Here is a 123515-nt window from a genome sequence, read left to right as displayed (position 1 = left end):
GTTCAGTTGACTGAATACGCTGTTAATCATAACGTGTTTCATAACTTACACATTAAGGGAATTTTAAAGTTTGTTGCAAAGTCACTGAAGTTTACTGAATTTAATAAAACTTAAATAATAACTTAGTAAACTGGCTTGGTACGTTGACGTCGCTATCTCAGGGACGTATCCTCAAGGGAAGCATTGCTTCCCCTGTCAAAATTGAAAAAAATGAAGATGGCATTTTTCAGTAAAACGATTTCGTAATTTCTTTACTGATTTCAACTCGGGTTTTAATTAAAAAAAAGTTGGAAGCAAAGATTCGTATCGCATCCCTTGCTCTCGTTATTGCTACACGAAGAAAAAAGCAGCGCGATTTACTTTTCTTTTAACTAATCTGTGAAAGCAAATTTTAAATTGCTGACCTTGTCGTAGGGTTGCGCTTTTTTTAAATTAACTCTTCAATATGCATATGGTGTTACGGCCAATCTCTGTACAAATCAAACGTCATATAAAACCGTTCAAGTCTACTGAATATTACGTCATGGAAGTTGCTAGAAAATGTGCCAAAATTGCACCAGCGTTCATAAGAATTGTGTCAAACCTGTCAGACCTGTTTGGGCCTGTTTAAACAGGAAATATTACATCAGCTTTAAACACCTGTTGGAATGACTTCATAATTGTCTTTCATTATTGCGTCACAGTACTGCATACGTGAATTTGAGATATTGCTATCTATTCTGGTCATTCGTAAAATGATTGTTTGAAAGTTGGCCGCACATTTAACTGTTGGCTTAGTGCTTGCTAGCTGGACAAAGGTTCCGTCTTTTATCCAAGTAATCTGTTGTGTAGTGACAGTTTAAGTGGTGTAGGCGTTGCACCCCCTCGTTTTCGGTAGCCTCGGGCTAATTTTACAGGAATACACTGTTTGAAAAGAAGTTCAAGTGTGTGTTTCTTCGGTCATTATATACAGACGAACGGATTAGGGAACTTTATGTTAAAATTTTCCCAAGAAGAGATTATGGTTTACCGCTGTGACCATATGGTAATAATCAATATTTCTCAAATATCGTCACCTTACCAGATGAAACCATATTCACCATTGTTCAATCATGTTCTACGCTTGTGTAATTCGTAATGTGACGGATTAAAGCTCATCTGCTACAGTCTATTTATACTGTACTTGCTATTTTTTGGGCTGCTTTCAGAATTATTTTGGCTACAATTTATTAAAATCCTCTACAAGTAGTACATTTTATTATTTTTAATAGAAACAGGTAAATATATCCATTTGACTTTTTGTCTAATATTTTCCTTGTTTTGGCTTTTTTTGTATTATTTTGGCTTTAAGACCTTTTCATAGTCTGGCAACTCTGCTCTGTTGGATATTGTGCTAGGCCAGGGGTCACCAAACTTTTTTCTCTGAGGGCCGAATTGTTGCGAGATTAACAGCTGCGGGCCGGATGCAAATTGCGAAAAGATATACAACTACAGTATTTAGAATCTCCATTGACTTGAATTGAGCACAATAAATAACAAACTCAGCGGTGGAATAGCAAAGTTGTGATGAAAATCGAAAGGTTGCTGGAAAAGCTATCCCCTGCTGTGATCAGTGCCGGTCTTTGGGGTGTGCAAACCGTGCGATCGCACAGGGCCCGCAATTTACTCAGAAAATGTAGTAATTTTTGTCATTTCCAATGGAAAAATTTCGATTCAAAAGCAAGTACCGGTATCCTTTAAGTCAAAGAAAACCAGGGCCCTGAAGAAAACATGATCTTATCGTTTTGCTATGCCACCGAACAGGGATACACCATTTTACAGTAATATTCATACTCAAATTTTTGTTGAACATGCTCTCAGAATGCAACAAATTCAATGTAATCTTTCAAAATTTTTGCCCGCCGGCCGTCAACTCCCCCCCCCTTTCCCTTTCAAAATACCTAGCTACGCTACTGAATTGGATCATTGTCATTGGGGCCCGCAAAGGATATTCCGCACAGGGCCCGAAATACCCTAAGACCGGCACTGCTATGATACACTGCAAGGCATCGTGCTCTTGAAAAAACATTACACTGATGAATCCTTGGTGTTTTGAACAACAAAGGTTGAGATGTCATAAGAAACTAGCCTATATCGAAAAATCATTAGCAGGTTGCGTGTAGCTAAACAGCAACGTCAGTCCTTTACAAAAAGTTTGGTAACTTTTTTCCTTATCAGTTGTAGTGCAGCTGTTATTTCCGCAGCACGTGGCGGGCCGGATAAAATTAGTTCGCGGGCCGTAGTTTGGTGACCCCTGTGGTAGGCTATGTAATGAGAAATCTAAGGCGTTGTTATGGTTATAATATCGGCTTAGTAAGCAAAAGTTTGAGCCAAATGTTGGCTTTGCACTGTTATCTGGATAGACTTAGGCATAAGACAGGATATGATCCGATATGTGAGGTCTATGCTTGACTTGACTGAAATAAATTTAAATTCTGGCTTAAGCTACTGTACTACAGCAGTAGGTAGCTGAGTTTTTGGTGTTCTCTAATTTTAGCCGCATTTTTTGTCCGTTTGTGTGCAAGAGCTACTTTTAATAAATATTACCGTACGGTACCCTAAAAGTGTTTCCAGAAAGCACCATAATCCATTATTTGAGTGTAATTTTGCAAAAACTTAATCCCTCACGAGTTGTATTGCTTCCTTTGCTCAACCAACCAAGATACGCCACTGCTATAAATAGCATCATGGTCTGGAAGCCAAACGCTGCCGTGCAAGATTTTACACAACAATCAGTGGCGGCTCGTCTATAGAAACTGCAGCACCCCTGCACATTTCAGAATTTTATTTCTTTTATTAATTTCACGTTTTTTTTCATTTCGGTTTTCTCTATAGATCCTACTGACTAGAAGTTTCATAATTTCTGGATTTTAAAAAATATTATGATTTTTTAAGTTTTGTATTTGGCAGCTCTGAACTGCAAGCCCTGCAGTTGCGATCTTATAAAAGAAGAACAAAGAGAAATTGTGACGTCATATTTTGGCTGAGGTTGCTTCAAATCCCACAATTTCGAACTGCAAATTTTGCAGTTGCTGGTCACGTGGTCAGGCCAGCTACTGTTGCAAATACTGTTGTTTTCAAGCACGATATTAGGTGGCTGCGACTGATGCTGTTACATGGTTAGACTAATGTGCTTTACTTTCTGCACGAAAAGATAAAGCTTAGACTAGGTTTTCATTATTGTTGTTAAATTAAATTTTACCTAGGTTCATTGTTAACTTACCGGTACGACAATAAGTTAAGGCCAAAAGTCACATGCTAAAACAGCCTATTTAAACGTGTTGAACATCAGGAAATTGAGTGCTAAAATAGCCTCAGAATTCATGAAATACCATTAAAATAAGGTCAAATTTTATGGGGTCTTGTCCCTAGACCCCTTGGCATCGCGCCTTTGGCGCTCGCTCTTTCACGTATAGGCTACCTCCGGTTGCAGCACCCCCTGCTATAAATACCACGAGCCGCCACTGAGTCAACAATAGTCTTTATGAGGTGTACAACCATAACCAAAGTGCACCACCTTCCATTGCACCTGTTTCTTACAGGAAACTTTTATTTTGTGTTAACAAAATAACGGTAGCTTACGTTACTATATTTACTAACGCCAAAAAAGTACAATGCCATCAAGGAGCTGGAAAATGGTTTTATTACCGCCTCTGCATATAAAATTATGTTTATTGAAGCAGTTTGTTAAAGCTTTTAATTTCAAAGAAGTTTTTTAAGAAATCATGATTTTCAGAATTAGCGGAAGCCAAACTAAAGGAAAGAATATTTGTTGGCCCCCGGCCCCAAGTCATGTTGACGTCACGATTCCTGGAGGAATAAATGTCTAAAATAGAAATGAAGGTATGGGGAGTTTTGTCGAGATGTTGATATTGTTTAGGAAACAATAAAGATCCAAATTACAAAGTGTTCCAGACGGTTGTTCGCCTGGTCAAACGTCATGTAGAAACCGTTCGGGTCTACTGAATATTACGTCATGGAAATTCCTAAAACATGAGCCAAAATTGCACCATCGTCCGTAAGACTCGTGTCAGACCGGTTTAAACCTGTTTCAGTTTGAGACCTGTTTGGACATGAAATATTGCGTCACGAACTGCTCTCGTGCCTTTGAGTTAGCCTATCACAAATTTTTCTGATTCATTCTCGAAGTTGTTTGTTGGAAGTCGGTCGCACATTTAACTGGTTTATTTGGTGCTTGCTAGCTGGACAAACTCTCCGTCTTTTATCCAAGTAATCTGTATCGTAGTGACAGTTTTAGAGGTGTATCGCGTTGCACCCCATTTCGATAGCCGCGGGCTAATTTTACAGAAATACACTGTTTGAAAAGAAGTTCAAGTGTGTGTTTCTTCGGTCATTATATACAGACGAACGGATTCGGGAACTTTATGTTACAATTTTCCCACGAAGAGATTATGGTTTACCGCTGTGACCATAAAAAATAAAAGACGAGTTCTTGTCAGTTGGTAGGTCAAGAAGAAATTAAAGCAAGAAAAATAAAAAACGATTTTGTTAGCTGGTAGGCCAAGAAGCACTTGAAGGCATAAAAATAAACGACGTGTTTGTTGTCAGCTAGTGCAGAAGAACTACTTAGAAGTACAAGAAATAATAAAAGAAGATTTGTTGGTTGGTAGTCTACACTCTTACAGAAGCAAAGAAAAGTAAAGACAATTCTTCTCAGTTTGGTACAGAAGAAAAATAACTTTGACATTCATTGGCAAGAAAGAAGATTAAAAGACAATCCATCTGTGCTTGTAGATTCAAGTGGAAGAATCCAAGCAAGTTTTGTGGACTTTAGGACTTCATACCCGTACAGCTACGGTATCGTGCATTTAAATTCTTTTTTGTATTTTTACGGTCTTTGCAGTTAAGTTTTTTATAACTACTGTAGCCTAATAAATTTGTGTGTTTGTGTAACTTAATTTTTTTAATTGTTAATTTAGCCCCAACATTTAATATGTCTACACTCGGTGGCGACAAGAACTCGACCGCCGTAGACTCGACTGAGTTTAAGCCTGATGATGTTCTTTGCGGTCGGGCAGGCCATTCTGGGGAGGGGCCCAATAACGATGAGGCTAAGTCAGTTCAAGAGGCCCGGCATCTTAGAAGGGATATTTTGACTGAAATTGGGGAACTTTCTGTAGCCCTAGGTTCTTTGAGTGATAAGCAGGAACTGTTAATTCTTAGATCTAAGTTATCTACTTTAGAAGAGGAATTACGGCATTTCCATGCTCTTTTGACTAAAATCTTTAATTCTGCAATCTTGGCAGAACTTCGTGATAGGGTAGATCCCGAATTTAACTCGTTAAAAAATAACTTTGAACAAAAAGAAAGTGAGTTCTCAGATATGTTGGATGCTGACATACATCCTGAGGATAGCGCTTCAAATGTAAGCACTAGGATGTCTAGGACTTCGTCTCGGATAGTGGCACAAATTAACCTGCAGCTAAGACGAGAGGAGCTCCAGATACAAGCTGAGGCCGAAGCGAGAGCTGCTGAGGCTGCCGCGAGAGCTGAGGCCGAAGCGAGAGCTGCTGAGGCCGCCGCGAGAGCTGAGGCCATTCGAGCTGAGGCTGCCGCGAGAGCTGAGGCCGAAGCGAGAGCTGCTGAGGCTGCCGCGCGAGCTGAGGCCATACGAACTGAGGCTGCCGCGAGAGCTGAGGCCATTCGAGCTGAGGCTGCCGCGAGAGCTGAGGCCGAAGCGAGAGCAGCTGAGGCCGCCGCGAGAGCTGCTGAGTTCGCACTCAAAGACGCTCAGTTGAGGGCTGAACAACGTAAAGAGGTAGTTTTAGCTGAATATCGATCAGAGGTGGGCTCTCGGCGTAGCTCTAAGAAGGGCTCTTCTAGCCATTCCAGAAATGAACATCAATCGCAGTTTAATTTACATAACCTTTTCCAAACGCCCGTTCAACCTGTGAGTGGACCAGGGCAATCCACACGTTTTCCAGCTGTTTCAGGAGGTCTCGGGGCCGCGGCTAAGGGTCTTCCGAATGCTGTAGAGCCAAGGTCTGCGAATTACAACCGAACTCCTCCCCCAGAGCGTACAGGTCACGGGGCCGCCATTAGTAGTAATGCTTTGCCCCCTTCACAGTTTTCTGCGCCGCTAGGTTTTGATCGCCCAGCTACACGTAATTTGGGTGGTTGTGAGAGGCGTATCGCGTCTCCTGATTTTAACGTGTGTGAGGATCGTGATCGGGCTGTGCACGTGACTGAGCCCACTCAGCCCCTTAAGGGATATAGCTTGTCTTCTCCCGCTAAATCGAGTTCTCAACAGCAGGATTGCTTTTTTGAATACCAAAATAGTAGGACGTTTTTCGATAAGGCGGCCTTGATTGGTTACGATGGTAATAATATGCCATTTATCTTCTTTAAAAATCGTGCTACGGCCTTAATGGCAGCTTCGCCCTTTAAGGGGACTTGTTTGACTTTGTTACAAGCAGCTTGTGTTAGAACAGCTGCGCAAACGATTGCTAATTTGGTTTCTGACACCCCTGGCTTGTCAGAGGAAGACAGGATAGAAATGTCGTTAGCTCGCTTGTCCCAGCGTTTTGGGGTTCGTGGAGGTCTTTTTGCAGAACCGGAAATTAGAAAGTATCGCTATGGTAGCAAATTGACTTCGACCTCTTCCAGTGATCTGAAAGAGTTTAAAGATGAATTATCGCAGTCTTTGCTTTACGCGCAAGCTTATGGTCAGCGTGACAAATTGGAAGGACGTTTTGTTTTGGATTTGGCTAAGCGACTCCCGTTTGACGCTAAACAGCGTTATCTTGACTTTTTAGGTGATCAGTATGGTGGCACTGATGAGCCTACTTTTCAGAGTTTGTTTGGATTTGTAGTACGGGAGGAAACGCGTAAGTCGACTGATTTTAGCATTATGCTAATGGGCGATTCTGGTGAGTCGCAGCATTTTAAAAAGTTTGGCAAAGGAAAATTGCCTTCATGTCCGGTTAGGCAGACGTCCGTAAAACCCCATGATGATGTGATGTCAGGGAGTTTGCAGTACTCGACTGTTGTTGGCGCACCGCGCGGTGGTGAAGCCAGACGTAAAAACCTACCGGCATGCATTTGTTGTTCGTCACGTGGTCAAGTTGAATATCATTTTTTGTCTAATTGTAAAGAATTTTTGCGCTTGACACCTAAAGATCGGAGAGATGTCATTGTGAAAGCTGGCAAATGCTTGAATTGTTTGCGCCAGCATATGGTTAGGGATTGCGTTCATGCAAATAACTGTCGTAAGTGTGGACCTAACAACGATAGGAAACACTATTTTCTTCTGCATGATTTTTATGTGACGTCACGTGATTCTCTGGATTCGGTTGGGAAAGATGGTAGCCACTTTAACAAGTCGAAATTCTGCCACTGAAATTGATTAGGATGAAACCGCTAACCAATCACAAGCTACGGTTTAAGTGACGTAAAAAATGGCGAAAAGAAGATGATAGAAAGCAAATTAAGTGATGGATTTTTTGTCAGCTGGTTGGCTTAGGGGTTAGGGTTAGGGGTAGAAAATAGTCATTTCATTGACGCGGGTTCGATTCCCACTACTTCTATTGCTCTTTTTCTTCTGTAATTACCAAATAAAGTTCAAAACAAGCATTAACTCTCTGGATGAGTGCGAGAAGGATCACAATTGGACGGTAGCCTCTTATAACATGTTGTGATTGGTTGGCGGTTGCATTCTAATCAATTTCAGTGGCAGAATTTCGACTTGTTAAAGTGGCTACCGGGAAAGATGATGCTCGTGCCAGGGTTCCTGTGCGTAATGTTAAGATTGGAAATGTTAAAGCAGCCTTTAACCGCGTTACTGCTGCTCGTGTTTTGAATCCAATGACTGGCAAATCGAAGTTGGTGTATTGTCAGCATGATCCTGGTTCGCAGTTGACGTTTGTTTCGAGTGATTTGGTGTGTGAACTTGATCTTAAACCGTACGATAAAGCGTCGTTTAAAATGGATACCCTGGCTGGTCAGAAAGCTACTTGTGCTGACCTTGTCAAACTCAACATCCAGTCGTTAGAGACAGATGAACTGTTTTGTGATATAACTTCGGTGGTTAACCCAGCTTGGGCTGATGATGTTAAAACTTTACCGCATAAACAAGATTTAAATGGTTTCCGTCATTTTCATGACGTGAATATGTTTCATTTGAATGATTGTAGTACTGTAGATGTACTGATTGGCAACGACAACGCTTATTTGATGTGTGCAAAAAAAGAGCGTGTTGGTGAAAATCGTAGTGAACCACATGCTTTGCTCACTCCTCTCGGTTGGTTGGCTTGTGGTGGTAAGTCACCCTTAGATGAAAGCGTTGCTAAAGTGTGCAGAGTGCAGACGTCTTCAGAGTCGGATGTCATCTCTGGCTTTCAGCGTAAAATTGAGTCTCGTGATATGGAAATAGCAGACCTGAATAAAGTCATTCAGGATTTGACGTTGCAAAATGAAACCTGTGAATTGTCTCGCAATGGTAAGTTGGCTAGAGAACTTGTTGAACCGAATATTGAGTTGAAAGATGGTCGATTTGAGATACCTGTTCCGTTGAAGGAAGATATTGATCTACCTAACAATTTTGTGTTGGCGTCAGATAGAGTTGCTGCTTTAAGGAAGAAGGCTTTAAAACAACCTGAACTGCGTGATTTCCTTACTGACACCATGAAAGATCTTAAATCAAATGGCTATATTGAGCGTACTGGTGAAGCAGGAAATGTCAAGGGATTTGAATGGTATTTACCATACTTTGTTACGTCACAATTAAAAAAGCGCATTGTTTACGATGGCAAGTCTGAATTTCGAGGAACTTGTGTTAATGATGTAATGTTTTCGGGTCCTGACTTGTTAAACCCTCTGGTAGATGTCTTGGCTAGATTTCGGCTTGGTAGATTTGGTCTCATGGCTGATGTGACTAAATGCTTCTTTCAAATAAAGTTACCTGAGTCGCAAAGGGATTTGTTTCGTATATTGTGGTTTGAAGATGATGACCTTGAAAATGGTAGGATGGTACCATTTCGTTTTTGTGTACACCCTTGGGGAATAAAGAGTAGCCCGTATATCGCTTGCTTGGCTATAAAGAAAATGATCGAGCAGAATCCCAGCAGTGCTGGTGAATTGACTCTCTGCAATATTGCAAATAATATGTACATGGATGATTTTATATTTTCGGCTGATAGCTTAGAGGAAGCTCAGCAAATCACTCATGAATCAATTGCTTTGTTTGATAGCCGTGGGTTTAAACTTGGTAAGTGGAGTGCTAACAAGGAGGCTATGATTGTCTTGTCAAATTTGGATAATGAGATGCTTTCACCTTTGATTCGTGACATTGACTTTCAGACTGAAAATATGACTTTGCCATCAGCGAAGACATTGGGTTGTGTGTGGCAAACCGAGTCTGACGAGATGCGTATCGCATGTTCCTTAAAGCCCTTAGCTAAACACACGCGCCGAAGTATGCTCAGTCAGCTTGGACAAAATTTTGATCCGCTAGGCTTTGGAGCGCCATTTTTTCTAAAAGCACGCCTTATACTTCAGCAATTGGCGATAGACAAGTTTGATTGGGACACCGAGGTCCCTGATAGCTTTGTTAAAGAGTGGGAGTCGTGGCTTCGCTCTTTGGACCTGCTTAAGGATTTTTCGTTACCGAGATGGTATTTTGCAAACTCTGGTGTGTGCAGTCCGGTTGATATTGTTTCATATCAATTGCATGGGTTTAGTGATGCTTCGAATCAAGCTTTCTCTTCTGTTGTTTACTTACGTAGACTGGTTAACGGAGTTCCGAGTGTGTCTTTCGTTCTGGGTAAATCTACCATTGTTGTAAAAAATCAGTTTTCTTGGCCGATAGCTAGGAAAGAGCTTGTTGCCGCTTTGAATACAGCAAGACTCGTGAAGCAGGCCTACGAGGCATTGAAGATGCCCGACTGCCTTAAGTATTTTTGGTATGATTCTCGTACTGTGTTGCAGTGGGTTAAAAACCCTGATTTACGTTTGAATAAGTTTATTACGCGTCGAGTTGAGCATATTTTATTGTTGTCTGGAGCCCAGGATTGGCGTTTTTGCCCTACCGATATGAACCCAGCTGATGTTGGCACAAGGCCAAATCTTATTACAAAGAAAGAATTTCGAGAGTTGTGGTTAAATGGTTCTAGTCTTCTCTACCAGTGTGAGGAAATTCCATCTGTAGAAAATGCCACTCCAGTACCTGTCCATAGCCTATATCTTCGTGACGAAGAGGAGTCGCTTGACGTTGGACAGGGTGGTCTTCACAGATTGATCGAGGCCGCACCTTCTTTGTATGTTATGAAAAAGAGAATCGCTTATTTGGTTGCTTTTGTTGAATTTTTGTGCTGTAAAACGAGAAAGCGTAGCTTTGTGAAGCCAAAACTGGATGCATCTTATCTTAACAGTGCTTCAGAGTTGGCTGTGAAGTTTGTTCAGAAGAGCGTGTATGGCGATGTGGTACATTTAATGACCAAACGATCGCCGGATGCCCTTGAGGAAGTGATAAAGCGAGGTAGTGTTGGCGCTTCGCAACGTGAGAAGGAACGCTTGAAAGAATTACGTTCACTTAAAAAGTACAGACCTTGTGTAGATGACGCTGGTGTAATCCGCATTGAAGGGCGCTTAAGTAATTCTCCCGAGATCTCTCTTGAAGCAAAGCATCCGATTGTTTTGCCTTCAAAGCACCCTTTCACTAGGCTTGTTGTACTGTCGCATCATAATGGAAATGCGCACTGTGGAGTACAGCACACTTTGTTGTCTACGCGACAGAAGTTTTGGATCGCTAATGGTAATGCCTCCGTGAAGAGGTATCTTAATGACTGTGGTGTATGCGCGATTGAGAAAGCTCGACCTATAAGGCAGCTCATGTCTGATTTACCTTTGTCTCACACAACTGCGCATAGGAAACCCTTTTTTGATTGCGGCTTAGACTATCTTGGACCTTTAACTTTCGTTGAAGGTAGAAGTCACAAAAAAGCTTGGGGACTCTTGTTCACATGTATGGCATCTCGCGCTATTCATGTTGAGCTGGTTACGTCATTGTCGCTGAGTGATTTTTTACTTGTCTTTACAAGGTTTACAGATTTACGTGGGCAGGTTAATGCTATCTATTCCGACAATGGAAGTACCTTTCAGGCAGCATCTAAGAAGTTACCCGAGTTGATAGGATCAGCTGAATTTCACAACGCCCTGAGACAGAGAGAGATAAACTGGGAATTTATACCTCCGTATGCTCCGGCGCAAGGTGGCGCCTGGGAGGCAATGGTTAAACAATTTAAAATTGCATTTTTTCACATTTTGGACTCTTCAATTCGTAAGCCCAATTTTATTGAACTGCTTACGTACACAGGCAGTGCCGTTCGGATCGTGAACGAACGCCCTTTGGTACCTTTGAGTGACGACCCTAGGGATTTTACTGTCATCACCCCTGCCTCACTTTTGACCCCATACTTAGACCCATACTGTGCTGTTGGGCAACCACATGATCGTGACCAACTAAGAAGGGATTATCGGTTCAATTTGTCACTTTCTCAGCAGTTTTGGAGTAAATGGATCGATTTTTACTTGCCAGGTCTTCAGGGCCGGAAAAAATGGCTAAAAATGGCCGAGAATTTGGAGCCTGGTCAACTTGTAGTGGTAGGTTCTCTCCAGGACATTGGTAAACGTGGGAAGTATCAACTTGGGAGGGTGCATGAGGTAGTTCCACAAATTAGGAAAGGGAAGCCTGTGGTTCGTAGAGCTAAAGTTGCCGTCTGCAACTATGATAAGAGTACGGGGAAAGTGAAAGTAGACTATGTGTTGAGGGATATTTCGTGCCTCGCCCCGTAAAGAACACCTAAGTGTTAGGGTTTGAGCCTGGTTTTGTCTGCGGTGGCCGACCCTTGTCTGAGCCCAGAACAGTCGGTTATTATCGCAACCATTGTATATAGCGTCATTTTAGCGTGTATCTATGGTACCAATTTCATGTATCGTCGTGTTTATTCTTAATGCTGTTCATTCTTTGCATGCCCTTTGTATTTGCGTATTAACTTAAACGTGAGTGATTCAAACAATTTGTGTATCATGTGTTTTTATTCATTGGCTCACAATTGTCGTCAATTCTTTTTTAGTTATGCCATGTCAGACTGTCATAACTAGGGGCCGCTATGTTCCAGACGGTTGTTCGCCTGGTCAAACGTCATGTAGAAACCGTTCGAGTCTACTGAATATTACGTCATGGAAATTCCTAAAACATGAGCCAAAATTGCACCATCGTCCGTAAGACTCGTGTCAGACCGGTTTAAACCTGTTTCAGTTTGAGACCTGTTTGGACATGAAATATTGCGTCACGAACTGCTCTCGTGCCTTTGAGTTATCACAAATTTTTCTGATTCATTCTCGAAGTTGTTTGTTGGAAGTCGGTCGCACATTTAACTGGTTTATTTGGTGCTTGCTAGCTGGACAAACTCTCCGTCTTTTATCCAAGTAATCTGTATCGTAGTGACAGTTTTAGAGGTGTATCGCGTTGCACCCCATTTCGATAGCCACGGGCTAATTTTACAGAAATACACTGTTTGAAAAGAAGTTCAAGTGTGTGTTTCTTCGGTCATTATATACAGACGAACGGATTCGGGAACTTTATGTTACAATTTTCCCACGAAGAGATTATAGTTTACCGCTGTGACCACAAAGAGATAGTAAAGGCACTGATCACAAGCTACCAAATGATAAAATATGTCGCATGTCCTTTTAGTCCTATAGAATTTCTGGTCAACCTAGAAAAAATTCTTATAAAGACGTATGACATGCCAGGGGCGCGAGAAGTAGGGGTGCTCAAGGGACTGCAGCCCCCCTAGAACAAATTTAGCCCCCCCTGGAATTTTCAATAATTGCTTCAGCTCCCCCTAGAAAATTCTGACAATTTAAGGTAGGCCTTCATAACATATTTTCAGAATTTTTTTCGAACAATAATTGCTACGATGAATGGAGTTCATGTTACGTGTGGTCGCGCTCATCATTTGCAATAAAGAGTCGTCAATCACTGGGAGCTATACCTCGCAGTAGCGGTACTAGCCACCCTCCCTACTAAAATGGCGGTCCATCGTTTATTGGACATCATTTTGCAATATTTACATTTCATGCGTACTTCTGAACATTACAATAATACAAGATAGCCTATTGCTTTGTCATGTCTGACCGACATGACAGAAAATAGTGCAATGAGAGGAGACGCACATGCAAACATATTCGGCTTGGTAAAACAAGCACGCACGATGCGGCTTTATTTTGCGATTATCTGCAGCGGTGAAGTTTTTTAGCCTGCAGAAGCGTGGCAAGACAGCTCCAAAACAAGATCTTTGCTTCTTCAGCTTTGGAATCAATCACCATTCTCCGCAAACGGATCAAAAATCTCAGAAAAGATGAATTCGTTTCCAAGCTTATGGAAGCAGCGAACGTCTTTGCGTCTGTCAATAACCTAAAAACGCTAAAGGATCCCCGAGTGAGCAAAACTCCAGCAAGATTTCGAAATATAGAGGAATCGGATACTTTGTCGTCTGCGGGAGGAGCTTGGAAACGGCAATACATCAAAGCCCTTGATTTGGTTCAAGCTGAGCTTGATCGAAGATTCGACCAGGCGGATCTGCTTACAGTAGCCAACAGAGAGAAGGCCTTTTTGAGATGTGCAAACGGTGAGGAAAGATAAAGATCTGATACTGAGATCAGCTTACCCGATGCCATCGCCTAAAAGCGGAACTTCTTTGCTTAGCGATGTTGTAAGTGGAAAAACCACAAACTCTGTTCAAAGGGTTGCTGAGACATTATCGCAACCAAATCCCTCAAACACTAGATCTTTTCAAAGAAACGCAAACTTCGTGGAGCTCTGCCTTTGCCTCTCGGTTTCTGCTGCATCATCACAACGTTTTTTTCTGCTCTAAAACGCTTGAAAACGTAGTTGAAAAGCTCAATGACACAAAAAAGACTTATGGTACTTATCTTGCGCTGATGCATGCCCACCAAAACATTTTGGACACTGTCGATGTCAAAGAACTCATGACACAGTTCTTACAGAAAACACCTGAGCGAAAATCAATCTTAGGAAGCGTGTGAGAGCACATTTTCACAAGCTGTCGTTTTCATATCACTTTCTAATTTGTTCCTTTTCGTTCTTCATTTGTTACAATTTACAATGTGTGTGTTTTGGCGCCGTTTTTTTATGCAGGGGGTGACCGAATGCCCACTAAGCTTACCAGTTTAAAATGTTCTCCCACATAAGAGGGTCTGGGGGGCTTAGCCCCCCAGAAGCTGACAACATTACGGAAGCTTCACCCCCCCACCTAGAAAAAAATAGTTCCAGCGCCACTGTGACATGCCGTTGGAAAGATAATTGTATCAGCTTTTCAATGATGGGGATGGGTTTTGTTATTTTTTTAACCTTAGGAAAAAAAGTTACGACCAAAAACGTGCCAGAGGGTAAAACACTAATTTTCCCAACATTATAATACAATAATTATAAGCTAAAATACCATACCTTTGTAACAGATAGGCCTACAACACCATAAATTGGAATATTATTATCAGCAAAGCAAACTAACAATCGAAAAGCAAAAAAAATGAAACAACTTAATTAACAGGTATTTATCACACGCTTAAGGGGGGAAAAGTTGACCGAGACGGAGATAATAGGAGAGATTTTACCAAAATAAAAGGTTTTTCTTTTAGCCTATAAGCAAAGACATGTAAGCAACACATAAAAGCTATCTAAGACGTAGTGAAGAAGTTTTTTAGTTATAATGCTATTTCATAGGGTATTTTGTTACAAAAACAGTCTGTCCCCATCCAGTCCTGGAGTGCTAAAAAGCCCGGTCTTGCTAGGGTTAAACCAGCTGTAAAAATGTAAAATACGACATTTAGGCTACAGTTTTAAGTTTTAATAAAATATAAACACATTTCAATCAAAGTGATGCAAACGCATCCATACAATGTCTCTCTTCTCTCAATTCGTCATCAGATACGACTGTAGTAGCCTATTTGTCAGGGGCTCTATCCACTTGGGGGGGGTGAGTTTCGGATAGTGGGCTAAAATCGTCTTAGTCTTTCCAACCACTCGAATTAGTGGGGGGGTGATCACCCCCTTCACCCCCCCTTGGATAGAGCCCATGCTATTTGTGCATGTCATTTCGCGACATTCCTTGCATGACGCTGTGCATGTTAAACCCGCTTTCGACAAGAGCAGCGTCTGTCATATGACCCCTTGCAGCTACATCGAATGATTTTCAAGACATCCGCAGGTGCAGCAGCTACATTCGTAATCACTGGAGAAAGCACGTCATCTTTCTTCTGCCAACCCCATGACAATGGTTTCAAATCTGAGTTGCTTAAAGTTCTCCAAACTTTCAGTTGGTGATCTACTCTGAAGCCGTTGTGGTATGCAGCTGGTGATGATGGTGGAAGGAGAGCCGGATTAACGTGAGAACGATTGGACATGATCATTTCCTGGTACTTCTGTTTCCTGATTTGCGGTAAAAAAGTATACGTAGACGAGTTTAAAAGTTCGAATAACCGTATTGAATCCCTGCCAACTTGGCCTGGAGACACGTCGTCTTCGTAGAAAACATCGGCAACATTTCGCAAACTGCTTGATTTTAAATTCTCAAATATAGATATCTTGCCGAATTTATGAACTGCTGAAGTTGCATGGCAGCCAGTAAATGTAACATGAGCGAATCACAAGTACTCCAAAACAATAACACCTAGCCTACCTTCGCAATAATATCTCTAACTCTGTAGCACTGTCTCTGCTGGTAGTTTTTCCCTCTTAGGCTATAATGTTTGTCAAGAAGATATCAGGATAGTCGCGGTGCATAACATGATGCACTAGCAAACCAAGGGCATCGGTATCGTCGGAGTACAGAGTTACAGGTGTCCCACCTACAGAATCAAAAGCAACTTGAACGATTGTTGTATCTGTATCACTAGGGCACAAATATAGGCTACTTTGAAACTCTTGTTATGGTTTAAAAAAGTTACCTCTCTATCTAAATTGTACTTCTATTGAAGGTTTAGAAACCCTCTAATTCTAAGATATAAGCTTAGTTAACTATTTCAGATATTTCACAACACTACTGTAAGCTAGGCCTACCAGGCCAGGATTTAGGGGGGCAGAGGGTGCAGGTGCCCAGGGCTCCCTGACTTTTGAAGGCCCCCCTACGTGGAAAAAATGTGTTACGTGTTTTTTTTTCTTTCAGCCTTTGTAGTCTGAGCGTAAAATGCGAAAATATAGGGCCGCCTGGAATAAATTGCGACCTTAACAAATTTGGTATCGTTGGAAAGCTTAATTCCTCTAGTTTAGGATTATCACTCTCCTCCAACCAGGGACCCTTGGCAAAAAAAGTTGTGGCCGTTTTTTAAGCAACACCTTGCGCCGCTAGTGGCGCAGCTAATCTAGCTATGTTTTCAGCAGAAACAGCAAGCCGTGTAAAATTCTGGCAGTCGAAGTTGCTCCGGTGACCACTGACCAGCTTATTAGCCATGTAGTGGTATCCATCTTGAACTCTGAGCGTTGCACAAAAAGAAAAAAAAAATAGCCATGAGGTTTGTAAGTAACTAGGCAGTACTGAGTAGGTTTGGGACAGCAAAGATTCTTGATCTACCACTCTGCACTGGCTGCAGTACTAGCCTAAATATCACAGAACTGAGTACCGTACCAGGCAAGCCTACCGTAGTTTAATTTGTTTTGGGAACTGTTTGCAAGAACATCATTATCGGTACCGTAAGTTATGTCAGGTTATTCATTTAATTTGGTTTGCAACAGAAGTCAAAACGTTAGATAGGGTTCCGGGCAGCAGGCGATACACATTACACAGGTGCACTAGGCCTATAACAGTGTACAGTACGGTATGCTGGGCTATGATGAAAGTTAAAGGAAACAGGTCTAAATGTTTTTTACATGCAGCATGTCTTATCATCTCTAGCTTATGTTAAATTTTTGAATTTACTGTTGTTCTTTTAGTTGAGTTCTCTTTCATTTAACATCTTGGATTTTAAATGGCATTGCATGCAGATGTGAAGTATTTGTACCAATGAATGCAGTATGGTAGTAGTAGTAGGCCACTGTTACCAGTGCACTGGTACACAAACTGACAAAGGAAGGGTGTTTATTGAGACCTGGTAGCTTCTAGTGATATCCATGCAACAATACGTTTTCTGGTAATTGCACACACTATCAGTTAAATAAGGAGGCCAGCCTACCAGTAGGAGCTATGGTTCTTGTTACTTCTGAGACCACCTGTAAAGGCTATAACATATTCAGATATAGATTAAGTTTGAAAGAGCAAATGTTCTGTGTGGCCATTTTTTTCCCAGGTCTGATGTTAGTTTTCTCTCTTTACAGCTTTAAAGATTTTTATGAAATACCGGTAATGATTTCTAAGTTGTATAGCTTAGTTTATTAAACAGTTAAAATTGATAGACTAGTTTTCAGATGTTATGGAAATAATTGAATAATGGAAAATCAGAATCAAGCTTTTTGTAATGAAAGTTTATGCATCAAATGCCAATCTCATAATGTATCAAAACTACAAGAAGTGAAACGAGGTGGACTGAAGACATTAATCAGCTATGCACAAAACATTGGTGACAGTCATCTTTATCAATATCTAAAAGAAAAAGAAGAGAGCAAAAGTAGTTGTAAGGTGCATGAGGTGTGTCAAAAATTACTTGCTGTTTGCTCATACTTGGAGTGGATGTGATACAACTTCTGCAATATATCAACAAGGTACCAATATAATTAATCAGCTTTGGTAGCAGTACATTTTAATCTTGCTTTCAGTGTTTTATCTATAGTGTTTGTTACAGTGTTTTATATATTTCTGAACTGCTTAAACCATGCTTGTCTGAAAGTATATACATTTTTACCATTTTCTGATCAGCTTTTAAAAGATATGCAAGAATTCAGATGGCAGTCATTACCAAATCCACTCAATATTATTCTAATATTGTAATACTTTTATTTGGAATGCCAATGCATGGAGTGTATGCACACATTATTTGGTGACAATGATTAATTATGTCATCTGTCTTGTTGCTTAGGAAAGCTAAAGATGTTCAATTACCTGAAGAAGGAAGAATTTCAACAATCTGCTGATGTATTTGGGAGATTAGATTCTACACGTGAGCAAATAGCTGATGCTGGAAGAGATTTGTTATTGAAAAGGTTAGTTACTGGGACTGTATTGGTGCACAGTTAATTAAATAAGAAGAAATGAAAATGTTGCTGAGTAGCCTACCAGTCTGAATGAGATTCACCGATAGTAATGCTATATTTTGTTGATCCATCAAGCTTTAGTGCAAAACCTGCCGATTCATTTGGCCAACTACGGTACGTCAAGTACATGCAGATGGTTGCAACAGCTTCCACTGTTCATCCTGAAAGATTGCCACCCACCGAAGCTGCAATTCGTTTTCATTCCTTCAGAGTACATTTGCAGGTGAAATAATAGTGCGTAGCCTAATGGTATTGTAACACAATACCCGTAATCATTTAGTATAAAAGCGTCTTTGCTCTATAGATTATACCACTTGAAGATATTTTTCAAAAATTGTTTATTGTCGGTAACTTCAAAATATTACAGCAAATTGCGCTATTAAACTGCGGTAAGGAAAAGATGCAAGTTATAGCAAAACAAGTTGCGTTATAATATGACTAGCATAAACATGTGGTGTAGGCTACTACAAATCAAAAATTTTATGACAGCAAGACTTGATTTATCTAAGTTGATATAAAACTGTTGCTTCAGGTATGTCAGTGGAAGCATCTTGACACTGAAATCTTGGATCTCGCACAATGGGGATGGAAAACTGACGCAGCAGGTGCAGTTATGCCAATAAAGGCCAATTTAGATCCGGCACCAGAATGGCTATTGAACGTTGTACGATGCAAATGCAAAAAAGGAACAAAAAATCAATGTGGTACAATGTCTTGCAGCTGCAGAAAACATGGCTTAAAGTGCGTACAGCATGTGGAGAGTGTCGTGGGGAAACTTGTTGCAATCTCAGTTGTGTACAAGAAGACTGCCCTGAGGATTGCGACGGTTTGATCATGTTTCAATAAATTATCTGTTCTGCCAACAAATTAAAATCAAAATTTTACAAGTGCTCCAGTGATATTAAAAACGTTCTATTCCGTTCATATTGTACTCCAATGTATGCATGTCATCTGTGGGAAAATTATCATCAACGTAACATTAATCGCCTGCGTGTTGCCTTCAATAATGCATTTAGAATTATACACAATTTGCCTAAACATTATAGCGTACGTGAACATCAAGTCTTGTGCAACATTATAACATTTCATGCATTACTTCGGAAATATGTTTTTTCTTTTGTTGGAAGATACGAAGTATCCGAGTGGTTAGCGCGTTGGGCTCGCATTCGAGAGCCTGCATGTTCGACTCCAGCCACCCGCACTTGCCATTGTTTCTCTGGGCAAGAAACTTTACGATCATTGCCTCTACCCAGTGATCGATTTCGAGTAATGGGTAGTACCAAATTTAAGTCATAAGTAGAGTAGACAACCGGAAACAAACATTGCCGTCGGCTGCAGCGTGGGTCAGGTGTATGTCGGAAGGCGTACACCGATGCATAGCGCTCAAGTCCGCTTTCCCGCAATGCAGGATAAAGATAAACAAACAAACAAACTCTATTGTTGCCTCCCTGATGAGGTCCGATTGCCATCGTATATCAAATTATCGTCTTCATTATAATAATTCTATGTATGCTGATATCTAGTTTTGATGGCTGCCATGTCATCTGATTGTTTTTATCGTTCTGAATACTTTCAGTTCTTCTAACTTGCAACACTACCGTACCATTGTCTGTAAACTTGTAACATTAGATAGCTTATTTAGTGAGATTTTGTGCATTTGCAGTTTGTGTATTATTTCGTTGTTGTTGTTCGTTATTTGTGCATTTGCAGTTTGTGTATTATTTCTTTGTTTTGTATATTGACAGCTTTGTCTGATGCAAATAAATATTATTATTTGTGTAGCCTATTGCCCAAATTTGAGCTACCGGAAAGATTCCACTGGATAGTTGAGCTGTACTCCTCAGACATGGCATATCCACTAGCAGTGTGAGTCGAATTTTCACCGTCGACAAGAACAATAGTTACACGCCTTGGGCACTGGCAGCAGTGGCCGAGTGGTTAGCGCGTTGGGCTCGCAGTCGAGAGCCTGCATGTTCGACTCCAGCCACCCGCACTTGCTGTTGTTTCTCTGGGCAAGAAACTTTACGATAATTGCCTCTACCCAGTGATCGATTTCGAGTAATGGGTAGTACCAAATTTAAGTCATAAGTAGAGTAGACAACCGGAAACAGACCTTGCCGTCGGCTGCAGCGTGGGTCAGGTGTACGTCGGAAGGCGTACACCGATGCATAGCGCTCAAGTCCGCTTTCCCGCAATGCAGGATAAAGATAATAAAACAAAAACACTCCACGGCATAATCATTGAAGCAAAGTTTTAAAAATTTTCGCATTTTTTGTATAATGCCCATAATATACTCTAGCCACTTGTAGCGTTTAGTTTTGTCATTAAACCGGACCTGGGGTCAAAATGCCCCCTTGAATCATTATATGAAGCTCCGTTATGTCTAAAAACGATTTTTTAGAACAAATGTATTGGATCTGCAATTATCAATGGGCTGAGAGTAATAGGTAAGCAATTTTAATTTGATGACGTCAGAGTGACGTCATTTAAATATAAATAATATTTTATCATATGTGAGTTGTCTCTTTCTTATACACATAGGGAAAAAAGTTAAAAATGAGCCTAAAAACTTGTGCAAAAGGAATTATACAGTTTCGCCACTAGCGGCGCAAGGTGTTGCTTCAAAAACGGCCATAACTTTTTTTGCCAAGGGTCTCTGATTGGAGGAGAGTGAAAATCTTAATCTAGAGGAGTTAAGCTTTCCAACGATACCTAGTTTGTTAAGGTCGCAATTTATTCCAGGTCAAAACGTTTTACGCTTAGACTATTGAAGCTTCTGCAAAATGCTGTGCAGTGCTGGATTAATGCTACAGACTGTAGACGTAGAGGTGGTTTTTCGCGCCGTAGGCGATAGTTATTCAAAGTCGATAGTTATTCAAAGTAGATATGTTAAGCAGTTATTTTTTTGTTACTTGATAAAGGCTAGCGTGTGTATGGCCGAAAACGTTTGTAGCTTATAGTTTATGTTCAATTTTAATGGATTATGTTAAATGCCGTGTGGTTGCTTGGTTGTATATGTCTGTGGTTTTCAAAGTCAGCAGCCAATTTTCGCCTTCCAGGCAGTGGCGTAGGAGCATATGCTGCCGCCCCTGGCTTTCGTTGAAAATGCCCCCCTATAAGTAGACTGCAGCAAATTTTGAAATAGTTTCATGTTCAAGCAATCTTTTAAAAAAAATTATTACAAATAATGTGCCGCGTCTCAGAAGTTCTATATTGCTTGAGAAAGAAGCCTCACTGTCTCAGCGTCAAGGTCAAAAACAAAAGACAAAAAACGGACAACAAATGTAGGCTATTAAGCAAATAAAAGATCAATAGCCGCCTCAAAATTGAACTTTTCGAGCTTTCGCTGAAGCAAAATCAGCGGTAATATCTTCAAAATCAAGTTTTTGAACGTAGGCCTAGTCTCTTTCTATAAAAAAAATCGATAGAGCTGATAGGCGATCATCATTCATGGTAGACTAGAACGTAAACACGACTTTATCATTTTGAGCTTTGAGAAACTCCTCTCACAGCTCGCAATTGAAACACCAATGGTAAGATAAAGTTTCAGACACAAGCATAAATATTAAATATGGTGTCGAATCAAGTACGGTAGGTGTGATTTAGCTAACCACTGTAAAACATCAAACGCTGTTGAATTACGATCAAACATGGTTTCACTGCTTCGCACCAGCCTCTTAAATTTGTCAATTTCCACAGCTATCTCCAAAAGTCCACCTCGTCGTCTTTATTTTTGCATCACTTCATTTATCGTGCTGAGTGCACTGTGCAGCCTCATTTTGCCGCTCCCTTGCAGCCTGCCGCAGAGCCAGAACCGCCAAGTGGCTGCTAAGCCACTGCTTCCAGGTCCAAATCTAAACATTGAACTTGAAAAACTCTCGGGGTATGCGCTTGAGCAATGCATGTTAAGGACTGCTCTCCATTCAGCGGCACCTAGTGAATGGAATAATTCCCGGGCAACAGCACTTCAACAATCGGAAAACTTTACTCAGTCAATCTCGGTAATCGGCCTTGCGTCAAGAGCCTCTACAAGTAGGCTATGCGAAACTACCAGGAATAACCAATCAAGGCTTTGTCAGTCCGAGTATAAAGGTTCAAAACCAACCAACCATTTTGACTTTAACCCGTCAAGTGCGGAATTTATTTATTTATTTTCACTCTGATCCGCGGTTAGCCTTTGTTTTCTCGCCCAGGAAAAACAGCGTGAAAGAGATTTTGACTCGTTGCTGTTCTTTCCATAAAAACGTTTGAAACGCATCATTATTGCCAGGTTTCATAATTTTATTTTGCGTTTCACGGCGCACTAAGTCAAATTGCAGTGATGGTTTATCGGATTGTGTGACCCAGCGCGATTCTAAAATTGCACGATTATTTGGGAACCATTATAAAATTAGAAACTTTTGTTGGATAAAAATTTGACAAGTTCTGGATAAAAATTCAAAATGAATATCCTTGTATTGGAAAGTGCATTGCAATTTTCCACGTCATACCTATGTGAAAGTGGATTTACCGTATGTTGTGAAATCTCTTTTGTTGTTACGTAAGACGTTTTAGTTTGGTGCCCGTATTCACCTCAGGCAGCGACGCACTGCAAATGCCGGTTTGTGATCTTAGAGTTCTTTCATTTCACAATGCAACCAGCTCAGTGGCCGAGTGGTTTCGCCTTCGGCTCTGGTGCTGGTAGATCTGAGATCGATTCCAGGTCGGGTCAAGCCGAAGACTTTAAAAACGGTACCGATTGTGTTCTATCCTGCATCGCGCAGTGAGAATGAGTCGGGTAATAATGTGATAACATCGTAAACCTGATACAAATTAATAATGAGCCCTGTCGCTAAAAGACCTTAGCTGTTGTAGAGCGACAATAAATAAAACCATAACATTATTATTATTATTTCACAATGCATAGTTGGTGTAAGGTAGCCGATGTTTGAGGCAGTGGCTTTTGTGTTTAAAACAGTACTTCTAGAGTTGTATTAACTATTGATTTGTTTCTTACAGTTTTGTTCAGATTCTTAGTTTGTTAAACCTTACAATAAGGTTTTGTTATGTAGTTTATAACATTTTAACAAACTAAAATCAAAAGTAATGGACAAGTGTCTTAGACCTGAAAAGTTCGACACTGATCCTGATCTAGTAGAGTCTCGAAAGAAGTGGCACCACTGGCACCGGACATTCACTAGCTACTGTTACGGACAATTTTCAAATCAAACGTCATGGTCAATTTTCAAAAACCGTTATGGTCTACTTAACCTAGCTGGCATCTTACGTCATGGAAATTGCTAGAAAATGTCCAAATATTGCACCATCGTTCGTAACACCTGATGAAAAATTGCATCATCGACTTTCAACACCTGCTTGAATTGCGTGACAATGTCTTTCATTATTGCGTCACAGTTACTGTCTACGTGCATTTGAGATATCGCAAATTATTCTAGTCATTCGTAAAATGGTTGCTTGAAAGTTGGAGGCATATTTAACTGTTTGCTTAGTGCTTGTCAGCTGGACGAAAATTCCGTCTTTTATCTAAGTAATCTGTTCTGTAGTGACAAGTTTTAGTGGTGTAGGGGAAATGCGGGACCGATGGGACACGGGGACCGAAGGGACAGCGCGATATCTTGCCCCCTAGTAAATAATTTTTAGCAATATTGATTTTGGACACGAGATATGTATCTCAGGTTGCGCACGTGAAAGGAAAAGATTCTAGCTCAACTGTGAAAATAATGGCGGCAAAATATTTATTTTAAGACCCCAAAGTAAATTTTAGCTATAGGATTAAAAAAAATCTGTAGAAAATACCAGAAATAACAATGATTGACAATAAAGTTGTTTTGAATCAGTGATGTAAGAAGCAAGGTTTGTGATACTAATGGAGTTTCAGATTAGTGCCCCTGACAGGTTGGATCCAAGTATAGTAACTTTTTAAAGCATTTCCTTGCGCAGAATCATATTTAGCGAGCTTTTTAACCTTAACCTCGTAGCTCGACTGGTTAGGGCGTAATTTACATCAAACGACGGCTCCGCAGCGCCACCACAGGCGAAACTCCATATTTCACTGCTCTGGGACGACTTTGGTGGTATTATGTCATCCTAAGTCGGCGTTCTTAGCGACGGATGAAACATACGTTTCCTAGATGTAATTGCTGGATCACAGTTTAGTCGGAGTTGGTACAAGCGGTTGCTTTTTTCAAAGATCTGTTGTTTTTTACAGTTTAATAAAACTGTACTGGATACGTTCCTACAAAACCTAAAATATACTTGAAGTGAAAAATGAAGAAATTGTACGAATCATCATTCATATTTAACTCATCATCACTATTCAAAAATAAATAAAAGTTCTCTCTCTCATGATGTGCCCTCAGTACGTAGGCTACATAGCAGAGTCTATACATGTAAAAGCCTAGTTTACCTGTACAAGGGTACAACGTTTTTGTAAAAGTTGTTGTTTAGAAGTGCTGAAATCATCATCAGCAACAGGTTGCATTTTTGCTTTTATAGATGGTAGCCTATGGCAGATTTCTTCAAAATGTAAAGTTTGCTCAAGCCCATTTTTACTTGAGTGGTATTAACAAAATCATCTTTAGTGAAGTGAAGAGAACATATATGACTAGTTTTGTATGGCCCATCCTACTTTCGAACACTTGAAGAAAACTTCGACCATTTTCTTCTCAGCACCTTGTTTTGTGGGAAAGCGTGAAAAGAAAGCACACGGTCTTTGTCACTGACACTGTCACATATTTATTTATTATTTATTTGCGTCAGACAAAGCTGTCCACATCGAAAACAAAACAACGAAATACTGTAATACACAAGCTGAAAATGCACAAAGATCACAGAGAGCCACCTTGGATGCCGTCGGTTTAAAAGCTCATTAAATAGGCTATCTACTGTTACAAATTTACATACAATGAGCGTTGGAAGAATTGAAAGCATTCAGAACGATAAAAACAATCAGATGACATCATGTCTGATATAAAGCGATTTGAGGAGTGTATGCAATCGGTTAATAAACGAAAACATGTTTTTTCCTCAATAAAGCATGAAACGTTGTTAGCCTACATTATTCATTACTTGATATTCACGGGCACTGACCTAACGAGGCAAATTGTGCAATATTCTGAAAGAGTCATTGTAAGCAACACGTAATTGTTTTATACTAGAAGATCTAAACTTGTTCCACAACTTGGATAAGTAAAACGACATACAATAAGAACGAAATAAACTGTTTTTTACAGTGGGTGAGCATTTAGAAAAATTGAGATTTTGCATTATTTGCAGCACAATACTGAGAGCGTACTTGCCTTAAAACATAATTTTCATCTGAGAACTGGTTAGAACTGGTTTAACATAATTTTCATCTGAGAACTATCAATAAATACACCCAGGTATTTTACAGAGTTTGTGAACACAATTTCAGATTTACCTAGATGTAGCAGAGGAGCACGTAAAAGATAAAAGTTTTTTGGGGAGAATAACATACCAAATCACTTTTTAGAATTGAAAGTAATTTCATGTTCAACGGCATACTTGTGGCAAACATCTAACAAATTTTTAAAGCCACACAAACTAGGCGAGATGCAGCAAATGTCATCAGGAAACATAATATGATTTAGACAAGAGTTGCCAACATAGCAACCAACTTTTGTTTTATTGAGATAAGAAAGCTGATTAATATATACGGCAAAAAGATAGGGGGCTGAACACCCCACCTTGTCAGACTCCGTTAGACACAGTAGCCTAAATGATTGGCACAGGTGACCTTCCCACCTCACTTGCATGGTTTTTTTTACTATAAAGGCACAAAGGTCACCAGTATTCCAATAAGCGAACAAACTAGATAGGCAGTAGGCACGTTACGTGTGATAAGCGTTTTAAACAATAAATGATGATTGACTTTGTCGAAGGCTTTTGAAGCATCCAAAAAGACAGAATATACAGGAGTGTCATGATGACTGATATAAGAGGACACTGGTTGTTTTAATAAAAAAACACTCATGTCAGTACTATGACCAGACTTAAACCCAAATTGATTGTCACTGGTATTCAAGAAAGGCAATAGATGATTCAAATAAAACATTCAAACAGTTTTGAGATTACTGTGGCTAGAGCAATAAGTCTATAGTTACCTGAATCTTGAATGTCGCCATTCAAATTCTTTACAATCGGGACTAAGACAGTTTTCAAGCAAGAATTTGGTACAGTGCCATGACTAAGACACATATTAAAAAGCAAGGTACACTAATATAAAAACGAATAATCAGCATAAACAATATGTTCAGCTGAAATTTTGTCAGCACCAGCAGCGCGGTTTAATGTCAGTTTGACAAGCAAGGAACCAATTGTGTCCATGTTGCAACAAAAGTTGTAATATTTATCCCTAGAAGAAATACATGAGTTAACAAATTCTTTTTCAGTGTTGGTTTTGCTAGAATTTAGCAAGGAGCTGTAATGATGTTTTCACATCTCAGTAATTGCTTCAGGACTTTTTGCTCCGCCAACATTTACAGGAAGAGAACTCTTTTTGCAAGTAGACTTTTTTACTTTCTGCCAAAATGACTTATGTGAGCTGTCCAAGTTGAGTGCTGAGGCAAGCACATTTGCTCTATGTTGTTCAGAGGCATGATTACAAACAACGGTGAAAGGCTTTTTTAAACTCCTTTTGTTTGCTCTGCATCAACTCATATAGGTAACCATTTCACTGTTTCCCATTTTTTACCTACATGATGTAACTTTCTCTGGCAGTAGCATGAGCTTGCTTAACACGATTATTCCAACCAGGAACAGAAAATATGTTACATTTCTTCTTTACATCAACAAAGATTTTATCAGAAGCTGCTTTGAGACCATCAGTTATAATATATATTATAGAAAGAGTCTATTGAGGCAACATGAGAAGCATCTGAACAATGAGAATTATTGCATTTAATACTTTCAGTTGGCAAGGAAATTCTGGATAGATATTTTTAAATACGGCAATACACATGAACAACAATTTTTAGGCATTGCCTCAACCATAAATTAAAGGTAGCCTACTGTTTGTGAGATACTGTTGTTACACTGCAAATGGCTATAGCCAGATTAGAACAAATAAAAAAGTATCAAAATTGTAGCCCTATGAAACTGCAATTTCAATTGAATTGAGATGCTGTTTGATAAAAAATAAACTCAACCTTTTTGATCAAAACCTGGTAGTAATAGTAAGTTCACTTTTCTATTTCGGTAATTCTTAATTTGCACATGCTTTAGATAGACCAACAGAGCCCAACACATTCACGTTTTGCAGTAGCCGTACTATACCTAACCAAGTCACCAGTCACCACAGATTGTATCCTTCCAGCTTACGGTGACGTCACAGCGATGTTGCCGTTTTTATTTTCGCAAAAGAATGAGTGTCAGAATCGCCGATGTCAACGAAAGTTTGCAAGCGTGTAACTTAGTAGCCTGTTGATATTTTTTACAATTTTCTGGTCAGGGAAGTTTGTTAGTGTCACCTTTTTGGTATCTTAGGTAAATTTCGCGAATTTATTTACCTGTCAGAGGCACTTTAACAGTATGGACAGTAGAAGAATATTTCTCAAAATGCCTGATTGCGGGACCGACGGGACAAGTTGTCCCATCGGTCTCTTATAGCCATTTTAATTTATCTTTCCAAACAGTAAGGATGTTGCCTCAATTTCTCAAAAAGATACAGTAAAAAAATTATCCTTGCCACAACCAGTTTCTACAACAACACGCCTAAGCGGCATTCTTTGTTTCTCAGAAAATGTTTCTTCTGTATAGACAATCTACACATGGATACTGCAATTGCTTACAAACATTGACAAAATAACTTGACCTTTCATGTTGATTTTTCACTTTTAATGTAAATAAATCAATTTCAGTTCTTACAATCATTTTTTGTACTTCTTTTGTGCAATTTTAGATATGTCCCATAACACTGTCCCATCGGTCCCATAGGTGTGGGACCCATGGGACAACCAACAACATTGATAAAATTGTGAATAACTCAATAACTAATTATGACATTTCAATAATTTTTGCATAATACCTCGTAAGTCTCTTGATCTACAAACTATGAAAAAATGGAAGACGTAGCATTTGTGTTGGAGTCGTTATTAACAAATAAAAAAATCTGTCCCATGGGTCCCGCACCTACCCTACCGTGTTGCATTCCATTTTCGACAGCCAGGTGGCTAATTTTACAGAAATACGAATTTGAATAGACGTTTCAAAGGAGTGTTTCTTTTTCGGTCATTACATACAGACGAACGGATTCGGGAATCTTATGTTACAATTTTCCCACGAAGAGATTATGGTTTACCGCTGTGACCAGCTACATAAGCAGCCTTCGCGAAATATCTGAAGAAGATAAACTAAGCGTACTAATCAACCATGTTGATGCTTCCGTGTTTGAAATTATCAGTGAAGCCGAAAGTTATACTGACGCTATCGCACTGCTACGGAATACCTATGTTAAGCCGTCGAACGAAGTGTTTGCTCGGTATTCGCTTGCAACCTGCAAACAACAGATAGGAGAATCGTTGGAAGAGTTCATGCAACATTTAAGACGTCTGAGCAATGACTGCAACTTTCAAGCAGTCACAGCAATTCAGTAGCCTATAGACAGGCAACGATACGAGATGCTTTCATCGCGGGAATATACTCGACTTCGATTCGTCAAAGACTACTCGAGGGCGAAAACCTGGAGCTGCAACATTTGTTTGACAAGGCGCGAGCCTTAGAAGGTGCTCGTAAGAACGCCGAGCAAATCGACAGTGGTCTTCAATCAGCAGCATCAATTCTAAGCAACCCTCATGCTCGTTCTACAGCAATTGGAAAGTCTACAACTAAGGAGAGTGAGATGAGTTCTAGTAGCGACATTGCAACAGCAGTAGCCGTCATGAAGTGCTTTTTCTGTGGAAATAAGAAGCATGCACGCCGAAACTGCCCAGCCAAAGATGTTACGTGCTTTAAGTGCTCAAAAAAAGGGCACTTTGCAAAAATGTGTGGCTCTAAGATCTCTGATACCGAAAGTACTTCAGCGGCATTGCTAGGTTCTAAAGTCATGGGAATTTCTACCGGTCTCAAACTTGACAACAAAACTATACTTCGTATCAAGCTAAACGGTACACCTGTCAATGCGCTCTTAGATACTGGATCCACCAACAGTCATGTAGCCTAAGTGAAAACATTGCAAACCAGTTAAAACTAAAGATTTTTGAACAATCGAATTGTGTTGGTCTTGCTGTAAAAGGTTTCACTTCTAATAGCCTACTGCCTAGGAACATGTAATTCCTCAATCGAGTTAGTAGGAAGAACATACGAAGGCGTATTAATGTCCGTACTACCAGGACTGTTGACAGATGTTGTGTTAGGTCAGGATTTCATGCAACAGCATGCAAGCGTCAACATTCATTTTGGAGGCATTGAACCAGCCCTAGATCTTGGAGCCTTGCAACCACTGAAAACCTTGTCGCAGCCGATGCTATTTGAACATTTGTCGTCTGATTGCCATCCAGTAACCACAAAGTCAAGAAGATATTCCACCTCCGACCGTGCTTTCATTAAACAAGAAATTACACGCCTCCGAGAAGAAGAAATTATAGAGCCAAGTTAGTCTCCATGGCAGTGGCGGCTGGTGGCCTCCTGAATTGGGGGGGCTGCAAGGCAGCATATCCAGTAATTGTTGGAGGGCGATATCAGGCGAACCTAGCGTGCGTGTCGCCGAAGGCGACACCCACGGAGGGGGGTCTGGGGGGCCTCCCCCAGAAAATTTTTTACAATTACATTTAATTTGGTGCATTTTGAGAGCATTTTCAAAAGAAATTTGGGAGTGGAATAAAAGTCAAAAATGCTGCTGTAGAGCTTGAAAAATACTAATATTTCAAATTTTTATATTCAAAATCAGTGCTAAATACAAATGAAACTATGTTCTATGCACTTCGTCGTTTTCTCAATAGTTCACTCAGTTTGTTGTCTGCAAATATTTATTGTCGATCGCCGGCATCGGACACGAATGTCCATACACAATCCACACAAAAAAAATACACAGAAACAAAAGACAAACAGAAGTACATTCACAGCAATGACGCTGAAGTAAGCAATAAATTAATTAATCAATCGTCCATTTCAGATCATGCGATCCATATCACACAAATTAAACATGCGAAACAAAAATCAATATTCAAACTGAAATATCATACTTAATCTGTTCAAACACCCAACTATAAAAAGAAATTTAAACTTTATCAATCGATGAATGTTGATATCACTGCTGTGCCATAGCAGCCATCAAGGCTAGGTAACGGCATAGCCTACATAGTGGTATTATAATGAAGGAGGTAGTTTGAGTTACGATAGCAGTCATACCTTATCAGGGAATCAACAATAGAGTTTGACGATGATTCACATTACCCAACAAAAGAAAAGGCCCTTTTCCGTTGTAATGCATCAAATGTTATATAACATACAATGTTACACAAGACTTGATGTTCACGTAGCCTACGCTATAATGTTTGGGCAAATTGTGAATAATTCTAAATGCATTATTGAATGCAACACGCAAGCGATTAATTCACGTTGGTGATAATTTTCCCATGGTGACATGCATACATTGGGGTACAATATGAACGGAAGAGAACATTTTTAACTTCACTGGAGCTCTTGTAAAATTTTAATTTATTGGTAAAACAGTATAATGATCGTACTTGTCGGTTTATATCCTTGTCATCACACATTGCCGTGTCAAGAAATACACCCAAGTATCTGACGCTATCTACAAATTTGATTTGACTTCCGTTGAGCCGTGAAATTGGATTTAAATTTAACTTTAAGTGATTAGTTAGAAAATACATAGCAAACGACTTTTTGCAGTTAAAAACGATCTCATTACAAAGTACATAATCTTCGCACACACACAGTATATTGCAGTATACATGTAGTATAACCGTAGCTACATCTTTTTTGGAGCACTCTGCATGTATGCACCCACTGCTCCAGAACTAAAAATGCTTGGAAGTTAAAATTTTTTATTCTTTCCTACAAAATTATCTTTTGCCAGCTGAAGCCAGCTAGCAACCCTGCATGTATCACAAAACAGAAGGACAAAGACAAAATCTCCATTCTTTCACAAGTATAAATGCCCACTGGATGGCAAGTATAATTCAGTTCAATTCAAATTATTTTTCTTTGTCAGAATGCAAAAGAAATGATATTGTGAAAAAGAAATACAGTAACAAAACCAACAAAAGGAAAAGGTGGCAAAACCTTAATGGTTTAAAACGTGCATGAAAAGATCTAATATTGCGGTATATGCATCGATAAATATAGTTAAGCACGGCCACCAAACCTGATACTATAAAACAAGTAGATGAATTAGTTAAGAATCAGTCGCCTCCTCATTCCTGAAACAATTGGAGCGCCAATTCTTAAAGCAATGAGAACACGACTGAACCTAACATTACAAAAACAAACAAATACACACACACACATTGTAATTATAACCATTGATCTCGCTCAAGCCATAGGTGCCACATTTAATCTTTGCTACACATTACTGAGCATCACATATAAAGGACAGCGGACCTTTATTTATAGATGAATTCCATTCGGCGAGTTTTTGCAATGGCAAAATGGTCAATTACCCTCTCATTGAAATCTTTGGTTTCAGTTATTAAGCGATTTTCTATTGACACCATGGCTAATGCAGAAAGTCTTTCAGTACACATGGTGCTGCGGGAAAAGGTTTTAATCCTTTTCAGTGACGAAAAGCAACGTTCTGGTTCTGCTGTTGACATTGGAGTGGTAAGTAGAATTTTAGCTAGCTTTATTACTTCAGAAAAAGTTGATTGCATTCCTTCCAGGTTTAGCAACGAAAGCAGCTGCACAAGTCCACTCACTGAATGCATGTCATTTCTAGAATAGAGAACAGACAGCTCTGGTTTGAGCTTGTCTTTGATTAACATAGGGTATGCTTCACAACATTTTTCTAAAGCTTTTTCTGGAAACTGTCTTGCATATTGTGAAGCATTTTTCAAATTAAATAAATTGCTTGCTTCAAGATGATTGGTGAACTTGAACCTTTCTTGACACTGCATTAAGACAACATCACATACTTCTTTAGCATCAATGATTTGGGATTCAGGCATTCTCCGTGTGGGTGAAGGTGACTCATTGTCTGCAGCAATGCCTTCCCTTATTCTTTGTATTGCTGACAGAAAATTATCCAGAGAGCACTGCACTTTGAATGACTCAAGCTCCACAGACTGCAGCTGAGCAAACAGTATGTCAACATGAGGCATGATTTTCGAAAAGAAATCTAACCAAAACACAAATTTTGGATCTATGAGCATTCGTTTTATACCAGCAGCAGCAAAGCCAGTCACCGAAGAGTTGCTTTGTTCCAAAGTTGAGCAGCATTCTATAAGTGCGTCTTTTACCTCCGATACAGCATTCACCGTCCTGCTTTTAAAATTCCATCGTGTTGCTGATGGGCGAGGAATACGCCTTTGAGCAACTTGGTCCAAAGCAGCCATTCTTTGAGGAGATTTGGAGAAAAAACTTGGGATTCCCGAAAGACTGTTAAAAAAGACTCTGACACTGGTATTCTGCGAAGTGGCTTTTTGTATAACCAAGTTTAGCTGGTGTGCATAACAATGGACAAAGTGTGCATTGCTATATACTTGCTTGATTCTTGATTGCACACCATTTCTTGCACCACTCATAGCAGCAGCACCATCATAAGTTTGTGCTACAAGTTTGGATGTATTGCTCCCAAGCAAAACTTTAAGTTCCTGAAATAGGATTGAAGACAGAGCTTCTGCTGTCTGGTTAGCAGGATTAAAAAAAACCCAAAATCTTTCAACAGGCTTTCCATGACTTTCGTACCGTAGTACAATCACCATCTGTGTCTTCTCTGAGATGTCAGTAGTTTCATCACACATGATTGCTACAAATTCAGACTGTGATATTTCTTCTTTGATTTTGCTTTTGCAAAGCTCAAGAATCGTTTCTAAAAGCTCATTTTGAATAGTTTTGGATGTACATTTGAATACCTTTGCAGAATTAAAATGATTTTGGAAGCGTGAGTCAAGATTGGAAGCAAAATCAATTAACCCCATGAACACACCAGGATTTTTTGAGCCTTGACTTTCATCATGTCCCCTTAATGGCAATTCAAATCTGCCACAAAATTTTATACAATCTATAATCTTTGACAATACTGTTCTGTTCTTCGTTACTTCTTCATTATGTTTAGTAATGGAGAGTTGATATCCAGAATCTATAAGTGTAGCAATATTAACTCTGCCAAGCACTGAAAGACTCAAAGTATTGTTCATGTGGAAAGTTGATCTACTATGCTTCTCTGTCTTTCTACTGAGATGTTTCAGGTCTTTCACACCTACTTTGGTCCAGGAATGTTCTTGATCTCCACCAAACAGTAAACAGGGAAAGCAAAAGAAAGCATTTTCACTGTTGCAGCCACACAGCCAGTCATGATCATCATACACATTTCTGTTAAACTTCCTTGCATAAGGGTTACCTCTACTGGTGGATGATTGGGAAATGTCAAGGTTTGGAGTGGGTCTTCCTTGTGCTTTGATGCTAAGTTTTTCTTGCAGAGACAACTGGGAAAACCTAATTTTTTTCAATGACATTACAGAATTATCCATTGTATATAAATTGCAAAATGTTCCAATTAAAGTGTAAATTATTATAGCATAATTCTGTTAAAACAAATGAAATCATTGTCAATTTTTTTAAATGAAGGTAGATTCAGAGTCAAAATAAGAGTATCCATATATATATGATATTTATTTTATTTTCTTGCATCAGACTCAAGATGAAAGTAGAAACAAAGCAGATACTCAACTCCGAAGAGCTGAGTCGTAATGTACCAAATACAAAGATTGAGAGTAACAGTCTGTTCGCATTAGTTCATATATAATATCCATTGGTTGGAAGACAAGTTACAGCGGGTTACAAACTGATATAATTTTTTGGCTGTGGCTATACTTACACTATATAGTGTAATAATAGCCTGAATAGTGTTGCCAGATAAGGAATTCTGCCCTAATTTGAGAAAAGTTTAAAGCTGATGAAAACAAAAACATGTATTTTGGAAATTTTTTTTAGTCCTGGGAAGATCAAAACCCTAATCTTATTCCTAACTCTAACCCTTACCTTAACCCTTCCTAACTTTAATCCTAACTCTGGCAACACTTGATTGTGGAAAAATAGCCACTTCCTAATTTTTTACGAATGAAAGCTTGAAAAATGGTGATATTGTTATCAACGAATGCAGAGGTGATGCTGCATCGTCTCTGCAGATTAAATAACATTCTGTAACAATTATTGTATCCAACACGTAAGCGATTACTACTGGATAGAAGATAGTTATGATACACCATAGTTGATAGGCATATAAAGGCATACAACAGGAACGAAACAACACATTTTTAACAGCAATCAAACGTTTGGAAAACCTTGCTTTTACCATGTTTTCAGAACAATACAATGACCGTAATTGTCGTTTCATGTCTTTATCATCAGGTAGAAGCGTTAATTATTACTCCAATATATTTCAAGGGTCTCAAAGCAGATACGATTTTTATTTAAATACCGTATTATATATGATCGGATTATAGCCAAATTTCAACATCTAGGCTTTATATAAAATACCAACAGTTTTGTTGCAATTAAATATAATGTCGTGAGAAATTACATACATTTGACAAACATTGATGAGTTTCTGGAGTGCCTTGACACTTGATGCAAAACAACACAAGCCATCAGCATACATTAAATGATTGAAGACAGGAGTTGCCAATGCAGCAGCCAACAGAAAGACCGTTTAATTCAGAAGATAAATCATTCATGTAGATGCACTTCTGCAGCATACTAGACCTAGAGGCCAGACACTAGAGAAGCACCTAACTTAACTATCTATCACTCCTGACGGATCACTGAGTGGAAACAATTATCGTTCCTTGCCCTAGAAAATACTGTACCAACTATCAATATCATACTGTAGGCCTACCAAAGTTGTCCCTCAGCAGCATGGAGTCACATGCAAAGATCAAAACCCTAACCTCATTCCTAACTCTAACCCTTACCTTAATTAACCCTACCTAACTTTAATCCTAACTCTGGCAACACCTGATTGTAAATCTGGCAACAAGTGTGTAAAAATAGCCACTTTGTAATAACAATAATAGGATGGATAAAGAAAACCGGACTTAAAAGAAACCCATCCTCAGGCAAAAGCAGGTTTCGATGTGGCCCAGGAGAGCAGGTGTTGAGCTCTTTTTATGGTCAGACTGCACATCACAGTCACACAGTAGCCTAAGGCGATTGAGGTTCGAGATCCAGTGTAAATTATTGTTTCTTGTCCTAGCACTATTGTTTCTTGTCCTAGCACTGTTGTTTTCTTGCCCTAGTACCGGTACATCCTATAACCTGTTGAATACCCTAATCCTACAGCTATCACTTTTACAGTCATGGCTCATCGCTACTCTTCGAAACAAAACTTAACTTTAAAAAGTCTGTAGAATTATTCGGTTAGGGGGGGGGGGGGGGCTGTTTTCCATGCAGCCCCAACAGATTCAAAAATTGCTGTTATGTGTTCTGTAAAATACCAAAAGAGGTGGAGCTTCAAGGATATTTTTTAGCCAATCAGAGCGCTTGAAATCCAAAATCTGGGGCTGCAAAGAATGTTGTCCCAAAGCCATGTTTCCAAACAAATTTTTAAATATTTTAATTTTCGATCCGCAATCCATAAGTGAAAAAAGTAATCGGGTCGGACAAACACAGAGGAAAACATATCTTCCCTCTTTTCTCTTTCTTTCAGGGGGGGCTGCAGCCCCATGGCACGAGCCGCCACTGCTCCATGGAGAGCCCAAATCGTGGTAGCAACCAATCCAAACCAAAAGAAACGATTATGTGTTGACTACAGCCAAACGATTAACAAATTTACTCAGTTAGACGGATACCCTTTACCTCGGATGCAGGATATCATAAATCAAGTTTCACAGTATGACATTTATTCAACGTTAGACTTGAAAAGCGCATATCACTAAATAGATTTGCCAGCAGCCGATAGGGATTATACCGCTTTTGAAGCAGACGGTCAACTCTTTCAATTTACAAGAATGCCTTTCGGTTTAAAAAATGCAGTCCCTTGCTTTCAGCGAATCATCAACGACATTATTACAAAGAACGATTGCAAAGGAACGTTTGCTTACCTCGACAATGTTACGGTGGGAGGAAAAACGCAAGAAGAGCATGACAGAAACCTACAAAAGTTCCTCGATGTAGCAAAAGAACACAATATTACCTTTAATGAAAATAAATGCTCGTATTCCACAGATACTATTGACCTTTTAAGATACCGCATTTCAAGAGGAACTTTGCAACCTGATCCGGACAGAGTGAAACCACTCCTGGAACTTCCAGCTCCTCACAACGCCAAGTCTTTGAAAAGAGCAATGGGTATGTTCGCATATTATGCACAGTGGGTACCTTAATTTTCTGATACTATAAAACCCCTTGTAGACACTAAAGTATTCCCGTTGTCTTCAACTGCTGTGCAAGCATTTATGCTTCTTAAAGAAAAGTTGGCAAGTGTCACGTTGGCGGTTATTGATGAAACTGCACCTTTTACTATCGAGACAGATGCGTCGGATATAGCGATTTCAGCAACGTTAACTCAAAACAAACGACCTGTTGTATTTGATTCACGAACCTTAAATCGTAGTGAAATTCGGCATTCCAGTGTGGAAAAAGAAGCAAACGCTATTATAGACGCCATCAAACACTGGAGTCATTTTCTGCAGTGAGTACGATTATGAAATAATTTATCGTGCGGGAAAGTATAATGCTGCTGCGGACACTTTTTCTAGAGCTTATTGCGCAGGCTTAACTGGTGGAGCACTGAGTGAAATACATGCGTCTCTTTGTCACCCAGGAGTGACTCGGCTCAATCACTTTGTGAAAACTAAAAAACTTGCCATTTTCTTTAACGGAAATACGACAAACAATCGCTAACTGCCGCGTCTGTGCCGAGCTTAAACCTAAGTTTTATAAACCTACGCAAGCACACATGATAAAAGCAACACAGCCTTTTGAACGGCTAAATATCGACTTTAAAGGACCCCTGCCGTCGTGCTCTAAAAATAGTTATATGCTGACAGTCGTTGACGAATTTTCTCGGTTTCCCTTTGCCTTTGCATGTCCTAACATGGAAGCTAGAACTGTGATTCAGTGTTTAAATCAATTGTTTACTATCTTTGGTTTACCATCCTATATCCACTCGGACCAAGGCAAAACATTTCTATCTGCAGATTTAGTAAAATATCTGAACGATCGAGGAGTTTCAACTAGCAATACGTCAATATACAATCCTCGTGGCAACGGTCAGTGCGAGAGATACAACGGTATCATATGGAATGCAGTAAAACTCGCATTGAAATCTCGAGAACTCCCCATAAAACATTGGCATAAAATTCTCCCAGACGCTCTTCATTCGGTACGTTCATTATTATGTACATCCACAAATTGTACACCACACGAGCGCATGTTCAACTTTCAACGCCGTTCGTCCACTGGTACGGCTTTTCCAACGTGGCTCAGTCAACCCGGCCCAGTTTTGTTGCGACGTCATGTGAGGTCCAGCAAAAATGACCCCATAGTTGAAGAAGTCGATTTGATCCATGCAACGCCTAATTACGCTCAAGTTCGATTTCAAACAGGTAGAGAAGCCACAGTTTCTCTAAGAGACGTTGCTCCTGTTTCTGCTGGAAATGAACAGAAACTGTATGAAAACTGTGTTGTTCCAGAAGACGTATCGGAAGAAGTCGTTGGTGACGGCGAACATTTCAACAACTCACCTATACAATCATCCTCACCAGATAAGAACAGTAACTTAGAACTTCAATCTCCTGCAAAGTGTTCAACTCCAGACAGTATGGTGGAACTGCGCCGCTCCAGCAGAGAACGACGCAAACCCGATTGGTTTCAAAGTTCATAGCAAAACATTGTCTCACTACGAACCATTTTATGAATCGAGACTATGCTGATTCATAACAAGGGGGGAAGAATGTTGTGAAATCTCTTTTGTTGTTACGTAAGACGTTTTAGTTTGGTGCCCGTATTCACCTCAGGCAGCGACGCACTGCAAATGCTGGTTTGTGTTCTTAGAGTTCTTTCATTTCACAATGCATAGTTGGTGTAAGGTAGCCGATGTTTGAGGTAGTGGCTTTTGTGTTTAAAACAGTACTTTTAGAGTTGTATTAACTATTGATTTGTTTCTTACAGTTTTGTTCAGATTCTTAGTTTGTTAAACCTTACAATAAGGTTTTGTTATGTAGTTTATAACACCGTATTAACGAACATAAAAACCAAGCAACCACACGGCATTTAACATAATCCATTAAAATTAAACATAAACTATAAGCTACAAACGTTTTCGGCCATACACACGTTAGCCCTTATCAAGTAACAAAAATAACTGCTTATCATATCTACAATGAAAATGAATAACTGATCTAAACACTGAATGGAAAAACAAAATGCACAATGAAACGGCAGAGCATAGGAGAAAGGCACATCACATGGCGTTTAAATTACGTGAGGCAAAGACGCATCATATGACGTATCAAGAAAAGACGTTGAGTAAATAAGAAGCACCTGAGGCAAACAACTGTGTATTGAGGCAAGGATTGTATGATTTTATTAGCTAATTTTATTAGCTAAAATGGAACCGTCAGCATCATCAGAGAATTTTGCCTCGCGTAATTAACTGCCATGCGATGTGCCTTTCTCCTCTGCTTTGCAGTTTCATTGTGCATTTTGTTTTTCAATATTCATTGTGTAGATCAGTTATTTTCAATGTAGATGTTATTGTAAATCATCAGAGCAGTTGTGAACTTCAACTTTGGATTGTCTCAGAAGGGTAGAAACAAACTTGATGAATTCAGCCTTGGTTTCGATGCAGCTGAGGTAGCGATCTTGAGTAAAAGAAAGTGAATTGCTCGGATCAATTTTGACAAACGTGCTCTGTGGAACGGAATTTCGGCGCAAGTGCTCGTGACTTTTAGTACTTTCGTCATGATAGACATCCAACACAACAACAGCATGGGTATAATGGTTTTGGATATATTTCACATACGAATTTCAAACTTCCGAAAACTTCATTCCTTTTTTCCAGCGAACTTTCTGTAGTAGGCCTAATGCACCACCGTCGATAATAGAATTTGCTTGTTGATTTCCTCTAAGGCATGCGACGAAGAACCAAGAATTTTTCGAAGAGAGGGTTTGTCAGGCTTTCTCATCATGCCTTCCTTGAACATCGACATTAGCTCAGAAGTCAACTCGAATTCGAAAAATTGCTTAAGGCTTTCCTCGCTTTCAGTAAACATCCTATTGAACATGACTTTCGCACCAATCCTACCACTTTTTGTTTTGTTTACTTCCATTAAGGATTCTAATGGTTTGATCAATCTTTGCGTTTGATTGATGCGTTAGTAATTGCTACCCCATGTAAACCTTTTTGGATATTTTGACCAATTTGCTCCGCTTGTTCACAATTGACGTCATCTTTTCCAGCGATGGACACTAGACCGTTTAAAAGAGAAGATGGGTTTAGGGAACGTTCAAATATTACGTAACGCTTTTTTTCCGAATTTTTGAGTCCCCCCTCCCCCATGTAACGCTTTTTTCAATCCCCCCTCCCCCATGTAACGCTTTTTCACTACGAATTCAGCACAAAAAACTATCATTCCGTACTCGAAAGCGTTACGTAACGTTTTGCTTGAAGCCCTCCCCCCCGATGTGACGCTAACGCAACGCTTTGCATAAACCCCCCTCGAAGGCGTTACGTAATATTTGAACGTTTCCTTAGGCTACATATGGTTCCAAGAATTGGTTTTTCGTTGTTAACCAGGCCAAAAACTTTTACAATCTTCGTAATCCCTCTTTTTTCTTGAAGCACCCAACTCTTCATGCTAGTTAGCTTACTTCATAGAAACTGAACCTGTTGCGTCATGAATACTTGCCGAGTGACTAACACTAAAAACCCAAAGATGTCGAACACTTTCTGTCATACTTTTCCTTCCTTCAATCCTCTACGCGACTTAATTGAGCGCATAAGAGCTTGCTCGATCGCAAGATATTTCCAAATTCCGGTGAAGCTTTTTGCTGTCCTCTTTACTGTATGCTGCTCGGTTAGGAATTGATAGTAGGCCTACGAACATAGATGAAAAGAGAATTCTGCAATTATCAGCAATATCTGGAGTCATGGTGTTGAATGTAATAGTATAGCAGCCTAAGTATGCCTGAAATACAAAGATAGTTTCACATCTTTTTCGTATTTAAGTATAATTAGTATGAACGACATACTCCAGAGACTAGACGAAAAACTTAAGAATGAAGGCTTTTTTTCACTTTTGCATAACATCGATGTTGGTACCGAAGAGGAGTGCTCGTACAATGAAGATGAAATGGGACAAGACGAGGAGGAAAGCAACATCGTTGACGTTTTTGATGATGATGACAGCTTCAATTTTTGTTTCGCTTACTTTGTTTAATTCTTGTTAACGAATATAGAAGAATACGTCCAACAGTGACGAATAATTTCAAATTTGCCTGGTAATCATAGATTTATCCTTTTGCTTAATCGGTAATAACTCTTTTTCTGTACATTTTCAGGGTTCTTGTTAGGGACAGTGGAATATCGGGACGACTTGCTTTACTAATTTTTCTTGCAATATGGACAACTGGAGGGTCACTACGAAATTTAAAAATTGGAAAAACTGCCAAAGGTTTTCTTTGATTTTACATAAATTCATTTTTATCAAATGAAATGCGATATTTTGCGTGAGATTTTGGGTGCTAAAACATCGGCAGAACCTTACTACAGTAGTGTGAGCATGGGCTCTATCCAAGGGGGGGGGGGGGTGAAGGGGGTGATCACCCCCCCACTAATTCGAGTGGTTGGAAAGACTAAGACGATTTTAGCCCACTATCCGAAACTCACCCCCCCGAATTCTAAAAGTGGATAGAGCCCCTGAGTGTGAGGCTAACTATTGTGACCACTGTAGCGTGAAATGTATCGCTGCATTATTATGACTAGAATAATATTCAATAAACATGATATCACGTATTTTCATGCCTACATTTTGGCAATATACACGCAGCCAGGTCACATACGCTGCACCTTGGTATGCGACATATGGCGGTAGACCTCAAGCTGTATTTGAACCATTTTTTTTCTTAAAACTATAACCCTCCAGTTGTCCACCTTCTTTTTGAGTGAGCAATCCCCTACTTCTACCCTCCCTAGTTCTTGTTAATAGAAAAAGTTATTCCCCTTGAAAAAGGCTAAAAAATGATGTATAATATGTCCTATTTTGAAAACCTTGAAATTTTCATAAAGGGATTGTGACGTCATTTGGAAAAAGGGAGTTTCCCATCATCCGATTGATGGGGATTTTGTTCTGAGCCATTTGCATAGTATGGGGAAGGTCTGAGAAAAGTATCAGCTTGATAAAAAAATTTTCCCACAAAAAACCTCCCACGACTGCACTATAATGGGGCAGAAGGTCTGCGTGTCATGGACCAAAGACTGGCTGCTCTCTAGTAGCCTTCCAGTGTAGTCCGGGAACATCGTGAATCTGGGGTAGGAAATAGATAGACCCTCGGCCCCAGAGGCTCACACGACGACTATGCTGTAGAGTTACGTGCTCCAACAAGAAATGAAAGAAAGAACTTGGGAGCATGAAGACTTTTTGGCAACTGCTGTTGAAGTAAATGCGGCATCGTCAGTTATTCAAACTTCATTTGACGCCTTCTTTCAGCCACGGCCGTAGCGCAAACTTAAGCAAACCGCAATCAAACCGAAGCATTGTGTTTTGTGGATTTAGCCTTCAGTTAGCGTTGTTAGCTTTTCCATAAATGATTTTCTGACCAGCTAAAAGCGTTTAATTCCTACCGCTTTGTGGTGTACTTTTATTAAGTGAAAATACCGCTTTAGCCCTTGCTGCATGGCTTAGTACTGTACAGTAATTGAAAAATTACTGTACTATTTTAACTCTATACGTGTGTGTGACACAGTAATATGTTTGTTGAATCGCTTGGTAACGAAATACTGTACAATACAACTAACCTAAAGGTATAATTATTGTGCGTTTTAGGCGATCAGTGCCAATTACTGCAGTATGGCGCAGCTGCAATTCATTTATTACGCAACAGTACAGTATTTTAATGCGTTGTCTGCCTTTATGCAATATGCATGGCCATGAAAAGAATAATTGATTTTCCGCTTAATTTGGACAAAGCCGTTTCTCCGCTTAATTCGGCCAAAAGTGAGCGGAACCAAAGTGTGCGAATTAAGTGGAGTCGACTGTATTTCCACACAATTATTAGGCCTACTCGAATTATAATTTTAAGTTATCAGAGAGTGTTCGTATAATATTGTAGGCTTATAACAAAAATGAATTTAAACATTACAGAATAACGAAACAAAAAGAGGTTACGAATATCACATTTTAGCAGTCATCCAAATTGTATACGTTCTAATTTTTATTCTCTCTCGTGTCTGTTCGTCTCTCCGCGTCAAAGGGCGAATGTGAACAATTTTATTTTCTCTTTCTTTTGGCATAAGTCCCTGGGGTCAGTGGAAATACCCGTTATCGGTTGTTAGTCAGGATAGATTCCACCTCCAACGTTAACGTACACAAATTGAAGTCATTCAAGGTTGCCTCAATGCCTCACCTACAACAACGCGCATAATCTTTTGGATACTTCGTATCTCCCTTTCCCAAACGCCACCGGCATGAGAGCACGCTGGGACATAGAACGACCATTTGACTTCATCTTGGAGCATTGCATCGTGAAACTGCCGTTCCAGGTCTTGATACCGTCACTACGCTCTCTTTTAGCTCCCTTGAAAATTGTACTATTGTCGCTGAAAAGGAATTTTGGCTTTTGCCTACTGCTGCGGAATCGATGGAAGGCTTGTATAAAGGCAGACGCCTCTAGTGACTGAGCAATTTCCAAGTGAACAGCCCTAGACGTAATGCAAGCAAAATCACAACGTACTGCTTGACTTCACTTCTGCTTGGCTTCACAGTTAAGGGACTTATCAGAAGCGGCTTGCCGGCTGTGACTGGTTTCAGGGATATTTGCGATGCGTTGGCTTTCAGTTCCGTTGTTTCAAAGCCGACACTTGAAACAGCTATGCAGTCTTCTCTGAACAGACGCGCGTCCGTGCAAGATCCAAAACTACTTTCGAGCCAGAACTGCTTCCAGCCCCGGACTACAATGCTTGATATTGAAAACCGACAACACTGCTGCATAAATCACGTATGGCTTTCTGATTTCAAAATTATGCAATTTCAATAAATGGGAAAAGCGATGATTGCTTCGGTAATTAGTGAGAGTGCAAGTGGAATGTGATATCGGTACAACAAACCAAACTTTCTATTAAAGTGAATTCAATTGATATCAGATGAACGCAACACGTATCACAGTCTACTGGATTAAGTAGCCTACACGTATCACAGTCTACTGGATTAAGTAGCCTACAGTGAACTTCGACGTGCGACTATCAGGTTTTGATACTTAAAGTGCAAATCTACACCATAAAATTTATACGCATTCTCACAACAATTGCAAACAACATAAAGTCACACTGTTCCCTCGAAATACTACAATTTCAATAGTAACATACAAGCAAATTGCAAATACGTATTGTAATGATACACTGTCAATTCAATAAGCGATTGCTGAAAATCAAAGCCCTCGGGGCAATTATGGCTGCATCATGGAGGTTATACGGCCAAGGTTTGTCAGTAACCTTCCGTGATTCAGTGGAAAATGAATCGAACATTTTTTTAACTTTAAAGCTACGGCATTCAGGTTTTAATACACAAATACAACACAATGTTTTTTCTCAATGGTTGCAACCAACTTAATAAAGACATTTAAGCTTCAGTAGCTTTTTATAGAATTTTTTAAGAAACGTTACATAACCAGGAAATGTGACACATTATAAAAGTTGCAGAAAAAAATATTGAACAAGCACGCCTACAACACGCCTACGAAGTGCAACGAGCTATATGACCGTTTATGGGAATTAGCTTTCCATTAGGTTGTAAAACTGAAATCACAAGTAAGCAAATGGCTTGTTTGGAATGCGGATGGATTGAATTTCATGTTCCTATATTTAGTTGTAAACACAAACAAGTTGTTTGAAAAAAAAAAAAGGAATCTTGGAACTTATTTTCTAAATAAAGCAGTTCTCAACTAGGGGCCCCGGAGCGTTTTCAGGGGGTTTTTGAAATTTTCCGAGTTTGACGCATGATTGATAAATTACGACATTTAAAAATTGGTTGTGCTTTGATTCTCAAACGTGAAAAATTTCTAAAGACGTCGTACCGAGGTTCGGTTTTCTAACTAAAAAATTTCATGCAAGTTAAATCTTTTATAAGGTTATGTTCAACTTAATTCGTTTGAGACAAGAGATTGTTGATCAATGTAACGTTAGTCGCAGCAGTCTATCAGCACTCACAGTTTTGTCATGACTGGGGCGATTTTTTGTCATTCAAGTTACTTTTTTTTTGGTTGTACCAATTTACAAAAGAAATGTAGAACCAAAATTTCATGGTTGCGACGGGGGAAGGTCGGTACACGTTGCCTTACATGCGAAAGTGGGAGCTCCCGATGTTGGGGTGCTTAGCGAAGGCAAGTCGACCCTTGTGTTCTATCAAAAACAACTTAGGTTTGTGGTACGTAAATACAGTAGAGCAAAATCCCGAAAGCGGATCAAGCTGTTTCGTGCCACACGGGTCAATATTTAAGAAGTTATACAGTCACTGCTTGTAAAAGCCAAGTACCCAGCAGTAGACAATCTAACTGCTGGTGTAAAAGCAGCAACAATTAAAAACAACACTTGAGAGGCTATGTTTGCAGCTATCGGAAAGCCACCGTAGCCTGTTACAACAAGGTGGGCGAGTTGATTGCAAGCCGCTTTTTACAGTGCCGAAAATCTTCATGCTGTAAGAGATATTGTGTGTGGATACTTAGGTTCTGGTCTTTTAGTTGAAAGAGCTATGAACACTGAACAGTGTCAATGCGGACGGTCTATCTCGGGACTTGATGAAAATCAAAATGGAGTATAATTGTTTAGCTGGCTTATTGCTAAAAATGGAAGATACAAAATAAACCATCAGAGTACCTCACAATGATTTGAAAAATCTTGATTTTGGTAACGACAGCTGTGGCATTGTACCTTACATCACAAAAAGGTTGAAAAAAAAAGGACATTATGGATATGAATCGCTCGGAAATTGCTCCAGCTGTGTATGGCTTGCTCCAAGAATGCCAACCAACAACGGCTTCGGTGGAACGCAGCTTTTCCATGCTCAACAAGCTACTAGCCAAAGACAGAAACTTCCTGCCAGGAAATGCAAGACATTACATGTGTGTGCATTATAATTTGAGCAAATATAGAAACTAATTTAGATGCTCTTTATGTTGAATTGCTACTATTTCTTCCGCTTTCTTGTTTTCGTTTAATAAAGTTATTTTTTCGCAAAATTAAACGTTTTTGTGTGTTATAGGTTACAAAAAAATCGCCCTAGTCATGACTGTGATTGTGACGAAATACTGATTCTAAATGAAAAAAGAGAGAAATTCTTTGTAAAGGTCACAAAAATTCTACTAATTTTCGATAAAATTTATAGAAAAATGTTAAATCAGCATATAAATTTCTTCAAAACTTATGAAGCATTTGTTTTTATTAGGAGACGCGATATACCAAAAGTTCAGATAAATTTGTTTTAGGAATCCGTGACGGCTTCGAAGGCACCAAAAACGGTCCACCAAAAGTCCAAGACAAAAAGCCTAAAGGTTAAAAACCACTAAAAGTAACGCAAATAAATGAAAATTAATCAGTGTCGGTTGATTTCTACGTGCTGAACCAAAGAGTAGAAATGATTGAAACCAGCACAATCAAAAACATATATAAGTTGCTCATATGTAGTCGTAGGTGCTCAAAAACATATGTAGCGTTCCTGTCCAACTTGCCAACACCAGTCTGGTGTATGTAAGCGACTTAGTCACTTCATGCTGCAATTGCATACAAAGTAGGTCAACACACAAAACTGAGAAAACCAGTTATATGATGCAACGTCGGTGGTCAAAAACCCTGCAAGCCTATAAGTTGCATGTCACTAGATAAACTTTGCTGAAAAGATTACAAAATAGACGACCGATTTGTGCCAACTTTTCGGGACATCTCGTCGAAACGCGTGGCTGTATGCCAGCAAAATGGGGCCACAACAACAATAATGTCACCGCAGTGGCAGCAACTTCAATCAACGGCTGACAAGCGACCGCTCACGCCACGCCGGATGACACGGATGCCTTGTTCAAAACTGCCACACAATAACGTGTCTACGCTTAGTGGGGCTATACATGTCAACTGGCCGACAGCCAGCTGTTCACAACTTGTGCATTTTTGTCGGTGTTCTTGCCACAAGCGCACAGAGCCATCGTGAGAGCAAGAAACAAAAAATCGAGTGCTTGTTGACGACTCAATAAAGGCGCAGTCAGTGACCGTTTCCGTGTGACCCCTGAAGAAAATTAAATTGTTTAGAGGTTGGTTAACAGAGACAGACAAGAAATATTTATTCTCTGACAAAAAGTCTTTTTAAAAATGTTCTCTCATGCAAATCGACGAACGCTTGGTTTAATAAACAAACAAGTGACAAGATGAAACGACCATGGTTCGAAACTGTAGTTGAGTAGTTGAACAACCCACGTGACGTGCATTAAGAATAAATGCCTTCTTAAAGAGATAAGATGTGGGGATAATTATACACTTACTTTTATCACAACTTGTAGTTGAAACAGTGCAACAAAGTGTCATCTTTGATTACCGGAACTGTGTTAGTCCAATCTCACAACTGGTTTGAACCACTATGTTAAACAACTAGGAGCAAATTTCAGAAGTTTTCTCTGACAGAATATTACTATTTTCATGTAAACAATTGAGAAGCTGGATTTTTGACATGGCGTTGCAGCTTCGCACTTCAGTACCAATTTCATTAAAGTTACCGGTATTCTTGTAACTTTGCTCTTTGTCTCAAATCCCAAAGGTTTATTTGGCAACCCTGTCCACCAAAACCATTGTTGCCAGTAATGCAGTAATATCCATTGACTCCACAGCAAGTCTGTATTTGACTTTGTGGTGCAAACGAATGGACGATCTAACGGGAAAAAAGTATCTGTGTTATCAAAATAAATAGTTAATGATAACGTTTGGAACGAAAGGAAACTTTATTTCGACATGAAATACTTTACGCATTTATTTCGTTTTGAAGAATTTTTTCCCAGAGAAGAAATCATAAATTTTGGTAGAGAAGTTTTTTTTAACCATGTAGACATTTTTTAACCATTGTCTGTGGTGAGAAGAAATCATATCGTCGAGACATCACAAAATTTCGTTTTGACAACATTTGTTTTGAACAGATTCACAGTCACAACCAATCTCACCTCCAGAGTTCTCGAATCCCAGAGCTTGATAACTTTGTCTTCCGCAGTTTGTACGATTATATTTTCTCCATTGAGCCACTTCAGATCAGTAATAAGGTTTCTGGAATTTTTAATTTTAAAGCTTTGGTGATTTCTTAAGTTATTGACTTTGACGAAAAATAATTTCAAAGAATAAAATAACATAATGCACAAAACTGTGTAACAACTCTGACCTTTGAACTTTTACAATTACCTCACAATGTAAATTTTAACGACATGTTTTAGCTTGATGCTGCGAGTTCGCTGTGGTAATGGCGAATTGCACTAGCTTTCGGAACACAGTTCCCTAGTCATGTGCTATGACGAATGTTGTTGAAGTCAGTTAATCGTTCTTTATTGCGGCTCTTTTCTTTGGACTTTGTCTACTTATGAAAATGGCTTCTTTGAAGCGCAATTGTACCGCGCCGTCTTCTCTGGCAATGATTGTAAACTCAAACTCGGCGAGGCACTATTGCTGATGATCATAGACCGAACTTTTATCTGAGTTAAGGTGTACTTTCAGGAGGGAGTGGAGTGGAGTGGGAAGATTGTGCTACCTAATACCTATGTAGCTTTCCCTGCATTTCTTGCAAATGATGTGGTAAACACAGTTCTTGGTAGTACACATATCGTCGTTCCGTAGTGGGGAGTCTTCGTAGTCGGCAAGGTTCGGATTTTTGTCATTTTTGAAGGGCATTTCGGAGGGTTCGTGAACGTCAATAGAGGCAGACTGGCAAATCCAGGTCTTTGAAGACTTTCTTTACTTTACAGCCCGTGTCGTGGCTGATAAAAAGGAAAAATACCATTGCACCAATGGGGAATAGCCTCTTCCCCCTCCTGTGAATGTGGTGCCGAGGAACAGACCACATCATCAATGACTGTACCATCGTCAAGCCACCTACCGGAGTGGAAGGTCTGCGCGTCATGGATGATGAAACTAAACACTGGCTGCTCTCTAGTAGCCTTCCAGTGTAGTCCGGGAACATCGTGAATCTGGGGTGGTAAAAGGATAGACCCTCGGCCCCAGAGACTTACACGAAGACGGCGAAGACGAAATTCAAAATGTATTGGGTTATATGGTGTTTCTCGGCAGTCGAGTGTAGCAGAAACTCAGCGATAGACACGTGTTTCGTCTATGAGGCTGGGCTTATCAGTACCGCACCACTAGTTCTTGCCACATAGTTTTCAACCGCTGGTTTTGTCAGTCAATTGAATTCTTACAACAACTAAACCAACTGTCACCAAGGATATGCACTGTTGAGAAGGAGCGATCTTCCTGGCGTCAGCACTACCTGACTACTCACTATAGAACAGCGAGCATTGTGTTTCGCTAACCATACCGGTGTAGCCTCTACGAGGTGTAGCCTCTAATGAGGCTACACCTGTAAGTCCTGTATGGTTAGCGAAACACAATGCTCGCTGATTTATAGTGAGTAGTCACTAGTCAGGTAGTGTTCACGCCAGGAAGATCGCTTCTTCTCAACAGGGTTATATGGTGTTTGTTTTTTTTGTCTATTTTGCTGGTGTCGTCGTCGTCTGGGTGGTTCCTTGGGAGTATCCACTATCCCTGATCGCCTTCTCGAATTCCGTCAGGTTTGGTGTTGCTCTGTTGGGTGAGAAACATCTATCCTTCGTTTAGAAGTTTCGTCTTCTTGTTTCTTCTTTATATTAAAACTTTGAGAATAGCTGACAGATATCATCAAACAATAAACATCATATTTTTCACCTTCAGTCAACTAGAGATTATTATTTCATTGAAATTTGTGCATTTCGGTTCTAAATTAGATTAAAAAAACTAGTGAAAAGTAAAAAGCGAATTGAAACTTGAACGCCTGTATTCGTGGGCGACATAACCCACGTACGTAGTTACGGTCTGACAAACGAAATGTCGTTCAAATTGACAATTTCGGTGGTTGACTGAACGTCATTCTGTACTTCCAAGATGCTAATGGATTTGCGGCGATTTTTCGCAATTTGTCACTTCACAGCAACTGTAATATATTGGAAATGTGCCTTTAAACTTTTAATCTTTGGAGAACTTGCCTTTTAAGTTTGTACCTCGTGTTTCACATTTTGCCTTGCGCGTTTTCCATGACCTCTTGATTGGCCGCTGTTAAATGTGCTTTCCTGACAGCGTCGCGATTGAATTCAAAACTCGAGTTCCAATATTAAGTTCAATCGTTTTAGTGCCGCAGCTATGTGGGCGTTCACGTTACCAGTTTATGTTGAAGTTTATGTTTGAGATCTAAATAAAGTTATCTGTTTGTCTTTGAGAGTTCGCCCGAAATAGTCAGACGTAAAGGCAAGCGCGAAACATTACATGGTGTCAGAAGTGGAACATTACAGCAACGTCAGGAAAAGATACAATGCTAAACTGTTTGACTTTGCATGAAAAATATGGAATTTTATTTAGAATCGTTTCATTTGATTTGAACAGGCTTCAGATGAAAACTACATTTGCTTATGAAAACGTTAAAGCAGATCTTTTGGGAGAATCGCAAGTGAAACAAGTAACATTAGCCAACATACGTCTTTTGCTAATTATTATAATACTGTTGGCTTAATTTTTTTAGGTCAATAATATCGTAGACGTAGGCTGTAGTACTTGATTTGTCTGGTCAACACCGCTGCATCCACAGTTCAACACTCAATAGTGCGATAATCGTTTGGTTCACTCTTTGCCCAATCGAGCAAAGAGAATAGTTGCAAAAGTTATGAAGAAAGAAGCTGAGCAGGAATTGACCAAATTAAAAAACAGTCCCAACAAAGTATATAAGTTTATGAAGGTTCTAAAGCGGGAAGGGAAAGATGTCGATGGTGGACGATGTATTAAAGGAAAGGATGAAAAACTTGGTTTCAGTGAGAAAGATCGTGGAAGAATTTGGAAAGAACATAATAAATATAGGTGATAATGAACGAGGAAAACGATTGGGATCAAAATGTGGAAGCCGATGTGGTAGCAGGTTCATTAAAGAGAGTAACTCGAGAGGAGGTGACGCAAGCAATGAAGAAAATAAAATCGGGGAAGGCTCCTGGACTATCTGACGTCACTGTGGAAATGATACGCGCAAGTGGAGCTACAAGATTGAAAGTAATGCAGGAAATCAGCCAATGTGCGTTAGATGAAAAAGGAATGCCAAATGAATGGAAGATGAGCGTGGTGATACCCATCTTCAAGGAAAAGGGTGATGCAATCGATTGTGGGTCATATAGGGAAATAAAACTGTTGGAGCATGCAAGGAAGGTAGTGGAAAGGGTATTGGAGAATAGTACTATAAGATCTGTGGTGAAGCTGGAAAAGAGATGCAGTGCGGATTTATGCCTGGGAAGGGAACGACAGATGCTATTTTTATTTTGAGGAGGTTGCATGAGGAATATCGGGACAAGGGAAAGAACTTGTACATGTGCTTCATGGACATGGAAAAGGCATTTAATTGAATAGAGTTCCAAGAAGAGTGATGGAATGGGCAATGAGAAAAAAAGAAATACCAGTGACACTCGTGCGAGCAACAATGAGTCTTTTTGATGGTGCAAGGACAAGAGTTTGAGTTGGATCTGCCATCTCAGACGAGTTTTCGGTGAAGGTGGGTGTACAGTACACCAGGGTTCTGTCCTCTCTCCTCTAACTTCTGCCTTTGTGATTCATGTGATTACCGAATGTGTAAGAGAAGATTCATTGATGGATATACTATACGCGGATGATTTGGTTTTATTGAGTGACACAATGGAAGATCTGAAAGAGAAATTTGAGAAGTGGAAGGAGTCGCTTCAATGTAAAAGTATGCGTGTCAATATCAAAAAGACAAAGGGGGTAATAAGTGGAACGGAATTGGAAATCACAATGAGCAAAATTGACCCATGTGGTGTATGCAAATTCTGTTAAGTGTACGAAATGCAGGAAGTGGGTGCATGGAAGATGTGCAAAGGTTAAAAGAGTGGCATGCAGATCCGTAGATGATTTTGAATGTGAAAAATGCAAAAAGATTGAAGAAGGAAAGGTTGGTCCTGTTGAAAACCTGAATGACGAAGTTGAATCAGTGAATGCCTTTTACTATCTAGGAGATAGATTGAATGCCAGTGGTGGTTGTGAAACGGCAGTGACTGCAACTGCAGGAGTAAGGTTTAGTGAGGTGAAATTCAGAGAGTGTCGAGAGTTGTTATGTGGTAGATTTCCGTTGAAAATGAGAGAAAGAATTTATACTAGTTGTGTGAGATCTGCAATGCTGTACAGAAGTGAGACATGGTGCTTACGGGAAAACGAATTGGCGATTTTAAGAAGACCTGAGAGAGCGATGGTGAGAGCTGGACAAAAGAAATACCGAAAAACTTATGAACTTGCTTGGGTTGAATTAGAATGTTGATAAATTGGCGAAAGCGAATGGAGTAAGGTGGTATGGGCATGTTTTGAGAAGGGATGAAGATGATGTTTTGAGAAGAGTGCTGGAGTTGCAAGTGGAGGGTTGTAGAAAACAAGGAAGACCCAAGAAAATGTGGAAAAGGCAAGTCGAAGAGGAAAGCAGCAAGGTGGGCTTGACAAGAGAGGACGCGTTAGACAGATCGATGTGGAGGCAGGGTGTGGCAATTGCAGCACTTGGAGGTGAATCCGACCACCTTCGGTAACGGGGACATCACCGGATTAAAACTGGACTACTACTACTACTACTCACTAACGCCAAAATTAATCAGCTTTTTTCTTGCGTGATGCTCTTGTAAAAACCGGTTTTTCAATTGTTTCAACGTTTGCAGACGATAATTCAATTTTAAACCCGCTGTCTGTTGCTTTGTTTCACGTTTGAATAACTTAATTATATCAACGGGAGCAAAACAAAATCTTATCAGTGGATAGGAAAAGGTTTGGAAAGCCATAAACACTGCCCAGCAATGACTAATTTTACGTTTTAATGGGATGGTTTGTGCTCTCAACAAAACCTGGAGTTTGTTTTGTGTTTGCTTGATTTTTTTGGCGAAAATATATCGAATTGGATTCGATATAATTATTCTAGAATAGATTCGAATCATTATCTTTTCGAAAATGCCCATCCATATTTCTCTTGTGCTGCTTCGTTTGCGTTGATGTAAGGAAATGCTGGCATGCAAAAAACTTCAAAAACAAATCCAGAAATGCTAAGTAATTACGAAATGTTGCTTTGATGTATTGTATTTGTAATGTTAATACATAATGTTTTCGAAGAATAAATTGAAATCTAGTCACTTAAAATGAAAGCAATGAGTCCACAAATTCTCACTAAACCAATCAGCAAAAGGTTTTGTTGCTCCTCAACCTTATTTTTTCTGATCTGCGGAGCTGACGTAAACCTTAAAAATCATATGGACTTATTCTTGATATAGGATTTGACTACGTCTACCACATACTGATTACACTGTGCTGCATTAATTTTTAGGTTACTAAAGTATTGACGGTTCTTAGTGTACTTTTTGATGCTAAATCCAAAACTGTTATCCGTTTTCTTCCATCAGGTCTAGTTTTTTGGCAAATTGCATTTGAAATTTTCGACAACTTCAGCTTTCAGCATCTTGCGATTGAGATTTGTGATGTCATAAAAATGATATAGTAATTGAATTAAGTTTTGATGAAACTTCAGTGACATCACAATGAGAAGAACATAACGAATGCACTTGATGCTTGAAAAGTTAAACATCTAAACTGGAAGGCATTTACCATTCCCTAGTATACTGTCAAGATGTTTCAGGATTAATATCAGCTTTGGGCATAGTCTACAGTTCGGCAGAATGGCGACTGTTTTTGGACTCATCTGTGAAGAGTTTGAAGGCAGTATTACTACACAATGGCAATGAAATTGGTTCTGTTGCTGTTGGACATTCAGTGCTATGAAGACATGAAATTTTTTTTGAAATCTTTTTAGTATAGCCAACACAAATGGAAAATATGTGGTGACTTAAAAATGATTTCGATACTTTTTGGTTACAGGCCGGTTACACTAAACATCCATGTTTTTTTGTGTCTGTGGGACTCGAGGGTTGATGATCGCCACTACACACAAATTAGCTGGCCACCCAGAACAAGTTTTACACCTGGTTTTAAAAATGTCAAATCTGCTTACTTAGTTGATCCACAAAATATTCTTTTGCCACCTCTCCACATTAAACTTGGTCTCCTAAAGTTAAACTAAAAAGTCTCCTAAAAATTATACCAAGGCACTTGATAAAGATGGCCCAACCTTCAAGTTCTTACAAATGAAATTTCCTCGTATCTCTGAAGCGAAGCTACGAGCAGGAGTCTTTGATGGGCCAAAGATCCGTGAGCTGATCAAAGACGGAGGTTTTACTGCACACATGAACGCAGTAAAAGAGCATGGACAGCTTTTCGAGTAGTAATTGCAAACTTCCTTGGAAAGCATAGAAGCCTAATTACGAAGCACAGGTTTAAGAGCTGCTTGAAAGCTTTCAATCCCTTGGAGCCGGATGTCTGTAAAAATGCACTTTCTGAGTTCGCATTTGGATTACTTTCCTGACAACTGTGGTGACTGCATCGAAGAACAGGGAGCGAGATTCCACGAAGACCTTCGCCAGATGGAAGAAAGATACCAAGGATACTGGGACATAAACAATTAAACATGCTTGCAGATTACTGTTGGTGCTTAAAAAGAGATGTTCTCAATTCCACACATAAAAGAAAATCTTTGAAGCGACACTTTTAGTCAGCATAAATCATTTGTATTTATATTGTTATTGTATTTATTGTCGGAATATCATCATGTGCCGCACAACGCTTTCTGTGATTAAGCTATCTTGAACACTTCGTTTTTATTTCACACATTGTGGCAAGTATTTCGCATTTAAAACACATTTGTGATGTTAAGTGTTTACGTGTCTATAGTGTAACATACTAACTTCTACTGTTAGTTTGAGTGCCGTTGAACAAAATTATGTGTTAGGAAGCTTTTTTGGTTAGTTGTAAGTGCCTTTATTTCAACTACGGTGTCATTATATTTTTGTAGTATTTAAAATGGCTGTCATTGCAAAAACCTTGCATTCAAATAAAAATACCATCTTGCCAAAATTGATAACATGCATGACCAATTAAGCTACCCCAGAAATTAGTTTCTTTGTGCACAATAATGACCAAAGCTAGCACAATTAAATGTGTGATAAAAAAAAAATACTTGACCTGATTGAAAAAAACTGGTTGCAGTTTTGAATTCAGCGCAATAAATTGATTCAGAAACAGTTAAAACATCTTTGAACTTTGCGAAATAATTTTCAAACGCAGCACAGTGTTATTAATAGATACTTTATTCCACTGAACTTCAAAGTCAAAGAGTATTTATTTTTCACATACCAAACCACCTGTGATGATCGAATTTGTTGATTCATTATTTGATAAAATGTTGATAACGTTACGTCATTACGCCGCTTTGAGATGTAATTTCATGACGTCGTATGGATGAAAACTTAACAAGTTTTATAGCTTTGGTAGAGATATACTTTTTGAATAGCCTACCATAGACAGATAACACAGGCCAACAATTTTTTTTTTAAAGGCATGACATGTGAGAGTCATTTTAAGGTATTTCGAGGCTACTGATTCCGAAAATGCACTTGTATTTTCGAATTGGTTCTGGTTTTTGAGATACAGAAAAATATTTTTTTTTGCAATTTGAGCCCCTATAGATTTAACGCATGATTTAACGTCGTGTTGTTTATTACAGAGACAAAACTGGAAGTAATCCCAGGCACATTTCTGAGTTGTATAATCGCTGTTTGGAACCAATCACGTTGGTTGCAACCCAAACAAACAGCTATTTAACGTTTACAGGCCTAGTTTCAATCAAAATACGATGTGAAGCAAGCTTGAGGAATGAGGATACAAGATGACATAGAATATATAACTTGCGTCTTGCGTTATTATATTTGTTGACTTCAACAGTATCAGACTTACTAAGTAAACTACTAAGTACAAACAAAATGCATACATTGTTTTGCTTAACAAACAAGACAAATAAGCAAAACAAAGCTATCGATGAACAAACGCAACTCTATGGCAGCCTACTGACTGAGCAACACACCATCAAGGTACAAAGACCATTTATATTATTACAGAATACAAAGTTATGTTCTTCAGTAAAGTAGCTGCTTAGAATTTTATCCTTGTTACGGAATAACTTAATCTTGGCCTCGGAGTCAAGAATGCCACGTTGATCGAAATGAGGAGCCAAGATTTCAGCTGCCACTTTTGATAACTAAATCTTCAACTACACTAGGTGATAGAAATGGTTTTTGAGAAAAAAGCTTGACCTTGCTCCAAAACATTACTGAAGGTATTAAGGTTACTCTCGGTCATGCCTGCTTCACTATTGTTTCAAGCAAATCACCACTTGCAACAAGAGAGGGCAAAGAAAAAACAGAAATAGCAACGTCCATGCAATAGCCGCCTTAGACACACCATGTAAGCATGATGTTCCAACTTCGTTTGTGATGACTTCATTCAAACATGTTCACCGTACAGAAGTATCAATTGTCATGGTGATTCCATGGCTCTCTTTACACCATGGCACTCTGAATTTCTTCTTAGCCTTCAGAAACGGGTTTGAGTGCAATGTTTGCATACTTTAGGAGGAACCCACGCCTACCAATTCAGAGGCGGACGCACTAACCACTAAGCCACCGAGCCGGTAATAAGCTCGGTAACCTATTTTAATGCTATGCTTTAGACTGAAGCGTTTTTCCTTTGTCATATATTTGTCACAGTTGCAGTAAAATATATCTGGATTGTTAGGACAGCATCCTGCTTGTCAAAGGTATATATTTTATTACCTATAGACCGTGTTGTACGCGTCAACTGTCACGGAAATAAATTGACGGCGTCAGCGCTAATTTCTAGCACTATTTTAGCCAGGGTCTCACAAAGCGGAAATATTTCAACCAAGTTTAGGCTAACAATAGCGATAAATAAAGAGCAGGTTTTATGTTTTGAGACTGTATTGTAGAGCTCGACCGATATCACTTTTTCAGGCCGATACCGATATTTATGAAATTTTTAGGCCGATACCGATATATATCGGCCGATATATATCAACTATGAAAAATTTGTTACCAACAAGGTTATTAAGCAACAAACCAGTCCAAGAAAGTTTATGCATTGGTTGCTGTCATAGGCGCCGAGTTTTCAAAATAGCTGGGCGGACGAACACATACTGTCACGTCACGATCACCAATAATAATGTAGAACTCCACTGTTGTTTTCCTACCACCAAGGCTCCTTTAAAGAACAATGCTACAGTTTTTACACCGATTTAACATCTGGCGATGTTAAAACGATGTAACAGGAGTGGAAATTGCGGTCAGACTTTTGCTGCGAATGAAGTTCGTCACAGGTTTGCGCAATTTACTTGATTTATAGCACTGGGCTTACGAGTGACAGAGTGGAGACAAACGGCGCGGCTGGACACTTTTGCTCGTTTAACGGCGAATCAACGTTGTTTAACGTTGCATGAATGTAACATGGCAATAATTGACGAAAACTAATCGCTTAATTAGTAGGTCTAGTAGGGCCTATCATATGGCGACAAAACCTTGCAAATAAGGTAAGTAGGCTAGTATTAGAAGGTGGCAGATGGTTACAGAAGTTTTTGGACTTTAAATAGAATTAAATTTGTTTTTTTAATTCCTGAAATGTCCGGCGGGCGCGGCCCACCCGCCCGGGACTCGGCGCAGGTGGTTGCTTGCTTAATTACGCCGCATAACTTCCACCGAAAGAGGTCGTGTGGCTTCTTGCGTCACAATGCTCTGGGCACGAATCGGAAAACTTCTACAATGACGCTACTATTTTCTTCTGTGCAAAGTTTCACTAGGCTTTTTTCTGTGGGTTTATTTTTGCAACTTCTACAATGACGCTACTATTTTCTTCTGTGCAAAGTTTCACCAGGATTTTTTCTTTATTTTTGCAACTTTTACAATGACGCTACTATTTTCTTCTGTGCAGAGTTTCACTAGGATTTTTTCTTTGGGTTTATTTTTGCATGTCATGTGAACGAAAGTTAATTTTCCCTGGACCTTTTCTTTCTTACTGTAATACCAAAACTTGACAAATTTTGCTGCATCTTGCTGCGATAGCTTACTCGTATGATCTAATTTTGTAACGAATCTTGCCTTGTCAATATCACTTGGAGATCAAAGCCAGGCATTGTGACGTAAGACTTGAAATAAGCTGTGCGTGGTTAGTGTAGAAGTACACCCGCACTCCCATCGATTCTTAGCGAAAAATTCACCTTTGTTACACTGATTCAATGTCATCAATCGTTGAAGCAACGTAAAACTCGAAATTTCTCCTGCTTGAATGGAAGCTAAGGGATACAGTATTAACATTTTCTAGATGCGCGCACTAGAATGGGCGGGAAATTATATTCTCACAGCAATTGTTTGTGCTATGCAAGCACGTTTGAGCAACTTGTGTTTCTTCTAAAGGCATGTATGGCTGGTTTTGAGTGTGCTTTTGCTGGCCGATGTTTATCGGCGAAAAATAGCCGATACGATATATCGGCTACACCTGATATCGGCCGATACATATCGGCCGATACATATCGGCTGACCGATATATCGGTCGAGCTCTACTGTATTGTAATTAGCTGCTTTAGCTTATTAGTTATTTCCTTGTAGAAACACAAGCATTGGGATGCATAATGTCCTTTCCAAGTGAAAGCATGCGATCCACAGAAGCGCTGAATGGTATTGGTATGTGGTATTTAAAAAACAACTCTTGAAAACGTTTACTCGGAAAGGTAGCCTATCATTGTTTCAAGCGTGCTGTGATGGCTTAACATAAATAAATCTTTAAACGAGTTCCACTGCACCAACATCACTCTTTTCAGGGGCATAGAGCTAAAAGGGTAGATCCTCGGGTCCGCTACTATTCGGTGAGTCCGATTTGGTGAGTTCCAAACTCCTGACCCTAACCTCTAACCCTAAAACGGCAATGATAATTAGGCTACGGCACCAAATAATTAAAAAAAAAATTAAAAAAATCACCGAATAGAGAATCGGACTCACCGAATTAGACTCACCGAATCGGACTTGCCGAAACCGGAATGGCCCGTTTTGGCTAGTCCGATTGGGCTAGTCTGATTCGGCTAGTCCGATTCGGCTATTACCCTTTTCGGCTACAGCCCGATTCGGCTAGTCCGATTTGGCTAGTCCGATTGGGCTAGTTCCCTATTTGGCTGCAGTCTATATCGGTTAGTTCGTATTCAGCAATTTTTTGAAAATCAAACGACAATCCTTCTGTAATCCAACAAAATCCTTCTGTAAATCCAATGACGTCTTCTGTTTATTTAGAGAATTTTGTATTTACAAGAAAAACAAATTGTAATGAAATTTAGCAAAAAAGAGTTGAACTATTAAATTGAACTGTTTGCTCAATTTATTTTTGAACTGTTAATGTTTGCTCAGATAAAATTGACATGCATCCTGCATCGCTGTCTGCATGTAAACTTTGAACAGTGGTTCTCAACCGGGGGTCCGTGAAGCGATTTCCGGGGGTCCGCGAAAGTTTCCGAGTTTTCAACATGACGGATAAATTAAGAAATTTAAAAATTGTTTGTGCTTTGTTTATGTATTAGCCTACAGTGATTCTTAACGTTTGAAATTGCAAAGAACATTGCACTAAGGTTTGGTTTCTTTTAAACTAAAATATCATATAAATTACTTAAACCTTTTAATAAGGCTATGTTGGCTATGTTCAACTAAACTCTTTTAAGACAACAGATTGTTGATCAATGATTAATTTAGAAATACAAACGTTAGTCAGCAGTCTATCACCACTCACAGTTTTGCAATGACTGTGATTATAACGAATTAATATTGATTTCAAATGAAAAAAGGGAGAAATTCTTTGTAACAGTCGCAAGTATTCTATTAACTTTTGATAAAAGTTATAGAAAAACATCAAATGAGCATATAGCTTACCGATGTTTGATCCTGTGTGCCAACATATAGCTCATAAGTCATAACATAATTTCGTCAATCTCATCAATCGTCAAGTGCGTTGTGAATTCAGCAAATTCTTTTAAGTGTGTTGCTTTAAAACTTATGTAACATATGATTCCATAAGGAAACGCGATATACCAACATATCAAATGGAAATTTTTAGGGGTCCGCGACCGCTTCGAAGACACCAAAAGGGGTCCACCAAGACAAAAAGGTTGAGAACCACTGACTTAGAATATATTAGAATCCTCAACTATTACAAAATTCTAAACCCAACGACGCCTTTTGTTTATTTAGAGATTTTGTATTTTATTCCACAATTTATCTTTTCTTTTGCCTTTGAGTGACTTTCCAGACGGCAAAATCCGTCATTTTTACAACGATTCAACGTCTGCAGACGTTAAATCAATGTAAAAATAGCGGATCTTACTGTCTGGGTGAGCCGTGCGATAAATTAAAGCCTTTCGTTGCGTCATAATGAATTGCGTAATTACCACTCCTAATTACGCGCGCATGTATTTAAAACAGAATAGCGGAGAAAAAATTGGAAAGTTGTTTACCCCAGAAATGCATGTCACCGCACAATAATGAAATTCTGGAAAACCTTTTCGAATACGTTGTTTAATGATTTTAATTGGGAAAGAAAGCCAGAAAGTAGACATTTTTTTATTTAGGTTAAAGTGAAACCACTCTACGTTGGACTAAAGCGCAAAGTAACTATCAAGTTGCCTTGCAAAGCGAAAGATCAAAGTTCGCAATACTGGTCGTAAAGTTGATTTTATCCCAAAAATTAGGTCGTTGAAATCAATGCATAATTACTCGTAACTTTCACGTGATATAGGCCTAATTTTTTTTTGTAGTCAGAGTGTAAAGATGGAGGTTTGATATTATCGAATTGAATCGCCGGTTAATACTTACCGCCGGTTAGTACTCTAAATTGATGGACCGCGTATTATCATAAAAAACTGTCGTCCGCTCATTTGCCAGTTTGACTATACTATTATGATAATATATGACTTTGTTTTAGAGCATCAAATTTATGCTATCTCCATAATTAATAACTCGTATGTAAGTTTTTACATGTATTTTGAACAATAACACACTCGAACAACTAACAAAACACTTCTATTTATATATCTCATTAACCTCTATTGTTAATAATGAAAAATGTTGTTTTGATGTAAAAAACATATTTTGAACTAACCCAGACAACAAAATTCGTCATTTTTAATTTTTAAAAATGACGGATTTTGCCGTCTGGGAAGGCACTCAAAGGTAAACACTTGATAAAATGCAAGAATGCATAAGAAACGATATTGTAGAATAAAATACAAAATTCTCTAAATACACAGAAGAATCGGACATACTCTGTTATCATTTTTAATGTAAAAATTCCTTTTGTGGTGCCTTTGTTTTGAACAATTCCAAACTGTGCTGTTGAAATTTCCGATTTTAGTTTTGGTCTCAATCTCATCATCATGATTCGGAGTAAGATCTTTGTTAAATGATTCACAAGGCTAATTGTTCTGTGGAGTGAGAATTCTGTTGCTCCGGTTTTCTTTGGTAAAGTTATGAATATGGAACGTACCCATATCACTAGAGATGTTTCCGGTGTCATAAATATGATCTCAGTGGTTAGGTGTAAACCCCACTCATCTAAAGCTTCGATTATTTCAAATATAAAAGAAAATATATTGTGGAATAAAATACAACATTCTCTAAATACACAGAAAGGGTCGTTGTCGATTTTATGTGAGCAAACAGTTCAATTTAATAGTTCAAACATTTTTCGCTAAATTTCATTTCAATTTGTTTTTCTTTGTCGGAATGCAAAAGAAACCATATTGTGGAATAAAATACAAAATTCTCTAAATAACAGAAGACGTCATTGGATTTACAGAAGGATTTTGTTGGATTACAGAAGGATTATCGTTTGATTTTCAAAAAATTGCCGAATAGGGAACTAACTGATAAAGACTGTAGCCAAATAGGGAACTAGCCCAATCGGACTACCCAAATCGGACTAGCCGAATCAGGCTGTAGCCGAAAAGGGAAATAGCCGAATCGGACTAGCCCAATCGGACTAGCCCAATCGGACTAGCCCAATCGGACTAGCCGAATAGTAGCACACCCCACCGAAACGGGCCATTCTGAGATCCTCAACCTCATAGACTCACTCAACAAAGGTCATTCTAGTTTGATAGCCTAGTTATAGTACTAAACCTTACTGTGTCACTTAATTTTAAATGCTTCAGGTTTTAGGCAAGAAAAATGTCCAATGAAGGGAAGTTGCATGGGAAGCTAAGCAATATAATAAATTGCAGAATTGGTTTATTCTGATCTAATAAATATTTCATCAGAAAAACATTCTGCCTTACCGACTGATAGTTTTCTCAGCGATGTTCTGCTTGGTTTCTACATCCCAGATTTGTACTGAGTTGTCTCTTGATCCAGAGCAAAGTTGATTGCAGTCATAATTGAAATCTATGGCGGTTACGACCAATTTGTGACCTTTCAAGGTGCCTGGAATAGCAAGGAAAAACAGATCAACAAAAACCTTAAAGCCAGCGGCGCAACTAGAAAAAAGCAAAAGGGGTCGGCAACAAGAGAGAAAACTAACAATTATTTGTAGAATAGGATATATCACAGTTAGATTGTTAGAATATTAGCCTAGTGTAAATTGACAGTACAAAGATCCAATTCTGTGACGTGCGAAGCGACCTTTTTCGCTCTGTCTGCGCTTGCTACTCACTCTCAAAAAAAGTTTCCCGCGCTTACGATAGTAGGCAGCAAATTGTTTGCTCTCCAGGCCCACATTTTAGAAAGTAGTCCACACAAGCTTAGGGCCTGGATACACGTCAAGATTGCAAAGAAAATTTAATTGCCGTCTTTTTGATACCAAAATTATAAAATTGGTTTAAGAATGTGTGAAGTTGCGACCATACGAAGATTACAAATCAGACTAGCCTAAAGCCAGCTGCAGTTTCGTTTTGTGGGTTAATAAGGTTGCATCCTAAGTTAGCCAATTTACCAAATTTTAGAAACCAAATTCAAAAATCAGTTCGTATTTTCAACTAAAGTCCCAGACGCCTTCGCCTCTCTGTTCAAATGTCGTATACAGTTTTACATGTCCGTGTGATTCGGCATTGACATACATTACATCGGTATGTCCACCAGACATTTGACCACGAGAGTACGGGAGCATTTGAACTTTAGAGACTTAAAGAAAAGTGCCATCAAAGACCATATTATGGAGTGTTCCTTTTGCACAAATCGAAAATTCTCTGCTGACTCATTTAAAATTTTACGCAAAGGCAAATCCCAATTTGACACAAAAATTCAGGAAGCGCTATTAATCAAACGCTACAACCCAAATTTAAACAAACAATTATTTGCTGGCGGCGCGTCCATTCTACTAAACATTTACTAAGTTAGATGGATCACGTTCCCTGTGGTGCTAATTCGTTTGCAGTCATGTGGTTGCCTTTTTCTAATGTAATATTTTTTTCCGTCCGTCTGTTTGTTTTCCACACTATTGCTTTTAACCGCTGCGTATTTCTTGATGCTTACAATTAGTTAGCTAGTTACTTTCAAGAAGTTGAAATTTATTGCATTTCATTAATATTTTCAGATTCCTGATGAGGGCTTAGGTTAAGCCGAAAACGTTTGAATGTTACACTATTTTGTAAATATGTAAAATATATACTGTTGTAATGCTCAACCCTGTGGTATTGTTGTGTCTTGCCTGTCTTTAATATAAAAAAGCAAACTCTCTCCCGAAGCTGTAAATTCAAAAAAGGGAAAAGAAATCCTTTTAGCTTCTCCGACTCCACCCTCATGCTCGTAATCCCAATCAAGACAAAGCATTAGCTATTCTAGCCTGGCCTTGATTGCCTTATCTGTACCCGGACGAAATCATACATTTAAAGCGATCGATACAAATTCAAGAAGAAAATTTTAATGTTTACAATCTCTAATATTATTTCTAATGTTTACTGCATGTTTTGTCCACGTTTTATAATCTTTTAACGTTTGTTTGTGTAATTTATAGGCCTAACTAAATTTTTTTTTTAAAGCTGAGCCGGTTTTCCACACTTTAAGTTTTACTACTCTGGAAAGTCAGCCATTTTGTTTTCATGACATCATGATTAATTTCGACCATTGACACAAGTTTGCGTAAATAAATGACGGTCTGTTATTATTTTGTATTGCGGTTTATGCGACTTGAGCGTGAAACAAGTTTGGTATGCATAGTAGTCAGGTCAATATATGGTTTGACCTCAAACAAATTCCTACAAAAGGTTTTTCAACGGTTTTTTGTAGTATTTATCATCAAGAATAATATATTAAAAATCTAGGAGAATCAGAGCACCGGAAAGTTGTCATTTTTAAGATAACCGCCAAAATATATAATGACAATAATTCACTTAATATTAGGATCATTAGCAGTGGGCTATAAATAGGCCATTTTTTTTTTTGCTTTAAGAACAGCTTTTTGTATTCCATTTAGCCTATCTCAACATAAAATGACAAATTTTTGGTCTGAGTTTCAAGAAAAAAGTGTGCAGGGCAAAAATTCAAAATGGCCGCCATTTTCCGCGAAAAATCACGTTTTAGCCATAACTTGGTCATTTTGGGGGATTTTTGCCTGGTTGTGGTGTCTTACCCTATGTTTGTGGGATAAGGCAATCTGTTTAAGCAATAATAAGTAGGCTTTAGCTTTTACATGTATAGTTATAATATAGTTTGGCAAAATTACCACTTTTTTAAACTTATTTCGTGGTTTCTATTTCGATAAAAACCACGAAATAAGTCATTAATTCTCTAATTCTGGCGTCTATCTTTAGGTTTTAGGTGGTAAGGAATTCATTAAAACAATTCAAAATGAAATTAACTTATTACTGTAATGGAAAGACTTATATGAAACAAAACCAATAGTGAAATAATGGCAGTATAAGAGTCACACACCACTTATTAAGTTATTTACATTCAGTTGCTTAATAAGTCCTGATCATCATCTTCATCCAATAATGACTGATTGTAGGTATTGTTACAGGCATCAAGTTGGCACTGTCCACATGCTGAGATACAGGGTAGATTATTCCGCCTACAGCTACACCTGGCAGTGCTACAGGCAGTTGTGCAGTTGCAGTGGATAATATTCAAGAAGGCATCTGGGGCCGCATTCATGTCCGACTCTGTTGGCACAAACTAACTGCCTTCCAGTTTCCAAGCCCCCTCGCAAGTTTCCATATCACTCTCCTGTCCTGACCACACCATTATTTGGTAGTAAACCCTTAGACAGTGAAGTTTTGTTGATGACTCAGTAGGTGGTAGGCGTTCTGGTGTCACAAATGATTGGGAATGGATGGATGGTCATTTTATTTTTGTTTGGATGCGAAACGCCGAAACACACATAAAACAAAAACTGACAGTGTGCATCCAATGAGAGAGTGCGAAAGACCGTAGCCCTGAAGGCGTAGGAGGTCGTCGAGTCTGCACTCTCTCATTCAAATAGTTACACAAATGAAAGTATTGCGTTGTTAATATTGTTGCAAATTGACACAAAAAAGAAGAAGGAAGGAAGAACAGAAAAAACAAAACAAATACAGATACTACAAACAATAATAACAATTAACATAGTCAGGTAGTGGATGTCGTTTTTATAGCTCTTGATTATTGAAGAAGTGTATTTTGCACATTTTACTGAAATATTTGAAGCCTTTGTTCATGTTTTTTTTTCATATTTTGAGGTAAACTGTCCCATACCTTGATTCCCATGCATTTTAAACTTTTTTGAAATAATTGGGTCTTTGCCAGTTTAGTATAAAGTGAATTGGAACTTGAACGTCGGGTGTTATACGAATGAATAGATGATACATGTGTAAAGAAAGTTTTGAAGTTTTCCGGTAGTTTATTATTATAAAATTTGTACATAAATTTGCTTATTTCTAGTTTATAAGTAGAATTAACAGTTAGTATTTTATTTTCTTGATAAAGTGGCAGTAATTTAGTTTTCATTTCAAATGCTCCTGTAACGATTTTAATTATCTTATTTTGTCTAACCTGAATTCTATTCAGGTATTTTGTGGGTGCGCATCCCCAGTTGATAATTCCATATTGTAGGTGCGAGTGTACAATGCTATAATAAATATTGATTAGAACTTTTCTAGTAGTGAATTTTCTAAGTTTGCTGAGTACGCCTGAAGAAGAGGATAGTTTTTTCGACAGGCTATCAATGTGTTTATTCCAGTTGAGTTTGTTATCTATTGTGATTCCTAAGTAGCGCGTGTGGTCAACTTCTTTAATTATTGTATCATTTAATTTTATTTGCATATTGGAGAGTGTAGTCTTTTTATTGTTAAAGAGTATGTAGTTAGTTTTACTCAAGTTGAGTGTCAACTGATTGTTATCAAGCCAAGTGTAGAGTTTACATAATTCTTTATTCATTATCGGCTGGAGGTTGCTGGTAGTTTTTTGAGCCAAATAGAGAACTGTGACATCAGCATAGAGTAGAGTTTTCAAATTAGTTGCATCGGGAAGATCGTTTATGTAAACTGAAAACAAAAAGGGGCCAAGTACACTGCCCTGAGGAACTCCAATAGTAATATTTGAGCAAGAAGAGTTGATTTCCCCGCCATGTACATATTGCTGCCTATTGGTTAGATAGGAATGAATAAGGTTTTTAACGTTTCCCCTTACGCCATAATGATTCAACTTGTCGATTAAGATTTCGTGATTAACTGTATCAAATGCTTTTTTGAGATCTATAAATACTGAGCAGTGAGCACACAATGTGATTGTTGTTTAGTTCATTTATGATATCTTCATGGAAGTGAGTAATTGCTAAATTGGTTGAGTAGTTTTTGCGAAATCCAAATTGCAAAGGGGAGAAGAGTTTATATTTGTCCCAGAAATTAGCCAAGCGTTTGTGAATGATTGTCTCAAATATTTTGTTGAAAGGCCATAAAATCGATATCGGTCTGTAATTCTGAGGTTCCTGCTTGGAGCCTGATTTATAGATAGGTATGACTTTGGCTATTTTCAAAGCTTCAGGATAGTGTCCACTAATCATACAGTTATTAAAGACTCGGGTAAGATAAGGAGCTAGTAAGAACTTGGAGCTCTTTATAATAGTCAAGTAGGGAAGAGACTACTTTTTTTCTTAGTACTCTGTAGCGCAATGACGAGAGGGAATCCTATGACGTAGTGTTGAGTTTTTGGTGGAGTGTCTCCTATGGATTCACGAATTTCCCGAACTGCCTTGGTTGCATAGTCTGTTATAGCATTCGCAAGTTGAGGCTTATCAGGCTTCCGAAGCACTTTCCTTGTTTCAAACAGTGCTGGAGGGAACGGGCTCAGTTCATACTTCAAGATATCTTCGAGAGATAAGACCCCTAGTTGTGAAACAACTAGGAAACGTTGAAAAAGCAAACCTTGGTCAATCGTTCTTTCAGGTGTCACCTTCATTAATGAGATGTTTCCAAATGTCTTGGCTTTATCCTTCCGCTTAAAAGATATTGAGAAAACAAACTGTCCAATCATTTTGTCCATAATGTTCCTTCCGACTGATTCGAATTCATGTACATTAACGTCATCCTCGGCCACAACACCATTCACAATATTCCTTAGGGTTTGATCCTGAGAAAAAGGTACATAACCAGCCAGTGATGTCTTCAGCTTTTCAAGATCAGAACTGTCTCTCTGAACCCTAGCCTGTGTTGCTTCCTTGTGTTGTTCGCTTGTTGTGTAGAAGAGTTTATTGAATTCCTGCATGACATAGTTGTACTCAGACGTGATTGAAGTCGACATTGTCCACAAGGAAGGTTGTTCTTCTGTCATGCCGGTTCCACGCGTTAAACCTCCCGACGTCTTCAGTGATCTCATCAGGCTCCGTTCAATAACTAGGTCTGATCTGAGACCAGCCCAAAACTGATTCGAGCGACAGATAACATGGTACCCTTGTTGAAACCTTTGAGATAACTCTGGGTGTCGGTTCGGGAGTTGGTCCATTTCTTGAATGTAATAGAGAGCAAATTTCAGGTAATTGAAGTGCCCTGCAGCCGCGAATATTGGTAGACAGTCAGAAACTGCACGAAGGTGCATCTGCCAATTGCCTGTCCGCTTCGATTAGTGCTCGCGCTACCCCAACCATAGACTGATAGCACAACCACAGTTGACTGCTCTTAGATCTTCCACGCAACTCAGTTTTCTCTTTTGAGACTCTTCATCATCCTCTTGCCTTGTTTTTAGGTAATGAAATCGGAGGATTTCGGATGTTTTCTCTCTCATGGTAACAATGCCAAGAAGACCCTATTGGGTCATTCCACATCAAATCACCCAAAAAAAATGACATTTTTAACACCACCATCTCCAATTTTCCTCAAATTTGGTTTGTGTGTGAGTTCTGGGTAAAAAAGCATGAATTTCAAATTTTATCAAAATCCGGCCAGTGGTTTTGGAGATATGGGCCTGTGAAATTTCGTCTTTTGGGGGAAAATTGGGGTACCCGGCTTATTTCAAAATGCCATTTCTCAGCAACCACTGGGTGTATTTTAATGAAATTGGTGTCATTTTGCAGGAAATTGGTCAAGGATTTCATTTCTGTGGTTAATTTTCAAAAATAAGCATGTTTAGGGGTAATGACCTTTTGACCTTTGCTTTGACCTTGATTTTGACCCTGTGGATCACGTGATACAAAATACTTGTCTACATGAAAAATATTCTTTGGCACTATCTCTATAACATATGAAAAAATGGGAGAGGTAATATTTCTATTTTAGCCATAGTTTTTACTCAAAGTTTGCATGTCTCATGATTTTTCAATAAATTTTCTTAAAATCACCTTCAAAAATAGTATATATGGTATGTACAAATGGAACGATATGCACATTGCATCATCAGAAAGAATGGGTCCAAAATGATGATGAGGGGCAGGGGCGTTGACAGGGGGGTCTAGGTGGTACTTTTGGACCCGGGCCCGGAATATTTAGGGGGCCCGGATTTAAAAGATTCCCCGCAACTTCAAACATTATCAAAATCTTAATATAATCAGATCTAAAGGAATTGCCATCAGAGGTTAAAACAGCCACTTCAGCCGTCAGATGGTAAAGTACCGGGCCCCTTTCCAGGTATAGTGATTTCCCTAACCACAATTTTTTTTAAAAACACAAAATATTTTTCTTCACCCACTCTTTAATTCTGAATATATATATTTTTTGGTGGTAATCACTTCTAGCTATAATTGCATCTACATCATAGCCGTAGGAGATGGGGGCAGGGGGGCAGTCGCTACCCCGCTGAAAAAAAATGTCGCAAATTTGGGCAAAAATGTCCAGTTATTTGGGCAAATCAAACTTACCACAATGTTTCGACGCCTCACCAGTTTAGAAACTTTATGTACATATGATAGCCTAATTGTTGTAATTTATGGGATACCGGTACATTAATATTTTCCAATGAATGTAAATGTATTATCACTGACTTTGAAAACTGTTGCATGTGGTATTGCAATCTTGGTAGAATGATAAGTTTCGATTCGACAACTGCAAAATAGAACTGTAAAAAAGCACAGTTGGGAAACAGAGGAAAGCTTATTACTTATTCAGCATGTAGGCTGCATTTCTTCATGGGTAAGATTTAAAAGCCAACTGTGTACTGGAAACTTTATGTGGTTTTTTGTTTTTTTCTCAATATCCTACTAATGTAGTTGATTATAAAAATCATTTGGGCAAAAATGTCTAGTTATTTGGACAAATCAATTTTTACCATAAGTTTTCAACATTCTACCAGTTTAGTAACTTTATAGAGTTCCATTTTGTATAAAAAACATTTTGCTTTGAATGTAAAACAGAGTATCGACAATTTTGAAAACTCTTATATTTGGTATTAAAATTTGGGCAGAATGTTAAGTTTCGATTCAGTATTTGCAGAAAAAAATGCAAAATATTGCTTCGAAAAGCTGAGATAAGCTTATTGCACCTGTTCATTAGAATATCACACTAGCCTACATTCCTTCATTGGTAGAATTTTGAAACCCTGCTGGGTTCTGGTGAGCTTATAAAGTTTTTGTTTTTCTCTATATCGCACTAATGTAGTTGTGTGTAAAAATATTTGGGCAAAAATATCCAATTATTGGATAAGTCAATTTTACCATGAGTTATGCTATGCTCGCAAAACTTGACTTAAATACTACAAAGATAGCTTATCATTTTTAGATATGGTCTAACAAAATAAGCATTTGTTATAAACTTTAATAATCAACAGTTGTGAGGCCACATATACACCACTTTTGTGAGCGTTGATCCCAGCCACTAACTATAGTTATGTACAAAGTGAAAAAGTATATTAAATGAAAACAACTTGTGAATTTTCCTGTATTTAATTTTATGTTTTTGTGAGCTATGGTTTAACTTCTTTCTATATTGAATTTTTTTTGTATAAACTGCTGTTTGTCTTTGCCAGTTCCAGGGTTGATATGCTCAGATATTTACTATCTATGACACAGTATTAGAGCTACAACAATCAAATATAAAGACACATGTTATGTTGTTTTGTCATCCAATTCATGCAGTTAATATATCTGACAATGTAAACAGTGCTATTTTTGTGTCATGTTTTAGTAATGTGGTCTGTATTTTGTGGCAACGATTGAGTTTGAAGTTATTATCTGGGAGTCATTTTTCTTCAGTGCTTGTGATTTGCGTAGGCTTAGCTGCTTCATTGTGAAGTAAAATTATCTTTGTAATGATCTTCTGAAAAAACATTGACTATGATTTCATTGTAATATAATATCAATATTTTTGATATCAAAAGTAGTTTTGTTCAAAGATGGAAGTTTGATGCACATAGCATGGTAAACTGTCAAATTCTTTTCAGCCTGTAGGATTTGAAGCAGCATGGATTAAGTAATGTTACTGGTTTGATAAGTTAACGGATTGTCATTTTAGTTTTTTTCAATGCAAAATGACAAATATTGAGTCTTTGTACTATCTTTGAATTGAAAAGATTGAGTTACTTTTGGTCAGGCCTTTTATTGAAGTTGGGCTGGAGAGTTTCATATAATCTGGTGAAATGAATATTCAGCAATTATTGTTATCTAGGTATTGGTGAAGTCTCAGTTCAAATTTTTTTGAATCCAGTTAGGCTTAATATACTGTATACTTTTTTGCGATACACAAGAATGTTTTCATTTGATGGTTTATTTAATTGGGACACAGACAGGTCTATGAACGTAGATTAAAGTAAGTTCAGCCTTGTTTTGCTGTTGTACGTGTTTTTTTTTGGCTGTGACTATATTTACACTATATAGTGAAAGAATAGCCTCAATAGTGTTGCCAGATAAGGAATTCTTCCCTAACTGGAGCAAAGTTTAAAGCTGTTGAAAACATAAACTTGTATTTGGAAATTTTTTTAGTCCTGGGCAGTGGGCAAAGATCAATACTCTAAACTTATTCCTAACTGTAGCCCTTACCTTAACCCTTCCTAACTTTAATCCTAACTCTGGCAACACCTCATTGTGTAAAAATAGCCACTTCCTTTTTTTTGCTTGTGTTTCGTACATGGCCAAGCTGATGACTCTCAGAGATTGTGAGTAATTTTGTATTTTTATATACGCAAAGACAAAATTTGGACAAATTTTGAAAAATTTGGGCAAATTATGTTCGCACCCCAAAATGTTTTACTCTCCTATGGCTACTCTACTTTACAAAGAATTGATTTCAGCCGAAAACTCCAACAATTTTAAACATACCGACAAAGATCGTGATTGAGAGCAAGGATTTTGTGGTTTACGGAGAAATCCCTATATGCGTAATTGCACAGTTGGGGAAATTCGTGGATACAACGAATCTTTAAGAATATATAAATGATATTCCTCTTAATTTTCTACTTTGAACGGCATGTGTCATCCTCGTTTTAACAGCACATCAATAAAAGTTTGTACACATTCCTTTATATTCATAACATTGTCGATGAAGGGGGCCCGAAAATAAATGGGTACCGGGCCCGAGAAATCCTGTCAACGGCCCTGATGAGGGGTGTTTGTTTTTTTGTAAAATAAGCTTATAACATTGGCAAATGGGGGAGGGGGTAAAATATCTCAAATTCTGATGATGTAATACATAAACGCTCCCAATTAATACTGCATAAAAATGATTTAAATGACACAGTTTAGTCAAGACACAACAGACAAAACGTTAGGTTCTGAAAGTTTTCCATAGACAGCAATCACTGAGCTGACCAGTTTTTACACAACCTGTGAAGTTTAATTGTATCGTTTTTGGAAATAATGTAACGACATCTGCCAGATGCAATCATGGAAGGAGTTTCAATGATACAAACAATGTTATTAATATCGATCCAGCATTTATCAGCAGAGGTAGGCCAGTAGAAGATTCTGGCTGGACCATGAGGATGCATAAAGTTTACATGGTAGTCCCCAAACTCATCAGAAATGTCTTTCACCAAACCTATCCACGGTTCATAATCATATATACAGCAGTCAGCACACATATGTCTGTTTTGCGATGTTGATAGGTTCATTCAATGCTTCAAGTGCAAGGTCTTCATCTCACTGACACTATTTCAGGCAGATTTTTTTGAGCACTGACTTTGTACGCGAATAACTTTGTTTCAGAAATCGGAACAAATCTATGGAATTTTAGTGTTCCTTTTATTGTCTTTGCCAACGAGAATCTTTTTTTCAATTTTTCTTTGCAAGCTTCAAAATCCGGTCAGGCTTGACATTGAAAAATTGAATTCCTTGTATGTTGGGCCCTACTAGACCTACTAATTAAGCGATTAGTTTTTGTCAATTATTGCCATTGTTACATTCATGCAACGTCAAACAACGTTGATTCGCCGTTAAAGGAGCAAAAGTGTCCAGCCGCGCCGTTTGTCTCCACTCTGCTACTGGTAGCCCAGTGCTATAAATCAAGTAAATTGCGCAAACCTGTGAGGAATTTCATTTGCGGCAAAAGTCTGACCGCAATTTCCACTGCTTTTACATCGTTTTAACATCGCCAGATGTTAAATCGGTGTAAAAACTGTAGCATTGTTCTTCAAAGGAGTAATTTTCTCCCAAACGACGTTATCAATTAACTCTGCTGCCAAAATGCTCTAAATTTGTCGTCTCAATCATCACAGTTGCGTTTGTTACGTCACTGATATTAAACTCGCAAGTTTCGTCCCGCAACCCGCACATACCAATCACAAAAAATATGCGGAACTGAATTACCAGGACCAGACGTTGTTGCGTACCAATTATATTTATTACTTGTTTCCAAATCGTGTTAGAGGAGACATAGACTTAAATGTAAAACTAGGCTAGCCCAACAACCTAGCAAAATCGCCCTTTTGTAAAACGCACAAAATAACCTTAATGACGTGACAGTATGTGTTCGCCCGCCCAGCTATTTTGAAAACTCGGCGCCTATGGATAACGATATACCTTATCAGACTGACCATGCTATAACAGTATGGCGAAATCAATTTCTCATATTAAAAATGAAGCTGGTACACTGTTGTTGCAAGAGCAGCAAGAATTATTCTACAATATAAGGTTTAAGCTAACCGGATTTTATGAAAATTTCACAGATATCGTCCTCTTTGAATGAAAACTATGGCTAAACTAAAAATATTACCTCTCCCATTTTTTCATATGTTATAGAGATGGTATCAAGGAATATTTTTCATGTGAACAAGTTTTTTGTATCATGTGATCCACAGGGTCAAAATCAAGGTCAAAGCAAAGGTCAAAAGGTCATTACCCCTAAACATGCTTATTTTTGAAAATTAACCACAGAAATGAAATCCTTGACCAATTTCCTGCAAAATGACACCAATTTCATTAAAATACACCCAGTGGTTGCTGAGAAATGGCATTTTGAAATAAGCCGGGTACCCCAATTTTCCCCCAAAATACGAAATTTCACAGGCCCATATCTCCAAAACCACTGGCCGGATTTTAATAAAATTTAAAATTTATGCGTTTTTGCCCAAAACCTAACCACAAACCAAATTTGAGGAAAATCGGTGATGGTGGTGTTAACAGCACTGGGTGAATTGAGCTGGAATGACCCTATTGTGATCCATCAGAAAGGCAATCATCATTTGCTAAAAACTCCTTCATTTTAGATTTGAGGTCTGATATCGTTAACTGTTAATGTAGTTTGTGCCAACAGAGTCGGACATGAATGTGGCCCCAGATGCCCTCTTGAAGATTATCCACTGCAACTGCACAACTGCCTGTAGCACTGCCAGGTGTAGCTGTAGGCGGAATAATCTACCCTGTACCTCAACATGTGGACAGTGCCAACTTGATGCCTGTAACAATACCTACAATCAGTCATTATTGGATGAAGATGATGATCAGGACTTATTAAGCAACTGAATGTAAATAACTTAATAAGTGGTGTGTGATTCTTATACTGCCATTATTTCACTATTGGTTTTGTTTCATATAAGTCTTTCCATTACAGTAATAAGTTAATTTCATTGTGAATTGTTTTAATGAATTCCTTACCACCTAAAACCTAAAGATAGACGCCAGAATTAGAGAATTAATGACTTATTTCGTGGTTTTTATCGAAATAGAAACCACGAAATAAGTTAAAAAAAGTGGTAATTTTGCCAAACTATATTATAACTATACATGTAAAAGCTAAAGCCTACTTATTATTGCTTAAACAGATTGCCTGATCCCACAAATATAGGGTAAGACACCACAACAAGGTAAAAATCCCCCAAAATGACCAAGTTATGGCTAAAAACGTGATTTTTCGGAGAAAATGGCGGCCATTTTGAATTTTTGCCCTGCACACTTTTTTCTTGGAACTCAGACCAAAAATTTGTCATTTTATGTTGAGATAGGCTAAATGGAATACAAAAAGCTGTTCCTAAAGCAAAACAAAAATTGCCCATTTATAGTCCACTGCTAATAATCCTAATATTATGTAAATTTTTTTGATGATACTGTTTTGGCGGCCATCTTGAAAATGACAACTTTCCGGTGCTCTGATTCACCTAGATTTTTAATATATTATTCTTGATGATAAATACTACAAAAAACTGTTGAAAAACCTTTTGTAGGAATTTTTTTGAAGTTCAAACCATATATTTCATCAAGCCTTAAAGCAGCCGGCGGCCATCGCGGCCATGGCCGCTAAGTAGTGCTTGAATGACCGCCGGTGCTACCTCCTCCGTCGGCCAAGTTTGGCCGCCGGTTTCTTCTAGCCAATTATTTAATTTCGCAATAGTATGATCGTGGATTAAATGTCGAAAATATGTAGTATCAAAGAGTGACGCAGAATTAAGTCAGCGCATCATAGTCACTACTGTTGTATTGAATATATCCAGCTGCGATCACCAGCGCTGTAAGTCTTGTTTGCAATCCCGATGCTTATTTTAAGGAAGTGTTAATCCGAAGTGCTAATTTACATCAGCTGGCAATATTTTCGTTTTTATATCGATTCAATGTTGTCGGACATTCAATCGTTGTTAAAAAGGAGAACTAGGTTAGTTGACATCTGTGGGTAAAACACGTGTAGTGACTTCACACCCTCAATGGTGACATCATAACCGAATAAATGGTCAGGTTTTATGAAAGGCGGTATGCAGTTGATACAATTTACTGAGCTGCAAGCAGTTAAAACAATTTAGGGTCGTTAGATGGTCCCGCAATACAATCCCGATAAAGCATTTAATGCGTGGTACAACGATTCTATTGCAGGACGTCGCCCAGACTTCAACAACGCTAAGTGATCATTTTAACATTGTTGCAAGTTTAATGCTATTTACTTGTGCTATCATTATTGTATTTTGGCCTTCAAGCACGCAGATTTGGCCGCCGAGAAAGAGCTCTCGGTAGGCCACGATGGCTGCCGGAAAAAAATACGAGTTTTAAGGCCTGTTTCATATATTGACCCGACTATAGAACGTAGCTTGAACTGACACACATTAAGTAGTATGTAAGTCTCAGTCTAGTTAGTCGTCCCTCCTCTTGTAGTTGCAAATCTTAAAGAGGGCTGTCATGCCGACTAAACACCCCCCTTAGGGTGTTGCAGGCGCCCCATGAAATTTAAATCTTGGTTTCACCATGCTTACCTTTTTTGTGGTACTGTGTTTAGATCAGTAGACCACAAATATGAAGTTTTATAAATTTTCATCGACGTTTACCTCCACCGCCGAGGCCATTTTGAGGCCCACTTTTTGAAATTTTTCATGTATTTTGCCACTAGAGGGCAGTGTATAAGTTTTGCAATATTGGGGGTATATTTAAAGGATGCCCTATGATGTTCTGAATTGTTTAAAAAAAAAATTGGAGAAATGGGATAAGTATATCCTAAAATATTTAAGTTTTGTCACTCATTTTTTGCACAATACTGCCCCTAGTGGTGAAAAGAAAAATTAAAATATCTTGAAAACTGCTTATCATATTGTCATGGAACTTGCATGCACCCCCCCATTTTCATGGGTAAGGAATTTGATTTTAGCAATATTTTTGCAAAATATTACCACTAGAGGGCGGTATTTCTAATTTTGAACTATTTTCCTGTGAAAAGGCGATATTGTTGCATTTCTTGAGCTGTGCTTCTGAAGAATACAATTTCATGGCTTATGCACAACAAAATTTATTTAATTGTAAAGAAACTGCATGCATACCTGTACTATATCAATAAATCCAAATAGGCAATGTGAGTCTTAGTTAACACAATTTCCGCAAAGGCAGTTTTGTGTTGATAAACGACGTTTTCTAAGATTTGGTATCTTTCTTCAATCCTCCTCCACCACTTGAATATAGTTTTGCGGATTTTTTTCTTGTTTTGCTACATGAATAAAGTCGGATACCAGTTTTACCCTTCTCTCTGCTGTGTCATTACAGACTCTGAGTGCACTTATGATACCATTAGCAGAAGCATTGCCATCATCTATTTCCCACTCTTTCGGGTGTTTGACATGAAAAGTTGTTGAAATGTGCAAAAGTTCAAAAAACATTTTGCTGCTGGCATTTGCATAGGAGCACAATGACAATGAGTTATCATTAACAATGTCTGGCAGCTCTGGCTTACCGTATCCATTACCAAACCGGTTTGTATCCTGGCCATGGAAACTTGCATTTAAATGCAGCAGAGTTCTAGCCAAAGCTTCCTTTTCATCAATAGTGACTTGTTCGTCCCATAGAGCTAAGGGGATCAGCTCCCCAGTTACATACCATGTGTGCCTACCTAAAGCTTTTAAAGCAGCAACACTGATAGTTTTGTCTACTGCATCATAGCTTTTGATATTACTTATCAGTTGCAAATCTTCTCGGGGTGCTGATGCAGCAATTGGACAGTTGAACCACCATCCATTAAATTAATACAAAAGCACAAAGGTCAACAAATCACTCTAATTTTTGTATTTGTGACTTGAAAATGATTCCTTGCGGTAGAAAGTCTTACAGCATAACTATCTTATAGCAATAGAGCTGCTTTCCCATCCACCTTGCTCGATGGACTGTACCACATTTCATGAAGTTGTACTGTCCACTGTTGATTCCAATCTACACCGTCATCAGGTCTAAAAGTTCTTTGTAATCACCCCTCTGATAATTTTGCATATCTCTCTCAAACTTTATGTGCTTACACTTTTCTGCTTTGAGTTGTTACAAATTCTCCCAACTCTTTTGAGGATTTTTGGTGTGCAGTACAGCTGCAGCATGTGGGGTTGCATTGAATCCTTTGTTATGGAATCTTTCGAATAGTTCAATGCCTGGAGATCTTGACGTTTCGACTTACAGGGCTTCCCACACATGAGAAAGTATAACTTCTCCAATATGTTTTCTGCATGCTAGGCAGAGAAGTGGTTTGTCTAGCTTTATTTGAAAAAAATGCATGCAGCAGAGAGATGGCTTGAAAAAAGTTTTTGGGTGTTGTTGTTTTAAATTTTTCTTTTTTTTAAGGCCATTTCTCTGCTGCATGCATTTCTCTCTGCTGTCCATCGAGCAAGGTGGATGGGAAAGCAGCTCTATAGCTATGAGATAGTAATGCTGCAAGACTTTCTACCGCAAGGAATCATTTCCAAGTCACAAATACAAAACATAGAGTGATTTGTTGACCTTTGCAGTTTTGTATTTAATGGATGGTGGTTCAACTGTCCAATTGCTGCATCAGCACCCCGAGAAGATTTGCAACTGGTAAGTGACATCAAAAGCTATGATGCAGTAGACAAAATTATCAGTCTTGCTGCTTTAAAAGCTTTAGGTAGGCACACATGGTATGTAACTGGGGAGCTGATCCCCTTAGTTCTATGGGACAAACAAGTCACTATTGATGAAAAGGAAGCTTTGGCTGGAACTCTGCTGCGTTTAAATGCAAGGTGCCATGGCCAGGTTACAAACAGGTTTGGTAATGGATACGGTAAGCCAGAGCTGCCAGACATTGTTAATGGTAACTCACTGTCATTGTGCTCCTATGCAAATGCCAGCAGCAAAATGTTATTTGAACTTTTGCACATTTCAACAACTTTTCATGTCAAACACCCAAAAAAGTGGGAAATAGATGATGGCTATGCTTCTGTTAATGGTATCATAAGTGCACTCAGAGTCTGTAATGATTCAGCAGAGAGAGGGGTAAAAGTGGTGGTATCCGACTTTCTTCATCTAGCAAAACAAGAAAAAAATCTGCAAAACTATATTCAAGTGGTGGAGGAGAATCGAAGAAAGATACCAAATGTTAGAAAACGTCATTTATCAACACAATGAAGATGCACAACTGCCTTTGCGGAAATTGTGTTAACTAAGACTCACATTGCCTGTTTGGATTTATTGATATAGTACATGCATGCATGCAGTTTCTTTACAATTGAATAAATTTTGTTGTGCATAAACCATGAAATTGTATTCTTCAGAAGCACAGCTCAAGAAATGCAACAATATCGCCCTTTCACAGAAAAATAGTTCAAAATTAGAAATACCGCCCTCTAGTGGTAATATTTTGCAAAAATATTGCTGAAATCAAACTCCTTACCCATGAAAATGAGGGGGTGCATGCAAGTTTCATAACAATATGATAAGTAGTTTTCAAGATATTTTAACTTTTCTTTTTACCACTAGGGGCAGTATTGTGCAAAAAATGAGTGACAAAACTTGAATATTTTAGGATATACTTATCCCATTTCTCCAATTTTTTTTTTAAACAATTCAGAACATCATAGGGCATCTTTTAAATGTATCCCCAATATTGCAAAACTTATACACTGCCCTCTAGTGGCAAAATACATGAAAATTTTCAAAAAGTGGGCCTCAAAATGGCCTCGGCGGTGGAGGTAAATGTCGATGAAAATTTATGAAACTTCATATTTGTGATCTACTGATCTAAACACAGTACCACAAAAAAGGTAAGCAAAATCCGAGAGGGTCGGGGCGCCTGCAACACCCTAACCCCCCTAGTTTCTTTCTATCTCTTACCAGGAAAGAGACTTGGAAAGGATTAATGACGCAGTTTAATGGGATATCACTAGGGCCCGCAAAAGTCAATAAAGTCAAAACTTTTTCAGCACCTTGTCTGTCCATGAATCAAAGAATAAAGTTGTTTTCAGCACCTAGGGGGCTGTTTTTAAGATGTTAATTATATAGGTCAAAATAAAGTCAAAATTGACAAGAAAGTCAAAATTTTCATTAAAGTCAAAATTTGTCAAATTATGGCTTTTGACAAACTTTTTGTGTTTCTTGAGAGTAATTTTTGTCAAAATCCTTGTGGAAGCATTGTAACTAAGGAAATGGGGCACAATTAAACCATGAAATATGTCACAATGCCAGCTTGGATCAGCAGTAACTTTTATCTCGAATTGTTTATTGTTTATTCATTGTTACGTATTTAAATAATTCATATAAAACACTTCCACTTCACAAACGTAGTCTTTTCGAAGATCAACAGTTTGGATTTTAGGAATAGCCTACTGACATTCTGTAATACAAAAATGCCTAAGCAAGCTAAATTGTCTTGAGATTTAGACCTTTGTCGAGATTTTGCTGATGAATTTCATTTACCATGCATAGAAAATCGAGGCAAAGTACCCTTTACAGTGTTGTACACATCAATGAAATAAAATGACGGAATCAGCTCAAATTGCCTAAAAACTTCACGGCATAAAGTACTGCGTCAGCTCTTAAAGGAATTGACGGCGTCAGCGCTAGTTTCTAGCGCTATTTTAGCCAGGCTCTCACAAAACGAAGTATTTTAACCAAGTTTAGGCTAACAATAGCTATGAATAAAAAGCAGGAATTTTGTTTTGAGACTGTATTGTAATTAGCTGCTTAGCCTAGTAGTTATTTCCTTGTAGAAACACAAGCATTTCAAAACAATTGACTGACAATCTGCTGCGTTTGGGATGCATATGATGTCCTTTCCAAGTAAAAACATGCGTACCACAGCAGCTCTGGATGGTAGGCCTATGGGTGTGTTGTATTCATAGGCGCCGACTTTTCAAAAAACCTTGGGGGGCGAGAAAGGTGATGACGTCATAACCATAACGTTATTTTACTCAATCAATATAGTCTTTGATTAAGCTTAATGTCTTGTTTATATTGACACCTAGGTCGCAAACCGAATTTATTAGAACCGCTTCTTGAAACGATTAGTTTTACGCATGCAGTACGCCAAATCGTAAAAATTTTGATACTGTTAGCTCATAATTGGAACAGTTGGAAAACAAGCCGATTCATTTCCTTTTCGCGCGAGTGAATAACAACGATCAAGACAGTGAAATTATCGAAATAAAACGCAAAAAATCATGATATCAAGCAGATTGGAAACCCGCTTTCAGTTTTATTAACCTCGTTTTGCTAATTACTTACCTTCAAGGCGTTAAAACAACAGCGAAGTGTTTTCTCTTCTGTTTTTTATCGAAAGTCTTTATAACTTAGTCTTTTATCGAATAGCGTATATACTCTAGTATAGGTCGAGATGTTCGCAAGTGATTTTCACCTCAAAAAGACAGGTGCGACTTACTGTATACACGGGACAAGCAGCTGTTGTCTTCAGCTCGACAGTTTTCAAAATGAAGAACGCATTTTTACTGCGGCAAAAGCATTGCCGACGTAGATTACGGAGTGTGAAATGTTGTCGGCCGAAGTAAAAGTTTTGAATACGTTTATTTGCAGTGATTCAAACTTAATTTTCAAATTGTATGATTTCTTGTCAATTCTAAACTTTATGCACTTGTTGAGCAATATGCAAAGCTCATGAAACAAAACAGCAGAAAGAGCTGTGTTAAGAGATCAATTTATTTTTGCGTGTAGGATATAATCGTTCTTATTACGTAACATTCCATGATCGTTGAAGTCGATGTCAAACCTTAGCGGCCGCATAAAACAATGATGTCAGGTTAGCTAGGTGATAATAGCGGTAAAAGACGTGGTCACAGCGGTAAACCATAATTCTTCATGGGAAAATTGTAACATAAAGTTCCCGGATCCGTTTGTCTGTACGTAATGACCGAAAAATAAACACACCTTCGAAACGTCTATTCAAAGTGTATTCCAGTAAAATTAGCCCGCGGCTATCGAAATGACTGGTGCAACGCCGTACACCTCTAAAACTGTCACTACGATACAGATTACTTGGTTAAAAGACGGAGAATTTGTCCAGCTAGCAAGCACCAAATAAACCAGTTAAATGTGCGACCGACTTCCAACAAACAACTTCGAGAATGAATCAGAAAAATTTGTGATAACTCAAAGGCACGCCAGCAGTAGCGCGACGCAGCATTTCATGTCTCTCAAACTGAAACAGGTTTAAACCGGTCTGAAACGAGTCTTACGGACGATGGTGCAATTTTGGCTCATGTTTTAGGAATTTCCATGACGTAATATTCAGTAGACCCGAACGGTTTCTACATGACGTTTGACCAGGCGAACAACCGTCTGTAACATTGCGGCCCCTAGTTATGACAGTCTGACATGGCATAACTAAAAAAGAATTGACGACAATTGTGAGCCAATGAATAAAAACACATGATACACAAATTGTTTGAATCACTCACGTTTAAGTTAATACGCAAATACAAAGGGCATGCAAAGAATGAACAGCAATAAGAATAAACACGACGATACATGAAATTGGTACCATAGGTAGTAGGTACACGCAAAAAAAAATGACGCTATATACAATGGTTGCGATAATAACCGACTGTTCTGGGCTCAGACAAGTGTCGGCCACCGCAGACAAAACCAGGCTCAAACCCTAACACTTAGGTGTTCTTTACGGGGGCGAGGCACGAAATATCCCTCAACACATAGTCTACTTTCACTTTCCCCGTACTCTCATCATAGTTGCAGACGGCAACTTTAGCTCTACGAACCACAGGCTTCCCTTTCCTAATTTGTGTAACTACCTCATGCACCCTCCCAAGTTGATACTTCCCACGTTTACCAATGTCCTGGAGAGAACTTACCACTACAAGTTGACCAGGCTCCAAATTCTCGGCCATTTTTAGCCATTTTTTCCGGCCCTGAAGACCTGGCAAGTAAAAATCGATCCATTTACTCCAAAACTGATGAGAAAGTGACAAATTGAACCGATAATCCCTTCTTAGTTGGTCACGATCATGTGGTTGCCCAACAGCACAGTATGGGTCTAAGTATGGGGTCAAAAGTGAGGCAGGGGTGATGACAGTAAAATCCCTAGGGTCGTCACTCAAAGGTACCAAAGGGCGTTCGTTCACGATCCGAACGGCACTACTGGTGTACGTAAGCAGTTCAATAAAATTGGGCTTACGACTTGAAGAGTCCAAAATGTGAAAAAATGCAATTTTAAATTGTTTAACCATTGCCTCCCAGGCGCCACCTTGCGCCGGAGCATACGGAGGTATAAATTCCCAGTTTATCTCTCTCTGTCTCAGGGCATTGTGAAATTCAGCTGATTCTATCAACTCGGGTAACTTCTTAGATGCTGCCTGAAAGGTGCTTCCATTGTCGGAATAGATAGCATTAACCTGCCCACGTAAATCTGTAAACCGTGTAAAGGCAAGTAAAAAATCACTCAGCGACAATGACGTAACCAGCTCAACATGAATAGCGCGAGATGCCATACATGTGAACAAGAGTCCCCAAGCTTTTTTGTGACTTCTACCTTCAACAAAAGTTAAAGGTCCAAGATAATCTAAGCCGCAATCAAAAAAGGGTTTCCTATGCGCAGTTGTGCGAGACAAAGGTAAATCAGACATGAGCTGCCTTATAGGTCGAGCTTTCTCAATCGCGCATACACCACAGTCATTAAGATACCTCTTCACGGAGGCATTACCATTTGCGATCCAAAACTTCTATCGCGTAGACAACAAAGTGTGCTGTACTCCACAGTGCGCATTTCCATTATGATGCGACAGTACAACAAGCCTAGTGAAGGGGTGCTTCGAAGGCAAAACAATCGGATGCTTTGCTTCAAGAGAGATCTCCGGAGAATTACTTAAGCGCCCTTCAAAGCGGATTACACCAGCGTCATCTACACAAGGTCTGTACTTTTTAAGTGAACGTAATTCTTTCAACCGTTCCTTCTCACGTTGCGAAGCGCCAACACTACCTCGCTTTATCACTTCCTCAAGGGCATCCGGCGATCGTTTGGTCATTAAATGTACCACATCGCCATACACGCTCTTCTGAACAAACTTCACAGCCAACTCTGAAGCACTGTTAAGATAAGATGCATCCAGTTTTGGCTTCACAAAGCTACGCTTTCTCGTTTTACAGCACAAAAATTCTACAAAAGCAACCAAATAAGCGATTCTCTTTTTCATAACATACAAAGAAGGTGCGGCCTCGATCAATCTGTGAAGACCACCCTGTCCAACGTCAAGCGACTCCTCTTCGTCACGAAGATATAGGCTATGGACAGGTACTGGAGTGGCATTTTCTACAGATGGAATTTCCTCACACTGGTAGAGAAGACTAGAACCATTTAACCACAACTCTCGAAATTCTTTTTTTGTAATAAGATTTGGCCTTGTGCCAACATCAGCTGGGTTCATATCGGTAGGGCAAAAACGCCAATCCTGGGCTCCAGACAACAATAAAATATGCTCAACTCGACGCGTAATAAACTTATTCAAACGTAAATCAGGGTTTTTAACCCACTGCAACACAGTACGAGAATCACACCAAAAATACTTAAGGCAGTCAGGCATCTTCAATGCCTCGTAGGCCTGCTTCACGAGTCTTGCTGTAGCCTATTCAAAGCGGCAACAAGCTCTTTCCTAGCTATCGGCCAAGAAAACTGATTTTTTACAACAATGGTAGATTTACCCAGAACGAAAGACACACTCGGAACTCCGTTAACCAGTCTACGTAAGTAAACAACAGAAGAGAAAGCTTGATTCGAAGCATCACTAAACCCATGCAATTGATATGAAACAATATCAACCGGACTGCACACACCAGAGTTTGCAAAATACCATCTCGGTAACGAAAAATCCTTAAGCAGGTCCAAAGAGCGAAGCCACGACTCCCACTCTTTAACAAAGCTATCAGGGACCTCGGTGTCCCAATCAAACTTGTCTATCGCCAATTGCTGAAGTATAAGGCGTGCTTTTAGAAAAAATGGCGCTCCAAAGCCTAGCGGATCAAAATTTTGTCCAAGCTGACTGAGCATACTTCGGCGCGTGTGTTTAGCTAAGGGCTTTAAGGAACATGCGATACGCATCTCGTCAGACTCGGTTTGCCACACACAACCCAATGTCTTCGCTGATGGCAAAGTCATATTTTCAGTCTGAAAGTCAATGTCACGAATCAAAGGTGAAAGCATCTCATTATCCAAATTTGACAAGACAATCATAGCCTCCTTGTTAGCACTCCACTTACCAAGTTTAAACCCACGGCTATCAAACAAAGCAATTGATTCATGAGTGATTTGCTGAGCTTCCTCTAAGCTATCAGCCGAAAATATAAAATCATCCATGTACATATTATTTGCAATATTGCAGAGAGTCAATTCACCAGCACTGCTGGGATTCTGCTCGATCATTTTCTTTATAGCCAAGCAAGCGATATACGGGCTACTCTTTATTCCCCAAGGGTGTACACAAAAACGAAATGGTACCATCCTACCATTTTCAAGGTCATCATCTTCAAACCACAATATACGAAACAAATCCCTTTGCGACTCAGGTAACTTTATTTGAAAGAAGCATTTAGTCACATCAGCCATGAGACCAAATCTACCAAGCCGAAATCTAGCCAAGACATCTACCAGAGGGTTTAACAAGTCAGGACCCGAAAACATTACATCATTAACACAAGTTCCTCGAAATTCAGACTTGCCATCGTAAACAATGCGCTTTTTTAATTGTGACGTAACAAAGTATGGTAAATACCATTCAAATCCCTTGACATTTCCTGCTTCACCAGTACGCTCAATATAGCCATTTGATTTAAGATCTTTCATGGTGTCAGTAAGGAAATCACGCAGTTCAGGTTGTTTTAAAGCCTTCTTCCTTAAAGCAGCAACTCTATCTGACGCCAACACAAAATTGTTAGGTAGATCAATATCTTCCTTCAACGGAACAGGTATCTCAAATCGACCATCTTTCAACTCAATATTCGGTTCAACAAGTTCTCTAGCCAACTTACCATTGCGAGACAATTCACAGGTTTCATTTTGCAACGTCAAATCCTGAATGACTTTATTCAGGTCTGCTATTTCCATATCACGAGACTCAATTTTACGCTGAAAGCCAGAGATGACATCCGACTCTGAAGACGTCTGCACTCTGCACACTTTAGCAACGCTTTCATCTAAGGGTGACTTACCACCACAAGCCAACCAACCGAGAGGAGTGAGCAAAGCATGTGGTTCACTACGATTTTCACCAACACGCTCTTTTTTTGCACACATCAAATAAGCGTTGTCGTTGCCAATCAGTACATCTACAGTACTACAATCATTCAAATGAAACATATTCACGTCATGAAAATGACGGAAACCATTTAAATCTTGTTTATGCGGTAAAGTTTTAACATCATCAGCCCAAGCTGGGTTAACCACCGAAGTTATATCACAAAACAGTTCATCTGTCTCTAACGACTGGATGTTGAGTTTGACAAGGTCAGCACAAGTAGCTTTCTGACCAGCCAGGGTATCCATTTTAAACGACGCTTTATCGTACGGTTTAAGATCAAGTTCACACACCAAATCACTCGAAACAAACGTCAACTGCGAACCAGGATCATGCTGACAATACACCAACTTCGATTTGCCAGTCATTGGATTCAAAACACGAGCAGCAGTAACGCGGTTAAAGGCTGCTTTAACATTTCCAATCTTAACATTACGCACAGGAACTCTGGCACGAGCATCATCTTTCCCAACCGAATCCAGAGAATCACGTGACGTCACATAAAAATCATGCAGAAGAAAATAGTGTTTCCTATCGTTGTTAGGTCCACACTTACGACAGTTATTTGCATGAACGCAATCCCTAACCATATGCTGGCGCAAACAATTCAAGCATTTGCCAGCTTTCACAATGACATCTCTCCGATCTTTAGGTGTCAAGCGCAAAAATTCTTTACAATTAGACAAAAAATGATATTCAACTTGACCACGTGACGAACAACAAATGCATGCCGGTAGGTTTTTACGTCTGGCTTCACCACCGCGCGGTGCGCCAACAACAGTCGAGTACTGCAAACTCCCTGACATCACATCATCATGGGGTTTTACGGACGTCTGCCTAACCGGACATGAAGGCAATTTTCCTTTGCCAAACTTTTTAAAATGCTGCGACTCACCAGAATCGCCCATTAGCATAATGCTAAAATCAGTCGACTTACGCGTTTCCTCCCGTACTACAAATCCAAACAAACTCTGAAAAGTAGGCTCATCAGTGCCACCATACTGATCACCTAAAAAGTCAAGATAACGCTGTTTAGCGTCAAACGGGAGTCGCTTAGCCAAATCCAAAACAAAACGTCCTTCCAATTTGTCACGCTGACCATAAGCTTGCGCGTAAAGCAAAGACTGCGATAATTCATCTTTAAACTCTTTCAGATCACTGGAAGAGGTCGAAGTCAATTTGCTACCATAGCGATACTTTCTAATTTCCGGTTCTGCAAAAAGACCTCCACGAACCCCAAAACGCTGGGACAAGCGAGCTAACGACATTTCTATCCTGTCTTCCTCTGACAAGCCAGGGGTGTCAGAAACCAAATTAGCAATCGTTTGCGCAGCTGTTCTAACACAAGCTGCTTGTAACAAAGTCAAACAAGTCCCCTTAAAGGGCGAAGCTGCCATTAAGGCCGTAACACGATTTTTAAAGAAGATAAATGGCATATTATTACCATCGTAACCAATCAAGGCCGCCTTATCGAAAAACGTCCTACTATTTTGGTATTCAAAAAAGCAATCCTGCTGTTGAGAACTCGATTTAGCGGGAGAAGACAAGCTATATCCCTTAAGGGGCTGAGTGGGCTCAGTCACGTGCACAGCCCGATCACGATCCTCACACACGTTAAAATCAGGAGACGCGATACGCCTCTCACAACCACCCAAATTACGTGTAGCTGGGCGATCAAAACCTAGCGGCGCAGAAAACTGTGAAGGGGGCAAAGCATTACTACTAATGGCGGCCCCGTGACCTGTACGCTCTGGGGGAGGAGTTCGGTTGTAATTCGCAGACCTTGGCTCTACAGCATTCGGAAGACCCTTAGCCGCGGCCCCGAGACCTCCTGAAACAGCTGGAAAACGTGTGGATTGCCCTGGTCCACTCACAGGTTGAACGGGCGTTTGGAAAAGGTTATGTAAATTAAACTGCGATTGATGTTCATTTCTGGAATGGCTAGAAGAGCCCTTCTTAGAGCTACGCCGAGAGCCCACCTCTGATCGATATTCAGCTAAAACTACCTCTTTACGTTGTTCAGCCCTCAACTGAGCGTCTTTGAGTGCGAACTCAGCAGCTCTCGCGGCGGCCTCAGCTGCTCTCGCTTCGGCCTCAGCTCTCGCGGCAGCCTCAGCTCGAATGGCCTCAGCTCTCGCGGCAGCCTCAGTTCGTATGGCCTCAGCTCGCGCGGCAGCCTCAGCAGCTCTCGCTTCGGCCTCAGCTCTCGCGGCAGCCTCAGCTCGAATGGCCTCAGCTCTCGCGGCGGCCTCAGCAGCTCTCGCTTCGGCCTCAGCTCTCGCGGCAGCCTCAGCAGCTCTCGCTTCGGCCTCAGCTCTCGCGGCAGCCTCAGCTCGAATGGCCTCAGCTCTCGCGGCAGCCTCAGCAGCTCTCGCTTCGGCCTCAGCTTGGATCTGGAGCTCCTCTCGTCTTAGCTGCAGGTTAATTTGTGCCACTATCCGAGACGAAGTCCTAGACATCCTAGTGCTTACATTTGAGGCGCTATCCTCAGGATGTATGTCAGCATCCAACATATCTGAGAACTCACTTTCTTTTTGTTCAAAGTTATTTTTTAACGAGTTAAATTCGGGATCTACCCTATCACGAAGTTCTGCCAAGATTGCAGAGTTAAAGATTTTAGTCAAAAGAGCATGGAAATGCCGTAATTCCTCTTCTAAAGTAGATAACTTAGATCTAAAAATTAACAGTTCCTGCTTATCACTCAAAGAACCTAGGGCCACAGAAAGTTCCCCAATTTGAGTCAAAATATCCCGTCTAAGATGCCGGGCCTCTTGAACTGACTTAGCCTCATCGTTATTGGGTCCCTCCCCAGAATGGCCTGCCCGACCGCAAAGAACATCATCAGGCTTAAACTCAGTCGAGTCTACGGCGGTCGAGTCCTTGTCGCCACCAAGTGTAGACATATTAAATGTTGGGGCTAAATTTAACAATTAAAAAAAATTAAGTTACACAAACACACAAATTATTAGGCTACAGTAGTTATAAAAAACTTAACTGCAAAGACCGTAAAAATACAAAAAAGAATTTAAATGCACGATACCGTAGCTGTACGAGTATGAAGTCCTAAAGTTCACAAAACTTGCTTGGATTCTTCCACTTGAATCTACAAGCACAGATGGATTGTCTTTTAATCTTCTTTCTTGCCAATGAATGTCAAAGTTATTTTTCTTCTGTACCAAACTGAGAAGAATTGTCTTTACTTTTCTTTGCTTCTGTAAGAGTGTAGACTACCACACCAACCAACAAATCTTCTTTTATTATTTCTTGTACTTCTAAAGTAGTTCTTCTGCACTAGCTGACAACAAACACGTCGTTTATTTTTATGCCTTCAAGTGCTTCTTGGCCTACCAGCTAACAAAAATCTTCTTTTATTTTTATTTTTTGCTTTAATTTCTTCTTGACCTACCAACTGACAAGAACTCGTCTTTTATTTTTCTTGCTTTAATTTCTTCTTGACCTACCAACTGACAAGAACTCGTCTTTTATTTTTTATGGTCACAGCGGTAAACCATAATTCTTCGTGGGAAAATTTTAACATAAAGTTCCCGGATCCGTTTGTCTGTACGTAATGACCGAAAAATAAACACACCTTCGAAACGTCTATTCAAAGTGTATTCCAGTAAAATTAGCCCGCGGCTATCGAAATGACTGGTGCAACGCCGTACACCTCTAAAACTGTCACTACGATACAGATTACTTGGTTAAAAGACGGAGAATTTGTCCAGCTAGCAAGCACCAAATAAACCAGTTAAATGTGCGACCGACTTCCAACAAACAACTTCGAGAATGAATCAGAAAAATTTGTGATAACTCAAAGGCACGCCAGCAGTAGCGCGACGCAGCATTTCATGTCTCTCAAACTGAAACAGGTTTAAACCGGTCTGAAACGAGTCTTACGGACGATGGTGCAATTTTGGCTCATGTTTTAGGAATTTCCATGACGTAATATTCAGTAGACCCGAACGGTTTCTACATGACGTTTGACCAGGCGAACAACCGTCTGTAACAAGACGTCATTAATGCATGCAATATCTGCGACCAAAACCGTTCAACACCTTTTCTTTTATCGACTTTCAATTTAATTCTCATAACATTGCGAACAAAATGTCAATTGATCTCACAGCGGGAAGACCTCGATGAAAATAGCGCGTCTAATTAAGATGATTTACTTAATATTGCCATGAATAGTTACGTGACTATTTCAGCAGTGTAAGAATTACTCTACGCTCTACTTTGAAATTTTCTCACCGTGTGTCAATGCCAATAGATGATTCTAATAAGCTATTCTACTTATACACGAAAGAAAATATCACCGACTTCAGCTCAAAAGTAGGGGTTCGACTTATACACGAGATCGGCCTATGTCCCATACTCGAGTATATTTGGCTTTCTTTAAGTCCGTTTAAATGATCTAAATCTCTTTCGCAAACTATTTTATCTTTAAACACTACTTGTAATAGCCATTTTTGTTGCCCCTCAATCATAAATTTACGGGGGGCGCCGCCCCCCGGCCCCCCCGGAAGTCGGCGCGTATGGTTGTATTGAAAACGTTTACTCGGAAAGGTATCACTGTTCTAAGCGTGCTGTGATGGTTTAGCATATATAAATCTTTTAACGGGGTCCACTGCAACAATATCGCTGTTTTCAGGGGCATAGAGCTCTTGAAATAAAGTATCTTCAACCGCCGCGATGACATTCATTGATTTTTTGCTTTCTCTCTCTGATCCCTCGTTCTCGATTCTGCTAATGATATCATTGATCAGAACACCATTTGGCGAACTTCTTCTGCTTGTATTCCAGATAGCCATTCCAACCAACACGCAAGCCGGTAATTTGGATGAGTCGGCCAGAATACATTGTAAAACTCTCATTGTGAAACGAGATTTTTTATGAAAACAAAAAATGATGCATAGTGCGTGACTGCCCGTGACGCTTAAAATCGGCAAAATAGTTGACGGCGCTATCGGCTCGCTTGGATAAAACTTGGATAAAATTGGATAAAACCAAGAATTGGATAAAACCAAGTGGTTCCAACAGTACTTGAAGGCAGGAATGGAAACAAACAGTGCACTAATACAGTAACCTGAGGACAGCATACCATCTCAGAATGTGAAAGAAATGCTGGCCAACTTTGTCTGCACGATGTACTGCCCGAAGGGTGTCCACATAAATAACATTTCAGAACTGAGATGGCACCTGTTTTGCAAGAACTTTGCGGAGAATCAAAACTTGCCTCCAACAATTGGTGCATTAGAGGAGCACGTTAAACGCGTGAGTAGTAAGTAGTACCCCATCTCGGACCTCCATGCCCCATGCTGTGACGTCACAAAAGAAACAAACCAAAAACCACTCATGCATGACAATGAATTGTTGTTTGTTTCTATGATGATGCTGAGGTGTTGACGTCACAAAAGGTGTTGAAGCGGAACAGTCCCACTTTTAGTGTAAATTTACCCGCCAAAATTCAAATGTATAAAGAATAAACAAAGAAATTAAAATTCAAATGTATAAAGAATAAACAAAGAAATGTGAGTATGATTCAAGCTCCAGGGTTGCCAGATGTATAGTAAATAAATCTCCAGGGTTGCCAGATCACTTTTTGTCTAAATTTACCCGCCAAAAAAATTCAAATGTATAAAGAATAAACAAAGAAATGTGAGTTCTGCAGGGTTGCCAGATGTATAGTAAATAAATCTCCGGGGTTGCCAGATGTATGGTAAACATATTCCATATGAGTGTTCAAGTGTGACAAGAATCACTCATGTGTGACAATGAATTGTTGTTTGTTTCTATGATGACGCTCCAGGGTTGCCGGATGTATGGTAAACATGTTCCACATGAGTGTTCAAGTGTGACAAGAACCACTCATGTGTGACAATGAATTGTTGTTTGTTTCCTGCAGGGTTGCCAGATGTATGGTAAATAAATCTCCAGGGTTGCCAGATCACTTTTTGTATAAATTTACCCGCCAAAAAAAAATTCAAATGTATAAAGAATAAACAAAGAAATGTGAGTTCTGCAGGGTTGCCAGATGTATTGTAAACATATTCCATATGAGTGTTCAAGTGTGACAAGAATCACTCATGTGTGACAATGAATTGTTGTTTGTTTCTATGATGACGCTCCAGAGTTGCCAGATGTATGGTAAACATATTCCATATGAGTGTTCAAGTGTGACAAGAATCACTCATGTGTGACAATGAATTGTTGTTTGTTTCTATGATGAAGCTCCAGGGTTGCCAGATGTATGGTAAACATGTTCCACATGAGTGTTCAAGTGTGACAAGAACCACTCATGTGTGACAATGAATTGTTGTTTGCTTCTATGATGACGTCAAGGTGTTCAAGCTCCAGGGTTGCCAGAAGCATAGGCGCCGACTCCGGGGGGGCGGAGGGGCGGCGCCCCCCCGTGAATTTAGCTCGGGGTGGCTGCCCCCCGCAAATTATTTAAAAAAAAAATCCTAAAGCAAATGTTTCTAATTTCAAATTTGCGTTAGTTTGACCTTCATTGCGGATCGATCTCAATTAAAAGATCTACTTGTTGCAACAAGAGCGTTGCTCCCAAGATAACAAAAGAAACAGAAGTACGGTAGCTGATAAACGCCAGCATGGTGCCGTTGAAGCATAGTAACAATAATTGAAAAACGTTTTTCTTGATTTCTTCCGCTTTGTTTTTTCTTGGGAGTGTCAATAACGAGGTGCGGTTTGCTGTTTGCTCGGTTTAGTATCTACGCGTACTAAAGTTCAAAGTGACTAGCATATAATTCGAAGTAGCCTACAGGCCTCGAAATTCGTTTTTGTTGACGTCGTACAAACGTGTCCGGTCTGAGCAGCTATCTCGGCGGACAAATCAAGTCTCACAGCGGACACACCAGTTTTAGCCGTCGATCGTCATGCTTAATCACTTTATCTTGATAATAATTCTTCGCCATTTCAGAACTATAGCCTAACTACGGTTTTAGAAGGCTTTTCAAAAAATCAGTAAAGTCACTCTGAAAGGCTTTCATCAGACCAACGACTTGCGCTTGAAGAGTCAAAGCGTCGTATAGCTGGTCAATACGTCACATAGGTAACTAAACTGATTAACTTCCACCGAACGAGGTCGTGTGGCTTATTGCGTCACAATACTCTGGGCAGGAGTCGGAAAATTTCTACACCAACGCTACTATTTTCTGCTGTGCAAAGTTTTACAGGTTTTTTTCTTTAAATTTATTTTTGCGTGTCATGTGAGCGAAAGTGAATTTTCCTTGCGTCTTTTCTTTCTTCCTGTAATACCAAAACTTAACAAATTTTGTTGCATCTTGCTGTAATAGCCTACTCGTATAATCTAATTTAGTAACCAACCTTGCCCTATCATTATTACTCGGAGATCAAAGCCGGACATTGTGACGTAAAACTTGCACTAAATTGCGCGTGATTAGTGTAGAATAGGGTGGCTCTTAAAATTGAGTTTTTGAATTTTGCTTGGGACACCCTTTCAAATGGTGAGGTTGTTAGAAAAAATAACTCTTGCAAATTTTTTTTTAATTTGAAGTTGATTTAGGGGTGGCCCTCCCCCCCTAAAGTTCTGTGCCCTCCCCCGAAATACCAAATCTGCGTATCTCGAAAACCACTTGAGTTAGAGATACGGTTTTTGTGTTAAAAGATGCAGAAAACATGGTTTTCTATCTGCTTTCTGAACATTGAATGCATCTATCTTGAGTAGAAAAGCAGTTATTTAGAAAAAACGCATTTGACCAAATCTTGATTTTACAACTTTTTTTGTGACCACGAAACCGTCTATAAAATTTTGTTTTTTTTTCTTAATTTTTGCACCTTAGAGAGAACACTGGTAACGATATTCATTTCAAAATGTAATTCTGGTCAGTACTGCAAGAAGCGATATTATCGACAATATTTTACATATTGCCTTGCGTATCATGACAGGATGTCTGCGACCTATACCATCGGACAATTTCCCTGTCCTTGCAGGCAACCAACCAGCTGAGTTTCGTCGCGAAGAAGCCATCCTGTCTCTTTCTCGGCACTACGAACCCCAACCACTTGCTCCACTCAAGTCTCTACGAGTCTGTGAGCGAGCAATCGAGCATCCTCGGCAACTGAAATCGAGACACCCATTTGTATGTGATGCACAACTCCTGATGAAAACCGCTGAAAACCAATCCATCAGCGCGGCTACCTGGGAGGACAACAAATGGAGCTCAGAGTGGAAGAAGAACTCAAGGCTCTAAAGTTTTATCTCCGACACCAGCCCCCATCCAACCGGAATGCATAATTTGCCAAGGAAGGCCTGGGTGTGGCTCAACCGCCTGCGTACTGGGCTACTGGAGTCAGACTATTCCGGTCAAACATGCACAAATGGGGGATGGCTCCATCCGCAATCTGTGAGTGTGGCAAAGAGGAACAAACCACAAACCACACTATCTGTAACTGCGCCAAATAGTGTGCGTGGTCTGCTTGAACTGGATGACGAATCAATGCAACTGTTGCTCGACACCTGCTCAAGCATCCAAACCGCATTGCCACTGCCCAAGAGTGGTAAAAGACAGAGCCCCTTGACCCCTGGAGTAACAAAGAAGGTTTAAACGAAGAAGAATCGACAATATTGTTCTTGTTGGAATTTGGAAACAGTTTCCTGTGTTCAGTAACAACTTGCAAAAGAAACTGAAGTTGGTACTCATCTTCAGTTGAGAGTTTGTTAAAATCCTGGATTAGACTTAGAGCAACTCCTCTCTCTGCTCTATCATTGACTACTGAAAGTCCCTTCGCCATGTGTAAAGCTTGAATAAATGCACTATCTTCAGTCCAATGAGCAGGATCCTTTGAAAGTATAATTATTGCTTCATCTTCACCCAACAGCTGAAGAAGCCGTTTTGAATTAGAGGTGCAATACTGTTCTAGACCTTTATTGCTAAGAAACGCATCTACTTTGATGCTTGGTCTCCTTGGTAGACGTTCTGCTGTTTCATTTAACATGGTTGCCACCATTAGCTTTTTACTTTCCACAGACAATCGAGAGTCAAACAAGGCTAGTTCAACCATTTCTTCGGACAGATACCATAAATGCAGACCAAGCTTTTTGCATAAATCGCCTTTGCCATCCAACAAGTGCGATGCATAGCACCTGAAGCTTGAAAACGGATTCCACGCTCAGAAGTTTCTCCAAGGAATATGCCAAAAAACGGGCATTTTAGCTATGCATGAATGCATAAAAGTTTAGGAATACTTATTTCGTTCATTGCTTTACCAGTTTTACAGGTTAGTTTATGAACTTTGTTTATTGAATAGCTTGGGCCATAATACTTATTCAGCACTGTTTTGTGCTAAAATACCGAAAACAGTTTTTTTCTAAATAACTGCTTTTCTACTCAAGATAGGCGCAATCACTGTTCAGAAAGCAGATAGGAAATCATGCTTTCTGCATCTTTTGACACAAAAACCGTATCTCTAGCTCAAGCAGTTTTTGAGATATGCAGATTTGGTATTTGGGAGGAGGGCACAAAACTTTAGGGGGGGAGGGCCACCTCTAAATCAATTTCAAATTCAAAAATTTTTTGCAGGAGTTATTTTTTCTGACAACCTCACCTTTTAAAAGGGTGTCTCACATAAAATTCAAATTTTTTTCATTTTTTGCCAAATAAGAGCCACCCTAGTGTAGAAGTACCTGTACTCCTATCGATTCTTAGCGAAGAATTCACCTTTGTTACGCTGATTCAATGTCATCAATCGTTGAAGCAACGTAAAAATCGAAAGTTTTCCTCCTTGAATGGAAGCTAAGGGATACAGTATTCACATTTTCTAGATGCGCGCTAGAATGCGCTGGAAAATATATTATTGCAACAATTGTTCGTGCTATGCAATGACGATTTGTATCGCTAGTTCCTGTGTTATTTCTCGTCGAACAAATTTGACCGATCTAGATGGTACTTCCCGCGGACATCACATGCTGTGACGGCGGACATGTCCGCAGTAAATTTCGAGGCCTGAGCCTACATTATAAAGCTTGGCGATATACAATGGCAGATAGACGCAAACAAACATCAATGCTGACAAACAAACATCAGCATTTTGAATGTAAGCAATCGGGCGGCTAGAAAGTTTGCCCCCCCGGCAATTTTCAAAACCCGGCGCCTATGGCCAGAAGTCCCACTTTTTGTGTAAATTCACCTGTCAAAATTCAAATGTATAAAGAATAAACAAAGAAATTAAAATTTAAATGTATAAAGAATAAACAAAGAAATTAGATTAGAACACCGGACGATCAGTCTCAACGCACACTATTTGGTGGTGTTTAAAAACCCTAGAGACAACTCTCAGATACTTCATTTGGCAAAGCTAGCTTATCCGAGGCAAACGGGTGTTCTTCAAGAAGCTTTCGCAGACACAACATCTAAGCCTTTCGGTGATTAACTGTTGGATTTTAAACAAAGCACCCCGGAAAAATTTCGATTGTGCACTGACATCTTTCCAGGAGAAACCAATTTTGTATACATCCCCATTCCTTGATGATGACTGCCCGTTAGGGTGTTTCATTTGCTCCCTTTATTTGAATTTTGATCTGTCCCTAAGTTAATTCTGTTCCATTTGGGAAAAAAATAACCTGGAAATAATTTTTAATTTTATGGCCCCCCGTTTACCCCCCCCACCGCGACTACGAAATTTCTGCCTACTCCAATCGCCATAACTCAAAAACCACTTTAGATAGACATGGGTTGTTGGGTATCAAAGTTATTGCCATACCCCACTTTAATTTAAAAATGCCGTCAAAATAACAATCTGAGCAAAAAAATTTTTTTTTCAGTTTTGAACAACATAAGAAAAGCAGTTGGCATGAATATTGAATAGCCAAACATACGATGTGAACAACCAAACATAAGTGGCAACTGACACAACACTAAAATTAATCACGTGACACAATATTATCAAAAAACATCTATGAAGTAATACGACATCACAATAAGTAATAGCACAGCAGGGGCTCACACAACCTCCATTAAGCAGGCAGCAACCTGGTGTGTTGTGCTTACATTAACCAAAGAGTGTTTACATTAATTTCAGTTACTGAAACCACTGTGTTGCTGTTTTCTTGTGCAAGAAAGGTCAAAATGATTGCCTCCATCCAGTAATGGGTAGTTAAAATAAATTCCAGTCATACTAATGTAAGTCACTGGAAACAGTGTATTGCAGGCAACTCCAAAGCGAGTGCTGCAAAAATTGCCTACTATGTGCTGTGCTTCAATGATGTTTTTCCGTCCTGGAGGATAAAAATTCAATGACGACAACACAAGTGGGACATGAAACATGAATAGTAACACAGCAACAGCTAACGCTCATTAAGTAGGACATGGATAGGATACTAAGGCCCGTATTCTAAGATCCAACTTGAGTTCAAGCTGGAACACAAGTTGGACTTGGGTTATGGTATACCAAATGCATGGACCAAGTCAAACTTGAGTTTCAGCTTGAACTCAAGTTGGGTCTTAGAATACGGGCTTAAGTTATCTATAATCCTGCAAATAGTTACATTTTTTCAAAAACTGCAAGTACGATTAGTATCCAAGCCAGTTGGTTGACATATTATTATGATTGATGATGTTTTAGCTTTTTGTGCTTTGCGATAAAATAAAATTGCTAACTTGTATTTTTTTTTTCTTTTTTTATTGAACAAACTTCGAAAAGAAACTTATTTCTTTTCACCTGCTTCATTTTAGCTTTTTATCATTTTAGCTTTTTGCGCTTTGCAATAAAATAAAATTGCTAACTTGTATTTTTTTCCCTTTTTTATTGAACAAACTTCGAAAAGAAACTTGTTTCTTTTCACCTGCTTCATTTTAGCTTTTTATCATTTTAGCTTTTTGCGGTTTGCAATAAAATAAAATTGCTAACTTGTATTTTTTCCCCTTTTTTATTGAACAAATTTCGAAATTTTGCTTCATTTTCGCATTTTGCGCTTTGCAATAAAATTGCTAACTTGTATTTTTTATTATTTGTTTATTTTTTATTGAACAAATTTCGCTTTTCACCTGCATCATTTTAGCTTTTTAAGCTTTGCAATAAAATAAAATTGACAACTTGTATTTTTTTTTTTTATTAGGCAAACACAGCAATATAATTTTAAGTGCAAAGGTAGAATTAAAAAAAAGAAAAGTGCATTGAAAGGTGAAGCAAGAAGCATTTTTTTCTTCTAATTTGATGTCGAAAAAAACAAAACAAAAAACAACCTGAAATTGAGGTAAAAATGCAACAACTGTGTAATAGACACAAATACATAATAAAAAACAAAAATTAAACAAATGTGCAAATTAAATTTTTATTTTATAACGCTGGCGTACAAAGTCTTCAATAGCACGATCGTTTGCATTAAGATCAGAACGAAAATTTGAGACAATCGCCTTCATGGCTACACCGCGACAGCGTTTTAATAGAAAATACATGCAATAGTGGCCACAGACAAGCGACAAAGGTCCTTGAATTGTGGTGTGGTTCCAGATCCAATCGATCGAGTGGAGATGCATGAAATCAATAAATTCACGCTGGTAGGGTCGGATACCAAAAGAATCGAAAAATTCGCTTTGCTCGTGACCATTCAAATAAACAGCAACCCAGTGTTCACCCGGTTGATCGCTTTCGTCGGTGTTGAAGACAAAGGCAGCAGGTGGAGATACGTCTTGGGGCAACACGTCTCTCGCGTACACACACTTGAAAACACGCTTTAGACAAGAGTCGTTGAATAAAATCCTCAAAATCTGGTCCGAGTTCATGCCGAATAGTCGAATATGACACTTTTGTTGCGATCAATTTCTAGAAGATTGTCGTGCTCTGCATAGACAATGACGTTGATAGTTTGCTGTAAGGCTGTTGCAAAGTGAATTTCCAATCGCAAGTTTCCGTGCTTTATTAATTCGAAATGACTCGCCCCCGAACCAAGGTCCGGTGTCAAATCAAATGCAAACAGGGTATATCCGCCTGGATATTCCGCTCTGGAGATATCATTGCCTTCGTCTGCGTAATATTGATTTGTTCCTGTAAATAGGGAGAGGTAGCTGCGTATATATTTTCCATTTCCAAAGTCGGGTTGGTATGGTTTGGAAGGAATCTGCTTTCCGTCACGATACAAAGCCAAAAAATTGACAGAGTTGTGTTTGAAATCAAACGGATTTCTGGCCGACAGACCGTTGAAAGAAGCATTGTCCACCATGCCGATCACCACCCTTCTTGGTAACTGACCGAGAAAAAGATTTTCTTTGGTGACGGTGAGATTGCCTCTTGGCACGGTAAAAGCTTTTGTTTCTACACAGCGGATTGGATACTTGGCTGTTCCAGACTGGAGCGCTTTGATGTGGGCGATTCTTACAGGGTCACTGGGTTTGACCTTTCTGCAGAATAAAGCCACTTCTTGCAGCTTGACCTTTCCTGCCCCCATGAGACAAAACGCGTCGGAGGCTCTAGTCAATTTGAGCTTCATCTCGACTCCGTTGAGTAAATATCGATTCTGAAAGGTCATATCCAGATGCAATTTCCCTATCATGTCCACCGATCGACTTTCTTGCGTCAACGCCTTGCGTCGATTGAAGCCTGCATTTACAACAGCGAGCGTATCAAACTTATCCTTGGAGTCCTTGTACCATAAGTTTGCAGAGAGCTGTGAAGATTTTGCAGGTCCTCCGAAACTGAGAAGGGTCTCCAAGTAAGCTCTGTAGGGATACGTGTGATTCGATTGAGAAACCTGGGTGTTGTTTAGGCTTAAGTTGATCTGTGACCACAGACTGTGCAACCAATTGCAAACCGGAGCAACGGCATCGTCTGCTGCTAAATCTGTGCCATCGTTTTTGACCACTTTAGCACGAACGTAGAGTAAGGTGTTGGCCAAATCGATGTAGTAGTCACCTTCCTCGACAATCAAAAACTCGACAGGACCGCTGTCGGTGAGAGTAGATTGCGGGCGATGTTCCACATAATGTCCACTTTCCAAACTGGTTTGGGTAGGTGGAACAGCAAACAAATCCAGCTCGGTTTTCAACCCTTCACAAGACTTTTCATGAATCAAGCTAGCCATCGAAAATGTCTTTTGATACGACCGCTTTCCGTCTACGTTTTTTCAAACTGTTGGATTTTTTTATTTTCTTTCGCCTTTTGACAGGTGGAGATGAGAAAAAGGTCTCGCGTGGTGGGCTTCGATGGACCGGGGCCGCGACGCGTTTCAATAAATTGACACCAGCCTGCTTCGATCTTTGTAAAGCCGCTTCTTTCGCACTTTTTCCAGATAACACATCCGAAGCAAAATGTGCACCTGACCTGAGAACTTCTTTTCCAACCGTCTTTGCTCCTGACTTGATCAAAGGCAAGATCGCTTTTCCGAGGCTGGAAAATATACTCCCCAAACCGTAACCGTTTTGATATTGGGCGCCGGAAAAAAACCCTGGTGTACCGTGACCAACCTGGGAGACGTAGTTAGTAGTTTTCATAGGCTCTTGCGTTGCAACAGAACACGGGTTTGTGAGGCATTATAGTTGATGAAGACGTCTTTTCCGAAAGTGAAGCGTGACCACTACTTTTCCCGTCTCAAATCGAACTGGCTTGCCCTGATCGTCTCGCAGCGATATATGTACCGTGTCAAAGTTTTTCAGTTGAACGGTGTGATAATGCACTTTCTCACTTCTTTGGTAAATGTAATCGCCATCTTTTCCTTCCGCAGGAACTATAGCCAGCCAAGGAGCTAAGGTGTCACCAACCACCCTGGATTCTACCACATCGCAATACAAGTACATGGCATAAAAACCTTGGTGTATATCTACGCGACGTCTTGCTTCATATTCACCGCTTTTAAAACGCTTTCTATGAAACCCCAACAATTCAGCAAGTCCTTCACCCATCGTGATGTGGGCGCCGCTTTTGACCAACATATTGATAAGCCTTGTGTAAGGATTGTAATACAAGTGTAATGACAATTGCGTTCCAATTGTGCGCTTTAATTTCATTTCCAAGTATTGAAGGATGGCTTGAGGATTGGGGTAGTGACCAGAATCCAAGGCCACGACAGTGTCAATTACACCGTCTACATAGCGCAACCAATGATTGACCGAATTGGTGATGTTCTTCCAGGAGTGTGGATATTGGATTTCGGCGATACCAACCTCCCAATCTCCTTCCAAGTTGATCTCATTCGGTAGTCTGACCACATAATCCGTCAAGGTGTTGGAAGGGAAAAATTTCATGGAGCTGTTACTCGGCAGGGTTAGGTAAAACATTTTTCTTTGGATATTTTATTTTGGGTTGGGGCATAACCAAACCTAAACAATTGGAAAGCAACACGATCCAAAGTTTGTGCGGGTCCTCTTCTAAACTCAGATTGTAGAGACTGAACGATATCACAATCAAAATGACAACCATTTGAAAAAAATAGACTATTTCACTTCTGGGAACGTTTTTTCCACACATTTTCCACTCAGCCATACCGTACAACACTCGCTTTGTCAATCCAGCAATTGAACTTGTTCGGGTAACCGAGCCACTTTACAAGGATCTGTTTTTTTCGATTCTTTTTTCTCCTCCCTAGAATCGCTTCTACCTTGTAGATGTCGTGATCAAATCTGTTTAAAATTGTTCTGCGATGCCACCGACCACCACACGACGACGTGGAAAGCGTATGCAAATCGGTTTATGGAGTGTGTAAGCGTCTTGAGAGCCGAGCCATGATTTTACAGGTTTCTTGATCACCCTACGTAGCCTTTCCTCTCCACCGAAGCTTCCAGGATTCCCGGCGTCATAGTAAAATCAATCGTGCTGGCGCCATGTTATCTTCTTTTTGAGACCAGGAAGAGTGCGAGTTTCACCCAACTCTTCTTTTAACTCTTTCAAACCGGTCGGCTGAAAGTTTTTGGATTTATGAACGACAGCCGAATCAAATGTTTTATATTAGAGTTAGGAATCGCCTGTCCATGAATCGTGAGTTCACCTGATTTGTTCCAACCGAGAGAAGAATTGTTTTTGATAACGTCCACAAGACCACGACTTTTTCCGAGGTAGGTTTTTGCAACTCCCACCAATATGTCATCCTCAGTAAAATGTCGTTTCTGTTCAAGAACAATCTTTGTTGGAGTGTTGACATATTTTTCACGATAAACAATGTACTGCTGCAAGATTTGATCGTAGAGTTTCACTTTTTCACTCGTGGTCAGATCAGAACGAGAAAGAATGTTATTCATTTTGGAGTCCAACTCACTCATCATGTTCAGCAAAGAAGGTTTTTGCATGTTCTTTTCTCGCATCGATTCTAGAAGGCGTGGTTCCACAAGGCTCATCTTTTTGACACTCTTCATCTTGTTATTTTGAAGCCAAAGTGCCGATCAATCCAGCGATCGCAGGAACAACGGCGGATAGGAGAGCTCCCAGAAAGCCTCCGTGTTGAATAATCTGTCGTTTTTTTGTAAGACTGGTCTTCTTTTTGGCCAGCTCACGCAAAGGTTTCTTGTATTTAAGCAGATTTGCCTTTTGCTTTGAAGAGATGGGGACGTTGCCCTTCAACACGTTGTAGCAGCAATCACAAACACACTTAATCAATTCGTTATCTGCTGACTTTATAACCCCTTTAGCAACATTAGGATTCGCTTTGGAAAGAAGTTTGAGTGTGTCGATGTGTCGTTGTAAACGGGCAGTCATCATCAAGGAATGGGGATGTATACAAAATTGGTTTCTCCTGGAAAGATGTCAGTGCACAATCGAAATTTTTCCGGGGTGCTTTGTTTAAAATCCAACAGTTAATCACCGAAAGGCTTAGATGTTGTGTCTGCGAAAGCTTCTTGAAGAACACCCGTTTGCCTCGGATAAGCTAGCTTTGCCAAATGAAGTATCTGAGAGTTGTCTCTAGGGTTTTTAAACACCACCAAATAGTGTGCGTTGAGACTGATCGTCCGGTGTTCTAATCTAATTTCTTTGTTTATTCTTTATACATTTAAATTTTAATTTCTTTGTTTATTCTTTATACATTTGAATTTTGACAGGTGAATTTACACAAAAAGTGGGACTTCTGGCAACCCTGGAGCTTGAACACCTTGACGTCATCATAGAAGCAAACAACAATTCATTGTCACACATGAGTGGTCGAACTGATAACACTGGTCTACACAAAATTTCAGGTTTGGGTTTTGACAACCCATTTTAGCTAATTTTGGGGCGCTGAATCCGAAAATGAACTCAGATTTTCTCTATCACATCACGTTTTTGAGATATGAAATATCCCTAATTTTTGAAAAAAATCAATTTTTGCCCCATGTCGATAGGACAGTGACAAGGTATTATCTGAATTATAGCCTACAGTTCACACAATATGCACATAGACATTCCAATGGAGTGCAGAAATTCTGAAGACACACACAAAAATAGCAAAGTGCCAAAATAAAGATTGACTCAAAGGGACTTGGGCAGGGCGAGTTCAGAAACAGTCAAAAAAAGAGCTTTCATAAATATGAACTCTTCACTTATAAGCTTAAAAAGGCTCTTTTGAGGGACTTTCTTTTATGAGCAGCATCTGGAATTTCTCTTTTAAAACTACAACAATAGTCGGCCATCATGACAATCCCACCGACCTTGATAACGTTCCTGCATAATTTTAATATCCTGGTGGAAACGTTCACCCTGTTCTTCACTAACTTTCTCAAGGTTTTCTAGAAACTCATCCGCATGGCTTTTCAAATAGTGAACTTTGATGCTCATCCTGCATCCCAAATCTTCAAAGCTAAGCAGTAGCTCCCTTAAGAGATCTTTATAATTTTCTGCTTTTCTGTTTCCCAAAAAATTTCTCACAACAGCACCGAAAGCATTCCAAGCTTTAGCCTCGAATGGCAACATTGATTTTACAAAATTTTTATCCTTTAACAATTGCCTGATTTGTGGTCCATTGAAAATCCCAGCTCTTTTTTTCTCTTCACTGAGACCAGGAAAAGCATAACATATATACTTAAAACACTCTCCTTCATGATCCAAAGCTTTTACATATTGTTTCATGAGACCAAATTTGATGTGAAGAGGAGGCAAGAGGATCTTTTTGATATCAACTAACTGATCACGTATGATATTTTTGTCTCCAGGTGTCAAGGTGAGCCTTGGAGGTCACTCTTCTTTGTTCCATTGCTGATCCTTGGCCCTGCTGTCCCAGTAGCATAGGAAACATGGGTATTTGGTGTAGCCACTTTGTTGCCCCGGCAAAAAGTTCACCATTTTTAAATCTACACAGATGAGCCAACCATGCTCGTGGTACTTTAACTTTTCAAGAACGGTTTTGATGTTCTGACACTCTTCTTTCATTGTCACCGAATGTCCTATCGGAATAGAACCGTACACGTTACCATTGTGAAGTAGAACACACTTCAAACTTCGTTTGGAGCTATCAATGAAAAGTCTCCATTGGTCTGCATCATACTGTGGTAATCCCATTTCTAGAAGAAGCCCTTCTATATTGTTGCATTAAACGAAATTGGCCCCTTGTTTAAAAAGTTGGCTCTTTTTTGGCCCTTTTTGAACGTGCAGTTGGCTCCTTGCCAAATTTACATCTGGTAACCCTGCTGCACAGAGATAGCAGCTGACCCACAGATAACGCCTGAGAAGCCAAGACAGGGAGTTCAAGCCAGCATGGAAAAACTCAACGCTACCAATCTCCACTATGTCCTATTACGATTATTATCATAACAGGAATTTTTTTTATTTTAAAGGAAATCTGAACCAATTTATGAGTTTAGTGTAAAAATATCTCTATGTTTGAAAGTTTATAGCTGTCAGAAAATAATTATATTTGACATTTTACTGCACTAAAAAGGGTAAAAATTGGTCAATTTCATTAATAATGGCAACGATAGAAAGAAAACTTGATGTGATAGAGAAAATCTGAGTTCATTTTCGGATTCAGCGCCCCAAAGTTAGCCAAAATCAGTTGTCAAAACCCAAACCTGAAAAAAAAAGTTGAAATTTGTAGACCAGTGTAATAGACCCTCAGCTCCCTCGGGAACAAGCCGGCTTTCGCCACGGAAGATCAACCGTAGACCAGGTCACTCTGATGACCCAAGACATCGAGGACAGCTTCTCGGCAAAAAAGAAGGCTGGCGCCGTGTTTGTCGATCTCACGGCTGCCTACGACACTGTATGGCACAGCGGCCTTACCTGCAAACTACTTCGTCTCCTTCCTGACAGGCACATGGTCCATATGATTATGGAACTTGTGCAAAACCGCAGCTTTACCCTTTCCACCGGTAGCGGCCGACGAAGTAGACTACGTCGACTCAGGAACGGCGTCCCACAGGGCTCTGTCCTGGCTCCCCTCCTCTTTAACACTTACATCTATGACCTGCCTGACACCATCTCCAGGAAGTATGCTTACGCAGACGATCTGGCTCTCCTGCATCCAGCCGGAGATTGGCAGTCAATGGAGAGGAACCTAAGCCAGGACATGTCAACTATATCAACATATCTCCAGAAATGGAAGCTACAGCTCAGCAAGGCAAAGACAGTGTCGGTGGCCTTCCATCTAAACAACAAGGAAGCAAAACGTGAGATCAACATTACCACCGATGACGAACCCCTCCCCTACTGCGCCGAACCCACCTACCTCGGCGTAACCCTGGACAGGTCACTCACGTACCGACGACACCTAGAGTCACTGCGCAAAAAACTATCTGCGCGCGTTGCACTTTTGAGGCGGCTGGCGGGTTCCGGCTGGGGAGCTGATGCGAAAACCCTTCGCACAGCTACCTTGGCCCTCGTTCATTCTACTGCTGAGTACTGCGCACCAGTGTGGTGCCGCAGCTCTCACACCCGCCACATTGACACCGCCATCAATGACGCACTACGCACTGTGACTGGATGCCTGCGTCCCACTCCAACGGACTGCCTTCCCATCCTTGCAGGCATCCAACCTGCTGAGCTTCGCCGTAAAGGAGCCATGATTTCTCTTGCACGTCGCGCACTGGACCCCGACCACCTCCTCCACAGTACACTCCAGCGCCTACCTGGAGGACAGCAGCGACTGAAATCAAGACGCCCATTTGTGCCCGCCGCACGACAGCTTCTGAACAACGTTGAAGATCTTGGAATAAGTGCGGCACACTGGACGAACTACACATGGAACATGGAGTGGCAAAACAACACCTCCAGACTCCGTGATTTCCTACCCGACGTCGATCCCCACCCTCCGGGAATGTCCCTCGCAAGACTCGCGTGGGTCCGGCTTAACCGCCTACGAAACGGCGTCGGTCGCTTTCGTTCAGACATGTGCAGATGGGGCCTGGCTCCCTCACCGGGATGCGAGTGTGGCGCCACAGACCAGACAGTAGATCATGTCGTCCATGACTGCCCAATCCATCAACCACCACATGGAACGCTTGGACTGAAGGCCCTGGATGACGAGACTGTCGAGTGGCTGATGACATCATGCCCAAACATATAGTCCGAAGAACAGCTCATACGACGAAGAAGAAGTGGTTCTTGTCACACTTGAACACTCATGTGGAACATGTTTACCATACATCTGGCAACCCTGGAGCTTCATCATAGAAACAAACAACAATTCATTGTCACACATGAGTGATTCTTGTCACACTTGAACACTCATATGGAATATGTTTACCATACATCTGGCAACCCTGGAGCGTCATCATAGAAACAAACAACAATTCATTGTCACACATGAGTGATTCTTGTCACACTTGAACACTCATATGGAATATGTTTACAATACATCTGGCAACCCTGGAGATTTATTTACTATACATCTGGCAACCCTGCAGAACTCACATTTCTTTGTTTATTCTTTATACATTTGAATTTTTTTTTGGCGGGTAAATTTATACAAAAAGTGATCTGGCAACCCTGGAGATTTATTTACTATACATCTGGCAACCCTGGAGCTTGAATCATACTCACATTTCTTTGTTTATTCTTTATACATTTGAATTTTAATTTCTTTGTTTATTCTTTATACATTTGAATTTTGGCGGGTAAATTTACACTAAAAGTGGGACTGTTCCGCTTCAACACCTTTTGTGACGTCAACACCTCAGCATCATCATAGAAACAAACAACAATTCATTGTCATGCATGAGTGGTTTTTGGTTTGTTTCTTTTGTGACATCACAGCATGGGGCATGGGGGTCCGAGATGGGGTACTACTTACTACTCGCGTGCGAGTTCAGAGTCGTGTCTGGTGCCAAGCCACTGTCATGTGGCAACAGCTCCTTGATCCACTTCGGCATGGCTACCATCAGCATAAAAGTGGGATTTCACCTATCACCACCTATCACAGCCGAGATATATCAAAATATATATTTTGCGGCGGCCATTTTGAAAATTCAAAATGGCGGCCATGCGGACATCTCTGCAAATGTAATCAACGTTTTTCGGATTCCTCATGATCTAAGCTTTCCGAACAGGTATTGTATAGGTTTACTAATCTCCAAAAATTTTGAACAAAACTCTTTTTTTTTTGACATAGTGAACCTGACTATCTACCCAGAGTGGAATAAATTGAGTGGGCGTAGTTGCTGAAGGAAAGGCGGCCAAGAGAAAGAACTGGCCACCCTACTCTTAGTGCCGAAGGCTTAGGATAATGAGAACCTTATCTTCTCATCTCCTGATGGTTGGATCAAGTATGGGTAGAGCTCGACCGATGTATCGGTCAGCAGATATTTATCGGCCGATATCAGGGGTGGCCGATATGTAGTATCGGCTATTTTTCGCCTATAAACATCAGCCAGCAAAAGTACACTCTAAACCAGTCTCATACATGCCTTTAGAAGAAACACCAGTTGCTCAAACGTGCTTGTAAAGTGCGCATTTAAACTCTCTCGTTTTAATTACGTGCATGAGGCTGCACACAATCCATTTATGCACGCAGCACGTGGGTATGCTTTCGAATGTCTTGTTTTGTGCACATGGAAAGGCGCTCTTCTAACTGCCTATTTGATTGGTGCTGTCTGGTTAGAGTTGCTGTATTTGTGCTTCTGTTTATCAGGCTAATGGCGGTGACACCGGTCTTTGTGCGAATCCTAGCAGACACTCCTGTTACATTGGACTGCTTTACGATGACAAAACATGTTCTCTTCTTGGCATGAATGCTGAGAAACTATGTTCTTTGAACTAGGATTTGAAACTGGTGAACTTTGATTATTGAATTGAACACAAAACAGTATTGCATTTGATTGTTTCTGTGTTTTTTTGTGATTAGTGTTTAGAATGGTCCATTACAGTAACCAATGCATAAACTTTCTTGATCTGGTTTGTTGCTTAATAACTTTGTTGGTAACAAATTTATATATCTGTATCGGCCTAAAAATTTCATAAATATCGGTATCGGCATCTGTCGAACTCTAAGTATGGGATTCACCTTTATTCGATTTTAGTGCCGAAAACGTCACACAATTCAACAACTGGTTAAGCAGGTTACTCTTAAACGATGCTGTTTACATCTGATAACAAAACAATCCGTTCTGTTGAACCATAATTGATCTCATAGCGGAAGACTTCATTCGTGAATTGCATAGTTAGTGACTATTTACCGGTAGCCAGTTAATTTATGATGTTTCTGTTTGATGCTTATAGTTTATTGGCTGTTTGTAACACCTTGTTGGTTGGGGCAGCTTAAGCTGCTCCACTTTGAAATTTCCTCACTGTATGTTAAAGCCAATACTTAAATGAACAACCGAATGGCAGTGCCACGAATAAACAAGTCAACTTTTACATAAGAGAATTAAAATCCCAGCAAATTTTAGAAAAAAAGGAGGGATTGACCTATACATGAGGTCGGCCTGCCCTATACTCGAGTATATGCGGTAATTTGTTTCTAATTCCGTTTATGATGAGTTGACTCTCAGCAGTAGTTTGTTTATAAATATATTTACAAACCTAGATTTTCTAATCTTTTATAAGCCCAGTTTTGCTTATGCCGTAGAGTAAAAGTAAGTTACCATGATTCTGTTGAACATAACTTCATGGAATTTATTTTCACCTCCCTTCTCCCAATGAACTTTCTGCGTTCGGCACTGACTTAATTTTTATTTCAAGGTTACCGATGTGGGCTATATCAATGCCAAATTGCTCAAACGATTGCATTTTTAAGACAGAGTTAAACAGTTCACCCACCAGGCCTTTGATAAATAAAGTGATTTGCGTTGTTCTGGTAACTATAGTGACCTAGTAGCCTATAGTCACCAGAAGAATGCAAATCACTTTAATTGCATTTTTTTTATCTTGAACGAGTTGGTGCTACAATATAAATTTCATTTTCAAGAATTAATAAACGTTTGCTTCAAACAATACTAAAAAAATCAAGAATAAGTTTCCTTCAAACAGCAAAACAAGCTTGAGCAAACAAAACAAAATTACAAAGTAGGCTGGACATAACGAACACACTTTGGGTGTTATTGACTACTAAAATCCCTATGAGGGAGCAGCTTATTGATGCAAAACAAATGTTTCAATGAAATTATATTGGACCCACTGAGAATTACAAATAAAACATTCAGGCCACCATTCTCAGGATAATTGTGAAACAGCATAAATGAAAACAAAATTATCGAATTATGCAAATCATGAAACTCTCAAATTGTTTGAGGAAAAACTCGTTTTTTGCAAACAATGTTTATGTTTTAGTTGTTTTAAGTGAACCACTGCTATGATATTCTAAAAATAGATTTACCTATACTTGCTGACTTGTTGATGTCCCAGATCTTGATCGACAAGTCTCGAGAAGCACTGGCTACTATATGATTGATGCCACACACTTTTGTGACCTCACGACTATGTTCTTTCCAATTTTGAACAATGCTTCCAGCCTTTAAATTCTATTGATAAAAAACACAACATCCGTTGAACAAAACATTGATAAATTGATTTGCTTGCTATATACCTAGGTTGGGTCATTGGAATAACTAGCCTAAAATTAAAATAACTAAGTAAGTTGGTTCAACTTAATTTTGATCTTATTTTATCTTGTATAATATGATAGCAATTAGTCATGTACCCAGGGCTGCGATTATTTCTTTCTTGTGGAACGACCAAAAATTCTGCGTTTGTTTGTCCAATAGTAATGTGACGTCACAAGAGTCAGATTACAAGCGTTTGACCGCGAATTACCACACAAGTTGTGTGGTATCACAGTCACTTACTTAAGTTTTTAATCGCACGCTGGTTGAGTAATTGTAAAGGAGTATCAAGCACTAAGTTATGTACCTACCGGACATGTATAATTGTATATTATTTGTCTTGCTCCATAAAGAGATCTGTTGTAAACGCGAAACTGAGGATCGCAAAAGAAAAAATCCCTTAGGCTATATATACTCCTAGCGTAACCTACTGCGAGAATTTTTCCTTTGGCATCTCTTCAGTCTCGCTTAGTACGTAAATGGTTAGGCACGTAGCCACACAAACACAGTTAGGAGCGAAATATGCAAGTTACCAAGAAACACAGCAAAGAGCGAAAAATGAACTGCAGATAAAAGAAAAAGGAACAATACCATGATAATACGAAACAACGGCGTAATGTTACAGCGTTTAAGGTGTGCCGAAATGGCAAACAAGCCCTTTCGTACAACACTGCAACTTCAGACCCAGATCTTTTGATTGTTGGTGGTACTTCAACATGAGAGGTGGTTTCAACTTCCTGATGAGCTTGAACATCTACTGAAGCCGTGCTATCGCCAGGGCCTGACCTTATATTTGCAGATGGTAGCTCACCGACCGAACTGCTTGTGCAAACTCATAAACGTTATCACTGTCTTGTCAAGAAAAGAATGTATCGATGCGTTGTTCCTTATGCACTTGAAAGGACTTATCTATAAAATTTTATTGTTGAAAGAAAAGTGAAAACGTTGTAGGCGCATTTTATCAAGCATGCTTTTGCTTACCACTATTAAATTAAACATGTTCAAAATTGAGAATGCTTTGAGACGTTAGGCTAAGAAACGCTATGAGCCTGAAGTTTACCTGAATGATGTGCCGAAGTGAATTGGCAATGCTTCTCTCAATAGCTTCTTCAAGGAGATCCCGCACATCATTCGCTGTTTGCTGAACCTTAACCGCTTCTCTAAGACCGACCGAAGCTTTTACTATCTGTGTTGTCGGAGAAATCTTTCGTTTTTTAGTCATTATAGGATAGGCTACTGACTAACTGAAGACTATCCTATCTGTAGTTGGGCAGAGCTATGCTGTTCTTACAACTTACCTATTACCATGTCTTGTCCAGTGTCCACGCCAAGTGACTACCTACTGTTCTTCTAGAAGCGAACTTTCTCATCTGTGTTTCTGATTCTGAACATCTGTTCGGAAACTAGACTATTTTCTGTATGTAAAAAACTTGCGTAATAAGTATCCCACTGTAGACGTCAATTTATTGTGTTCTTGTATTGTGTGCTTCTGCAATTATTTTCTCCTGTATCAATCACCTGCTCTAAGTTATACTTATATAACGGAAAAGAAAATTTCTTAATTTGTTTTCGTCATGATGCACTGGCTATGATGATGTGTGTTGATGTGTGATTACTTTCGACGTTAAATTAAGTAAATCAGCCAATCATTAGCCAATCTTTAAAACATTGTGTTCTATTTCTCTTGCCTTCAATCGCACTTTTTTCTGTTGGTCGTCACCGCTTAAAATTTTTATGTCCATTGTTAGAAGTTTTTACGTAATTTTAATGTGGAAAGTAACCGCTCACACATCATTGGCCAATTTTTAAAATATTGCGTGTTTTTTTTTTTCTTGCCTTCAATCGCACTGCAGTATATAACCTGGTGAAATTTTATTTTGTATGTTATACGCTCTGAGGATGCGCATTGTCATGGTGCGCGAAACTTCAGTGAAGCAATAAACCATCTTGTTTGTTGTTAATTTTACTTTCAATTTCATCAGATGAACGTAGCAACTAGTGCTAGAAACGATAATTGTCCTGATGAACACCCAAACTTTTCAGTATTCAGCATAAAGTACTGCATATTATCCTATGGTTCTTTTCAGGTGTTTAGTTCAAAACGCAATTGTTAAAAGTGATGTAACAGTTCAAAACATTATTTTTAACTGAGCTGTATATTCTGCGTAAATAGGCCTAACCCTGGTAGTTGGCTAGCTTGAGGACTGCATGCTAGTAGCTAAATATTGAAAAAGTAAAACTAATCGAATCGATGGATAGCTGGTTAAAAAAAAAAACGAACGGTAAGTTTGATGATTTTTTCACGAAGTAAGGCTATTTTGGAAGGACTGTGTTGGTATGTGTACTGAGGGAGCTGCTGCAATGACAGGACACACAGATGGGTTTCATGCAAAAATACGATTTGCGAGTGGTACACATATCGCATTTACACACTATATGCCACGATCCATCGCAAGATCCTAATAGCTAAAAAAGATCTCCTCATCGAATGCCGTTGTGCAAGATGCTGTGACATTATTAACTTTATCAAGACTAGGGTGGATCAAAAAAAAAGAATTTTTAGGTTCAGCTTAGTGCATCTGCCAAAAGATGCAGTTTGGGCTATCTTTTACATAGGTACTTGAAAAAACATTTTTTGACCCCGTTTGACCCCTATCCAAGAGCTCTCTAGTGACCGCCGAGGCAAAATTCCTTAAATTGGCTATAATTTTTTTTCTAGTGGGTGCAGGCTTGTGGTTTTGGTGTCTATCCCCACTAAATCAAGTCTTGGGAAGTCATTTCTGCAGTCTAAATTCATCTATGGGCTAGCAAAATGACATCAGAGCCTTTATTCAGCAAAAATGCTTGAAAAAGTTGGAAACTTAGTGTGTTTTTTTAAAAAGGACAAAGAAAAACAAATTCATAAATAATGCTTCTAAAGGTACTGCTGTTAATACACTGAAGCAAACATATAAAAGCAAACAATTACCGTATGAAGTTAATTGCGAAAATGCTGCCTTTAATTTGTGCATCCAATTATCCATAGCATTACAGTAATGGACTCAAAATGCATGACAATGGGTTCAGGCGAAATCAGTAACCGTATATGTTAGTGTTTTGTTGAGGAGCTTATATCAAATCCTGCAGACATATCTTTCTTAAAAGGAATGATGACAGACAGGACAGCCACAATAGCCGGATTTGACTCCATTTCATTCGCACGAGTCAGAAGGAAAGAAAGCAGGATTTTTACCGTAGTGCAGAAAAACGACAACAATACTCTAAAAAAGAAACGCAAAAACTGCTTCTACTGTAGCTCTTAAGATAAGGAACTTCTCTGGTCAGCTTGTTTACATCACATCGGTGAAATCGTTGTGTCACATATCTTTGAAGATTTAAAGCTAGAGGTTTCAAAATAACCAGAAAGGAGCATCTTCATGAGTCTCCGCAAGAACTAGGATCCTATTCCACAGTGGCCAACTGCTAAGTACACTGGATATCAACAGCTTTTTAATAACAACACATGATATCATTCAGAACCTCAAAGATGACGTTGCTCAACTTGCACAAAGCAAATACAAGTTCATTTGAGGCAACTATAAATAACTTATGAACTTGTGCATTGCTTATATCAGTCCTGGTCTACAAAATGTGAAATTCTACCGTTCTGGGGCCACACACAAGGCCAGATGGATGGCCAAATTGATTCATTCCTATCAATTGGTGCTACTGGAAAATCAAATAGCTAAGTTACCTAAGGGAACTATCACATCAGTTTCACAAGTGGCTAAACTCAAAGATCTCATGAATTTTATTTCACTCGTCTACTGTATATATTGGTTTCGTTGTAGTGTTGCTGTAGATGCTCTTTGGAACTGTTTGACTATGTACAAGAACATTCTCAGATATGGAGCAGTGCATAAGTTGATATCAGATGCTGCTGAACATAGCTTCAAACGTCAATTTTGGTATCTCTCTGCTGAGATGGTACCACTGGACTGGCACTGTTCAGCTCTGAAGTTCAGGAAGAGGAAAACATCAGATGGCTGATGAACTCATACATGTAAAACCTAGAGATCCTGTTTTTACACCAGCAGATCGGTTTGGCATTGGCTAGCTACAGGAAACCACGTTTTCCATCAGAAATCAATCTGGAATCAAAACTGACAGATTTTATCACAAAGGACTCTCGTTTTTTTCTCTCTGCTTTAGAGATAAATGATGATTTTCTTCCTTTATCAGTAGAGAAATAGTCTGAATCAGAGTCGTACCAGAAAGTTGTTTACAATGTGGCTGAACATGGAGTTAAACTGAGCACCGATTATTATCTACATAGTGCCAGAAACGAGGAACACTATCAAAACACTTTACAAATAGCCTAGTGGAAGCTAACTGAAAAGACACACCTAATTTGAGAAAGAGAAAAAACTAATATCGTCTTGCACAGATTAGACTAGTCAATCACATTGCCTTCTGTGACAAAATGTGTTAGGGTTACTGTATACATACAGATTCAATACCAGGCTTTCATGTAGCAAACTTACTAGCCTATTGGTAACTTTCTATGTGTATTTGATCTATTTCCAGTGCGAAATTAGAATTTTAAACCACTTCCGCTCACTGGAGTTGTATTTTTAGCTATTCCAACGCGTAAAAAATGTGAATTCACAGACAACTCGTATAGACAAGCATATTCTTTTAATTCCCTGTACGATAGTTAGTGGAACAGGCAAAAGTTTTATGCATATTATTTTGTTGAAACATACAATTTCTGCTGAGAAGCGTGAAAATACCGGTAATTCAATATTTACATAATGGCAAACCTAAAATTTTGAATGGGATGGTGGCCCACATAAACGTGCCCCAATTCTACTGATTTTTGGACCAGCAAAGATTCTTGGCTAGTGGAACAATCTCACAAATCTACAAGTCAATAGTACAAAAAAAGTAAAAAACAAGGGGGTTTGTGTGCACACTACCCAGGATGTGTTCAATGGGATGCTTATTTAGAAGCCAAATGCAAGTTTTGCCTCTATTAAACATCATATAAACTCAATTAAGTTAAGTGTGATCAGATATTTACAAACATTGAAATAAACAATATCTAAAGCTGTAATAAATGCAATCTAGTTAAGTTTACACTATCAAATAAATATATATGCAACATGCAGCTGCACTAACATATGCTTCTGTAGTCTATTGAACCTCATATTACCTCAACCACCTCGTTGGACTAGAGGCCAGTTTGCACACAAATGGTCACATCCTAGTGTGTTTTACCTAGGACACTTTTTTAGTAATTCATCCATAAAACTGCCCGAAATATCTAAAAATGCTGGTTTCTTTCCCATAAAATGCCTTTATTAGAGCAAAAATGTCATTATGTAATTTTGGCTGCCCATGCATCATTTTAGACTGCAGAAGTGACTTCCTAAGACTTGATTTAGTGGGGTTAGACACCAAAATCATTAGCCTGCACCCACTAGAAAAAGTATTATAGCCAATTTAAGGAATTTTGGCTCGGCGGCCACTAGAGCGCTCTTGGATAGGGGTCAAACGGGGTCAAAAAATGTTTTTTTAAGTACCTATGTAAAAGATAGCCCAAACTGCATCTTTTGGCAGATGCACTAAGCTAAACTCAAAAATTCGTTTTTTTTGATCCACCCTAATCAAGACTCTCAATAACCTACCTGTATTTTTGCAAGTTTATTGTCGTTTTTATATCGATTCAATGTTGTTGGATATTGAATTGTTGTTAAAAAGGAGAACTAGGTTAGTTGACATCCGTGGGTAAAACACGTGTCTTCATAGTTGAGAACGCTGTGGGTTAGTTAGTGACTTCACACCCTCAATGGTGACATCATAACGGAATAAATGGTCAGGTTTTATGAAAGGTGGTATGCAGTTGAAACAATTTACTGAGCTGCGAGCAGTTAAAACAATTTAGGGTCGTTAGATGGTTCCGCAATACCTGATTACAATCCCGATAAAGCATTTAATGCGTGGTACAACGATTCTATTGCAGGACGTCGCCCAGACTTCAATAACGCTAAGTGACCATTTTAACATTGTTGCAAGTTTAATGCTATTTACTTGTGCTATTTACTTTGGCTGGCAGTCATTTAGAATGCCTTAATGTGTTGCATTGCAACAAACGTTTACTTTGATTGTGTAGCTTTTGTGTCTGAAATTTTTTACTTTGCTGGAGCCTGGAAGTTAATAGGATTCGGTATTCTGGATTCGGTTTTAGTATTCCGGAATAATTCTGGAATAGTAAATTATTCTGAATTGCCCATCTGTAAGTGTACATGTACCAAGTTCTGATATTTGCTTCCAGGTAAACTGTAAATAATCCTACAGGCTACCAGCACCTGCCATCAGCTCAGGCTCCACTGTTTTAGCCAAAATATCCTTTAGGTTTATCACACCAATATCATCCTCTGGATATTGATAGCGATTAGGTCCACACGATGTTGGATACTTAACTCGTATCCTTCCTTCAGATTTAAGGTGTGTCAAAACCTTCCCTACACAGAAATTTTTGTCATAAATTACCGCAACCCATCAGTTTTCAATTTCGTCATCTTCGTCTCTTTCATTTTGAAAATCACTAGTTTGATGATTTGTTGACGAGAGATAATTTTAGAATTGGTTCTTGCTGTTCCAACATGTTATTTGATGGGCTTTTCTAATTTCATCCAAGACAGGTTCTGCATCAAATTTTCCCTTCCACTCCTCTTTCTTCATTGTTTCTGTAATTTCATCTTTAGTAGTTTTTATGATTTTGATTTTAGAATCTTTATTGACCAGGGCAGCAATCACAAAAGAATCTAGGTCATGTACGATAATTCATCTTGATATTGCAAGATCATAAACCGCCCGCTTCACACTACCACCAAGTTCTCGTAATTTTATTTTTTTCGGTGATTGCGGAAGTGCTTTTCTCGTTCTTGAAATAGCCTTATTCCTTGCAGAATCTGTCTTATATTGCGATGTTGGTGTTATTGGTAATTGGTATCATACAAAGGAACGACGGTAGTAGCGCAAATTGTTGTTCTTGTAATTTCTTGTTCAAGGTAACTTTCAGTGGATACGCCTCCTAGCTCTTATCGTCTTTCTCGAGGTTTGCTATATGCATTAAATTACAGTTTATACTGGTCCGCAAAGACGTTAAACTAGCGCAATGAAATTCCACGTCGATATTGTTAACGCAAGTTTCTCCACGTGTTAATTTTATTTGTAGGCCTTTATCCATTGTTCATTCAACCGTTTCGCCACTGTCCAAATTGTTTGCTCCACGTTGGCAGTGATTGACGTTGGTTTTGCAATGCCATCGCTGTCAACGTGGAACCTTTTTCGCTATAAACACCAGTTCATTTGTAGTGTTGTTCATTCGCAATTCAAAAGTTGTACTGAAGAGAGCTAAATGCTCGAAATCCGGATATACAACAAATTCATGTTGTGTATGAATTGGAATTAAAAGCAAATTGAAGTTCATCTGGTCCTTTGTCTCCATTCATAGAATTTGAGCATACGCTGACGACGACGGGTATCGGAATTTTTTGCTTTCCTCTGTTTTGCTTTTCTTATCCTTTCATACTTCATCCTCTGTTCTCTCAGGGTTGCCAGATAGCCAAAATAGAAAAAGCCAAACTTACCTAAAAAAAAATCCAAATATACTACAAACTCTAACAAGCCTATGTTTTTCCTTAAAAGAGCAAAAAATGCAATAAAAGTGTTATGCTGGTAGTGGTACATTGAGGCGTAATCATTTCCTAAAATACATCACAAAGTTATCTATAAACTAGTTTAAATGAAACAAACTCAGTCGCGACAAGAAACTAAACTTAGACAAAAATAACAGTTTAACAATATCCAAAAGCGACTGGGTCTGTAGCGAATAGACAGACATAGCAGTCATCGAGTCAAAGAATTTAAATGGGATCATCGTCTTTTTGCAGCAGCCACAAAATACCTTCGTTTACGTTTTACTGAAACTTTGTCAACTTTGTCAGTTTGATACATGTTCTTTGATGTAAACAAAGATAGCATCCTTGGTGTTACTTTGAAGTGTTTACAGCATTGCTTTAAGGTATGCAAATGCGTTTTTATTCTCAGCAATGAATCCAACATTTGCACCGCATTCTATTTCTCCTCTTTGTTTTGGTCAAAGTGACGGTGGAAACAATCTGTTCTACAACTGCATTGAAAATTGGCATGGTTAACCTTTTTCTAGACCTCTGCTATGTTTAGCACCACATTGGAAAGTTTGGCCTGCGTGGGGGATAAATCCCCCGCGCACTTCAATTTCCAGCCGCGGTGTCAGCCGCACAATTCATGAAAAATCACAAGCGCAACCGCGCAATTCACTAAAAATCACAACCTCAACCGCGCAAAATCGCTCCGACCAGCCGCGAGAATGCAACTAAATAATCGCAACAATTCTATCGTTTTATGTAAAAGCCACTCGTGAGTTTTTGTTGAATCGAGAAAATCAACAATTTATGTTCCATTGATTCACCTTATGTGACGTAACAACGAAAATTGCCCACCTCTGCAGTGCTTCCACTTTGAAGGATTTTATCCCAAAATTGGGATTTTTCAACGCTTCGAAGGATAAAAAAAGAAATGAAGATAGGAAGGATTTTTAACAATTTTACAAGGAAATTTTGTCTTAAAAAGGGAATTGTTGTTTAAAGAAAATATTATTAACACTCCCTTTCAAAAGTTCTAAAAACGACTGGAATAACGATGATCTTCAATCAGCTGGTTTCCGTCGTCACTCGCCATCCGGAACCCCCTCTCACTCCCTTTCCCATTCTCGCCTTTCTGTCGCTTGATTTCTATTTTCGCCATTTTGGGAATTGGACGTGAGGGCAGTGAGTGAGTCAGTTCTCAATTCTTTTATAGTTAAAACTAGGTAATCCGTTGATTTACAGTTGAACTTGAGTAGCAATGACAAAGTTCACTGAGCTTCGACGTACAGTTAGGCATGATAAGCTTAGGCTAGTGGTATCCTTCCGGTTTAGAAAAGTTAGTTATAGCCTAGCTCAGAGGTCACCAAACTATGGCCTGCGGGCCGGACCAGGGCGAACTTATTTCATCCGGCCCACCACGTGCTGCGGAAATAACAGCTGCACTACAACTGTTAAGGAATAAAATTACCAAACTTTTTGTAAAGAACTGACGTTGTTGTTGTGCAAATTTGGAAAGATGTAATGTTTTTTCAAGAGCACGATGCCCTGTAGTGTATCACAGTAGGGGATAACTTTTTCAGCAACCTTTCGATTTTCATCACAACTTTGCTATCCCACCGCAGACTTTGTTATTTATTGTGCTCAATTCAAGTCAATGGAGATTCTAAATAGTTGTATATATATCTTTTTTGCAATTTGCATCCGGCCCGCAGCTGTTAATCTCGCAGCAATCTGGCCCTCAAAAAAAAAAGTTTGCTGACCCCTGCTCTAGCCATGCTAACCTATTATGCTGTCATAATAATAGAGCTAGCTAGGCTGTGTATGTGTACAGCATAGTTACTGTATGCCTACACAGACTGAGTCAGTATCATGAATAGGCCTAGTAGCCTATCTTCGGAATGGCCCGTTTCGGTGAGTCCGATTCGGTGAGTCCGATTTGGTGAGTTCTCTATTCGGTGAGAGCCCGTTTCGGTGAGTCCGATTCGTAGCCTAATGAAAATTCGTCATGTCAGTTCAGTTGAGTTGTTTTTATTTATGATTCGTCATGTCACATCATATTAAAAACACGTCAACATAGCAAAGGTAGAAGCGACAAAACGCAAACGTTAAAACGTGCTTGTGAACCAAAAAAATAAATCATGTTTATGTCTACAAGTTAGTACTTTAGGAAATTCAGTTAAGTTGTTTCTACTTATGATTCGTCATGTCACATCATATTAAAAACACGTCAACATAGCACAGGTAGAAGCAACAAAACGCAAACGTTAAAACATGTTTGAATTCAGTGCAGCTCAGTTGTCTTTATTTGTGACCATCATATCAAAAACAATACCCGTCAACATAGCAAAGGTTGAGAAAAAGGTAGAAGCGACAAAACGCGAACGTTAAAACGTGCTTGTGACCGAAGTAGGCCTAAGTTATTGAGTTAAAAGAAATTTGGCATGGTCGCAACACCTTCAGAAAAATTTAAGATATCAAGGGAAAATAAAAAAAAAGAAGATGTTACAAACCAAACAAATAAATCATGTTTATGTCTATAAGTTAGTACTTTTGAATAGTTCAAATGATTAGTTTGAATCAACAAATGTGTGGCCTACAGCTTGGATTGAAAGGAAATTATCGGGTACCGTAGCCTAGTCATCCCGACCTCCAAAAATTTGTTCCAAGAACCCAGTTAGCCTAACAGTTCATTTTTACATTGTAGTAACAGAATGAAAAGGCTAACCAAATGTGTGGCCTACAGCTTGGATTGAAAGGAAATTATCGGGTACCGTAGCCTAGTTATCCGGACCAGCAAAAATTTGTTCCAACAACCCAGTTAGCCTAACAGTTCATTTTTACATTAACAGATAACCAAATATGTGGCCTATCATTTTAACGTTGCTAAACGTTGAAATCGTGTAGAAAAGGGAACTTTTGCTGACTAGGATACATTGAATCTGAGAAACATTCACAGAAGCCTTTCGATGTGTTCCAAGAACCCAGCTAGCCTAACAGTTCATTTTTACATTGTAGTAACAGAGTGAAAAGGCTAACCAAATGTTTGGCCTACAAATGTAAAGCCTAAAAAAGCCAAATTTTATGTGGATTATTTTTACACAAAAAAAATCCAAAGAGGTTTAAAAAAAGCCTAAATTTTCAAATTTGGCTTTAAAAAATCCAAACTGGCAACCATGTGTTCTCTCAGGTTATGCTGTTCATCCGTATCGAGTGTTGATTCCTTTATTTTTCTCTTGCTCCTGTATTTCTGGACCTATTTCTAGTATTTTTTAAACTTTTCTAGGTCTGCACTCTGCAGCCTTCTTCTTTTCACGACATTTTGTTATCCTATCTGCCCCTGAAGTAGGCATTGTTGTCTAACATGGTTAATTTACTGATTCTGATTCAATTAAAATCATTCTAAGTTGTTAGCTGAAATTCATATCTAGAATGTGAATGTAAATATTGCATTGAAGGTCATGTTACACTATGGGACATAACAAATAGTTACACTACGGGACACAATTATTTCTCATTATTCAAGGCAGTAGTTTTTTTTTAAATCTGTTAATATTGTTACACAAAGGTATAACTAGTATGCTTGTTAGACTGCAATTTTTTTTTTTCTCTAACCAAGTTATATTTTAAAATATAAAGAAATTTGTGAAAAAAATCAACATTTTGTTACACTAAGGGACATCAGAGTTAGGTTGATTTTGGGAACCATAATGTGATGCTATGTTATAACACCAGTGCAAGTTAAAAGAAGAAACTGCAAATGCATTAGTTTGTGTCACTGTAGCCCAAAAAAATATTTAAATTTACTCAAAAATTGACCGCTATATCACTTGGCGAAAACAAGGCATTTTGTGCAACATATTCAACAACATTTCCTCATTGGTAAATAAGGCTAAAAATTTGTGTTCAGAATGTAGAAATTTGAAAAATAAAGTACACAGTGTGAAACTGTAAAGTAACACCATTCCAAAAAGGCAGTGGCTATTTGACCGGCTCCGGTCTTTGAATCTGAAACACTATTTGACCGGTCATGACGTCACTACATAAGCACTTTTTTCTTTCAAAGCAAAAGACGATAAGCGCGTTAAGTTTTAAATTCAACAGGTTTTCTTCAACTGAGTCCATGGCGCATACGTAACGTCTCGGGCTGCCATTTTAGAGGGAATGAGTTCGATACTATCCGGAAGCGTTTTTTTTTTTTTTTTTTTAACTACAAAAGGATACAAACTGATATGAATGAATCAACAAGTGAATAAAAAAGTTTCAAAACGAATTAAAAAAGTTTTTTCTAGTCTTTATTTTTAACAAATTCCTTTCATTTCTTAGCACAAATTCTCTGAAAAAATCACACCTTCGAATAGGCTGTAAGATTACGTTTCGCTGAAGTCCGAAGTTAAAAATTAAATCCAGTCTCATTGTCGCACAACAATCAGTCAAGTTTCAAATCATCATCTCAACCAACCCTTCAAGACAACTTTCCACTTTCAAAAATTTAGTTAAAAAAAGAGAACGATTCCGGATAGAATCGAACTCATTCCCTCTAGAATGGCAGCCCGAGACGTTACGTATGCGCCACGGATTCAGTTGAAAAAAAACGTGTTGAATTTAAAACTTAAGGCGCTTATCGTCTTTTGCATTGAAAGAGAAAAAGAAAAAAGCGCTGATGTAGTGACGTCATGACCGGTCAAATAGTGTTTCAGATTCAAAGACCGGAGCCGGTCAAATAGCCACTGCCTTCCAAAAAATGTATAACAGGTATTCATTTGACAACTTTCAAAAATTTACCAACTTTCCTCTCCCATATGATTTTGCCCAACTACAAAAAAAAGATCCTAGTGTCTTCAAAATTTGATGTAACAAAAATCCATTCCAATTTCATCGAGCGAGTGTGAGCGCGGATTTTCACAAATACACCTCATACTGACATCTGACCATGTTTCTCTACACACTGTAACTGTTTCAAGTTTACTCTTTATACGAATGGTCGGTCCTCTACTGAGAAAGTTTTCACCAGCAAAGTAGCCTATGTTGGATCCTGGTTGCGCCAGGGACGTAACTCGGCAATTGAGACCCAAAGGTCTTATGGTTTTGAATTCGATGAATGTCTTAAAAAACTGTGGAACTTGTTGAAATTTTTAGTGTTATTGTTTCACTAAAATATGAATATTTGCATTGAACAACGTTATTATCTATAGACTATGATATGCTACTTACTTTAGCAACGTTTCAAACATGTACAACAAGTGTGTTGTTTCAAATTCTTATAACCTGATATGCATATAATTAAAAACCTACACATACTTGTACGACAATGGTTGTATCTTTGCTTCCTGATATGCATAATGTTGGAGAGACTGTTGCAATTGATGATACTGCATCACAATGACATTGTGTTGCAATAATCATTCCTAAGAATTTTTTTCCATCTTCATTGTTTTTCTTCATTAAACTATAGTCAAGTGAGTTGGTTTTGCCTGGAGTAGTTTTACTGGCTAATGATGCTTGAATGGTTTCCTCATTAGCACTATAATGTCGTCGAGGCTTGCTCACCCATTTTCCCATATTTATAATAGCTTAATTCAAAATAAACACCATCTAAAAATTGCTATTTTAGTAATTGACAAAGTCACCAAGTTACATAATGCATGTCCCCTGGACATCTCGGTAGACAAAAACCTGTTTCTGCAACAAAGAAGTAATTAGATCAAGCAATTGACTTTATTTTCTTTCATATCGCATAGAGCAGGGGTCGGCAACCTTTTTGAGCCGCGGGCCAATTTGATAAAATAAAATATACTGGCGGGCCGTAACTGCCGGGACAGCTTTTCCGAAACGCGAATATCTTACCCGTAAATTGCATGGCGTTTTACACTCCTATTCATGCTTATATAATATGTTCATTGATATGATAAAAGGAATTTATTATTTTGAAACCGATTATTAAAAGAACAAATGTGTGTAACAATTTAATGTGAATGTTGATGTTATTTGCATTTTTTTGCCAAATTGCCAAAGTCAGTTTTGATATTGGAACAAGAAATTTGTAAAAGATCATTAACATGTTCATCAGATAAACGTGATCGAAGTTTATTTTTGCAAAGTTCATCTTGGAAAATAATTGTTCACAAAGAAAAGTGTTTCCAAACATGGATGCAAATTTTTTTGCATTATCTCGTAATTTCGGAAATAGGGTTGCAGATTAGGCTGGCCCCTTTTTGGGTGATTTTGGAAATTGATTAGGCCTGGGTGTTAAATTTTTGTTTTGACTCAAAAAAATGAGATTCCCAAAATTTT

General features: G+C 39.1%; 1 protein-coding gene and 1 pseudogene across 2 annotated transcripts; both read right to left on the bottom strand.

Annotated features, from left to right (window-relative positions):
- Nucleotides 1–15189: 15189 nt before the first annotated feature.
- LOC145788490 (uncharacterized) lies at nucleotides 15190–15844 on the bottom strand (annotated as a pseudogene).
- Nucleotides 15845–43596: 27752 nt separating this feature from the next.
- On the bottom strand, nucleotides 43597–122894 carry LOC145765056 (WD repeat-containing protein 31-like). Of its 2 annotated transcripts, none has more exons than XM_082576797.1 (6): nucleotides 122523–122894; nucleotides 109323–109467; nucleotides 62155–62299; nucleotides 47795–47894; nucleotides 47357–47508; nucleotides 43597–46872 (listed from the first exon to the last, which is right to left on the bottom strand). In XM_082576797.1, the coding sequence occupies exons 1-6, from the start codon at nucleotides 122781–122783 to the stop codon at nucleotides 46611–46613; spliced, it is 1065 nt and encodes a 354-aa protein (XP_082432923.1). In that variant the 5' UTR covers nucleotides 122784–122894; the 3' UTR covers nucleotides 43597–46610. The 2 variants fall into 2 exon arrangements, with proteins under 2 accessions (XP_082432923.1, XP_082432924.1); XM_082576798.1 differs by lacking the exon at nucleotides 122523–122894 and adding an exon at nucleotides 110609–111365.
- Nucleotides 122895–123515: the final 621 nt, after the last annotated feature.

Source organism: Aplidium turbinatum, chromosome 2 (assembly GCF_918807975.1).
Source record: "Aplidium turbinatum chromosome 2, kaAplTurb1.1, whole genome shotgun sequence".
NCBI classification, from domain to species: domain Eukaryota; kingdom Metazoa; phylum Chordata; class Ascidiacea; order Aplousobranchia; family Polyclinidae; genus Aplidium; species Aplidium turbinatum.
Note: the sequence above shows the minus strand (reverse complement) of the source record. Positions and strands in the feature narration are given on the sequence as shown.

Bases quoted from the DNA above. Each gene is read 5' to 3' on its own strand.
- LOC145765056 (XM_082576797.1), bottom strand. From the start codon at position 122,783: ATGGGAAAATGGGTGAGCAAGCCTCGACGACATTATAGTGCTAATGAG. The intron at 47,895-62,154 runs GTAAGGCAGAAT...TAAAAATTCCAG, and splicing joins GCTGAGAAAACTATCAGTCG to AAACCTTATTACTGATCTGA. The intron at 46,873-47,356 runs GTAACTTTAATG...AATTTTCTTCAG, and splicing joins GCAAAGTTACAAGAATACCG to GGGTCACACGGAAACGGTCA.